The sequence below is a fragment of the Megalops cyprinoides genome, chromosome 1 (assembly GCF_013368585.1).
Source record: "Megalops cyprinoides isolate fMegCyp1 chromosome 1, fMegCyp1.pri, whole genome shotgun sequence".
NCBI lineage: Eukaryota > Metazoa > Chordata > Actinopteri > Elopiformes > Megalopidae > Megalops > Megalops cyprinoides.
In genome coordinates this window covers 54,756,060-54,877,955 of record NC_050583.1, presented here as the reverse complement: position 1 = coordinate 54,877,955, position 121,896 = coordinate 54,756,060, and the positions used below count along the sequence as shown (strand labels likewise).

The window sequence follows — 121,896 nt, the reverse complement described above, 5'->3', positions numbered from 1 at the left end:
GTACTTCAGTATTTTCATATTTTTAAAGCCCTTTTTTATGTAAAAATATACCAGCAACCCGCTGACACCTTCCCATCAGTAAACGTCACGGATCCTCTGTGATACGAACAAGAGTTCGGAGAGAATTCGGACAGGACATTTTTTGCCGGAGTGGCTCGGTGTTGGCTTTAAGGAGTGTTCGGACACAGCCCAACATTTTATGCCAAACAGCAAGACGGCAACAGGGCCCATGACCCAGACATCCCTGCTATGAGGAGTCTCCCGGGATCTTTCTGCGGAAGGCCACGGACTGCCTCTGCTGGAACTGCGGCTTGTTCCTCTTCTTGTTGTCCCACTGGCAGAGCAGGATCATTTTGAAAGTGGTCCGGAAGGTCTTGTTGCAGAGGGCGTAGCACATGGGGTTGACCGTGCTGTTCACGTAGCACAGCCAGTAGCCCAGGGCCCACAGCGCCTCGGGGATGCAGTCGTTGCAGAAGGTGTTGACCAGCACCATGATGTTGTATGGCGTCCACGTGATGATGAAGGCGAAGAGGATGGCGCTCAGGGTCTGTGCCGCCTTCTTCTCCTTCACCAGCGACATCTTCTTGCGCTTGGTGATCTGCGTCTTGGCCTTGGAGGCGAAACGCTTGGCCATGGCGGCGTCCTTGAAGGAGATGGGCACAGACGGGGACTTGGTGGCCGGGGGCAGCGTGCCGGCCGGCTTGGATGTCTCCATCGAGGGCATGGACTGGACCTGCGTCTTGGAGAAGCGCTGGTGGTAGCTGTTGCGCTCCTTGTCACCCCTGTCCCTCGCTGAGGCCCTGCCCTCGCCCTTGGACTTAAGCGGGTCCTCCTCGGACACGTCCAGGTCCTCGGAGGATGTGAGCTGGGAGGTGACGGCCGCCTTCATGCCGGGCAGGTTGAGGACGATGGAGTAGATGGCACGGGTCTCAGGGATCTCCTCCTCGTCCGAGTCGGACTGATCCATGGATGCCCCGGCATCGTTGTTGTTCCAGCTGTCGCTGCTGCTGTGCTCCTGCTCCCCCTCGCTGCTGGGCTTCCCGGCCTTGATCAGGGGCCAGAAGCGGAAACGACGGCCTCCTGTCCTCTTGGCGGCGCTCTTCTGCTCCGGCTGGTTGAGCTCGTAGCTGCTGCAGCTGCGGGAGCTGCCGGTCTGCTGGACGATGTTGGCCGTCTCCCCCTGGTTTCCCGAGCCTCGCAGACCGGCCAGCTCTTTGGACCGGTTCTCCGTTTCCTTATAGATCCTCCAGTAGAGCACGGTCATGATGGTGACCGGCAAGTAGAACGCCGCTATCGCCGTGCAAAAGGTGATTATGGGCTCCGACAGGAACTGTATGTAGCATTTGCCGGGCAGGACGGTACGCTCCCCGACAAAGAACTGCCAGAACAAGATGGCGGGGGCCCAAAGGACAAAGGAGATGGACCAGGCGAGTCCGATCATTGTCACGGCTCTTTTGGTTGTTCTTTTCGCCCTGTATGTGAGCGGCCTGGTGACTGAAAAGTACCTGTCAAAGCTGATGACCAGCAGGTTCATGACGGAGGCGTTGCTGGCCACGTAGTCAATGGCGAGCCACAAGTCACAGGCCCAGTTTCCCAAGGCCCACTGGTTCATTATAATGTAAGTTGTGTAGAGGTTCATTGAGATCACTCCGATGATCAGATCCGCAAACGCGAGGCTAAGCAAGTAATAGTTATTGACCGTCTTCAGCTGCTTGTTCACCTTGAAGGATACCAGGACGAGGATGTTGCCGATGATGGTCACCAGGGACAAGAGCCCAGTGAAGAAGACGATCAGGATGACCTGCCAGATGGTGTGGCCCCCCAGGGGGTCGTACGCCACGGTCGGGGCCAGGGTGGCATTATACAGGCTTGTCAGATTTGAGCTCCCACCAAGAAAGGTGTCATTTTCGCCCGTATTATGACGCTCGGGCCAGGGGTTTGCCGGTAGAACATCTGTGTCTTGGTAGGCTCGCATTCCTGGGGGGCTTTTGGTCAGATAGAAGCTGGACTCTGTGCTGTTGGAGGTCAGGTTCATTGTTGCGTCCTGGCATATTCTGTAAGCAACACAAAAAAGGATTATTAGTCTCTTACCATCTGGTATTCCACTACTAGCTGTGGGTCATTCAATCCACTATATGGAGTTATGGAAAAAATACATTTCTGGGAGGATCTCTTGCTTTCTCGCTGTGCATGTGAATGTGTCTGTGCATTTGTGTGTGTGTTACATCCTTAAACTTGCACTGTACTTGTTACATGGCTGCTAAATATGGCAAGAAATTTAAAGTTTTGACTACTAACACCAGTAAATGATGGACAAAATAATAAACTTCTGTTTTCCCCTAAAGTGAACACACACAACCATATTCCACCATGTTCCTATTTTTGTGCCTTTATTGTTAAACTATTAAATAACACATTAATTTATGCTTTTGCTTGAATTGTTTGCATGACTGTTATTATAAAATATTCAGAAAAATGGCAAATGAAGATAATTGTGCCATTACCCCGGTCCATCATTTCACTGCACTGTACATTGTACCTTGGCATGTGACAAATAAAAAACTTTGACTTATGTTGTGTCCCAAAGCTTGCTCTAAGGACTTTCTCTACTTTGTTTAATACATATATTTCTTTGTGTTTGACAAATCCAAGCAGTGTTATAAAATAAGTGTCACAATGTCCCAAGTGTAATTACATTTAATGGGATCACAGTAGACATTATTGATACATACAGTACACAAAACGTTACATTTCCTTATTTATTATAAATCCCTTCTAAACGTAGGATTTATGTCCCTTGTATCTGACACATTGCACATGTGCAGTAGTCCAAATAGGAAGAGAAAGGTTACTGCAATCCATTAAAGTTTCACACATATAAATGTGCTTAAGATACAGGCATAAGGTATAGGCAAGTACCCTTTCTATGTATATGGTTATTTATTCAAAGCTTGTCTTCTGTCTTATCTCAGTGTATATTGCAATGCCACAATATTGCTACTAGACTACTTTCTTGCAAAAAGCCTTGATTTAAGATAATATACTGACAATATACTGTATCATTTTCCAACACACTGACCATTTTGAATTTATACAATCACTGCACACACTGTCTGGCTTTTCCCGTTGATTAGCATGTAGTCTGCCGCCCTCACACAAAAACGCCAGTTCCGCTTTCCCAGAATAAATCGAAAAACGGCCCTGCGCATCGTCTATGCATGAACTCCCTGTTTGAAAGGAATATTACTTGCTCTCAACCAAGGACTGACTGGGTTTTACAATGACAAAGAAGAGATCGGGAGGGAGGGGGAAAAAAACATGCTTACTCGTATAAAGGGTATTCCATTTACAAAATAAAGAAATAAATAAATCCAATGCCATAAGTGACAGAGCGCTTGTTGGGATGCCAAACGGCAAAGGAATGCTTTTCTGCTGATGGGGTGGAGACAGTCCTGGCTACTGAGAATTCAGAGCCAGATACAGTGCCTGAGCTCTCCACAGATGACCTACGCACACAGTTAGACAGGATGAGAGAGAGATGGAGAGAGAGAGGAGGAGACACAGGGGAAGAGAAAGAAAGGAAGAGACAGCAATAGACAGAGAGGGAGGGAAAGAGAGAGATAGAAAGAGGGAGAGAGGGAGCAAGGTGGACAGAGATAAAGAGAAGGAGAGAGAGGGGCGAAGAAAGAGGCAGAGAGAGGAAGACAGAGGAAAACAGAGAGTGAGGGAGGAGGAAAGCGGAGGAAACAGGGGGAGAGAGGGAGCAGGAGAGAGAGACAGAGAGAGAGAGACCACTCAAGCTTAGCTGCAAGAATTCTTATTTATTTATGTACTGCATCTATTTTATATGTGCACCTTTTCATCTAAGGATATGAAAGTGGTTTACACAGGAACCGATTTAATGAAAAGTAATCTCACCCAGAACTCATGTGTGACAAGGTGACGGCCATTTTGTACCTGCACAAATGGAGAGAACAGCATTGCATTGACTACTGGTCTGTGTAGGTGATTCGATGGCAAAGATTGAGGTGTTCAGTTATTGTTGAGCCAATAGCTGTCTCTGCCAAAAGGGGCTCTTTGCAGCTTTTAGCACATTCAGTATAGGTGCCAGAGGTTATCACTGCCAAATCATGGTACTAGCCCAAATCAATTAAAATCACAGGGGTCCTCTTCATCAATATGCTTATTTAAGTCTAAGGAATGATTCAGCCTTCTTGTCTCATGGTTAATCTGCTCAGACCACGGAAAAATAAATTGTAGACACGTATTGGCATCTGCTGTCTAAAGTGTCTTCTCCTTCTTCCCAATTTTAAAACGTGTCAGGCATAGGACTGGAACAGCAAGACGTGTCAGATGTGCAAGTACAGGCAAAGGTGCCTTTATTTAAAAAGTGACACATTTGGGCTCATCACTGGGACAACAGGGTCACACATGCCACAGGATTGGCCATGACTATATGACTGGGGCAGCAGTGTAGCATAGTGGTAAGGTGTAGGGCTTGGTACTTAACCCACAATTGCCTCAGTAAATACCCAGCTGTATAAATGGATAACATGTAAAAATTATAACTTTTGTGAGTCATTCTGGATAAGAGCATCTGCTGACTGACAATAATGTTATATACATGGAGTCGGCACTGCCATCATTTCAAACATGGCTCCTCACACAGCACAGTGGCCCCTGAACACCAATATATGAGCACAGGGTTTTTTATCGCAAGTGGCCAAAAGAGGGCACTCCGACGATCCATAAAAAAGTCCTCTTCACAGCAGTAATGCACTGTAGTTTTCCTTATAAGTATAATACGCAGTTTTATAAGTGTACATGCTATCCCTCACATTTGCTTCAGTATGACTCTGCACCGGAAAGCTCCGATTTTTTTCATTACATAATAAAAGGAAGCACATTTCAAATTCTTTCGTTATGATTCCATAACCACCTCCACTGCAATAAATGTTTCACACAAACGCCTTTCTTTCAAATGCATTTCTTTCTCTCTCTCTCTGTATTGAGACACCATCCCGGGGGTCCTATATAGCATAGCTGAGTGGATGGGTATTACACGCGTTTTCAATATCACTCAACAATTCACTGTATTCAACATTCAATATAACAGAGACCTTATTGCCCCTGCTGTTGACTCAATTCACAACCCTGCCACAAAGGTTTCAGCATGAGACTTCGGTGCTTGGCGGAGTCATACTGAATTAACCTTCTCTTAGTGCTCTCTGTGACTGCAGTCATCAGCAGCACACCTGTGTAGACCAAAATATTGCCAATAATGTTGCCATAATATCACCACTCTTACTGTCAATAACTACCCACTACATGATTGATGATTTGGCAAACTGTATGGTAATACACAGGTCAGGTTACCACAATGGCACTGAAGGGTACATTCATTATTTTTAAACTTGGCTGCTTGCTAGCTAGCCAGCTAGGTAGCTACATGGCTATGCACCATGAATAGTTAACTAGCTTGTCAATGTGTATATCACTAGATCCAGGGTGATTTGTCAAGATAGCATATTTTCATAATCTTAGGCCAATCTGCTAAATGACAATAATGTAATGCAACTGATAATTTCTGGATATTTTGTTTGAATGTATTTGTGCACACAGCAGTGGAATGACACTATCAGTTCTAGCTTCCTGGTGTCTCAAGCCTGCGATTGTTTTGAAGATGTGACATGTAAAAGGTCCAATTCATGTAGTTAACTGCCCCCCTTTTAGTGTGAGTACACAATCAGGTACACTGTAAAGCTATGCTATATTTTTACTGAAAGGAAGTTGATACCTATGCAAAATTTGCCCTTGTTTGAATACTGTATTTGTGGTATTGACAAAGCGGCACAAATTATCTAGCCGTGCATGCAGGACCAAGGTCTGAGGACTGTCTGTTTCAACTGAGATTTGTGCAAAGTAATAACAGTACCATTAAATAATGGTCATTTAGCACATGATGCTATCCAGAGGCACTTACATAGGTTAATATTTTACATATTTACATATTATATCCATTACAAATGGATATTTACTGAGGTAATTGTGGATTAAGTACCTTGCCCAAGGGTACTGCAGCAGTGCCCCAAAGGGGAATCAAACCAGCAAACTTACCCCTTACCACTATGTTATACTACTGCCCATAAAATATAAATAGATTAACTGGTCCAGAACATAACTTGAGGGCTTATATTGAAATCATAAACATACTGACTTATTACAAGGAGTCTAAAATTAAGCATTTGTTCTTTTCGATTTCTCTGAAGGGGGCAATGCAGTGTTCTGCCACCACGGCAAATAAAAACCGAAAAATGAACCCTAGAGTTCTCGGCCCCAGAGATGGTTCTGCGCACTCAATTTGGATGCCTGCTGAATTGTGTGGCAAAAATTTAAAAGATACATTAGTTTTACACTTGAGTGTTGCTTTGATGATCTCCTTTTCAAATATGAAACAAGCCCTTTCATCAGGTTGCAGGCGATAGCTACCTGGTACTTGGCTTAATGACGTGAGCGCAGACAATGTCATGGCAGTGGACCAAAGTTCTAGCGGAGTTATTTGCACGCTTCATTACTTTGTGTACTCTTCACATATTTGTTTGGCTGGATCCAAGAGTCAAACCAAGTGCAGGTTTGATCACAGCAGAGCAGATGGAGCATTCAAAAGAGCCTAGGCTTTGAGCGGTATGTCAGGCTACTTCAAAACAGGCAGATCTGTTCCCCCAAAGCACAAAAAAGGCTTTCTCTTAAGTTGTTGGATTCATATGGCAAGCAGATAAGTTGTGAAAAGGCTGCCATGGACATATTGTGCGTCTTTTCTGGATGGGAGTTTCATGTTATTCTATCTCCCAGCTGAACACAAATAATCTAATTACGGTCACAATCAGGAAACATTATTGGGCTGCTTAAACGTGACAGAAAGCGTTATGTTGCTCCACAGCACACGGACAATGTGTGAAGGGAAAAAAGGTGAGAGAGGCCATGGTAATTTGTTATGTTCGATCATGATGCCAGTCTTGGAGAGGCACTGCCTATTTGCACTACACACCACAGACGGGACGCTGGAAACTGAATGTCCACTCTTTGGAGGAGCACCAGAAATTTTGGAAAACAATTTCTGGCCATGTAGCCATCTGTTGTTGCTGTTGCCTGGCAACCGGTTCCACAGGCACTGTGTCGTGTTGCTGTTTGGGCCGATACGAGCCTGGCTAGCAGAGATATATTACGGCAAAACTGCCACCAATGGGAATGCCTGCCCCAACCACAGCTCTCCCCCCAAGCCACCACAGTCAAATGCTGGCACACAAGTGATCCAAAGCCCTTGGTGCCAACTGGGTATGTCAGAGTTGGGTCAATATGCTCATTATCGGGGGCCCAGTGGGTCCCCATGTCTCCCCACTCTATGGCCGGGCACCTCCCTATGCACCAAGATGCCATCTGCCATTTGACAGAAGGGGGCAACATTCCCAGAAACCCACCTTTGCATTTTTCTTTTTTTTATCCTCAGAGTGCCTGACAACAATACAACCAAATGGAAATATACTACTATGAAACATAAAAATGTTATTTACATTATTGTCACTCAGCAGATACTCTTATGGAGAGCGATTTACACAGGTTACAGTTTTTACATGTTATCCATTTATACAGCTGGATATTTACTGAGGCAGTTGTGGGTTAGGAACCTTGCCCAAAGGTACAGCTGCAGTGCCCCAGCAGGGAATTGAACCAGCAGCCTTCCAGTTATGAGCTCTCTTCCTTCCCACTATGCTACACTGCTGCCACATTTACGCTGCTGGATTTATTTGGTACACTGTTTCAAGATACTACAATTCTGATACCATTTAAGCCCCTTACACCAGCTGAGTTCTAAAAACAAAACCATGACAAATGGCAACTTTGGGTAGGTGTGCTCTGTCCTTAATTGCTGATCGTTTCTCCCCTGGAAAGGGCTTCATCATTTTGACATGATAGAGTGGTGGTAGTCACAGTTATGGCAATGTGCGTTGGAAACTATTTTTGCCAGACACAGACAAAGCATGACCTTAGTATCTTACCAGCTCCACAAACAATGCTCTCCATGCAATCGATAGCCAACCAAAGGACAGGAGGATATACCTTTGAACTCGCATCTGTCAATAAACAATTTCATTGCTACAACAACACCTGTAGTTTGTTCCACTGATTGACTTTTGACTATGGAGGATATCTTTATTGGTTTACGTGAAGAGAGGGATACTGTTTGATATCGAAAACTAAAACAATTCGAGCAGACATCTACAGATTGTACAAACACCCAAAACAACAGGCAACATGGTATTAACTTTTTTCTTCATGCTAGCAGTAATGGGCAGCATATTAGTCATAATAGAAACCAGTGGTTTACTGTCTAAATCTGTGCAGTATATGTTTCTGTTTATACTGGGACTTGAGAAATGTTTGAGAAAGCACAATTTGTTTAGCTGCAGTTTTCCCAATGAATCATTTTCACCATTGTTTCAATGCTGTGCATTATTAAGCCATTGTTATACACACCCTAAACACATTATACCTTCACTTTGAGTTACCCTTTGCTAAATGTGTATACATGTATGTATATATACATTATACATTAAACCACTATTTTCAACTATGAATCAGGTTCAATTTCCTAAAGAATCAGAATATGCACATACTACTTAACTTTGTTACTCAAAGGGTAAGTGCCACAGCAGTCTGATTGGCTCTGGGCCATTCTTAAACTCTGCTTTTCCTCCTCATCACATTAGTAATAATCATGTCTCACATCACAGCTCCCAAGTTCACTTTCCAGTTGGTAGATGCAGCATGTCCATTAAACGCCTCCCAGCAGTCTGCCCACTGCTCTGCTGAGGTATTCCTTTTTGTTCCTAGTCGGGAAGTATTTTTTTTTGGTGAGAGGCGGGTGGGGTGAGGTGAGTGCATTATGCTCTCAAGACTTTTGCTTTGTGTGCCAAACTGAACCCAAGCCATAATCACAAACACTACAAGACGGCAGGGGGTCCAACTGAGACATGAGGCAATGCTGGAGACATCAGAGACTGAAAATGAGGCAGCGATCCTATCAGTTATGCCTGTCACTTTCTCAGAAACAAAAATACAAGCTTATCCTCAGGCCACTGTAAGGCCCTTTGTAATGGATCTGAATCAGACAAGACATGAATGGTAAGGGCTGTGTAATTACTGCAGTAAAGGTCCTGTGGGTCACTGCGGTGATCCCTGCGCTGGGCTCGGGAACAAAACAACCCAAATGTCACCACCATTGTTATTCCTGGGTCCGTCTGACACATGCTAACTACCTCTCTGAGAATACAACTCCCTGGTTTGGGTGGCAGGAGCCAGGCTGGTGGCTTTTCGTTCTCTTGGTGAAAGGACAAAACAATGGGAAATCTCAATTTCACAGGTACCAGGAGGCGCCTGGCGATTTGTGAAAAGACTGGAGTTTGGAACGTTTGGTCACGCGACTCAATCAATTTCCCCCAGTTGTGTAAAAACGTGCTTGGCCGTCAGTGTGTGACTTTGCCACCGACTCTGCCCGTGAACCACCTTGGCCACGTTTCAAATTTGGAATCAAAAAATAAGAAAACCCATCGCGCCAGGGGAACACGTTAACCTATTTAAGAATTTTCACAAATGGGGTCTGCATTTCAAAAACATCACACGCTGTCTCTGAGAGAGAGAGAGAGAGAGAGAGAGAGAGAGAGAGAGAGAGAGAGAGAGAGAGTGTTTAGAAAATGTATCATCTCTTTTCTTTTTTTTTTTTAAGAAAAAAAAAATTACGCTATCTCTTTTCAGAGCCTGTGGAAAAGTGCTTGCTGGTCAGCAGCACTCAAATCTTTTCAGCAAGGAATGCACATGGCACAGCAGGAAAATAATTTTCCCCCTGCAGAGAATCTCAGGAAGAGATTGGCGGGTAACAGAATGCCAGGAAGAAACCAGTAGAGTGACCTCCTGTATCCACAAAGGGAACAGAAAACAGACAATGCTTTCAGGTAGGGACAACATGACAAAAAGGAACATCTACCCAACAAAGGTGATCAACATGTAAGCAAGTGGCAAGTGGGAAATGTGGAGCTAATACTTTGTAGATGCAGCTGTACAGTGCATAGCATGTATGGGGAGCTGGACCTCTAACCAAAGGCTGCAGGCTCAGTTAAAAATGAGTGCTAGTTCTTGTAAAAAGGCAGTTAAACCACTAAGCATCTAGTAATATGTAAGCAGAATCATACCATTGGTGAGGTAAATAAATACTATGAATTAAATATAGGGATGTAACATTGCAGTATATAGAGTTTTCAATCCATGAATGGAAGAGGCAATTGTATTAGATTGTAATGCATTAGTTTTTCCACTCCAATGAAATGAGTAAATTAAATGGAATTGCAACACAAATCTTGTCTTATAATTGAAAGAATTCTTCAAAAGTTCCCTTAAAACAGTGTCTCCCATAATAACTCAACTACAGATTTGTTCTTTCAGCATCCAGTTATGTAGGTTCTTATTTAGGTATTTCACATTTCTCTCAAACTATGCACTGCCAATTCTGTGTCATCTTAGGAAGTAAATTCTGTTTGTATGCAATGGCGAGTGATTGCAGTGAATGACTTTCCCATACCAAAGCTGAGGTACTTGTACAGTGAGCAATTTCAAAACTGTCATTTTTATCAAATGATCACTCGGTATTAGGAAATTTTATGAGGCAAATGGCTAGCTGTTTAAGAGGAAGACAAAACAGTAGCAATGATCTTATTCCTACATCTACCAATCAAAATGACTAGATGGTAAAATATCATTTGGGAAAGATTGTCATTAGATGATCAAATAAATGATGTCATTTTTTCAAACTTGGCATTTTTACTTTTCCTTAACTTTCAGCCGAAACATACATTTTTGTGTGAAGACTGATCAGAAGCTGATACATGACTTGTGCACTGACATTTGCATTGAATTATTTGCCACAGCCTTATAAAATACCATACATTTATACACCCTGCGATAAAACTACCATCACAGATTGAAGGCCTGTAATACGCTTTTGCAGTGCATTATAGAGAGAATAATATACCCATATTAAGCCACATCAAGTTCAGGATTTGAAAATGACAAGTGACAGGAAAAATGTACTTTGCTTTTCCCCTAGTTATAAACTGGTGTTCATAGGAATGCTGGATACCACATATGTAAGGACAGGTCTGTTTTAATGTGATGGCTTTGATACAGAGTTAGCTTTACAGAATGGAGTTTGGTTCTCAATGTCTCTTCAGCCATGGGAAACAATGTGTAGGACTAGGACGCACTCCTTGTCCCACAAAGTGAGCGTAAATGAAACAACCTCATCATTACAGAATACACTGCAGAATCATTTGTGTATGTGTGAATGTGTGTGTGTGTGTGTGTATTCCATTTTCTTTTTAATTAAACTGAACAGAGTTACATAAGCTCTGTCTTTTAAAGAAGCACTAAATGTTCAAACCGGAATGCAAGCGTTGGAATGACTCCATCAATCCACTCAATGCCTGCAGACGGTTTAATGACTGGAAGCAGCAGGTAAACGTTTACGACCTTGCGCTCGACCGATGTGCTTTGTTTAACACACAATGCTCCATTACAGGACGCATTCATCTGGCACTCGTCCAGCTCCTTGGTACAGCCTGCCCCGCCCTCCAATCCACACACAATACTGTACATTATATCATCTAATTATGGAACCACACTCCTAAAAGGCAGCATAAATCACATAGCACCCAGACACAGAAGGCAAGGAACACACCCCCTATCTTAAAACATCCTTTTTAAATCCCTGGATTCATTCCAAAAAAAAAGCTGATAAGGGATAAATGTTAAGATCTGTCGGAGAGGTTTCAGGTGATTCTATCTCTATAACAAGTGGACCCTTGCAAACGGCACATTGTTTTGCTGTTCAGCAAAACACTGCATGGTTTCCATGGAGGGCGAGCCAACAGCCAAGTCTATGTCACTGTCAATTCACACAGCCTTTGGCTTGAACAGCTTAACACTTGTCTCTTTTATTTTACATGACTGAGTATCAAAATTAATGCTGTTAATATTAAATCAACTGCCAAATTTTAAAGTATTCATTAAAATTGAGGAAAAAAAATGGGGATTTATTTAAAGCAATTACTGTTGCTTTAAACTCAATCAGCATAATGAAGAGGTATAGGTTACAAGACAAGTGGTAAAAGGGAGCAACTCCATGCAGAGGAGAGGCAAACAACCGCTGTTAATAATCAGGGATTTATTTCTGTTTATTATTATACGGCACAAAGCATAAAGAGCCATATGTGGCCAGCACTCAGAGCTAATTGGTTTGAAAGAAAATAGCACAACTAGTAACAGCTGGTTTTCTTCTCCAGTTTTTAAAAGAAAAACATTATTTGAACGAGAAATTTCTGGAAAAAAAAAAAAAACTCTACAGTAGGTCTAAAAGACCCCTTACTTAAACACATTATGCACAGGCTCAATTTCTTATTGTTATGGATACATACTCCAACAGCACCTTTTGTTCTGTGTTCAAACTGCAGGTTTGCCATATTTCATCTCATACAGAGTATCATTTCTGTGAATACCACCCACAGAAAGAAGACCACAGCTATACAGCTATTGTTGAAGCTGGCTGGTGATCTGTCCTCTACATCCAACACCATCTTCTGAATGAAGCCTCAGCAACCACAAATCTGATAGTACTGTGTCCTCAAACAGACCTTGCTCTCAGCTGAGAACTGTCTCATTGTAGAACTGTACACATCCTGTCCCCGTACTGTCGCTATACTTACTGTATGCACTTTTGTAAGTTGCTTTGGATAAAAGCGTCTGCTAAACAAATAAATGTAAATGTAAACCAAATTACACTTTGGCTCTCCCCTATACCTGATGGCTGGAGCTAAACAGTGGCAATCCCGGTTAAAAACTGGAGGAGAGACCTTCTATAACTGTGATGTCTTTTCAGCATTCTCTTTACTTCTGTGGAGCTCATGTAAAAGTTACAAAATATTACACTGACAGTGTTGAATGGTAAACGTTGTCTTAATGTATGCTATTTTTCTGTTGGTTATGTTTGGTTGCTCCAAATAGGAGGCAGATCAGATAATGACCTACACAGATACACAGATACACAGACACAGACACACACACACACACACACAAACGGTAAAGTGCTTTGAGATTCTTGGATGAAAGATATTACATGAATGCAGCTCATCATCAATATTATTCATCCAGAAAAGACAAATGTTTTGAAGGGGACTCACAGACAATAGAGATGGATGAGGTGAGTCCTGTACCCCCTCTCTAAGACCCTGTGGTCAAGTCTGTCTGCAAAGCAGATGCAGTCCTCTTGTGCCCCTTCGAGTGTCCCGTTTCTACACAATGCTGCCCTTGCTCAGGGTATCTGTTTAATATTCTCTTCCAATGCACATGTTCCAAGCACCTTGGGCATGGAGTACCACTTAAAAAATAATTCACTTGCAGCTTGACCGTGATACCAAACCCACGGACTTGTTGAGGGGGTACACACATCTCAAGTGACCAGACGCTAATTTCCATTTATTCAGCTCAATGAGTTATGGATCTCTGTGTCACAGTGAGGACATATTACTCAGGGCATTTTTTTACTTCACATATATGCAAAGTTGGAAAAAAAAAAAATTACAAAGAGTTTATACTGATGCTCGCTAAAGAATTGCAGTTATTAATTTGGACAAACTGAAACAGAGATAGAAATAATGCTGCAGGACTATGTTTAGGAAAGGGACTCAGTGACTTTCAAGTTTACATTAGATTCACGGCTATATAACCACAAATCAAATATTGTTACTACCAGTGTTTAGTCAACAGGGCTGTCATGTTTAAAAATGCTACCTCAAGGCAAACTTTAACATATTATATTTAAATTCCCCAAAGCACTGAGGTGTAAGTAGTTGATGTGTCCAAATAGAATGTAAAAAAAACTCGCAATATGCAGTTAGTGGCCAAAGAATGATACAAGTGATTGTTATTATTTACACCTTTTGGTCATTTGAAGTGCTCGTATTATACATTTCACGTGCCTTTTTTGGCAGAGAAGATAAAAATGGAATTAACGAAAACACGCCTCGCGGTATGACTGAGAGAAATATAGTGGAATTTATGTACGAACCCCCCCGCCGCAGTCCACATTTTACAGGCAAAAGCTACATATTGTGCTTGGTGCTCACAAGCTAATGGGGCGTGAATGCTAATGGTGACGGGCCGTTGATGGATGAGTGGGAGCAAATGGACTGCCGCCGCTCGCCGTCATCCACGGAGGATCCCGCGGGGAGGACAGACCGGTCCTCCGGCTATTTCTCATTTGAGAGCTCTCCACCAGTCAGGAAGCCCATCCAAGGAGGCGACCGAAGCGCGCTTGGAAGGGTAATGGAAGTGTGAACGCGCAAGAGTATGAACCGCGCGGACCGTGGCGGCGAGTAGCGGGGACGGACAGAACGTTTCGGACGGAGGCGACCGAAACGTAGAGGCTCGGTAGAGGACGCAGAAACGAGAGTGGCAAGTGGACACAGATCATTACTACGCGACTCTGGTGTTGAGTGTTCTGAAGTTAAAATTGACCAAATTTAAGCCATCTGGTCATGTCGGCGGTTTTCACAATCTGTACAGTGTAACTATTAATACTATAAAAAAACCCCTACATCGGTAGTTCAGTATCAATCAGATGCGAGAAAGTACTGACAAAGTACGGTGGTCTGCTCCTTTTAGCCAACCCACCTGCCTTTGTTTGTTTGGAAAAAAAAAACACCTGCATACTGTACATATGGCTGTACATATGGTTTTTATAATTGTGAGCACAGGGCATTGCTAAGGGCCACAGAATGAACAGATTGGTCAAGCTGTGTTTATTTGTATTGTGCATCCACAGGACTGGGGTCCTCCAATCCTTTGAGCAATTTTTGGATAGACGGCTGAGATCCAGTACAATCCAGATCCAGGTGCTGGGTAGGTATCACCATGACTTCCTCCAGTATTGGCTAAAATACGACACCTATCAACGCTGGGAGGAGCTGTGCATGTTCATAATTATGGGTGCACCCTGAGCCCTGAGGCGGAACAATGCATGATAATGAATCAACCTCGTGCCTCTTGGCAAATCTTCCTCTACGGGCACCATCTTTAGGATGCTGCTGCTGTGGTGCACACCAACTGCCATGCTTGATCCTTAACGCTATACTGTAGGTAATGTGGATAGCAGTGTGATGTGGGCGGTAATGGAGCGGCAGTGTAGCATAGTGGTAAGGAGTAGGGCTTGTAACTGAAAGGTTGCCGGTTTGCACTGCTGCTGTACCTTGGGCAAGGTACTTAACCCACAATTGCCTCAGCAAATATCCAGCTATATAAATGGATAACAAAAAAAAGTAACCTATGAAAGTTGCTCTGGATAACAACATCTGCTAAATGGCAATAATGTAATTTAGATACTATCCTAACAGCAACTGAAGCCCAAATATACACTCCTCTTCAGAAACAGAAGGCATTATATGGTGAAAAAACAATCTGTATGCTTTTTTTTATACAATGCACTGCCCATGTTCACTGTTCCTACTCCACTGTAAGACTGTAAGGTGTAGTGTATACTTCCATGAAAAGGACCTCATGGCTCATCCTCTACTTGGTTGCCAGGCAACAGGGGGTGGCTTATCTCACCCACAGTTTGAATTGTAGTGAGTTTCCCCCTTTGTTTTTAGTTTCTCTGAATGTGGAAGTGGCACTAACATACCTCTTTCCAGAGGTTCAAGTTGTTGTTATTTTTGTTGCACTGCTATCCTTTTGGTCAATGTAACGAAACTCCTGTGTGAACTATTGTCTGGTTTTGAGGACGCAGTTACGGTCGAAAGAAAAGCCTGCTTGGTGCAAACAATATTTACAAGCATATAGCCTAATGCTGCAGTGTGAAAAATAGTTTTGTATAGTAAACTAAGGTTAATAACATTAGGATACCGTCTACTCCCATTAAATTGAATCATTCCCGGAATTCCGTCCAGTCACAGACTGGGAATAAAAAACTGAATGAAACATACTTTCATCTATCAACATCTATCAAAAACCTGCCCTTGTATATTTTATATAATTAGTTATATTTTAGACAGTTTATTAACATCAGAGCAAGGAATTTGAAGAAAAAGTAAAAAAAAAAAAACAAAACAAGACAAAACAAGAAGATGTACAATGTAATGATGGGTTGAACTGTTCACATTTAAAAAGTCCAAGATATATTACTACCCACCACACACACCCCCCTCCAATCCTCTCTCTCTAAGATAAGCATATAAGAATGATGGTAATTCCCTCTTGCAGACTCTCAGCAAGCACCAAATGACATTATCGTGGTATCCATGTCTCTTGAGTCCCAGGGTGACCTTCTCTCTGATTGCCAGTTAAAGAAATAGTGTGACTTACCAATTTGCCCCCCCGGATTCCCCCCGACACACAACACACAGCACAGTTTAAACGTGACGAGGGCCAAGACGTCTGGAAGCAGAGCCCCGCTGATAATTAACCTCCAGTCCAAGTTCTGGCCGGACTAAACACACCTGTTGGAAAAAGAGGGACGAATTCTCTGGAGCTGGACAGCGCTGGTTGCGTCTGATAAAGAATTACCGTCCTATCACAGGGCCTTTTAAACCGCTTGTTAAATGGTAGGGCTAAATGGTGGGCGAATGCGCACAGGTGCACTAAAGGTCATCGTAACTTTCTTTAGTGCCAGTCATTTCTAATGGATGTCAAATACTACTGCAGAAAACACGCTCTGGAGAGAAGATGCCCTTTTCCTAAAAATACCTTTTATAACTGAATACTTCAAATAAGACAGGGAGTGATGTTCTCTTTGTAGGATAGGTCACAATCACACTATTAAACTGCTGTGTTGAAGTCCTAGTATTTATTATCGCTGGTATGCTGCGCCCCCGTTCCTCCCACAGAGTTAGCCACAGTGCTCAAGGTATGGTTTCCATAGCCAGCAGGGATAGCGCTGTGCACTTCTATTCAGTTTGTGCTAAAGATGCTAAGCTAATGCATGCCTGCGTTTACAATGAATGGAAAAAAAGAATGCTCATAGAGTCAATGCTGTATTAGATGCCTTGTCATCAAAAAAAATAACAAGCACAGCTTTTGTAGACGATAATTCACCAAAAATGTCCAGCATACAATATTCAGACCTAATATTTCACAGAAAATAGACACCTGAGCCTCATATTATGACATAATGGTGAACTATTATTTCCTGGGCTACAATAAAGACTGGATCAATTTCAGTTCTAGATCAAACATTTAGCATAACTACATTTTGTTTTTTTTTTTACATTTTCGGGTGTACCCAAAAGTATTACAGCTGGGAAACCACATTCCCTGTGCGATTAATCCAAATAGTAAACAGATATTTCAGGAAAGACGTCCATTACAGTGAGACATTACTGTCATTTTCACCTCCAGCTCTGGCCACAGCATCAGATAATCTTTGACTATTGAAAAGGAATCACTATCCAAAAAAAGCCCTTAAGCGCCGACTTATTAAGGGCTCAAAGGAATAAGCCATGCAAATTGTGACTCTTAATAAAAACTAATTTATTCAATGGATGGGCCTCTGCACTCATAACTCCTATCTAATCAATCCACAGGGTCTCGTGTTCCACATTAATTACCACTATCACAGTATAGTACTTATATGAATAAGCCCTGTACAAAGAAAACACAGTTCTGGGTTAGTTTTAACTTCTAACTTATTATCAGGGGGCTCAACTCTCTGCTTTTGTAAATTCTCTAGAAATAACCTTTAATTTCCTTTGGGATTTTAAATATAGTTTTTGCAACCAAATACAACAAGCATCAAGCCTGTAGTTAAAGATCTATCATTTTAAAAACAACACAAGCCCTAATTATTTTGCTGTGTGGCACTCAGTGGTCATTTTACAAGTTTACTCCATAAAAAGCCTCCAGGCTACTGAGAGGCTGAGTTAATCTCTTACGTCCTCTTCGGTGTTGAGTTACAGTTCTTTTTGTTCAACAAGTCTGATGTTCCATGTAGGAAATAATAAAACTGGCTTTTAATATTTCAGTGCTAAACAGTATTTCTATTGTAATACCACTAAGGGGTATTGCACCACAGTTGCAACACGTTAGAGCTTGTGTGCAGAGACGTAATTAGCTAGAGAACAAACACTCAACACTTAAAATCAATCGTGTACGCTCCTACTCTGCCTTGCTGACCACAGGCTGTCATTAGACTCTCTCTTTTTGATGATCGCATTGTGTTTTTGGCCAGACTGAAGCCAGAGGAAAGGCACCAACCACCTGCTGGAGTTTTTGGGTTAAACTCATGGGGTGAACTGGCCTGTTCATTGTACTCAGGGTCACCTGTTATCTATTTAAAATGAACACTTCCATTGACATATTGCTGCAGCCACAGAATTAGACATTACACAGAGTGTAACATGGTTCGACTTAAAATTAAAAAGACAATTAAAAGATACATTCTCATATTTCTGCAACTGCAAGCTTACTATTGCAGGTAGCAGACTGATAGATAATCTGTTATCGACCTGGGGGTCGATGGAAATGCAACGAGAGGTAAAAGCACTTTACTTTTCATTGTCATGATTCATGAGTCACAAATTCATGTCACGTTCTTTCTGTATGTATTTATTTTCAGGTTACCATATAGCCTAGCGTTTAATGGGACTACCTACCATGATAATAACAATGGTGTTTAATGGCTTTCTGAAGAAGCTCCCATTACAATCAAATAGGCCAATGCCTTTTGAATTCCAAAGACTGAAGCTATAACTATATTAGCGGGAACTTACAGCTGAAGCTGTATGAGTAGTCTATTTGACACATACCAGGCGTAGCTGAGAGAATTATGTGGTTTTTATGTTAAATTGAAAAACATAACAATAACGCCACACTGCCTAGCAACTGTGTTTTAAGTGGTATCAGAAGATGGTGAGCTATTCAGCAGTTCTAACAGTTAATAGTAGTTCATCTCACTATTTCATTATTTTTCCTCATTACTTTTACTTTACTGCCAGCTTGGTGATTGGGTCTCGAGGGCAACACCCTATTAGAGGTGGTATTCCACAGTAAAACGCTAATGAATTTCAACATCTGAAAATGAAACATGCCTGTGGAAATACAGTGAAAACAGAGGCAACATAATCATTTGATTCTTTTTCAAATGGCATAATATGTCCTTCACACATTTCTTATACGCAGGTACAGTACAATGTCTTCCTCTTGCCTTTCATAGCCCAATCATTTCAAAGTAAAAACTTTCCATTGCAGATGGTGGAGTTCCAGCTGCATCAGATGAGGTTTCTTGATCACTAGATGTGACAGCAGGAAGTCATTAGTTACACTCAGATGTCAAAGTCAAAGCTACTGATGGCACAAATGAGAACAAAGGGGAAATTCTGTATTTTGGTGATGATTAACTAACAAGGATATTAAAAGTCTTAATTCACGTATCTTACTGGACAATTAAGCTTTTCTGTGTCAAATTTACATTCATATAAATGTATTGCAGGGCAATGGGCTTCACATATTATTTATTTATCTGACTCTCTTCTCCAAGATAACATACAAAACATACACTCAGTGACCACTTTATTAGGTACACCTCTCTAACACTGGGTAGGACCCCACTTTCCCCCCAGAATGGCCTGAATTCTTCATGGCATGGATTCAACAAGGTGCTGGAAACATTCCTTAGAGATTCTGCTCTATGCTGACATGATAGCATCACGCAGTTGCTGCAGATTTGTTGGCTGCAGATTTGTTGTCCCATTCCATCATATCCCAAAGGTGCTCTATTGGATTGAGATCTGGTGACTGTGGAGGCCATTGGAGTACACTGAACTCATTGTCATGTTCCTGGAGCCAGTTTGAGATGACATGTGCTTTGTGCCATGGCGTATTATCCTGCTGGAAGTAGCCATTAGAAGATGGGTAGACTGTGGTTATAAAGGGATGCACATGGTCTGCCACAATACTCAGGTAGGCTTTGGCATTTAAATGATGCTCAGTTGGTATTAACGTGCCTAATGTGTGCCAAGAAAGTGTTCCCCACACTACATTACACTACCACCTCCAGCCTGAACTGTTGACACAAGGCATGATGGATCCATGGATTCATGTTGTTTACGCCAAATTCTGACCCTACCATGTTGCAAGAGAAAATGAGATTCGTCAGACCATGTTTTTCCAGTCGTCTACCGTCCGGTTTTGGTGAGCCTGTGCCCACTGTAGCCTCAGTTTCCTGTTCTTAACTAACAGGAGTGGTACCCAGAGGGGTCTTCTGCTGCTGTAGCCCATCAGATTGGACCAGTCTCGCCATTCTCCTCTGACGTCTGTCACTAACAAGGCGTTTTCGCCCACAGAACTGCCGCTCCCTGGATGTTTTTAGTTTTTCGCACCTTTCTCTATACGCTCTAGACACTGTTGTGCGTGAAAATCCCAGGAGATCAGTAGTTTCTGAAATACTCAAACCACCCCGTCTGGCACCAACAATCATCCCACAGTCAAAGTCACTTAAATAAGATTTCCTACCCATTCTGATGTTTAAACAGCAAGTGAACCTCTTGACTATGTCTTTGTGATTTTATGCATTGAGTTGCTGCCAGATGATTGGCTGATTAGATATTTGCATCAACGAGCAGGTGTACAGGTGTAACTAATAAAGTGGTCACTGAGTGTAGGTAACATTGCATGATACCTTAATTATATCACATGACGACCCATAATAATAAATATAGCACACATACTATATACCCAATTCTAACATAAAAAGTATTGCAACTAGTACATTTACAAAGAAATATTTTTCCTGCAATCTCATATGTTACTGTTACTGTTGTAACAAACAAACACTGCTTTAAAAGGGACATTTTCTGTTTATCAGTGAAAATCAAATGAGAGCAGGACCCATTCTGATCTAAAGCTAAGTTTGTTATGATGTGATAACCACACTTGACTATACATTTATTCAATGTCGTCTACTAAATCCCTGCCCTATTTATTATTTTGCTATTATTTGGGGAGGGATTGGTGATGACTCTTAAAGGTCATGTTGTATTTACTGCAAGAAGCATTATATTATTATTGTCATTTAACAGACACTCTCTTCCAGAGCAACTTTCATACAATAGGTTACAATTTTATCCATTTATACAGCTGGATATTTACTGAGGCAGTTGTGGGTACATTACCCAAAGGTACAACAGCAACGCCCTAGTGAGGAAATCACACCTTTCGGTTACGAGCCCTGCTCCTCATCTCTACACCACACTGCTGGCCCAAATATTGTAGGTCAGAAGGATCTGTTTGTTATATACCATGCTTCAACTAACTTCTTAACCTAAGATTCATTCACAAACCTCAAATGGAACGCTGTTTACTCCCTGCTTGCTACCAGTTTCCAATCTATTAAATATAGTGGTAATTCCTCCACAAAATGTCTGACAAGTGAATTCACAGTCCCTTGAAATACATTTTAGATCATTTTTTTTGTAGTAAAAACAAGGGTCAGAAGACAGCTTATGACTGTAGTGAATTGAATTACTTGTAACCAAAAAGTGATCTGAATAATTCATCCTGTGTAGTACATAATGTATTCTGAATTAGAGCAAGAACTCAGTCAATACAAAATGCACCACACTTCAAAGCCTTTCTTGAGTGGAAATGCTCATTTTCTGAATTTCATTAAGAAACTTGTTGGTATACTAAAAACAACATGCTCTTAAGTGTGGTGTACATAAAATGTTTCAAGAGTAAATTATGTCTGAAATGGTTTTAAAGTTAGGCAATAACACTAAGCAAACCTACATGCACAATCCTTTATAGATTCAGAACAATATTGGTTACTGTACAGAATATACTGTAGATTAATGGCACAGTGGATTGCATCAGTTAATGCGAACTATCTGAACATAAATGCTTCTCACTATTGATATTTGACACTCATCTGGTATGCAATATTTCATATTTAATATCATAACTGATACTTATGTTTAGTCAGGTCAATCTTCACCACTAGTCCCCGGGCAGTTGTAAAAAAATATAATAGGTTGCATACTCTTCATAAAAGACACAGTGTGATGTGTGGCACCCTGGATTTCTGACAGCAAAAATCAACACATCCATCCAAATGTGAGCATACATCAGCAATACATCCAGCCATAAATGTCCTGTGGATTCCTGCCCATGTTCTGCTCACTGCTGAATTCTACCCTTTCTCATTTTTTTTCTCATGGATTTCACAAATTTTCCTTCATGTTTTCAGATCTGTAAAACTTTGATCCTGTTACACTATTTCTTAAATTATTGTTTTTGAAAATCTGAAAATGGCTCCAACTGAGGCCCTAAAATGGGCACAAATGAAGCACAAGTGTCATTTGTTCCAATCCCAAAAAAGTTATATAAATATTTATCTCAGTGTAAGAATGCATTGCTTTTCACTCAAGTCAGAAAACCCTAATAGCTCCTCTGTTTTTCCTTATCAATGGGCAGAACAGTGATAATCTCTCCACTTTACAACTGAATGTCAGTGACAAAGGTCCACTACAGACATTTAGATACTTGCACAACTACAAAACTAAACCAAAAACTAAACTAAACTAAAACTAAAAAGTTAAGCATAAAGGGCATTTTGCTGTGATTTTCTTTCAAGTTCATTTTTTTCTTAATTAGGTTTATTTCATTTCATTTGCAAACAAATTCAAGCTTATCTGTTAAGTGCTCTTGGTGCTACATTCCATTCAGAATTCTATTGATTTCAGATGGCAACCTTTTTAGTCTTGTCATGCTACCTGTTTACCTGCCACTGAAGTTCTCTGGTGAATACACGTTATGACGAAGATTACAACTACTATATATGCTCTCTGGTCTTTCTTTTTCTATGTACTATTTGTTGTTTTCACCATTTAGCTACAGTACAAGTAGAACGTACTGAAAGGGTGTTAGGTCTTCACATAGCAGAAATATTCCTTTTTTTTAAACAAGTCACAAGCAACCTGAGGAGAACCTGGTACAGCTAAAGCAAAGGCAAACACAGCGAAGGTCACCTGACCAAGACTGTATGGGCAAAACACATTTCACACTTCACATATCCTGGTCTTAATATATCCGTGTCGGAAGTTTCCCATACACCTCTAAACAAAGTGCGCCACACATCTACATAAACGAACCTAAACGAACAAACAAGAGTTGTGTATGCTGTTAAAAAAAAAGCCTGTATGGATGTGGAAAAAGAAAGAAAACGAGCACCTGCCGCATTGCTGTCACAGTCGCAGGATACAAGCACACAGCATTCATAACAGAGGGACAGTCATTATTACACAGCTGTTTTCTTTCACTTGCTCTACAAAAGCAGCTTACCACTTGAGAGGGGGAGATCAAACATGCCTATTCAAAGAACCTTCATTACTCAATGTCTTGTGTTAATATAGTCAGAGACTGTTATCTCCATTGCGTTATGCGCGCTCAGAAATAACCTTAAAATTTCCTTCTACCCTTTGCTCAGCTGCTTTAATTTCAGAAATGTTTACTGCATGCAGTAATATACCCAGTTATATGAAAGCATACATATAGGATGGGAATAAAAGCCTTACTTCCTGCCATCAAACGCGGATTGTTTTCACATTTGAGAAACAGTAGTAATTTGTTCCTGCTGGATTTATGAACATAAAGGATGCAAACGGTGAATTCAATTAAATGCGAGATGTGAAAATCAAGATACTAACCCCCCGGGGCTGGCCCTTCTGTATGTTTATGAACTGAGAGATGAGTGCACTACCAGGAGTTTGCCCAGGAACTGCCGATATAGATGGCACAGGTCATGCTTTGTGTCAAAAGCGTCATGACAACTCCCACAGAGCACACTCATTGGGTTAACGACTCCTCCGCCGCTATCATTTATGAGGCAGACTGTAAAGAGCTGCGGTTCTCAAAAGCCATGGGAGGATGAAGTTTGCTGGAAAGGCTTGAGACACTTTGACAGCTCTGCTGATGTCTCCTGGGCACGGCGTCACACTGAGACGATCAGATGGAACAACATCCCAATCCATCTACCCCGGGTAGCATAGCGAAATGAACTCCGTACTTGCCTTCCATTGCAACCTTTCCTTCACTCTCCTCCACTCCAGACATTTTAGCGTGGATTCAACCTGCACTGTATGCTAACTTAATTGTCTTCACAAAAACACTTGCTGCACTGGGATTCCCTGCTGCCTTGCAAGTAACTAGTCATGAGCAGTATTTAACCTCGATGGCCTACCACCAGGTTGGTAAAACACCATTAATTAATAAATCAAGTCCACTTTAATCTGGTGTGAATCTGATTAATGTGAAACAGACTGCACTAAGTGGTTCCCTTAAGCTGCCTCAGGGTTACGGCAAACAACGCACATCTAACACAATTGTAACATTACACTGCATAACTGGCCTTAACTTGACTGATTCAACCACTGAACCACTGAAGTACAGTGACATTAACTACTCAGGACATTGGCCAGGCATAGGAAATAAGGATCAAAGGAAAGACTTGTACAAGGAATACATTACTTAACCAGAGAGCTGCAGACTGGTTGCAACTTGGTTACATTATCAGTATTAAAACAAATAAATTAAGCATGACTCTGACATGGATGGGCGGGAGCTGTTGGACTAAGAATGCTGCCAGACTATAATCCATTTAAGATCATTCTGAAAGGCTTTAAAAGTATCTAAGGCATTGCACTTTCAGCGAGATTATTAGAAACGTGCCTGATTATCATTCAATCACGATTCTCATAGCATTAATAGACCCACTCTTGACCACACTGTGTGGGTGGGACTGCGTATGCATCTAAGTGATTGAATCCTGCTGCAAGACTTGGTTAGAGAGGAACACTGCGAGAGTTAGGCGGATTTTGCTGCACAATAAATAGCATTTGGACTACAGACAGACAGAAGACAAAATCTATACAGGTCAGAGTGAATGTGAGTGACAGGCTTGTCCTCAGAGGTATAAACTACAAGAACAGTCTTATGAATTATAATACGATTCAGCATGCATAATCAATCAAACAAAAGATAACCCTAAGGCTGAACAAGCCTCTTTCGTCGTTATCGCATGACAGTTGTCTTTTCCAGTCAGAAGGGCTCATTTAAAATGCAAACAAAAAAAAGAAGAAGAAAAATAGACGCTACACAGATTCCAAAAAGGGGATGGAACTGAACCAGAGTTGAGCCCTGCGGTTTGATTACAGTGCTGGTCTAAAGCGTCCGCTGGCCACTCTCCACTGCAGAATGCTGATTTTATGAGCAAAGACACTTTCTCAGCCTGACTATGCAACTGTGTCTCCATGCAGTTCTGCCATTGAACAGTACGAGAGAAAAGGGCTCTCATCTTGCCACGATCATTGCTGTGGCTACACTATAGACAGCATTCCCTTTATGCCATTCAATGATACTTCTGCACAGAATCCCATACATATTCTATAATTAATCTTTCCATGCTTTTGTCCACTTGATTTGAACTAGACAAAGGGTATAACCAAAGATCATGCTCATTAATATTAGAATCAATCTTACCTAAAAATACACATTTTCTTGATTACTTCGTTACCTAATGGTTATATGTAAGAGGCGTAAAGAATTAACATATGGTAACATATGGTCAGCAAAAGTTCCTTGCTTTATCAGTCAGTATAGAAACTACCATATTTCCAATTTCAAACAGAAATCCTGGCAACAATTTATATTAAGCTGATCTTATACTTGACACAAGAGTACAATTCCTTTATGAATATTTGTATGATAACATATTGTTACAGCCACAGAAACTAGGAGAACAAAGTTATGAGGGTTGTGTAATCACGCTTATACAAGCTATATGGCCCTATTCCACTATGATTATAAGTGATTATTATTTTAAAATAGCAACCTCATCATGCTCAGTGATGTAACACACAGGTGATTAAAGGGATATGAATGCAATTTAATAAAGCATAAAAATGTTAATCCAACATGAACTTCTGTATCTTTGAGTCCATGAGTACCTTACCATAAAAGGTCTGTGATGTGTTGTACTGTTACAGTATTATATTTGGATAGGGAAAAACCACAGATACTGGGGGTCTCTGTTTCAGCTCAGCAAATGCAAAGTGATCCCTCTTAACTCTGTGAACCCAAGGACTCATCTTCCCAGATTACCCCAATTAAAACCAACCAAGATGAGTCTCCATAGAAAAAAAAACTGTGTCTCGCTGTTTGAGCAGAAAAACACTGATTGCTTGAAAACCACACCAAACCAAAAAGCCTTGATATCTCCATCTAGTCTGCGAGACCCTCAAACCTTCTGTGCTGCTGGTTCATCCTGGCATGTTCTCTGTGTCACTTTCGATTAAGTCATTGCAGAAACTACGAGGACAATTACACCTGAGCAGGTTGATTTCACGCACGGCTAAACCCCACAATTGGAATTTGTGCTGTGTGCCGTATGTTTTTCCTATTAGTGTGTGCAAAAGTACAGATAATAATCCAATGGTGTTACTGCAGTTTCCTGTAACAGATCACAGCAGACAAGGCAAATTAGAACTGCTTGACACAAACCAACAGGATATATGTTTTCACAAATGAAACACAACGGACATAAAGCATGATAGAAAAGAAAAAATAATCATAACGGGGTACCTCAGAAGGTTCACTTGTTATGCATAAGTGTGAACATAACTGATCATTTACACATTTTTGTGAATATGAAATTAATAAGGTGTAGCTTTAATCTGGAATTGGTTTACACTTTTTGAAGGCAGCTCTTTTTTAAGCTTTTTGAAGTTTTGTACTGAGATTTTTTTTTAAATATCTTTGCTAATTTATTACAAAATGCAGTTGTTCAGCATTAATGTTTTTGTAACTGAACAAATGGGAAATATACCAATTAAAACATTATAAACACCTCAGTTAATGATGACATCTTGGTAATGAGTGATTTCATATCTACAACCTCATGAGTGCTGAGCAGAGAATGGCAGCTGCTTTGCCCATGGCCAATTTCTTATTCTTTGTAATTAAATAAAACAACACTTAATTAACCATCGTTTTTAAACAAAATCTTTTCGTCTTTTTGTTGAAAACAGTTGAAACAGATCACTAGATCAGAAAACAGAAACCGGTTCTTTTTAGTTGTTCCCTCAGCCTGTCTGTCTGTCCATCCATCTGTCTGTCTTTATCTGTCTTTATCTATTTTTCTGTCTGTGTGCATCTGGACTAAATTATTATATATGACTGCAGGATCACCATTTTGCTGCACCTCTAACTGCCAGAGAGGTATGCACTTGCCTGCTCTACGCTTGTCAGCTTATTGCTCAGTAAGCAACGAAGGGCAACACTTTGTGTCTGAACACAAAGACTTTCCAAAATGAAACCAACCAAAATGCAAATCGGTGCAACTTCGGGGACGACTTCCGTCACAATGGTGAGCCGGGTGTTCATGTTGTGTGGTGAAAGTGGAACTGTTTGGCCGAGGCATAATTTTACTGACTAAAATATGGCAAGGATACAGAGCTTATTGATGGAACCTTGTCTGCACACTGCTATAGAGACATGGGGCCACCTTTCGCATGATATATGTGATTTTGTACATAATAATGCTCTCACATTTATAAGTGACAACACACAGCCACATTGCTCACATTCATCAGACCTTCTCTTGTAGAATGGAACAACATGTGCATGATGGATTGGCCATCCTGCTCACCCAATGCGAACCCAACAGAGAACCTCTGGGATGCCCTGGATTGGTGTGTGTGTCACTGGGCTTCACACTGTATGTATGTTTGCTGGGCTGTGCGCAGTACCTCTCGCTGAGTGGAATATGATTTCCCAGCGAGAAATGAAACACTCTTGTAATTTTGATGATGTGTTGGAATGCAAGAACTGCTGGCTGAAAATGGATGGTGCATGAGACACTGAATTTATTCCTTTAAAAAAATGGACCGCCTAGGTATTTCACCAGTTATTGCATTTTACATATTGCAATGTACAGTTTTTGAATTAACATTTACAATTCTGAAGACACTGCGATGAAATGCCCATAGACTTAACATGGGAGTGCCAAAATGTTAACCATAACAATGCTAAGTGAACATTCTAAAAATAACTGTTCAGAACCTTAGTCAGATGAGCATTCTTTAAAAAACTGTTAAGAAGTTCTTCGGATTCCATCTATGGGTTCTGTGTTTCAGTAATGAGAGCAATTTTATTTAAAAAGTATATTAAAATATTTTAAAACTACTTTTAGTGCACTGTTGTGATCATTTCATGCACCTGTTTGTCTAAATGTGAAAGGTTCAGTAAAATAGACCTTTTAATTAGTCTTTTTCCTTCATCATAAAACATATTGGTAATGAGAATTACACTGGTGCACGTCCTTATAAAACTTTCATGCTTTAAATGTTTTTTTTTTTTCATGTGAAATGTTATCATAATTTAAAAATATAGACTGTGTACATTGTATTGCAGTAAAAAAATCACTCAAGTTTAGCCATTTAGATTTTGACATCACTTGGACATAGTTTGTGAGAATCACCCAACCAGTATATGCCACATTCACACTTTTACTTACATACTTTTAAAAATGAATAACACAGTGTTCAGAAAGTAATCCAAAGTATTTAGATTACGTTACTTACCTTGAGTAATCTAACATAATACATTACAAATTACATTTTAGGGCAAGTATTCTGTAATCTGTAGTGGAATATATATTAAAAGTAACCCTCCTAACCCTGTTTAAAATCATTACACTTTCGAAATGCGTTTTAAAACCAACTATAGCCAGTGTAGAAAGGTTTTTTTTTTGTTAAATAGTGTAGCTGCGACACTGTGAATCACCTGGGAGCAACATAGTACATTTTCATTTAGAGTTAAATAAAAATTATAACAACAATCTAATCATAAGGATATGAGCGCATGTAAGTCATTTTCTGTGTTACGGAATTACAAATATTCAACTCTGAATATATTTCTTAAATCATAGTAGCACACCTGGGATGCATTTTTAATATGTTGCTGGAAACCTGGCTTGAATCAAAGATGACACCAAGGTTCTTTATCTCATACTTTACTTTATGGATTAGGGTACCCAAACGTACATAAATAATACTTGAAGCAGTGGCAGCAGTACTGTGCCCAGTAGCAGAATTTCAGTTTCATCTGAATTCATTTTCAGAAAGTTCTGAGCTATCCAATTTTTATATTGCTTATACATTCATGACGAATAGAAATTTTACTCAAGTTGCCAGACTTGTCAGGCAAGAACAGTTGCATATGTGAAAAGAGCATGCAATGGGTTCTGACAATTTGGCCAAGAGGCAGCATATAAATAGGTAATAAAATAAGCCCCAGGATAGATCCCTGAAAGACTCTGCAGGTAAAATGAGATACATTCACAAACTGACACTGAAATACTGCCACTACTAATACCACTACCTCACTACTTCATGCTATGAACTTAAGTGTTCTCTAACAGGCAAATCCTGACTGATTTTATTTAGTAAAAATTACCACCGAAACCATTTGTTGCTTTTTCAATGCCTCAGTATTTTTCTGTCACCGTGAATGTGTGTTGCGTTGCTAAATTCAGGGAACCTGCAGGTATTTGCGTCACATGAGTATGGAATAAAATGACGATACAATAAGGCTGAAATCTCAGGGAACTTGAGAACAAAAGATCCGCTTTTGCAATTCAGTACCTCTCAGCTGCTGCCTTTCACTGCAGCCTTGGGCTCAGAGCTGAAGCCTGAGGCAAGTCCTGGAAAGAAAAGCAAATTCTCTGCCCATGAATACTGTGAGGTTGGTCTCTGTGCACTCTGCTATATGCAGCAAGGAGACAACTCATTTAAAAAACATCAGCCAACACTGGACAAGCTCTTTTCTGGAAAAAGAGTATGTATTTTATTAATTTAAGCATCAGATAAAATCCTGCCTCAGATTGTTGTCTATTTAAGCAATTACCTGAGGCTGAAGAATTGTTTTGAGGGCCCGTGTTATATCACATTGCTATTGTTGCACTTCTGCTGTATTTGATTTCAAGAGTGGTTTGAAATGCTCATAATAATATTCGAATTGTATTATAATTACTATAAAATCAGCACAAATTGCTGCACCGTTAGATAGGGTCTGACAAATGTTCAGGAGGGATCAAGCAACGGTTGAATATTTGTGTCAAACTAACGAGCAGAAGGCAGCAGTCATGGTACAGTTATGAAGATACAGCTCATGGATTAAATACAAATTTAATCTGTAAAAAGAGCTAGGGAAAACCAAGTGAATTGTGTATGGTAATTGGTGTGCTTAATTGCTTTTAACATGTTAATTGAATTTCAATGGAGAACGTCCTTCAGTTCAGCAAAGCAAAACTGAAACAAATGCTTTCAAACTCCTGATTTTTACTTTCCAGACAATCAAAGTTCCTTTTGATTTTTCATGCCAATATATAATGTTTCATTCAATTTATTTTTTATATTAAGCATAATTTTATTCACTCATTAATGTAAGAATGTGATTTTTAGTGTTGCCAGTTATAATAGACAAGCATGAAAATTCATTAATACTTAATGCTGACATCATAAAGAAATACAGATACATTTGAATGCTTTGCTCACTAATTTGTTGATATTTTTTGTTATTATTAAGATGTAGGGATACTATTTTATATTTGTGGGATTTATAGAAAACAGTCATATTCCTCACTAGGACTGAAATAACCAATTGCAGAATAAATCTGTAACCTTTATGCTCACCACATATGATTATGTTATAAATCTGTTCATCCCATACATTTACAGACAGATGAAAACTTCTCAAAAACCAACACTTTCTCAAAACTTTGCCACTGTACAGTAAAAAAAAACCTTCCAAGCTTTGCCAGTTACAGGGCTATTGTTACAGAACTATGGCCTCAAAACTGAGAGTGTCTAAGTCAGAAGCAGCCAGATGTGTCCAGAGAACAGTCTGCACTTTAAAGCTACAATACACACACTAAAAAACCCTTTGCATTTAGAATTTGGTTCTGCCCTCAGGTAGTGCGGAAGGATACGGTAAAATGAAATACACATTCTTCCTTTTGAGCAGTACATATTATGGCTTTGAAATGTGATTGAAGGTTTTAGTGAAAATAAAAATGTGCCTGATATCAAAATTTTACCATGAGAAAGTGTTAAAACCAATGCTCTGCCACACACACACACAAAAAAATCCAGTTTTGTAAATTATAATGTGAGAAACTGACAAAATCAATCCTGAAAATCATGTGTTTCACATGACAAGCCGAAGGAACTACCCTGATCCAATGTGGGGCTACAGCATGCAACGCTGTGCAGTGATAGTGCAAGGAAATGGTTATATATATATATATATATATATATATATATATATATATATATATATATATATATATATATATATATTATCTAACCTGGTTCATTTCTAACCTCTTCCAACTAAATACTACAGCTTAGTTTAGTGCATACATGAATGGCAGACATTTCATTTCTCTGATAACCACATATTTACATGGTATGAAACCTAAGTAACTGACCAAAGGAGGACATAAAAGATTTCCATGGATACCCTAAAGCTATATGCCATTAATTGACAGAATTTGTAGCAGCTACTTTTGAATAAGACTGGTTCAAGTTAACAAGTTACTAGTGTATGAATTATATACTGTGCTTGTGAAACTGCAGTAGACCTCTTTTATAGATCTCAGTTACTGCAACAAGATAACGACCTAATCCTGGCTTTTTAAATCCACCTTTGTGAAAGAGCATCCAGGATTTAAGGATTAAAGATCAAAGGCAGGTTGTAGAGCGAGCAGCTGGGATCAAGATGTGTACAAATTGTTCAGATGAAAGAATTTTGATTACTGATGATATTTCTTTGCTTGGAGCAACAGAAGACACATACACAGCTTGCATCATGAACAGAGATCGGCACAGCTGATCTTGCCGGGAGCTCAGCACTCAACACTTTAAACTGACTTTATTGGATACACTTTGGATTCTGACTTTGTAAGCGGATGAGTGTGTGCTAAATGACAAAATGAGTATTTAAATCACACAAGGACATTGTTAAATTTCAGTTCCAGAATCGATCAAAAATCCAGCTCAATCTACCGAAGAAATGGTGGACTGTGAGTAGAGTTTTGTGGAATAAAATGTTTTGTCTAGTTTTAGATAAAACAATTGGAGAACAATATGGCGGTAATGCTGACGTAAGCGTTGCAAAGAGCTAAACACGCTGCAGTTGAACCGATCGATAACATTTCTAAACCCAGTTAAGTTGCTCCCCGTGACCTATGCTTATTTTTGAATGTCATCTGTGGGGATTAATCTTTAATCATGATTCAAATGTCAGGAGTTGTTGTTGATGGTTTGCTTTTGATTAACTGAAATGAGCCTCTGTTTGGGGGTGTAGCAGACATGCCTATCCTCAGAAAGGATGCCATCTATGTGTAGGGAATATCGCTTCCAGCGTCCTTGCCAAGTAGAAATGTCATTGACACAGGGGTCCCCTAGTAGAGTTGTCAGAAGTGCGAGACCATCAGAGAGGAGCTAAGAGGGAAAAACCTCTTATGGTAAAAAAAACTTGCGCCTCCAATTGCTGTGCAATCTGATTGGACAATGGGAGCCCATGTAGACACTGCGTCACAAAGACCTGAGAATCTCCATTTGGGTGACCGCTGTTGGAGCTCTCCTTTGAAGAGCCAGACACCTCAGAGATGTTACATGCATGGCTGCGCCAGGATGTTTGTGCTTATCTTAAATCAAAAGCAATGCAACAAAGTCCCTTTACAAATTGCGTAGTGTTGTTTCATGGCCTGAATCATGAAGAGCACAATCATCTCCTTACCAGATGGCCAGGGCCATACACCATACATTTTGAAGATGCTAAGAGTAGGCATTGGAAAAAAAAAAACTGGATTTGGTTGCAAATACGTGTCCATGACCCCAGAAGTGGCTATTGACTTTATCTATGGGGGACGCACAAAGGATTTACTCAGTAATAGCACAAACCACTTAGATATGATACAATATAGAGAGATGCAGTAAACTGCATCACTGAGCTACGATACGATACAGGGAGATGCAGGACACTAGGTGGAAAGGCGAAGTAGACCACTGCCAAGGATGATTTGTGGCTCCGTATGCATGCTCACTAAAGACAGACAGAAAGTAATGACATTAAAATTGATTTATGCTACATCAACAATTGATGAATTATGAGAAGTTCCGCCCTGATCTTTGATGGGTAGAGACACTTGAAAAATGTGAGAAAGATGATTTGTTATGGGAGCTGTGAATTGCTGAGGGCCCTTATTTCATAGTTTGCCATGACTCTGGGTGAAAGATGAGCTGCATATTTAATAATTGAGTCAAGTCAATAGCACATTGAACCATGGTGCTCATAAACATATTTTTCCAATACTGTATGCAGTATACATCAATATTATAGGTACATTTTCTGAGGACTTCAAATTCCTGACTGTGATTATCGGGTAATGTATTATTCATTACCTTCTTTTTGCATGACCATAGGCTACCCCCTGTCTGTAAAATTAAGGTAAGGGAAAGCCATTTGGTTGTGGCAAAAACGGTAGTGTGAGCATGCCTTCAGTCACATCATTCATAAGATGCAGTATAATTACAGCAATGATTGCATTAAATATGTTAATAGATGGGACAGACCTCTGGTCATATGGGTAACAGCTTCATGGATGTGAATGGAAAGGCGTACTCTTTTCAAATGCACTTGGTATCACACTAAGTATTGTATAGATTAGCCTACATATTGCTCCTGCTTTGTATTCTTTACTAATTAAGCATCTTCAATACACAGTAAGGGAGTTGTTTCTTGATAATTGTGACTGTGCCAAAAAACAGTTATTTGATATTTGAACATTCAAAAAAATGAATTCACTGTATGACTGCACACCTAAAGATCCACAGTGAACTTTTGTGGGGAGACTGACAGATTATGTTCGTATCACTTTTAAAGACATTACTCACTACAGTCCATGATAAGAGTCTGTCGTCCGTCCCCCCTCCCCCCCCAAGGGGACCTGGGGATTCTACACAGTAAGCTAATCCCCTCTTTTTAGAGAGTGGTGTGCTGGTATTGTATCAGATTCTACCAGGCCAGTACACGGGTTTCCAAAACTGTGTGTTTGACCCATGATGCACTCGCGCATATCTGGCGAATACATTAGCACTGAAGGTCATCGGGACGTAATAAGAATGATCATCAGAGCATACCTTGTGCATCAGCGTGTGCATCCTCCTGAGGGGGCGAGCTTAAATCTCACAAATCGGCAAGAGTGTCTTGTGACACCAGAAGGAAGGCCAGGAGAGACTTGGGAGAAGCATCCCCAAAAAACAGGGACATGTCTTTAAAAAGTGCAACTGAGACTGTGTTATCAGAGCCAGCCGACGGGGGACAAAACGGCCGTCTGGGTGCGAGTCTTCTGGCTAGGATTAGCCTTTCGGATCCGCGCTGTAACTGGAAGGCTGGGGTTAGCTAGCAGCCTGGCACCCGGGCTGTTGAAACTCTGCCGGTAATGGTGCAGCTGCCAAACCCTGTCACTGTCAGCGCAACTGAATGGGCCTGAAAATTGAGCTGGTGAAAACGCCAGCTGTGAGCATGCCAAGATTTGTAGTGGTTCTGATGGTAACATGTGGACGGATGGAAGGTTTCTTTATGAGCTCTAAAAAAAAAATTATTTCAACTGTTCGAGCTGAAGGACATGACCACATGATATCACATCAAATTAACACCAAATACTGCTTCTTGAAGGCTAACCATGCAAGATGTTATCATAAATTGCCTTGCCGTGTGTGATTGGGGAAAGGAAACAATATTTTTAAAATGTTAAACTTATATAAAACAATAAAGGTAGATGCACAAGTACATGTACTAACATTACATCAAAGTGTGTAGGTATAGAAATTGAAACTTATAACTAAATCCTGGCATCTCAAAAAATGAACCTCTACTAAGAAAGAACCATAACATCCTCCACAACTCAACTCATACCTGACAGCCACACATACCAGTAGACATGCTACAATAGATATGCTATAAAAATATGATGACACCTAAGTCAATGCTGAACTGCTGGCTAGGTGTCACTAACTGAAACTATGTCCACATAAGAGTCAGACTTTATGGACGTCCAGTGGAAACCTGTCCCATTTTGAAAAACCTGCCAACAAGTTAGGGAAGACACAGCCACTTGTTTCACCAATGCAAGGTAAGGAACATCCCAGAGTGCAGCTCTGGATAACAAAATCATACCATCATTCACCATCCTGAAAGTTTTGGGTGAGCTGTCAGTCAGAAGGGGGATTAGGTTAATACATCCTCACCAAAAACCCCTCATTGAATTGGACATCCACAGGAGAAGAAAAAAAGGAGGAAGACAAAGAGGTAAAAGAAAAGCCATGAAACAGACATGCTGGTGGTAGCAGTAGTAGAGTAACAAAAAGGGAGCGGATGGACAACAAGGTGAAGGACAAGAACAAGTCTCAAACAAGTCAAGAGCTGTTGTACATCACCATAAACAGAGACCTAACAAAAACTATGTGTGGCGGCTGGCATGCATGCACAGCTTAGAAAGTTTGAGAACACAAAGCAAGACAATGATTTCACAATCAATCCTGGGGAGCCATGAGGCTTGCTCCACATTGGCATATGGACCACAAAACGCAAAGCATCTTCAAAAAATCACCACAAATTCAGGGAATTAATGGCATGCCTACTTCATCACTGGTGAGGATCAAATCAATCAAATGAAGGCAAGGAAACAGCTGGGAACGAGCAGAACTGCAAAGAATATTCATGAGCTGTGGAGGAATGCAAAATAATTTATTCTATGTTAAGTCCGCTGTCTACATATCTAAATAACGCAATGTATGTGGCCTGAATTTCTTGATTCCTGCCCGTCCATCAAGCCCTCAGAAAATCTGTAAGGTACAAAAAAATGTGTTTTACTTTCCATATTCTGTTTAACATATTTTCAGCAGAAAAGAAACACATTTCTCCCTCTTTCTTGTCATTCAGACCTGGTATGAAGAAGGAGCCATTTCCTGGGTACAGTGCATGCTGAAAAGAATTCACGATGCTGCCGCCACAGCAATGATACTACTGCTACGCTGTACTATTTATTGGAAGTGACATGTCACGGTAACACCTGGTGTTCTTCACCTGCTCATTAAGGGAATCAGTCCTCTTGTCACACCAAGGATGAACGGTCCTATCAGTCCTCATTTCAGTTGCCAACATCACTGCGTACTGCTGTTACATGAACGTAGCAGATGTATCCCAACAAATAATTCCATTTGTCATATCAGATGCATCTAGCATGGTTAATTGCTTCCATTAGCACGTTCTACAGCAGAGCTACTTACAAATACCCGCTCATAATGATCATGCTGCCCGCGATGCTGACATTACCCTGGCTCCCATTTTATTCTCGTGTCGGTGTCAGGCCTCAGGTACTGCTGCCGTGTTTATGTTTGCAATCTCAAGGAGGACCCATCAGGGCATGGAGAGGCAATGAAACAGGGACTGGGGGGGGTGGGGGTAAAAGACTCGGCCCGAGTAAATGAGCTGTCACCGCCTGCCCGCGCTTTTTGTCCATTTCCTTCCCGGACGAGCTAATTAGAAGGGCGTTCCGCCCCGCTGCACGAGCAGTCAGTGTGAAACAACGCTCCGGTGAGAGTGACAGGTTAAGACCGTTTGTTTTTTCGTCCCTCCTCATTTCTGAATTGCTGATGAGTAACGTGACGGATAGAATACTCCAGGGTCCAGTGCTTTCTGTGCGTTCGCAGACTTATGGATTACTGTGTCAGTATGTAGGATGTTCTATCTTGTTCTAGCTCGGTATATTATGTAACACACACACACACACACACACACACACACATACATACATACATACATACATACATATATATATATATATATATATATATATATATATATATATATATATATATACACACACAATGAACTATACACACTAAAGCATATACATGTATTAGCAATTAAAACAGCAGTGAGAGAACGTTTATTTTTCACTTGTTGTCTGTAGACATAGATGATGCAACAGTGTAGCAGATTGGTAATGAGCATGTTTTGTAACCAAAGTGTTGCTGGTTCGATTACCCTTAGGCAAGGTACTTAACCCAGAGATGTGACAAAAAATGTCCAGCTGTATGTTATTATTTTATGGTATCCACACCCTGGCACACTTATGAATGAACAATCTAAATAGTGATCATATGCTGAGATAGTGCAGATAATTTTCTAACTGAAATTAACCACCACTAGTTAATTTCCTGAAGGGTTTATCAAAATTTACAATGTAAAGAATTATGCACATAGCTGGGAGGGAGAGGGGGAGAATCATTGAGCGAATATGTATGAAATATGAAGTATTCTTTCTCCTTCTGTTCTCCTCTGAGAGTTTCTTCTGATTCAGAATCATTATCTCGGTGCTTTCAGCTGGCTCTGGCTTGGCTGGAAAACGTAAGAAGCTGATAACCTTAAATAAACAAAGACATCTCCCCTCAAAACTTGGATACAGTACTTTTGAATAAATCCCCAGAGACAGCACAGGTCTGCATGAGCTAAACAAAAACACAGCTCTTCGTTTGTGTATAACAGAATAGGATGAATTATGAAACACGACATCCTCTGTATACTTTCCTGAAACCTGCAAAAGGTACGCTTTGTTTCATCTGCTCAGATCCTAGATGTATACGCAAAAACATAAACCACACAGACTCAGAGATTTTATTCACACTCATCTTACTTGTAGGTGTACTTATACACACACACACATATATTTTACTGAACATTATGCTGATATAAATCAGTTTGAACCATAAAATGTATGAGGTGTGATCCTTCTGAAGCTCTGTAACGGGCATACAAAATATATGATTGAATGGAAAATAAACAGACTTTAGATATACATTTGGAATGGGACAAACACTCTTGTGATGAATACATTACAGTGGCAAAGCAAGAATCCGGTGGCTCGTTTCCTAGTGGAGCACTATCCTACAGTAATGGCACATGCATTTTATGTTACTTGTACATGCTTCTTTTCATCCCCTTCTGGCATATTTTCTCTAATTAATTAATTAAATCATGCAAGCAGCAATTACCAAAAACATGACATGAAGATAATTGCATTTCAGGTTAAACAAAAAAAAAAAAAGAAAAAGAGATCAAAACACTGAAACAGTTATTATCAGACAATCAGTCAGTCTGTACTTGAAGTAGCGTCTTCGACAATGGAATCATCACAGATTGCTCTGCCAGGAGAAAGCGACTGCAAGCAATTACACTAAGCTGTAATTATTAATTTATTGATATAGTGTAAGATGCTGGCAAGTACTGTAGATATATAATTGTATGTAGGTATATAAAATAGTGTAAATCAGAATATGCTGATATTTGAGTGAAATCCCTGACATAATGATGATAAAATCATGGTTAATGAAGATTCAGCTGTCAGCTAATCAGCATACAGGGGCAAAGTGTGCACACAGAACTGTTCCTGGCAGTGGTGTGTTTCAAGTAGAAGCACAGAGCAGGCAGAGCCAGGCAAAAAAAAAGAGGTTGTGGAAAAGCCTTGCAAATGACACCAATTGTCGGTAGGCAATGTATCAAATAGATCTGAAGCAACTGCAGATTCTGCTGAAATATGTGGAACACAGGAGTCTCGTTACAGCCTGCAGAGGGGACCAGACACAATAACTATTATCTCGCTAATGCATACCTTGTGTGCTGCTACTCCATTCTCTGATAACCGCCTCGTTCTGCACATGAACTGTAGTTCCATAAAACCCGGTGCTTGTACATAAACGTGTTCTTCAAATCCAGCAAGCATTACATTATGGGACCTGACACTGCAAGGAATATGCTGAGGGTGCACGCTGTAGCCATGGAATGACCCCGTTTCTCCCATGCGTTTCCTGCGTGGTACATAAAATCAGAATGATTCAGCTGCACTGTGCATGCATGAGATGAACCAGGACATAGCTCTTCATGAAAGAATGCAGTGTTGGGGAGAAGGGGGGGGGGTGGTTTGGTGGGTGCACTAAGTGAACATTTTACACCTGAAATATGTGCGAAATGTGAAACATTTACTGTTGCACTGTTGGCTGAGAAAAAAAAATGCAGCTCTCAGAAAGTCCAGAAGGATTTGCACTTGGAACAACATAGAATGAATCACATGACCACCTTACATCATACATTGATCCAGCCCCCCACCTCTAGATTAAGCTCTACCACTCCTGTGTATGTTAGAATGTGGCTGGAAATATAGTGGGTTGACATATATCTTCTTGACAGTCAACTGGGCAATTCACACTTAACCTGTCTCTTGGCATCTTTACAGCCAGACATTAATTATTCTACTGAACAACAGCATGGAATGCTCTTTTTTTACATCTTGCTTTTGGTTTAAGATCCAAATGCTACTGTTGTGCATTACACTCACACAGCACACTGGATGTGGCCCTTTGAACTGCTTTTTCACATGCATCAAAGAGTCTCTCAGTGCTATCATGATGGTGCAATGCGCTTTTCCCTGTTAGGACTGGAGTGAACTGAGATTATTGCACTTTGAACACCTCTGCAGTCTATAAATCACTCCAGGCATTCAAGGCTGGTTTTGATTGATGCTGCCTAATGAAGTCATCAGGAGAAGGGAATTTGAGCGGCAGAGGCAACAGCGTGCCCACATTTCTCTTACAGTCAGATTTCCTGCTACGCGGTAGCACAGCGCTACATGTCTGTGGACACAGCTGCGCTAAGCTACAGAGCAATGGTTTATAGCAGCATCAAACACAACCTGCCACAGGTTTTCCCACCATGTCTAACCGATGTCTAACCGTGTTCTGTAGGGAGAGACAAATATTTTAACTCCAATATACACCAAGCCCAAATGTAAATTACTAAGATATTGTGAGGGGAAATGCTGCTATAAATACAAGGTAAATATTGCTCTTTCTGAACATAGGAAGCCAAATGACTTCAGTTTAAAACGTTTCCTGTACAGAACTATGATTTCCTTCTCCAATGCTTTTGGTGCAAGGTGTTAATGATTTCACAGCTGTCTATTAATAGAATCCTGAGCCCATGACAGACATTGCTTTAGTTTATTATGCTGCTGAATATTAATAAGCCTGTAGGGGGTAAAAGAGCAGCTGTATTCTCCTATTTGGACATCACAGGAAAAACTGAATGTAAGTCATTAAATTAAAATTGTTCACTGCTTTCATACAAAGCAGTTAAGCGTGGACTTGAAATTTGGACTTGAAACATTGCAGTGTTTGCATAGCCACATGTACATAATCCAACATGCTCTGTGGGTCTAGAACAAATCCTATCAAAATAGATAGGATTTCCTTTAAATACGTTTTCCATGCTCCTAATCACTGCATGTCTGAAACCCTCTAACATCACCTTCTATTGGTATTTTTTCCTTTTATGTGGATTGCAAAAAACACATAAGCAAAATTAAAAAAAGAATCATTGATTGCCTTTTACACTGAGTGGCCCCAATACGTGTGCATTTACACTGTACCTACGAAGGTGTTATTGGGTAGTGGCCTAGTAACTATTGTATAGGCACATATTGTGGTTATTCCTGAAGTGTAGTTACACAAGGCACAAACAGATTTAACAATCATAAGTACTATATACCTATGTATCTGTACACTGTAGTCATCCGATACTTCAACAGGTGCAACGTAAATCACGGGTATTAGGGCTTCATTACAAGTAAGACAAGAACGAACAAGGGAGAATGACCCATCAAAAGAGAATGTTTTCAAGCAACTTGAGTTTTACTCTTGATTCAAGTGACTGCACAACCTAAGACATCGTTAGAGCAGCAGTTTTTTTTTCATCTTTATGTTTTTTCCATCTCTCAGAATTCAATTACTTTTATGGTAAGATATTATGAGCTCTGAAGGTATTGCTGCCAATTATTCTGGTAATCATTCAGAAGCTCATTTGCAATGCCATCATGCACACAGCAGCAGCTAGAGAGAGATATTAGACGGGATTCACCTCCCTCCTGACGTGTTGCCAGCCACTGAAACTGAAACACCAGTGGAACTCTACCTGTGGCTGCTTTCCGTTTATATGTCAGCTCTATTCCACAAGATAAAATTCTCATCTACCTCTTACTGCGAGTCCAGTGCCCCTGGGCTCGGTGAATATTAATGCAGTGACTCTGCCACCAGACAGCTGTGGGATCTGTACTAATGTTCCTTTAGATTTAAAAAAAAGATGCCTAGCAAGTGCCTACAGTAGCATCTTTAGCATCGCGACAGGCATGAACTGAGAGGAGGTAAGGCAGAGCTGCAGTTTGTGCTCTGATCTTAATCATTGCTACGCTAACAACATCTGCAGGGTTCACTGTCCAATACAGATTAATACGCACTGAGACAGACAGAGACTGGATTTCTCACACGTATCCATTTACCTCTGTGACTCAGACATTACTTTGCTGTCAAATTAAAACCATACATTTTTCTTGTGAATCAGGCTGATGGGAAACATAACTTCTTTTTTAAGCCGATCGTTTTTTTCATTTTTATTTTAACATCAACATCAATATGATAAATCCTGTGGCCACGAGCAAATTAAAGTGGTCAAAAGTAGTGCATTAGTATAGCATTTTTTGAGCTTTGTAATAGATTTATATCCTTTGAAACAGCATATAAGAAAAAAAAAACACAGAAGAGAACTTGGGAAATTCAATTTGCAGTTAATGAAACCATATTATTAAATTATGTTTTTATTTGTTTATTTTTCTTTATTTAGCTATTAAGGCTTCTCTGCAGTATTGCTTTGTTCAGCTCTGCCACTGCATATTGCATTACATGTCTTTTCCAGATATGTCACAGTGTGTCATAGGATAACTGCATGTTCTAGACGAAAGCCCGGAGACTAGACGTTAAATACGTGGTACTGTGGCCTCCCCCCACTGATTGCTCTCACTTACGGAGTAATTATCTCCACATGCAGAGGGGATCAGTGCTCCTGCAGGTGATCTCTCCTAAGAAATGACACTTTATCCACCACTGATGTAGTTTTATGAAACTCCTCTCCATTTTTAAGAAATGTACATACTGTACATCTATATACTTTAGAAAGGGCTGGCACAGGCATCCTAACCTCAGAACCTTTCAAAGTATTCTGCTACTTTGTTCACTGATTTGATTAATTTAAAAAAATCTATGAACAGAACTTTTTTCTTCATTTTTCAGTTTGTACTGAAAGCTATGTACGCTAGGGGCGTTTTGGTTCTGTATTGCAGGGTCTCTGGCATGTGTAGGCTAACAGTAGGTTCCAGGTTAAACATGCCTTTAGTGGAGGTTACCATGACAACACATGATGCTTATAAAATGCCTTTTGCCTTGTTGTTTAGTTTCTGAGGCCCGATGTGTCGTTTGGAAGCAAAGTGCTTACAATTTTCAGCTCTACAAGAGTATAGCACTGTCACCTACCGAGTGCTACTCAGTGATGTCTCTTTAGCTACCTCCTTGCTGTACATTTCACTGGAAGCTTTGTCATGATTTTTTTCAACAAAGAAAGCTGTCTGCTTTTCAGTAATAATATTTGCACTTTGCTTGCAGAAGCGTATTTTTATCTGCATCTTTCAACATTCTATTGCACAAAAACGCACAAGAACAAAAAAATGCATCCTAAATGCATCAGGGAATTTCTGTGCCTCATGTTCATATCTCAAGGCTGTGTCTGAAACACATGAAACAGTCAAAAAAAAAAAAACAAAGATCTTAACTATATTCATTCAGGTGCCAAAGGGTCGTCGTTCAGAGAAACTGACCTGCAATTCCAGTTTGTGGCCTCCACTGTCTGCCATAAGGGGCGGCTGGTCACCCCTCCCCACAGCACAGAAGGTCACTGCTGTGAGCTCTATGTTCACCCATCACATGAAGAATAAGTGCAAACAAGCAGATTCTCCTTAACTGAACCACAGCCATCTTTATGAAATACATTCACTAGATGCAAGCCTCACAAAGCTCCATCCATTATAAGGCCCACACAGGAGAACTTGATATCCCCCCCCCCCCAAAAAAAAAGAGATAAATGGAGGTTTCGTGGTGACTTAGCACTTCTGTGGAGCTCAATGCTTCAAAGAGAACGGCTCTTCTAATGACAGGATGAATGCCGACGCCCGGGCCAAAACAAGCATTCTTCATTTTGCTGCTGGGGGTGCCTTTTCAATTTTCCCCAACACAGGAACGAGCTGCCTGACTCGCTTTTACAGTGCAGTGGACCCAGGTCATAAAACCAAAGCTGTCAAACACCATTAGGCAAGAGTTGGGGGAATAGGAAAAGATTAAAAATTATTAGTTAAAAATTATTACGTGTTGTCTCTGAAGTGCATTTGGAAGCCATCATAAACTAAAATCAATATCGAAGAAACACAGACATGGGGTTCAAATTACATGTCCAGTTAGAGAGGAAGGGCTAACACTGCACACAGAAATTACAACCTACTCATACAATCTGTATCACAACAGAAAGAACAACTGTTTCAGGTTTCGGTGTAGCAAGACCAAAGGTCTCTTGTGTTCTCTATGCTTTGTGCAGTGTTTTAGGAGCTCCTCAACTCATAAAGTCAAGGTGGGATTAGCACGTACAGTCTAAGATGTGGAACAGCAAGAAAAACTGAAATATCTGTCCTGGATTTGGACTCATGCGATATGCTGTGCAAATATTTTCTTTTGAAAAGAACACTCTGTTTGCTTGAAGGATTGTGCAGGTCCCAGACACCCCCCTTGCTCCCAGCTTATAATCAGTCACTTGTGTCTTAGGAGACTGACTGATTCCCCTGTGCTACAGAAATAATTAAATCATAACAAAACAGTTTAAAAAATTCAATTAGGCTGACCGTTTTAATTTCCCTTCGGCAAACTGAGGCAGGCTTACACTCAAAGGGGCGTTCCACCGAAAAATTTATAATTTCACATCTACCGTGTGAAAACAATGGTAAGAGCAAACCTTGGAGGTACGCATTTGGCATAGGGTTACAGTTCAACCTCATACAAACTCTGAGTCAGGCTCAATCCTTCAAGGCGTGCACAGAAAGTGGCTCTTTCTTCTGAGCTGACAGACTGTTACACGTTAATCATAAAGTCAGCTTATGTTTGCTTAAAACAAACACAGCAGATGGAAGTCCTCCATCAACTAAACACCCCATGTTGCTTTTCACAACCACAACTTTTTATCTCTGCAATGTAAAAAATACAGGTTTTTCCTAAAAACCATTTCAGTTTGCCACAGTTCCATACTCTAATGACTAAAACATTAAAATAATACCCAGTTCTGATTAAACAACTGGCAATTGGAGACGGAAATAGATTAGTAATTAAGGACCAGCTTTAAATTGATCTTTGAATATTTTCCACTCTCTGGCTTGTAGTTTGTGCCAAAGTCCTGAGTTATTCCTTATGTCTGATTGACTTGCTATAGAGTACAGAGGTGGGTACGTCATCACTGGTTCTTCGCTGGTGTCGGAAGTAAATAAAAATTACGTAAAATTTAGCTTGAAACAATTAAACAATATAAGTTGCAAGTTGGGATCACAATATACATTCCGGAAACTGATGGTAAGCCATAAATCACTAGAAGTACTTTAAAAAGTGCATTTTAAAAAATGTCTATGACTAAAATGAATGGGGAATTTCACTTCCGACACCAGTGTGACGTAGCCACCTCGGTACTCTATCGGATAAAAGTAGGCTAAAGCCTGGGTTTCACCTCTCATGTCTGCAGTGTGGCTGTGTAGACAACTGGTACATTTCACACATTCTCTTGGATGGGAGTATTGGTTATTATATTGCAGTGTTCTCTCTCTTACAAATCCATGCCATCCTTCATAACCTTCGCCAGTCCCCCACCCCTGAAGTCTCATTACCTTAGCCCACACACAGTTGCTGAAGGGGAAAATGCACAGTTAAGGGAGAAAATCACCATGCCTTTTGGGTTTATTTTCTGCCAATCCACAAACCCATTTTCCTGGCAGAGTACCGAGGGGAACTGATGTTCAGCAGTTATGCGCAGGTATTATTTCATGTAGAAGCGTGTCCACTCATCCAAAAACAAAAACAAATGTAATTGCTACTGATGTGGTATCATTGTGCACACACACATGGGATGCAAAATTAAAGCAACAATGGAATGAAACATTTTAAACTTGGTGTGTTTGGAAAAAAAAGAACTATCTTGCCTTGCATTAATTATGTAACACAGTGATGAGACGAGATGCTGGCCTTTCCATATCAGCTGATGTTAAGTCCCTCCTGTCGTATGAATCAAAGATATTACAGGATCAGACTGCAAATGTGCGCATCTTTCTTGAGTAAAAAATTTTTTAACCATCCTTTCAAGGGTCCCAGGCGGCTAGGTCAATAATTGCCCTCACTCAAACTGCCGGCTGAGCCGTACTGCAAAGACATTGCAAGATTGAGTCAACAACACTCAGGAGTTCATAGCAGTAGAACAGAATTTCCTCCATTCTGCAGTGGGTAGGGGGAGTTACTTTAGCTAGGGTCCCCTCATTGTACCTCTCATTAGCGCCCTCTAGTGACTAAGCAGGCACCTGTGAAATGCTCAAAGAACAGGGGCATCAAGGAAGAGATGCACAGTATATATCGTCCAGTCAATACTTACTCTCCTGTGGTGCATTGTGTGACTTGCAATGTGAGAAAACTGTTGTTGGTTACATGTCAGTATGTCAGAGGATTGCCCTCTTGCACCTTTGTAACGGATGTTGCAATGAGGGGCACATAATGCATAACTGGTGACTCCAAAGTCAGGGTGAAAACACAGGAAAATTCATTGTGTTATCAGTATTTACCAGACACTCTCATCCAGAGTGACTTACACAGGTTACAATTTTTACATGTTATGCATTTATACAGCTGGATATTTACTGAGGCATCTCTGGGTTAAGTACCTTGCGTAAAGGGACAGCAGCAGCGGGGAATCAAACCAGCAACCTTTTTGGTTACAAGTCCTTCTCCTTAACATTTTGCTACAATGCAAATTCATAAAAAAATATTCATAAAAAAACACAGAATCTGTCCTTTTCTGATTCCTCAGCCAGCCTGTTCACAGACATTCACAAAGCCATCATCATATGCCAGCTGGCTTACGCCATGTGGGGAGACTGAAAAAAAAAAAAACTCTAGGGTTGTCGCATGAGAAAGTAAACCTAGGGTTTGTGTTTGGTTGCGCACACTATGCCTTTATAAATAAGCATTGTAAGTGTATTTAACTAGTTGTGTGCTTGGAGGATCCAGCTAAACACTTTCATTGGGGTTCACATGTCTTGGCATGTTAATGTGAAAATATGCAAGCAATTTCAGATTCCCCTTATACAGTGCCAGTCAAATATTTGGACACATCTATTCATAGAAGGGGTTTTCTTTATTTTTACTATTTTCCACATTTTAGAATAAAAATAAAGACATCAAAACTATAAAATAACACAAATGGAATTAGGCAGTGACCAAAAAAGTGTTGAACAAATCAAAACTATGTGTTTCAATTCTTTTTTTTTTTTTTTTGGAAATAAATTCATATCAACAGGCATCAACTTCACTATTTTTATTTGTCTAAGAAACAAATTTCAAGCATTTAAGCATAAGTCTTTAGATCAAAATGTCTTTGAATGCGCATGTTTCCCATTATCTTAATCAGGTGTGTCCAAACTTTTGACTGGTACTGTATAAATGTATTAGTTATATACATACATTTAAGAGAACTGCCCTTGGTGATCTGAGGTAAGTGTTGAATGCAAACCCACCAGATGTGTCACCTGCTCTGAAATGTTTGGGTGTGAAATAACACAATATGCTTAGACTAAAACAGACCTTAATCTGATGGAAAAGCAATCAGTTCTGATGTATATTTAAAGAACCCTGGTTTTCATCAACCCTGTTAGGAATGAATACTTCTAATTACAAAAAATGCTCCCGTCAGAATATTTGACTTTGAGTTAAATCTTCGAGACTGGGTGGATATATAATCAACAGTATTTGCACTGCAAATAGCTAGGTGCTCTTTTGATAAGCTCTTGCGTAGTTTGGGACGGTCAGTTTGTGTACATTTTCCAAAGGAAAATCAAAGAGGCATTTCAGGTTGATTCATATTTTCCAGTTCAATGGTCAAGTAATAATTGTTATCAGTAGGGCATTAAACACCATTATACAATCATTCTAGTTGCTCATATCATGCGAGTTGTAGGTTTAAGATTTTTTTATGTGGCTTGAGCCCAAAGACCACATGATGTGGAATATGCAGCAGAAATAAGAGACTAATTACATGGCAAATGCCTGGGTTTCAACAAATTCATTTTGAACAATGTTTAACACCCCCAGCCTAAATTGCCATTTTAGAATTTTAAAAAAGCAGGCTGTTATCACAAAGGAAAAAAAATGCAGGCATGGGCTGTATATAACATTGTTGGAGCAGCTTTACAGTTCATTAAATCCTCATTATGCCATATCCACATAAATTATCATTTACATGTTATCTATACAGTGGTGACATATTGAGTATGGCCGACGGGTGACCTGAATAACAGTTTGCCAAAATTATGATTGCATTTCCATTTTAAGAATAAATGAAGAGTGAAATATCAGGTGCCAACTGACCGCGGCAGAAGCAGGGATCCAGTCTGGAACTCAGAGTGTGATTCACAGCAAAGACAATTCAGATCCATGGACAGAATACCGATAGCTCTCATTGCTCCAAATGTCTTATGCTGCTCAGTTTTTAACAGGCAAAGATGTGGAACAGACGCAGACAGCCAAAGCTGTTCTCCCTTCCGTGATGTCACTGACATGTTAGTAAGTAAGTAGGTTTAAGAAAATTATGTGATGCGTTTTTTAACTGGAGTCATGCTTCCTGACAGACTATTTCCACAGATACGCCCTGTCACGACAATATGTGAAATGACCCTGCTAGTGTAGACTGCCTGCTAGTGTAGACTGAATGCTATGGTCCGGGTTCGAACCTGAGCGTGTCACTAGCCGACAGTGACCGTGAGCTCACAGGTGGAACGCATTGGCTTCGTTCCACCAGGGATAGGGGTGGGTACGTCGGCAGGGGCTTTGGTCCCATTAGCAACAGCGACCCCTGCTGGTCGATCGGGCGCCTGTGGTCCACGCGCCAAAGTTGCATATGAAATGTCTTCCTCTGACTCATCTCTGTGCTAGCTTAGTTGGTGGACCGCAGTGCGAAAAGAAGCAGCGGCTGACATCACGTGTCTCGGAGGAGGGCACGTGCTTGTCCACGCTCTCCCGGATTGACAGTGGAGGTTGTGCAATGGGACCGAATGATAACAAATTGGACATTCCAGAATTCAGGGAATAGGCCATTCCAAATTGGGGAGAAAATGGAAAAAGGAAAAAAAAAGAGCCTGTTTAGTGGACCTGTCTTATGTTGACATAAAATTATGAATTACACATCAAAATGACACATTTGTTGACTGCCTTTCTTCGTATTTATCAATAACAACAATATTTTACACGTATTATGTTATACAGAATGCATTGCACAGACCACTGGACACTATACAGAGCAAAACCAAAGTAATGCAACACTAAAAGATTTGAACAGTTTCTGAACATCTTAATTTACATTAATGGACAACTTAAATATTTAAATTGCAACAGTATTAACTACTAAAAGTATCTGTCCTCAGGAAATTGTTGCTACAGTAGGTTAAAGCAGCAGGCTTTGCAATTGCATTCTTGGAACACAGTGTACTTTTGAGGTACGGCATATAAGAATTATTGCATTGCCGAAGCTGTGTCCTGATAAAACCTTGGGGCTGCTACTAGTTTTTGGCTCTTGTGTAGTGTGTCAGATTGCAGTAAACATTAATTACACCTCTGCATTCCCCTTCAAAGTAATGGCTAATCAGACCAGATATTTCCTGGTAGCCAATCATTTACTCTTTTCACATGGAGTAGACCCATTTCTAAACACAAAATTACGGGTTTAAGGATTTGGGGAAAAAAAGCCCTTATTTTTCAGTTTAATGAACTCCCATTGTTTTTAAATCCATTCAGATGAACTAAATTAAATCCCATTGTCTAGACAAATTACAGACAAAAAAAAACCTTTAACAAAGTTTTGTCTTTTTCTTTTCTCAAAAAAAGCTCTACTGAGATCCTTAGCAGTATTAATGTTCATACTCAGGCATTTACATATGATTAAGTAATAATGAATTACCAATACATCCAGCAACATTATTATGTAATGCCTTTCAAAACAGATTGAGGCTAAAAGGCCCAATTCTCAGCCCATTCTCTGCTTTGCCCTTATAACCCTAAACCTGACCAATTCCTATTGTTATTACCTAATGTGTTTTAATGGAAACAGCACAAACAGGGCACACCAAATACATCATGCTTCCGTAAAAGAACTGAAAACCTGTAGATTTCTTATTCAGGTGTACTAGAGCCATGGAAACAGCGTCAATAGACCATTGCGGTGTACTGTAAAAGGCCTATTCAGAGACTGTAGTCATTACAAGCAAGGCTGGATTTATGTGACAGTCCATCCTGTAAGATATATGTACCTCAGCAGCCATTGTCACTTAAGTGGGATGCACCTTTCACTATTATACAGTACATTAAATTCATGTCCCACCTGATAAAATCCATCCTTTGGATGAGGCAAACAGGGCTGCTCCTCTTGAACCATCACTATTTTTCTTCACTCTCGTTTTGGTTTGACGGGAGCTATGACAATAATTGCCTCACGTTGAATTTCCCATTCCTGGGGGTTCCCCTGTGTACAGTGTACTGTTTTTTTTCCCTTGATTAAACTGAACTCTTGATTAATTGGATTTGATTGAGATGTACACTGGAAACTGCATTTGACCTGTCTTGAAAGATATCTTTCGGTGAGAGAGATTGAGAAAAAAAAAAGTCTGACATGAACATTTGCTATTTGCAGCTCTGTGTATCAATGAGCTGCTGTCATACCAAAGCCAATTTAGCCTTTTTCGCATTGCAAAAAAACAGACCATTTCATAATGACTGACTTTTGTCCATTTTATTTTGAAATACGGACAGACAGAGCTGTGTGATGAGGCTTGAGATACGCCGATGATATTAAGAGAGAGAGAAACTGTCCCGATCCACCAACACCAGAGGTTTGAAGCACACTACACCTTCCCTGCTGCCAGCACCTCTTTCACTTCGATCCAAAGTACAGTGTTTAGGATGCACCCCAAGTGCATTGCTCCTGTTTTGCTTTGTGCAAAAGGCATGTCCCTCACTTATTTGGAGGTGCCCACAGGCAAAACACTTTTATTATGTTTTCATTTCTTAATAAGCCTAGGCCATTTGCTCTGACAGAAGAAAGCCAGGGATGACTGTGAGTAGGTACCAAGGAGAGAAGAGTAAACAAGGACAGGGCGCAGAAGTCCACACAACCAAGGTTTTCACATCAACGTTAGGACAACATGCAGCTTCAGAGTGTTGAAAAATGCACAGAAATTCCTTACAAAATATTTCACGTGTTAGAAATCCACACATCCCATACTTTGCCTTAAGTTTTACCAATACATTGCTCAACATGAGCAATACCCGCTGCATTTGGCAAACAGATCTAAATAACATCAGCTCCAAATAATGCATTTGCTACCTGGGCAAGAAGCAATTAGCGACTTATAAGTGCCCAGTAGAAAACAGGACAGGACAGGACTGTGAATGCACTCACAAGACTGCAGCACAAAGTACTGAAGCAAGGATTCATGAGAGACTGAAAGAAAGAAAAAAAAAAACGTGCAAGTGTGAATGCTCATTAAAATCATATTGGTTGACTTGGCTGTTGTTTCCTTTCTACACTAAGCACTCCCCTCTCCAGCAGGGATTCAATCATTGTTTGAAGTTGTCAGCTGGACACTGTATATGTACCCTGCTCTTAGTGACTGCCTTCACTGTTTCTCTGCAGCTAAGCAACTAAAAAAAGGTTACAAAGCATGCAGGATTCCTATAATCAAGACAACATTTCCCAGTATCCAGAGATTGAAAAACAGTGTATTAAAAAAAAAAAAAAAAAAAACACCTGTGCTTAACCATGTTCTTGATAAGGTCTCCACCTGATTTAAAAAAGTGGGCCAGATTCCATAATGCAAGAGGTGCTGCCTAAAATATGACCAGATGAAATTTTAATGTATGATTAGTAGCTTGGGAGGCAACGCAGCAAACTACATCACCCACAATGTCACAGTGGGATGTGGAGTGTGCTAGCCACCTCGCTTTGCATTTTCCCATATGATACAGTCTCACGAAATGAGCATTGCAGTGCCCTGGGATATTACGCTGTCAGACAACGCCCTCAAGAAACCCCCCTGTCCAAGCACGTCCGGTTTAGCTCTCCACGATGAGCTTCATGCTGTGAATGGCCGCCTTAATTGTCAGGCATTTCTCATCCTGGCATTCCAGCGACTCCGCTGGGGCACTCGTGTCAGAATGCATTTTGTGAAGGACTGTGTTTCCGTTCACTTTGTTCGCTCCTTATGGGGCACCTCACACCATACGCTCGACAGAAACAAAGGCAAAGCACTTCGTCTGACACCGGAAGAGGTCTTCTGTGATTTCCCTGGATTTTCCAAAATTCTGAGGCATAACAAGCTCCCTGCTTTGGATTGATCCGCCTCCCTGGTGGTAACTTCACACTCCCAAAAGACCCCCTGTGAGCTGCGAGGGGTGAAAGAATACCGTCTCAAAATAACCGCTCGCATTGACATTCAGAGACTTAGCATCTGCTGTTACACCAGGGAAAGGAACCCGGCTTATCTACAAACACAAAGGCCCAGTGAACACAATCTAAAGGTTAATATTCTAAATAGAAACAACCTGACATTTGCATATTATGAAGAGCTCAGACATCCTCACCTGCTTTAACTGAAAAAGTCCATTCAAACGTCTTATTGGAGCCTAGTTCTCTGTGATGGACATTAATTATTGTGACAAACATTGATGAGGGGATTTCATTTTTATTGATAAAGTGATGAACTGTAGGAGACTAATGGTACATGGGGTTAGCCACTCACAGCAAATAACCTGAAGTAATTCAGTGCCTAACGTAGCACACCAGCTACTGTAGCCCCTGAAGATCAATATTTTTCAACTGCACCACATGGTTCCTTCAAATAGCACTGTTGAATATTCTAACAACTATTTCACAGAGCTGTCTCAGATCATCGTCAATTAATAAATGCCATTACCATGTTATGCTAAAGAAACACAAAAACATAAAAAAGAAAACTGAAACTTAATTACCACTCTGGTACCTTTAAATAAACATAAATCCCTGGAAACTACATGTAAGGTTAAGTAAATATACTACTGTATCTGTAACACTGTTTTCCCTTGTCAGTGTCCCTCCGAAGTGTCCCTTTTATTCTTCTCATAAGCTTTGCTCTTACCCACTGCTGTTTAACTATTTATTTATTCCTTTTCATTTTTAATTTTTATTATCTACCATATTTCTTCCAATAATCCTTCATGTCTGCTAATTGAAGTCTACCTGATCCATCTCTTAGGTCTCCACTCTCTAGATCTTTTTTTTTTTTCCGTCTTAGCTCCCCAGTGGTGGAATGGTTGGCCCATCATCATAAGAACTGCACAGGCTCTTTTTACCCCAGTTCAAATTATACATGCATGACAGCAGCAAATATAAATATGATCTTCGGAATAATTAGGTTTAAAGGAAGTTATACTAATTAGTGGTACTAATCAATTATGATAACAGTTTGTTGGAGTTTCAAACAAGTATTTATCCAAATGTTACTTTTCTCATGTTAAATGTACTGAGAGAGACAGAGAGAAAGGGAGAGAGAGATTTTTGAAATGGTTATGTCTGAGTTTTAATATGAAAGCAGGATGACTGGAATGTGTATCCCTTCCCTCTGTCTCACCAAGAGATCTTGGAACCCTGCAGCTACATATTAACATTCCTGCCCCTTCTATGCCATGTGCCCGCAGACAGTGCTGACATTTACCTTCCATTCAGGTGCCACCTGACAATGCCAGTCTCTCTGCACACCATGTGCCATGAATACAATTATCACACAACTGGGTCCCACTTCCAGCAATCCATCACAGTTTATCGTTAGGTGGGAGAGAAACTTAGACGAGTAGAAATGCTGACTAATTCATGTAGTCTAACATCTCAGCACACAACATTTGGTCGATGGACTGCTGTTGAACATGAGCTGTTGTATGTTGTTTTTAACAATATCATGACAAGTCCACAACAACAGTTGCAGAATGATAATGATAAACCTGTTGGCCTGTTAACTGGTTAAACAAAAAAAAGTACTCATGCATATTTTTCTACTCCCCTGAGAGATCTTAAATGATGCCTCTACTGTTTGTACAACATGACATTTGCATAAAACTGGGTACACTTTATGCAAGGAACACTTTTTAACTGCAAAATAACCACTAACATGCAGCAGTAATCCCATTATTTTGGAAGTCTTGCGTAAAGACCACACACATCTTGAGTTTGCATGAGAATGCTCATGGAACTTTCTAGTGGAACTTTCCAGTTTCAGTCGGCGCATGCTGGAGCTACCTTATTAATGCTTTTTAATTACAAATTATTTTTGTCATAGGTGAAGAGTACAAATTGCTTTCCAGCACAGCAGCTGACCTCTGGAGCCATGGATTAATACTTAATAGAGGAGTGCGTTAAACTGTCTCAGGAGCACAGCTACTCTGGACATGGTTCAATACTCTCATCGTTCTCTGCTGCCGAATCAGAAATGTGAGGTAATAGGACTCTGCTTTAAGTTGGGTGAAAGCAAACAAAAAGCAAAAGATTTTGCTATTGATCGCTCAGTAAAGGCCTGCATTCCCTCTGAATGCATCTTAAATCAGTGCACTACTGTGTCAGTCTGATGTTGCTTAAAACTAATCCAAAGCATAGTCTACCAAAACACTTAGATCTAAAGTTTTTCCAAAAAGAAGAAGAAAAAAAAACATGCACACATATACGAAAAGGTAAAAGCTAAAACTAGGTTTGAAGTTGTACCTTTGGATTTTAGTCATCCTGAAGCTCTTATCATTTCAGTACCATATATAAATAAAATAAAATATAAAATAATAAAATATACTGCCGTTTTTGTTATTCGATCATTTGAACCAACAGCATAATCTTAAAGGCAGCATGCAACAATGTAGATGACATGCCTCTACATTTTTTGAATATGTGCCAGAAGTTTACCACACTCTCACTTAACAATGCAATTAATGCTTCGAATGAATGGCACAATTTCTTAATAAATCCAAATTCTGTAGATTATGGGTAGACAAGTTAGCAGGAACCATTTTTAATGAGGAGCAGCAAATGAATGATTAATATTTACACAGCTTTGGCATTAATCAATACACTGTGTCATTTTCAAACATAGGATTGCAGATACTGTGCATCAGCCATATCACACAGTCAACCTGAAGAGCTGGTCCCAATTGCATTGCTGATTCTGGCATAGATTAGCATAGCCTGTAAAGAACTGTTGTTGTCACTAATACAGGCTATACTAATTAAAGCCAGAATCATCAATTCAGTCTTCAACGCATTCTCCATCAGCAGGTCCACTTCAACTCTGACACTGAAAATGAAAATGCTGGTTATCATACTGCATCAGGTGGGATGTGAAATGGCACCACGGGCACAAAAAAAAAACAAATACATAAAATGTCCCGTGGAAGATCAGAGGGAAAGTCACAAGATATAACAAATACTTTTTGGGGATAACAATATCAATGGCAGGACATTTCAATTTTCTTCAGTTCCACTTCTTTGTTTTGCAATAATACTTGGTACATTTTTTCAGAGGGAGTTTTTATTATGACATATCAAAGGTTTACTTAACCATTTCTGAACACATAAAATATGAAATTATACAATACCTTCCTCCTTCCTCTGGGCAAAATGTTGTGTACTTTTAGGCCGCCAACCTTATCTCTGCTGCACATAGCTTCAGAAGATATTATATTATATTATAACTGTACTGTGCATTATAAAACTCCAAAAGCCAACAGCTTTGCCAACAGATTTCTTTACAAAATGAGAATTAAATGATGAATTCCACCATCTAATATTCATAACATTAAACAGAGTGCTAAAGGATACCATGGAACTGTGAGGTTGTCTGTTTGGGAAATGTGCCATAAAATTGTTTATTTTATTCACACATTATTCACACATCATTATCACACATATATATATATATATTCACACTATTATTCACACATTAACAGCAAAGGCACACGCATTTCATGTATTAGATTTATAGAAAAAATTGATTTACCTAAGTAGATAAGACATCGCAAGAGGCCTGAAATAACCTGTAATCACATACCTCCAGAATATATTCTGTACATCCCATGAATATGACATTACACACGCACCCATGATGCACCGAAGACAAGGAGCCTTTCAGCATTCTCCCGCTAGTCAATACGACCTGTCTTTTGGAGTACCACACACAGTCCTGTGTGTGGAGTCATGCAGATATTCAATATCCCAGCAATACCATTTCCCTGTTGTAACTGATGACTTCTGTTAAGAAACTTGTGAATGCTGTACAACATTGTAAATTTCCTTCTAATTCACCCCCGGGGGGTTGTGGGGGGAGGGGGGGGGGTGGCTAGGAACAGAGCCCGGCTGCTGGGAGAGACCTAATAATGAGTAAATTAATGTTCAGCATTCAAAATAGTTTCTGCTGACAAGCCAAACCTTTACATCTAACAAGTTCTTAATTTATGCTGGCCAATGACCAGTCAGGGTCTTTTTTCATTTCCAAGGCTGCAGGCATTGCCAGAGTCCTGACAGGCTGCTGCTTGTGCAGGGCACTGAGTCACCAACTGTTTGTTTGAATCATGAAAGTGTCTGCACATCTTTTCTGGAACAATCCACCAAGGTTGCCAAGGCTCTTTTAATATTGACTTCAAAGTCATCTGCACTGTGACAGTTAGGACCAATCGCTTCCAACACTGCCTAAATATGTTTTAGCTAATGTTGCAACGATCATAAAAGCTGTCCCATGTTGGACTGAGAGAACAACTGAATTACCTGGACTATTGTTCTTCAAAGTGGAACCAAGCTGAATGGGAACATGACAAAAAATACTTTCAAGTATTCAAGTCTGCTCATCCTATTGAGTGCGGCAAATAAGGCCATCATTTGTTCAATGCAATATCCGCGTCTATGTGAATACAAAAAATGTACCAATTATCTCTAATTATCTTTTTTCAGGACTGAGGCACACAACATTAAAAGCAAGGTGTACAAAGGAGATACAAAAATGAAAATATCCAGCTGGCATTTTTGAAGTATTCCCTAGTTACGGTATAAATGTTTATTTGGTTGAACAAAAGCCAGAAACAGTCATGTTTAAATTGGTTTCACAGTTGGCATGCATGTCTACAGTGGAAACATTTAGGGCTGCAGGCAGGTAAAGAGAACATCTTACATGATCCTATAGATCAGAAATACATGGGAAACACTGGTAATTGTTTCTTTGACAAAATGGGAAACCATTTATTTTCCTCCCCTGGGCAGATACTTCAGTCTTCTGTAAGTATACAGATATACAGATAGTATCACAGCAGGGAGGTTTTTGATTAATACTGATATCTGACCTGAAAATGCAATGTAAAAATATACAAATGGCAATTAAACTCTTGATGTAAGTAATTGCAGAATACCTTTTGCACATTTTTCTTCTGTGTACTTATAATGCTGCACTTGTGTACCTTGCAACTGGAACATACTGTAGCTGTTCTCCCTTCCTCTGAATAGCATATTGAGGGAAGAGTGTTTTTTTTTTTTTTTTTTGTACATGCACTACAAAACACTTTGCTGTTGTGTTAAGTCTGGCCAATAGTTTTTTTTTTTTCTCTGTACATAACATGTACCCTCTTCCAGTGCCATGCTATGACACTGACGTATAGATTCAACTCTAATGATCTGTGAGAAAGCATTACTTTCAGAGTGCAAACCTTGCTGAGCTGGTGGGACTAATGACCTTTAATTAAAGACAGGGAACCCTCCCAAGCAACTTCAACTGCTGAGTTATTAAACTGGCAGTTAGTTACAATCAAATTAGTGAGACAAAACAACAGAGAAGAAAAGGCAGAGCATGTCTTTTTGATTTCTGACAAATATTTAAAGTCTTGCAGAAAACCGTGAAGGACTAGTTAAGCAAAACTGTGGGAGTATTTCAAAAAAGTGCTCTATGGGTCCTTCAGGTCCCTATATGGCCGTCTTCCGCGTGCCTGAAACAGGCAAGCACATTCTTTTATTGACTCATGTGACAGACACATCTCTCTTGAGTCCCACTCACCCACTACCACCCTCTTCCTCATCAGTGACATGTTTTACTTCCTTTGACTTCCTCTTTCCTGAACATACATACAGTGCAAGGTAGAGAAAAGTGGAACTTACTGCTAAAAACATGGACCTTGAGAAACTCATTGCAAATAATGGTGGTCATGATAAAAATCACAAAGCACACTGCCAAGGGGTTACCTTTAGAGACAGAAGATGCATTCTCTAATAATCTAGTACTTAAACAAATGAGTAGGCATCTATGGGTCTCACAGCATATGCAAATCGAAACATGAATTGCCAGCCTCTACTCTTTTACATGAGCTGACATTGTTGTAGATATTGGAATGAGACAATATTTAAATTCAAGATCTGCCAAACTGCACAATCCAAGTCACCAGCTGCTGGGTATGCCCATCAAATTGAAGATGTGGCCATCCTGAAGCTGCTTTGGGAAAGGCAATGGGCAGGTGGAGCCAGTTAAACAGATGGCCAACTGTAGTGAATATGGGGATACAGGGAACAATATTCTTCAGTTCAAAAACATTCACCAGAGTAATTTCAATCAGGTGGGGCATGGAACAAAGTGTAGTCAGACTTAATGACATAATATCGACCCCAACATGTTTTCCAAACCAATTCTGTTCAATCTCTAAGTGGTGCCATTTTTCCTAATAACTAATGGTGTGGAATAAAAAGTATCAAGAGGGTTGTAATTCCCATTTAAATGCTAATGTGACTTACAGAAAAAATATGTTCATGTGCCATGATAGCTAAATTAAAGTGGTATATCCCTTAAGACAATAGTGGTGATTAGTTCTCATCTGCCATTTACCCAGAGCATTCACAGTAAACTTTTCATTTAATTTCACAGGGAAGAAATTTGCTCAAAAAACTGCAGGAACATCTAACTACTACTTAGAACATGACTTTCCTTTTGAAAGTTAAACCAAGGAAAAGTTCCTGAGAGCATTCATCAATAGGCGTTTTTTAAGGAATATACTGTTCTTGAGATGTACTTGGAAAATAAATCTTGGTCCAGACAATACTCAGTATCAATTTATTATAAGAATGATAAATGATGAATGTAATGTAGGGTATGCGTCATTTTTCAAGAAAAATGTTATTTGATTTTGTTTTTTAAAAGGCACATTCTTTAAAAATGTAATTATTTCTCCTTTGACACAGAAGAGATTCAACAAATATGGTCCTTATGAGTAGAAATGGTTACATCATTTTTCCTCCAGGTAATTATTTAGGATGAATTTTGGATTGACTGACTATCTGCCCTTAAATTTAGACTCACGCTTGGCTGTATGAATTCATTATGAAACATAACCAAAGGTGAACATCTCAGATAGCAGCTACACAATCGGGGGGTGGGGGGGGGGGGGGTGGAGGGATTGTCACTTAATGACAACTTTACGCCCACACCAAGTAACAGGATTACGGATCAATTCACTCCGCTGAGAGCGCAAAGATGGAATGGAGCGTGTGGCATTTGATGAAGACGCAGCTTGAGCGGGGAACCTGGAAGCGCAAGAACAGGAGACAGCTGACCTTCACAAGCCTCGTCGCATTAACAGGGGCTGTGATGCAGCTCTGCCATGAGAAAGCTTTCTGGGGTGGGATCAACTCTCTACTGAGACGCAGTCATTTACACCAAAACCTTCCATGGCAACGCCCACTTCTTACATCACACCATCACAGCATGGCGCCCTATTAGCAAGCAGGGTAATACCCTGAGACTGCTCTGTATTTTACCTGTGCTCTAATTACACAGTAAAGGACCATGGGGACTTATTCACCATGTGCAATTTTCATGGCAGAGGGGGTGGACACTCAGAGCAGCCATGCAACGCTCCAGCTGTAAGGGCTGAAAGCTGAAGTAATTCATAGTCCTCTAAAAAAACTACCAGTGTTTAGGGAAGATTTCCTATAATCTGTGTCTGCTTTTTAAATTATTTCACACGGATGGACTGGGGGTCTCATTTTCTGAAAGTGTAATATTGACATATGGGATTTAGTTATGTTTTATTTCTTATCTCAGTACACAGCCAAACGATGAATAACTATTCCCAGCGCAATAAGCACACCACAAAATCCAACTGTGATGTGTTGCCACCTCAGGCAACCACCACTACAGCAACTGAAGTTTATTGATTAAATAAAAAAGTTTACTGAGTGCATCACTACATGGAGCTGCAGTGTCTACAGTCCTCTCTTTCAATGCTAAACCTTTGGCTCCAAAATTTTTACAGTGACTCAACGAGCCTTAAAAAAAAAAAAAAAAGTAAAGCACGTCAATGTTTTATCTCTGCAATGCTCAACAGTGTGGCAGACGAGAAAAACCTGCTTCATTATAGCCAACTTTTCACAAATTTCCCTGTGCTTATGTCTCATAGTTGACATGCTATATTTTGGGAAATGTAGACTCAAACTTCGCATTCTGCAATTGCTTCTTTTATATATCATTCACAGTGGTTGAAAGAAGAATTATTTTTGCTCTTAGCTGGCTGGTATTTTACTTTCTTTATTTTCTTTCTTTGCCTACTTTTTTTTTTTTAGAAAAAAAAGAGTAATGCATAATTTGAGGGCTGGATACCTTTAGGAAAAGACAGACTTGCTTGCTTTGTGGACTTGAATCTTCAGGGTGAGGAAAATTATTTTCTGGAACAACTGCAAGGCTGTTGGCTGGACCTGAAACCAGGAACTGTTTTTTTTTTTTTACACTGTGCACTGAAGCCATTTCGTTCACGGTCATTGTGCTGCATGGAAGCAGTGTGCGGAACAGCTGATAACTACTTTTTTGACGTGCCTGTTAATGATAGCAAAAATATTCATCTCTAGAAAAGGTGCAGTGCATTTGCATGCCGATTTCCTTCACTTCAGGGCAATTCAAAACTCATCCTGTCACACTGTGTTCTGAGACCGTGAGATCGGGCCCGTCACACAGCTCCTGATAAGTGAATGAAAGAATTCATAGCATGTTGGATGTAAACACCAACACAGCCCTCTTGGCTCAAAAGCAAGATTTTTTTTTGTGTGCATGTGAATGTCAACAAGAACACTCTGGTGCTGTTTACCCTGCCTGCAAAGTCATACCATGTGGCTTGTATGCGCTCAGACAAAAAGCAATCAGCCTGGTTCTTCCTAAACCGTCGTACCAGTACTAAACAGTGTTCCAGTTTTGCATTGAAGAAGGCAGTTACTGCACATCAGCGTTAAGAAGTCAGCGTATTTTGGATTTGTCCCTTCACTGCTTATGTTCAGCGGGGAATGTACAACTGCTTGGGCTATGGCACGTTGCCTGTAATGCAAGTGGTTCCGTTTCCTGTTACGTTTCTACGTGCTTCTCGGTTTGAGTGACTTGACCAGGTTGCCCCCCCCCCCCCAAGATACTGCGACAGCGAAGATGATGCTCCCGTTTGACAAAAGGTACATATGCGCAGAGTTACATTCTGTCATCACATGTTGTAAAGTGCCCACAGTGGATTTACTTCGCCTGTTTGATTAATAGCACGATTAGTAGAGCACCACTAATCAATGTCACAGACGGCGTGACCCCCTTGTTATCCATTATAATGCTTTATATCAAATGCGCTGCTGTGCGTGAAACCGTAACCATCAAAACAAACCCAAAAATGTCCATTATATCATCACAATAATCAGCAATTAATGGCACATCAAGACATTTTGCCCTGTCAAAAAATCTACTCGGCTCGCTACTCCTTTCATAATGCACAGTCACTGCATTAACTAATTCAGTGAGAGAGAGAGAGAGAGAGAGAGAGAGAGAGAGAGAGAGAGAGAGAGAGAGAGAGAGACAGAGCCCAAGGACACGCAGTGCATTTCCTCCAATAAGCCCATTAGTGATATCCAAAAAGCCTCTCCTGGCAGCTGCTCAGACCTGGCCGTGTCAGGCCAATTTGTATTCTGAACAATGGCCGTATTATTGATGACATGATGTCACTGGTTTTTGGAGGGATGCTGTGAGTGACTTCATGTTTGATATACATAGAGGAAAGAGGTAGCAGGGGAAGAGGACCCACACCACCTGTATGTGGTACATTGCAACACTTTGAAATGGCTTCCTGTGGTGAATATTTTACACGCATTCACAGCCCCTCTTTCTGTGCCTTGGTAATGCATTCTTAGCTGAGTCTAGAGCGCTGGTCTCCTTCTTTGGTCCCAACGAGCTAGAACTCACTCAGACTCTGATATCCCAATCTATTTTTTCAAGGGAAAGAAGGCAATCACTCGCGATTAAGTAAATCACTGTTCATCACTAGCGGTTGAGCCAGTCAACAGTTTAAGAGAGCTATGGTGACTGATGCCTGAATGCATTTCAGGTGGTGTTATGCATGAAAGTCTCTCTAAATTACAGGTAAAAAGGTAAGACACAAAATTAATTAATTGATTAGAATAACCAATTAATGGGATTAATCCTGGTCAGAGGGAGGTTCATTGGGTTGGTCTTTCAGAACCTTTGGTAATGGGTGTATGCTGTAAACCATGTATGCATCGAGGTGGCAGTGTAGCATAGTGGTAAAGAGCAGAACTTGTAATCGAAGGTTTGCTGGTTCGAATCACCGCTGGGGCACTGCTGCTGTGACCTTGAGCAAGGTACTACACCCACAATTGCCTCAGTAAATATCCAGCTGTATAAATGGATAAAAATCATACCCAATGTAAGTTGCTGTGGATAAGGGCATCTGCTAAATGCCAATAATGTAAAGCGATGCAATGTGTGCTGGTGTGTCATATGTGATCTGGATTTTGTTACTCAGTAAGTATTGGCTGTTACTTCTTAGTTTGACATATTGCTGGATGCCGATTGCTGGATTGCTGGACGTGTAAAGACACAAGCAAATGTGTTTATGTGCACTATTTCTGTTCTTTTGAGCCACTTAAACAGATCAGAAACAAAGACAGGCATTCATGTTTGTCGATCAAGAGTAATTGATTGTTCAGAGGGACACAGTGCAAGTAACTGAAACAATTAAGTTTAATTGAAGCAGCTGCTCTGATTATGTTAAAAGGACAAATATGCATAAAAATACCTGACTTTTCTGTGATAGCAAAACAACATATCTAACAGCTCATTTCCTTCACAGAGAATGCATGACATATTAAATTTAGCGGTGTTCAATTAAAGTCACGATTCAGTTAACATTGATAAAAGTTAATTAACTAAGAGGCCATCCTGTGCTAAAACCAACACAGACCAACACGGAGTTTTTAATTCAAGGACATGCTTGAAAAGCACTAATTTTCAAGTTTTTCCCTTTGAAATTAATTTCTTCAAATTCTGAAATCAAATGATTGCAAAAATACTGCTGTCTCTGACTAGTTAATGGAAGTTCAGAAGTGGATTCAGAAGTTGATTTGATTGTCTGAATTCCTCTCTAACTAGAATATTTTAACTACAGTAGACCACTCCAACAACATACAAAGGTCACTAAAAACAATGAAAGCAATGTGATTTAAAAACCAAAACAGTGCCAAAACAGATTCCCATGATACATTAAACAATGACATGATATCACGGCTGTTTCCATTTTACTTCTCTGATGAACTGTTTTCAGCAACTATATTTTATGTCAATGCCATTATACATGTAAAGGTGCACTTACTGTGATTGCGTTTTTTGTTTTTATGCCAAAGATAACCAATGGCCTGTCAACCTACGTTGTGTACATCATCATCGTGTCACAGGTTTACCCATGGTCGGGGTGGTCAATAAACTCTTATTTCTTTGACCTCACTGAAATAAAGTCACTGTGTCTCCTTGACGGTTGGCAGCTTCCCTACTGTGCAGTGAGTCCTGCACATGCCTTCACTGCAGCAACGATGAAAGCAGCGAGGCTTGATCTGATAAACAGGTAACATACAGAAAGAAGTTTGACTTTTTCATTTTAGATGATGCTCAAGCATCCGATCCCCAGATTTACCGTATACCTCCTTCCGGTGATTAAATCAGTGAAAACCCAAACAACTAAATAATGATTATACTGAGTGCATTCGCCAGCATAAACACAATTTATTGTCAACTACATTTTTATGAAAAAGTATGGCCACCACACAAAAGCCAAGAACCCCATCCCCCTAATGAGCAAACTTCCATTAACATCCAAGTCTGACATGATGCAACTTAATGGATATAAAATTACACAAATAGGAACACAATGCCAAATGCAAAATAACCTCAAGTGTCACAAAGGAACATGGAAATTGTAGGCATTAGGTTCTCTGAGGTGAGTATGATGATGTAAGCCGGGAGTATAGCATAGTGGTAAGCAACTGGACTTGTAACTGAAAGGTTGTCAGTTCAATTCTCCACTGGGGCACTGCCACTCAACCCTTGGGCAGGGTAGTTAAGCCAGAATTGCCTCAGTAAATATCCAGATGTATAAATGGATAACATGTAAAAAGTGTAATCTACGTAATTTGCTCTGCATAAGAGTGTCTGCAAAATGCCAGTAATGTAATGTAAGAGTCAACCATAGGACAGCACTGTAAAACAATGCATGGTGGCATACAGTAAGGAGTTGGATTGTTCAATGAAAGTTTTATTTTATGTTTCATGTACTATACAAGCAGTCTGGATTACCTCATGCTTCATTTTTATTGTTATTGAAAAAGCAATCCTTTTGCATTCAGTCACTGTTACAGTACTTATCCTCCAATAATATTATCTCAGTGAGTCACTATAACCCAGAGGCCCCTAATGCAGAGCTGCATCCTCGTATCTTTGGATTGGAGCGTGTTTTCATTTTTGTGCATATTGTCTCCAGTTCCCCATAATTTTTTAATATTAACAATGAATTGGAGGACTCTGATTTTTCATCTGTGAAAAACTAGTTGTGCTGGACTCGCATAGTTGAACTTGTGATGAGATCCAAAAATAAGTACAAGACAGCAGATTCAAAGTAAATGTGCCATAAAATACGCAGAATAGGGACAAAGATATTGATGATGTATGTCCATAAGACGGCAGGCTATATTGCAGAATGCACATATATGACCATTCTTAAAAAGAAATGTCTCCTGAAATCCTTAGCTCATGAACACCTACTGAATTGGATCTTTTCTGTCATCCCCTGGTGATTTGACTTTTTTTCTTCACATTGCAGGTCATGAAAAAAGTGCACAAGTGTAGCTTTTGAAAAAAAAAATGCAGCTGCCTGCCTTCCTAGAGAAAAAAATGCAGAACTACACACATTCAAAATGATGATAAGCTGTGTTTACACCTGCCTCCCACGCACACATTTAAACTCTGCCTTTCTCTAAATGGACCGCTGTGTGTTTCTCCTGGGACAGCAAGTGGTGAAGTCAGATAATACAGTGTAAGCAGAGCCTGAAAACCCACAGACAGCCAGTCATCTCCCCTCAGGCATGGAATCTGTTTTCTACTCGTCGGCCAGAATGACCGAACATAAGCAGACACTGTGAATTCTAACTGACCCTTCAATCAATACCAACCCTTCACCACAAAACCAGACTCATCTGAAGTAAACACAGATGATCAGTGTGGTTTTAACAAGGATGGAGATACAGCACACTCTTCAGCAACAGAGAGGAGTTTGAGGTGAACAAAGCTCTTCTGAATGTGTATTGAAGCTAAACCAACTGGATTCCAGCTCTTTGGATGAGATCAATCATTGCCAACGTGCTTCAATCAAAATCATCCTCGTCCACAGTCTCCCTGATATACGCCATGTCAAAAGTCCATAATCTGTGTGCACTGAAGTTCTCAGACACTCTTTGGGCAGAACAGCAGCAGTTTATGAAACACTTTCTGTTGTTTAACACAAGCTTGTAAAGTTCCTTGTGAAGCATTACCAAAAAACAAACAACAAAACAAAACAAAAAAAAAAACTGAAAGAAACTGAACTGGAAAAAAACTGAAGGGATTAAACTGCCTTCAGAGAATTGCTGGAACTTACCAAAGTTTGGCGAGTGAAGTTCCTGTGAGTCACCTCTCGGTGGAGTGCAGTTTGATGCCCCTGCTGTCCATTCGAGCGTGCGCCTTGGACTGTGTCATAGTGACAGGAAGCTGCAGAAGGAGCACAAACAGAGGGTCCGATTCAATAAATTCTGAGAAAATCCCAGGTGGAGTTGCAGCGAGGACAGGCAGCCCGTTTCTGACCTCTGCTCTTGGGTTGTTAGAGGCACAGCACAAAGTTTTTTTTTTTTTTTTGTCTTTTTTTTTAAACAGCGAATGAATCTTAGATTCATGCAGTCAATGCACAAGCTTCATTAGTCCAACAGTGTCAGAGACCTGCTGCTTTAATTAAGGAGGCCACTGTCTTTACTAGAAGTTTTATCATGTGGTTGCAAAGGTCATAGTTATGAGCCCTGCTCAAACCACAGAAGTTAAAACAGCAGTTAGTAAAATGAATTATGCAGTCTCCCCTAGAAGGCAGATGGTGGGGTAAGTTAAATTTTGATTGGAATTAAATTGGGTGCACCTCTTGATAAGCAGTCTGCTTTAGGTTTCCTTTCTGGAAAGAAATCCCAAACTTGTACACCTGCACAGCTGACATGCTTGGGGAAATTGGACCGTTATCAGTCTGTGTTCCTCTAAAACATGGGCGTGAACAACGATTTTATTGAATTACAAGTTCCAACTCTGCGTTACAATGAATAACCCAAAAATATATACACACTGACATCTATATAGCATTTCCACTTATCATTATGAGATTGATATGTAGCAATGGTACTGATACTTCATTGTTAGAGGACAGAGGGCAATGTCCATTTGAAGTGCTTTGTACAGTGCAATTGCAATTACAGGTTGGTTCCCATCTGTAAACCTGTTGCCTCTATCCTTTCATGCTTTCAAAACTGTTTAAATGATCATGATTCCTGGTTTCCTGTGGTTTCTGGGTACAAGGGCAAACACAACAATTGTTGTGTTACATCACAATCAGACATTATGATGTCTGATGATGAATATCTTAATATCTATCAGGAACAGAAATACAGAAAGTGATATAATCTTTTTTCTCTGTTATAACATGACCTTTCGGAAAAGACACATCTTGCAAGCAGCTGAATGTCAGAGTGGTTTGATATGGCAAGATCTCAGCTGGAGAGATGTTATGCATGCATTTTTCTAAGGAATTCCACAGACAACTACTATCAGGAGCTAGCATCTGTGTCCAAATATGTTTATTGCATTTTTCCTTGATTTGTAATTTTCTCAAATAATCAAACTGTCAGGCACGGTAATATATTCTGGACTCCCTCCCCTTGTAAGTGTGCTGTTCTGGTGTCCACTGACGATACTGTGATGTGGTCAGATCAGATAAAGTGATGACTGACAAGATAAAGAAAATTAAGTGTAGAGGGTGCCTTTTGTGCAGAGGGACATTCACCCCTCTGAAGAATCACGTTGCAGCGCTCTCAATCTGTGCTTTTACTTCCATGTAAGGCTCTCTGAAAGGGGGTTCAGAAATGTCTGTCTCTAGGCATTTGTCAACAATATTTCCAAAGTCGAATTCTGTCATTTTTTTGTAACTGAGATTTTTTACAACCGTTACATCCCAGCAGTACATTTTTAAATAACACAAAGATCTCTGATTATTTGACTTTTTGGTTACCATTTTTGGCATTTACAAATTTTACAGTACTGGTCTTATTTAACATGCTAAATTTTCAAGTAGACCTGTGAATTCGTGCCTGATGCTGTTTTTGTATCACAGTATCACAGACTAGGGCTAATATGTGGCTCTGGAAAATCTGAGCTTTTGAAATCAGCTGAGACACTCTGCTTGAGAGACAACCATTGTAAAACAAAAAACATTTATTGGTTCAGAAATCATAATAATATACTGTATAATTTTATTATAGCCACAGCCATGCACCAAAGTACAGTACTACATGTAGCTCTATCCTAGATCTCCTTCAGACCAATTAACTGAAACAGGGGCAGTTTGTTGCATATCCACATGCACATGCACATCATATGAACAATGGTTTTGACTCAGCTATACAGTATGTGTTATAACAATAACAATAAGTAGCAATAACAAACAGTAACAATAACAATCAATAACTTCTTCCTCACTTTTTTACTCTGTTTCATCCTGTTCATTCATAAACTAATGGCCACCTTGGGCTTGCATACCTCTGACTAGGGATGGAATGTCAGGTGTGATGCTAGTGACAGCCAGCCTAAAGTCCTGGTGGACATTGAGCCTGTTACGGGCTTTTGTTTTTATTGTTACAAGGGCTCTGAAGGCTGTCTCAGACAGGTACGTAGTGCTGAATGGGAGAATAACCCTTGTAACTAAGTGTTTGGCCAGTCTGGATGCAACAGCATGTCCTTTGACAATCCAAAACTTTTTGTATCCGTTCTCCTGGAAATATTTCTGTGACACTGAATCAGCTTGAAGGTCAGCAAGCTCATCTTCATAGCCGAGGTATTCCGCGTCCTCGAAGCTGGAAATGTAGGGGTCCATCACCCACGATTCCTTTGATAAGTACCCGTCAACATCGGCAAAACAGGACTTAATTTCCTCCTGAAGCATGTTCATGTGCCGGGTAAACTCAGTGCGTAAAGACGCGCGCACAGTGCCACCAGACTGTTTCATCGGCAGTGCAAATTGTTGTAGCTCTCCTTTTGACATTTTTCCAACTCTGTACTCCAGTTTGCGCACAAAAGCGTTGAGAGCGTCTTTGCACTGCATGACGTTTGATTCAGGACCCTGCATCTGCTTGTTTGTCTCATTGTAGAGAGTGAATGTGTCTGCTAGGTATGCTGTTTTGATCCAAAACGCATCAGTCAGCTGTTCGCACAGTGGTCAGTTGTGATCTTGCAAGAATTCCTTTATTTTTTCCTGCAGTTCCATTAAACGCACAAGCACTTGTGCACAAGACAAACAGCATACCTCTGTGTGTAACAGCAGTGTTTGATGTGCTTCATCCTCACACAGCTGGGTAAAGTCTCCTATTACAAGGACGAGCCTTAATGAAGTTTACAACTTTAACAACAGTTGCCAGGGTGTTACTAAGGTCTTCCGAAAGTTTTTTACTGGCCAATGCTTGGCAATGTAGCATGCAGTGGAAGATTGCGCACCCCGGGGCCTTTTCCTTCAATCGGCTGTTAAATCTCTTGTTTTTGCCCATCATCGCTGCAGCCCTGTCAGTGCAACATGCAACAAGATTCTCGTAGAGCAGATTGTTGGATGAGAGATAAGAGTCCACAGCCATAAAAATATCTTGGCCTGTTGTTGTTGTTGTGGCTCGATTGGTAGACATAAGAATGTCTTGTTTCAAGTCATCCCCGTCGATATGTTCCACAGAAACGATGAGCACGAATTCGTCTGACACTGTTGTCGTTTCATCGAACTGAATGGCAAAGGGAACATTCCTAAGCTTCTCGTGCAGCTGGTTTTGACAATCTCCAGCCATATTATCAATTCTGTCTTTGACGGCATTGTCAGAGAGTGGGACGGTTTTCACTTTATCCACCACCTGTGGGCCACACAGTCTCTCTACAGTTTTCAGGCAGGCGGGCTTGATTAGCTGCTCTCCAACATTGTGCGGCTTTTTGCCTTGGCAGTTAATAGCGAACACTCAACTGACGCCTCCGTGGCTCTGTGTAAATCACTGCCTGCTCTTTCAAATGCTTTTCTGATGTCTGTGGATCTTTTTGATAGTGCCAACTGCTTTTTCCTCTCAAAAAATTCCTGACCCCCACCAATAGTCTCCTGGTGTTTTGTTTCCTGGTGTCGTTTCATTTTGCTTGGCTTTATACCGTCATTAGCTAGCTTCTCACCACAAATGACACATTCTGTCCTGTCCTGTCCTTCAATAAAACCAAGTTAAGGTAACTCTCGAGATATAGCCTTACTTTCTTTTTTGATACTGATGAGTCATCAGCACCTTTACGTTTCACAGACATGTTGTTTCATTCATAAAATAGTGATGCTCTGACTGCAGGAAAAACGAGGAGGAGCTGGGATGAGCTAATCAACTACCTGCTAGCTGACCTGACGAAACTGATTGAGAGTGCGGGTCACAGAGGTTAAGAGGTCACACAGATGTGTGGCCTACTAAGTAGCCTACTATTTTTGAGTGAGAACCAAAAAAATGATCTTTTTAAATAGTTTTATATACAAACTTTTGATTATCCAGTAAGTGTGTTATTATGATTTTATTTAAAATCTAATTTTGACAACCTCAGAGCAGACAAAGCCTTGTGAGCCCCTGTGATCTTTGGTGCCCCCTTGAGGGGGGGTGCAGACCCCAAGTTGGGAACCATGGAGTGCATGTGGTTAAAGTACCTTTAGTTAAACTAGCTAGGGAAATCAAACATTGTTCAATTGATAACATCAGATTCAAGCACCACCCTAATCTGCTCTCTCCTGGTGGACTACAAATAAAAACAAAATATTGCAAATGTTTTACCACCATTATGCCACTTCACATACAGACGTCATCTCAGGCTACAGTTCTGGGACATGGTGGCCCCGATTTTATGGTCCTACATTTGCCCAGCATTTTATTAGTACCATGCACACTGCTAATAAGCTTTAGCAATTTCAACCACACGTTTGGTGCCAAAAAAGTACATTCATTATAGCAGATGACTTTGTTTCTCTGTCCCAAAAAGACAACTGGCTAATCTCAAGTGATAAAAAGACATTAAGCAAATGGTGAATTTCCTGTTCCTAAAAAGTTTTACTTTATATGAGTGACTCCACTTAACCAATTACTGAGATTTATTGTTTGGATTTAGATTAGGAATGGATATTAAAAATGGTCTTTGGGTATTTTTTTTAGATACAAATTACACATACAATATTAATGATGGCTGTCAATTTCATTAACAGAAAACCAAAAGAGGAACTCAAATGGAGGACACATCTCAATTCCAATCAGTACTGTGCTTTCTGAATGCAGATTATCAAGCCTCACGGAGGCTTGATATGCATGCAGTAAGTGCATTTACACATCATACTTCCTGCACTCTCACAATAAACCTGTTTGATATCTAATCAGTCTTTACAGCTGTGTAGTGTTTTTATACTACAACCACACCAATATCCATACAGAGCAGGCTGTGCAAACACATTAGACATGCATACACACATGCTATCGGATATATAAAATGTTACATGGTATAAAGCACTGCTCTATTTCTGGCAATTTGCCTGTTTATGCTGTAACGGTAGTTGATTCCCATTTGTAGAGGCCTGCAGATGACCTTACAGAGACCGTTCCATAAATAAGTACAAACGTGCTACCAAACATCTGAGTGATGTCCAGCGGTGGCACAAGTTTTAACGAAGTTCACCATGTAAAACCAGTGACTTTTGTATGAGCAAAACAATACCATGATCAAGAATGGCATATTAAATTAATTATCCTGGACTAAGGATACTTCCATTTACTGCGCAAGAAACAAAGTCTAAATGAGATGGATGAAGTCAAAGGAGTACACTACAGTACCTTGTGCAAGTGAAGGCTGGCAGTTCTGAGGTGGTGAGTTGGTATGCGTTGCAGTTACATCACAATATCATGGCTCCTTGATCGCACAATGCAGTAGCAACAGTGTTGCTCCCCCAACACATCGTACCTGCATAAAACAATGCACTCGCACGCAACACCACGTGTTAACGTGCTGCACACATTATTGACATTTAGCAGATGCTCTTATGCAGAGCAACTTAGATGGGATGCAACTGTTTATATGGTACCCATTTGTAAAGCTGGGTATTTACTGAGGCAGTTCTGGGGGTAGAACCTTGCCCAAGAGTACAACAGCAGTGTCCCAGCGGGGAATCAAACCAGCAACCTTGTGGGTACGAGTCCTGCTCTTTATCACTATGCTACACTTTGCTGAACTCCCCTGTGATGCAAATACTTTCATGCTATGGATTAACCATCCTGCTTATGCAACACGAACCCAATGCAGCACCCCCTGGGACGCTCCAGACAGCACATGCATCATCAGGATTCTCGATCCTGTCCCCTGAGCTGCAGCACTTCTCACTGGGTGGCATTTGATTTATCTAAGATAAATACACACGCTGATGTCACATTGCATCTGAGTGTTACTAACAGCAAATGTAGGACACACAAGGTATTCAACTTGATAAAAAAAGACCCCCATGGTAGTTAATCTCCCTCTGATTTGATACTGGGTTTCAGCATTCATTTGTCATAAGTGATCCACCATTAAGTGTATTTTTTTTCTCCCTAAGAAGCAGATCACTCTGTGCTTTGTGAATATTAAAGAAAAATTAGATCAAAAGCCGAAATCATCCAGTGCATTTTAATGGCTTTCAGTATATTTGAAATTTAAATACTCAAGGAGCATTGTGTAATAATAATAACAGTAATCATCATCAAAGTGTCTTCCAGCAAATGAAATAAGAGCACATGAGAATAAATCAATCCCGCATAAAATATACAGATTGGCAAGTAAAATATGACACCTAGGTACAAATACATGACAGCAGTAAAAACATAAAAATTATGACCATTAGACCTAAGACCAACATAACAGTTAACATCTGAAAGCTTTACACTCAACATTCGAAAATACATGTCTTAAAAAAACTGGTGACATTTCATGCACCTGAATTCCATAGTTTAGGGCCCTGTACTGAAAAAGGGAGGTCATCCTTTGTTTTCAAATGCGTAGACGGAACACAAAGAAGACCATGAGATAAGAATCTGTGAGATATCTGAGATAAGATGTCTAGTGGGCATGTACAGGGTCAGTAGTTCTGAAATATATTCTGGAGCTAAGTTACGCAAGACCTTACAAGTAATGAAAATAGTAAACTTAATTCTAAAAATGACTGGCAGCCACTGTAGCAAAGGCCAGGGCTGGGGTAATGTTTAGTTAGGAGTCTAGCAGCTGTATGCTGTATTAGTTGCAGGTTTGGTTCTTTAGACAAGAAAAGGGGCACCAGAATAGTTCACCCTGAACGAGATACAGGCATGTTTTAGTGTCTTTCAGGGATTAAAAAAAAAAAGAATTAAATTTAGTCTGTGATGCCTTACTGATGCATTTTTCTGGGACAAACTACTACCAAAAATGACAGCTATGTTCTTAAACTCAGATTTTAAATTGGGGAAAAGTGTGCTCGGACCAGATTTAACTAAAGTAAGTTCATCTGAGGTTCAGAACCTAGTGTGAGACCTTCTGTTTTATTTGTATTTAATTGAAGGAAGTTTTTTTTAACATTTGATGCTTTATATCAGAGAGGAAAATCATGTAGAGCCACAAGGAAATGAAGAGTTGTTCAGAATATGCTCTTTATTTTCCTGACTGGCTCCAGTCCTTGTGGCATTTTTGAATATGGTCATTTGTTTGTTTTCAGATTACAGTCAAGATAAAGTAATAGAATAAAAGCAGAACCACTGGAATGTCACTTCGTCCTCTATAGCTGCACAAGAAGAAGGCTGTTCTTAAAGCTACGGCACTCTCTTAAGAAAAAAACAGTTTAGGAAGCTCAACAGGTGTTGAAAACAGGATTATTACATCTTTATGGATGTCACCAATATCAGGGGCTGAAAATAGGGCTGCAGTGGTATAGAAATTTCTTTACCGCGGTATTCAAAGAATGCCACCTCGCGGTTTGCGGTAATACCGCAACCAAACCCCCTTGTGTTTAATTATTCATTCATTTGACATTACTATCGCTACCACTATAGGCCTAAAAGCATTGAAAAAAGAACCAATAAAGACAGGACAAACTGTTTATTGGCTTTGTTGTTTCTTGTTTTTTTAAAGCCTACAGTTATTTTTGTGTTATTGTAAAAAAAAAACACTGATGGCAATTTCAAATGTAGCCATGTAACAGAAGCCGAAAATATCTGTATTGAACAACAGATACGCCTAACCTAAACAGTCATACAATCATTTGGTGTGCAAACATCGTTTCTACTGTTTTATCGCTTTCAAAAGACAAAAATCCATTGATTGAGTTCTAGGCCATCGCCTACGCTAATTGTACTAGTTTATTCATGGTGTGCATTTCAAACACCATATAAAATTCTAAATATTTGGTTGATTAACTTAAAACTATAGAAATAGTTATTACACATATTTAAAAGCATTTTACGTGAGTTTTGTCATGCATTATAATTAATAAACATGGGTATAGACATGGGTTATCGTACATTGAGTGTTTTCCTCCATGACGCATGTACTGTGGATGTGATCCTTTTTAAAACTGATAGAAAAAAGTGAGTTTTTCGAAAATATCCGGATACGTGTAGACAAGGCCACAAGCCAAAAGCTACATGAGGATGGCAGCACTCTCAGATAAGGGAAAAAAAGCTGTTATAACTGTAATGGCGGTGACGGGCTCAACACCGCAGTATGGCAGTGATGCCGTTATTGTGGCAGCCCTAGCCGAAAGGTATTTTCATGATACATGAGATGATATGGCTCTACCTGGTCAGGTAGAAAAGGCTTTGGAAGATACAATATATACATCAGTAACCATACAGTTATGCAAAATGATATGTCTTTGTCTATACCTGCTCATGCTGGAGAACACTTTTTTTGTGAAATATTTGAACTCAACACCACACCAATCATTTGGATTGTTCTGTACAGAATTCTGTACACAGGGATTCGAGGTACATTGTGGAACCCTGAGGAGAACTGGGACAAAGCCAAGCAAATACAGTTTGTACTGGATTTGAGGACAGAGCTTCCTGCACCATGGCTCATGGCCACATCCAAGGCAGAGACTGCATCTCTTTTACCACTGTACTGAGGATGTCACGACACCGTTGCCTGCTAAGTTGGGCCTACATTCAGTCAACATTCATTTCAATTAGACCCTGGAATATCGACCATGGACGATTTTGGTAACTTGTAGCTGCAGCGGCATGGGCATGGTGTGCACATGAGAATTTATGCTGTAATGTATTTTTTAATCATTGGCCAAATGCACTGGCAACGTTTTCCGCTGATCAGAGGAAAAAACAGCCAAAGCGACATCGATTATGGGGAGTTGTAATAGAAAAGGAACGAGATAGAGAACGCAGACTGAGGAGAATGATAAAGTGTGTATGTTATATAGTCTGTGCAACTCCTAACACCTATTTGTGTATATTGTTAAAAATAAATATCAGTTGACTGTCAGGCTGTTCAACCAAGCACATGCCATGAACAACCTGAACATTCTACTCTTGAATCTCAACAAAGTGAAATGCTATAGGATCTTATGAACTGTCTCCCTGGCCTGGTTTTCCTTGACCTCTAAAGTGCTGCTCTCTCTTGTGACAGGGGACCACAAACACCACAAGGATTACTGATCATTGTGTCTTTTCTAATCTGTTAAACAGTGCAGCTGTGAGGGCTTGGGTGGATTCAAGGCAGATACAATCGAAAGTCTGAGGAAAGGGAGAACGAATGTGGAAGCCACACAGCATATACACACTACGAGGTGAGGGAGAGTGTAATCATTAAAGCTGTCGTTCATTAATTCTCAGTTACCTAATTGTATAAAACACATCATATACAGCTTTGTGTTTTGATGACCCCTACATTATATAAAAGACTTGCCAGAAAACTAATCTGCTGGCCAACTTTGATCTGAGTAGCAACTCAGACAGCTAATGTAATATAATCATATTGTGAGTATAAGACTGGCTGGCTAGCTTTGGTTTGTTTAATAGCTTTGATAGTGCATCAATCTTAGTGTTAATTATGTGGCAGCTAACTACACTGACATTCAGGATGACGCTGGTTATTATAGCACTGTGTGATGGACTGATGCATGTTCATATATAGCCTGATGTTTTCTGTAAATACTGTTGCTCATATGATTGTATTATATGTACATTTGTACCTTTGCATGGTAAGTCACTCTACCCGCCATGAAAGGAAATGAAAACCATTTATGAATGTCTTGCCAAGTCATGAGACCTGGTCAGAAATGTAACAATATACTACGTACTACTTGTCCATCCCAGAGTCACATTTAACACCTCTACCTCAACCTGCAATGCATCAGGCAAGGGTTTTATCCTGCAAAGCTACCACAGCACAACGGACACATTCAGCCATAATGATGCAGTGTTCAAGGTAAATCAAATCAAAGCGCTACCAAAAGTGCGTGCAATGCAGTACAATGATTACAGATGAGTTCTTCCCGCACACATTGTGCAGATAATCTGAAATTCTGTCACACGCTTTTCAAAGTCTATTGCCCGCAGCCACCTAATCGAAGGCGGCCCTAAAGTCATCACAGGCCACAGCTCCCGTGACACTAATTGATGTGTACCATGACTGCATGCACCACTGAGCACACCATCGCTGCTCCTGCCAAGAATTCCAGCAGCCAAGAGCTGACCTGACTGGCTCGAGCATGTCCCACTGAAGGAGGGAAAAAAAATAATTAAAAAAAAAAGTAGCAGCTTCACTGTGGGTAAATACAGAGGCGTTTGTATTCACCCCTCTCTGCCTCTGTTCTCCAGAGTTTGCCCAGGTGAGATCAAACACACTGATACCGCAAAGCCCTTTCAGGGGGTCGGAACAATCTACCTCTGGCGAAGACAAACGATGTTTAACTATCTCCCACCGGTCCCGTCACACCAGTTTTCCGAAACACTGACTGTGATCGACAGTTAATCTCTTCACACGCTGCTCAATTTGTTTGATTTCATTATGTTCGCATAATAATCATGATTATCATTATGATTATGAGGAGCGCCCCGCATACATCAATATCGTGTGCCTTCTCCTGTTTATGTCATTTCAACAATGCTGACACAGTTGAACGTGCAGCACAGGCATTTTCAGTTATGCTGGTGTTTGACGTGCCCATCCTTTAATCAGAAATTACAATCACAGCTTTTTTCACACCAGCCTGCCGTTCGAAACTAACGACCATATGTTTGTATTGATGGAATGGCTCTCCTTTCTCTCAGTGACCTGAAGTCATTTGGACACTGCCTATACTGTATACAGTGCTGGCCTGTCGGTTCAAGTAATTTCCGTCGTGTCAGTATTGAGCTATCTTGAGCTGCACCTGACTGCAGACACCGGGCGACCTCACTGTACACCAATCAGACATGGTAGGATTGTCTCTTGTTTTGTTAGTCTGACCTGAGGAAGGTTGTATGGCAAGGTGGGATTTTCTGCTTGCTGACAGAGCCATCAGAAAAGTTAACTTTTCAAAGACAAGATCAGTCGCTGCGCTTTCGCCACACATAATACAAGACTACAGCTGAGGACATTTTGAGCACAGCATGACATTTAAAACTTTAGCCTGTACTTTTATGTTAACTGATATTGTACCTACACCATTTATTCAATATTTTGAAACTCAGAAAAACTTTGATGCTTTAACTACTATTGACCATTTCCAATTTCTTACAACTATTATTTTGCTCCTTTGGTGGACATCCTGAGGGATGCCTTTGATTGCTTTAGAAACAACAACCATAATTCTACTTGAAAATGGGGTCAGAGGTAAAGCCCAAAATAAAAACCCTCCAGACAAAACTAATTATACCCACTGTGCTCTGTGCATTAATAAAGAAGAAAAAAAAACTTCTCTCTTTTTTAAAATATCCCAAAGCGATTTTGATTTCTTAAATCGTTAAAGTGTCTCCTTGGTTGTTCCCACACTCCTTCAGTTGGGAAAAGTGCAAAGCCGTATATTTACCTTTCTGTGCTCCATTTGCATCAACACTTGTTTTGTGGCAGCAGACCCATGCTTTGACTCCAGGTAGGCTTCTAATAACAGCACCGATGGCAATTACAGCCTCCTGCAGCTTTCCTTTATCCTAAACATTAATTTGTTTCGTAGAGTGGCTTTTGTTGTTGAGTACATTGCATTGTATATGTACATTTAGCACAATTGCTAAATGTTGTGTTGTGCTCTGTAAGTCGCTTTGGATAAAAGCGTTTTTGTGGTTTCCAAGAGATATAAATGCAAAATAAGTGATAGCGTAATATGGATACTTATGCAGCTTTTGCTACAGTAATTGCAAATATAAAAATAACACACGGGAGTAAATGTGCTAATGTTGACAGGCTTACTTAAAAATTCTGTTTGTAGGAAATATGACTGGACTATGCTCAAAAATGATCATCAACACAAACCACACACAGCTTTGAAAAGTAATGTGGTGTTTGAAACTTTTCATCTTTGTGTGTGTGGTTTGTGTGTGTGTGTGTGTGTGTGTGTGTGTGTGGGGGGGGGGGGGGGGGGGGGGGGGGGGGGGGGGGGGGGGGGGGGGGGGAATTACAGGCTGAGAAACAAAAAACACATTAACTCACATGCACTGTGAAAGTGGCATCTGGTCCTATTAAAGATATGGTGTTTTTGGTTTTTCCCCAAGGGGATATCATATATTCAAAGCCTTGCAAAAGAACTTTCAGTGTGCTTCCAAAAATTGTTTTTGTCAAAGCTCTTTCTGTAATATCCCATATTAGGTTGCCTGTTTGTTCTCCATTATTTGATATGTCAGGTTGAGTTGACAGTTAGCAGCACCCCAGCGTGAACGGAAAGTAACCACAGCATCATGGCAAACTAAATGGCTGTTTGACTATTTTTGACTATTGTTTGATGTACAGTGAACTGAATGTTTGTCCACCCATTTCTAACCACATACTCCAATCATATTTAGGTTCGGGCCCATCGTGCCTGGACTCCTCACCCCTATTGGCTGGTGTCCATGCTGATACCATCCATCCGCACCCACCCATCCACAGCTCAGCAGCCTAAGTGGTCTTCTTTATAGCCACCTACAGTGATCTTGTCAAACTCCTCTCCTCATGTCCCTCCACTGGTTTCAATTTGCAGTCTGTACCTGCATCCAGACTCTAGTGCTGCAATATCGAGCCCTGACCAACACCAGCCCACAGCCCCTTCCTTGCCTTTCCGCTGTTTGGCTGTCTGTCCCTCCATCTCGTGGCTCCATGACATGGGCTCATTCTAAGCCTTGACCCTCCAGTGGTGAAATGGCTTTTCTACCTCAGTCAGGACAGCAGAGGCTCTCTCCAGATGACTCACCTTTTCAGACTGCACCCAAGTTCATCTGACCCAGATCATCTGCTGGATGAAGTAAGATTTGCAACAATTCTGTCATGTTTAATAATTATATTTGTACTGGAGTTATTATGGATTTGTGTTAATTAGATAAGATGGGTCCATATTGTCTTTTAGGTAGCTGAATGGTACAGGATATGATGTACTAGTTTATTTGCTATGTGTATTCTGTGTTTTAATGCCTAATGATCTGTAAGTCCCTAAAGCTGAGGACATCTGTCAAATACATAAATAAGTTAATTAAATTAATAAAGAACAAGAATAAATGCACCCTGCAGCTTCATATATCCCAAGTCTGAAGAAATTAGATTTGTTTGATAAGAAAACAAATCCAAGAAAAGTGCCTTGCAAATCTGCCTTGTAATGACCTTTGATTGAGTGTGTTCTTGGTATGGCTAACAAAAAAAATTTCCTTGAGTTTGGTTAGAATTGAATTGGCTTCACATTCCTTCAGACCCCCCCCCCCCCCCCCCCCCCCCTTTGTAAAAAAGAAAAAGGAACAGTCCCCAGTGTATTGATATCATCTTTCAGTTAATAAGGACAATCGCTGCCAGTTCCTTTCATTTACACCATGTAATGTTATTGAAAATGGCTCACAGTCCCAAGTCTCAAAGCTCCAAAAGTCTTAATGCCAACTTTAAAAACTTTACTTCAGGTTCCATAGATAAGTGCAAGATATTTTTGCATTTTGTCCTAAACCAAAATGAAAAAAAAAATATATATATTCAACAATACATTTCAACTGCTGATCCCATTGATTCCCCCTTTGATCATGGAGTACTGAAAATACTCATTGCTGTATGACTCACAGCAGACTTCGTTTGCTGCTGCTGGTCCAAATTGCTGCCCTTACTGGAAAATAAAATACCTTAGCTTGCTTCCTTGCTGCAATCACTTCCTCTTTGCTCAAAGCTCACTTTCATGCAGGAAAAAAAATGGCTGGAATTCACCCAGCACCTTGGCTGCTAGAAGCTGAACTGATACTAAAACAGAAAGAAAAGAGCTCCTACAGTACGTTGAACTGGTTCTCAGCTGAGGTTCCCACATGCTGTAAAGTTCTGCTACTCACCTTTAAAGTTTAACATAGCCTTAACATAGTCAAAGGCTGGACATATCTCTGTACACCTGACTAAGCTTTAATTTCAAGTTATGGACCCCGAGTTTAGGAACTCCTTACAACAGTGTGCCCAACCCAGCCTCCAAGAACATTGCCCCTTCAAGCATCAAATCCAAAACTTAGAACATGTGTTCTTCTTGGCATTTTTCTAATTGTTTTATTCACATTGATATGCTTATGTTTTGACATGCTCTCCAGTGGCAATCATAATGAATAAAATGCTAAATTGCAATGCTTTTAAGTTTACCAAGAAAATGGTTAATATTTATAGGAACCTAGGACCTTACAAGAAATCATCATTAGTTTATAATTTAGAATGTAATCTACATCTCCCTGAGGCTTGAAATTAAGTTTCCATATACTGTCGGAAGAACAAAAAAGTATATCAATTCAATTCTTAATAAATGCGTGACACAGCCTGCCAAACCAGAGACTGGGTTTTATTTTGTTCTTTAAGATCCAATGATGTCTATTAAGTAAAATAACAAAAAGCTGTTGAGCTGGGTCCCTCTAACAAACTGGGGTTAGCAATAATGAAAAATGCAGCAATCTTCTCCAGGCTTTGGCTCTCTCTTTGAGGTGATTATGCATGCCATGCTGTCCTCCAAATCAAAATTTCCTGCATGAGGAGATTTTTCGTAGGAAGCAACCACAGAAGTGTAATTAAACACCTCCTCGAACACTTTGATCATGAATCTTGTATTTTTTTAAAGAGTATGAATATTTACAGAGCACAGTCTGCTCTGAAAAACTGCCAAAGTCTGATTGCAAAATATTTAAGTAACCAGACATCTCTTCGTTATGACGTTATCCAAACAGTTCTGTTTCCCAGAAAAAAATGCAGTCCTGGAGATACAGGAAGTCATTACCAAGAGTAACAGAAATAAATACCATTAATGTTTCTTGCCCAACCTGCTCAATAGATCTTATTGTATCACAGTTACAACCTATGAAAATTTAATATTTCCAAGGTGAATAATCAAAGTTAGGAAAACAAATTTTTAAAATGAAGTTTTCCGCAGTTCAGTGCCAGGCAGTGGCCATGTACGGCAGTAGCATAAGAATTACAAACGCTCAAAAATTTAAATGAGCCCCCAGCCGCACATCTCATAAGAATTAATAAACTGAAACTTTAATCTAGAGCTTACGGGCACGATTTTTAAAAATGGTAGCTTTTTGAAGTGCTTCGGGCCTATGATTTCTTTGGCTGGAATTCACTCAGCAACCAGTGTGGCAAAGTTTTGGTGTTATACGCATATCAGACCCCATGGAAAGACATGGTATGCCAGAAAAAAGATTATTTTTGTAGAGAACATAAAACTCAAATGTGAGTCTGGGAGTTTCGTCCTATTCATATAGAATATCCTCTCAATAATGAATGCCATGTGAATAAATTGACACAGATTATTTTTTCATGTTTTACACTTGCACTCACCTGAGACGCCAGATATGATAAGACAATGACAGACAATCCTTTCAAATCCATTCGGTATGAGCTTTTGTACAGTGTATCACTGAACAATTACAGTTAGAGAACGTGATAAAACATTCTAATTCTGTTCTTAATGGTAAGTGCCATGCTCCCTCTCAATGTCTACCTGAACTTCCGCCATATATTTGGAATTCTACAGACCAAGCAAACTCCTCAAACACCTACTGTGGCAGAAGAGTGGAAGCTAGGCCCACAGTGTGGAGGGAATTGTCATATATTCACAATAAATATAGGACTCAAAATCCCAGAAACCCTCACTGAAATAACAATGTGAAACAAAAAAACTAAATCTACGTCGCTATGCATCACTAATGGCTAGACTATCTTTGCACAAGGCTTTGCATACATTAATTTAAATTAATTAAGGTAGAATGCCAATTAATGGAGAAACTAATTTATTTAATTCGTCAACGGAGAAATTAATTTTCATATACATTTTGAGAATCCGTTTAGGGCCAGAGGTTAAGATATAAATTACACACATTACACACATACACAAGCGCACACATACTCACAGACACACACAGATAAATATAATGTACATATAATATAATAAAAGTAAAACAATTATTGGAGGATGATGAGTGCTTCTCACGTTCCACTCGTTTTTGATTATATGTGGACATGCTGCATTCTTTCATTTAGCATTGCTATTCCTGAATTTTCTGTTTTAAATCTGTAACGTTTAAATGTTTCTCACAGTTAAGGGCGACGTGTGCTATGATTTGACTGAATATATTCTTCAGTATCAAAGGGCCGAAATTACATTATTGTCATTTAGCAGATGCTCTTATAGCAACTTACATGTAAATGTACTTAAATGTACTATAAAGTCAAATGAACAAAATCCAGAAATACTGTACTTTGCCATAAGAATCCAGGGAGGGAAACATCTGCACACTCTAGTATAGCAAGAAGGATTGACAAATACCAGCAGCTGTATTGCTAGATACCGGTTGTGTTCATACAGACAGCAACAATTATCATTATTAATACCACTATTCTCGATATCGTTAATGGAGGACCGTCGAGACTCGTCTTGCCATTTGCAGTGTCACGCAATGTTTCACAAACCTCAGCTGGGGAAATCCCTTCCTGCTGTGCTTGTGTATTGCGACTTTCACACAACTCTCAGCCCGCAATGCAAAGCATGCACAACCTCACTACAAAACTGACTGACCTGGATGATGATCGCAAGGATCAATCAGCAGTCCATCTGTTTGCCCTATTATAATGAAATCACAAGTCTGTTCTTCTTTGCAGGTGGAGACAAATTACAGTTTGTGGCTTTAGTGACATTACAGATGAAAGAATCTACAGCACAGTTTTCAACGATGCCATCAAACAATTACTCAGGATAAATATAAGTGCAATGACAGAAATGCGTGCTTAAACTTTTGCATCTACTGAACTGATTATGTGATGAAAAATGCACCAGATTCTACCTGAAATTCTTCACTTAATGTACTTGCAACAAATGCACCATTTAAAATGCTATTTAATTGACTCTGATCATTTTGATTCCAATTTATGTTATTAAAAAATTTTATGTTGAACTTGAAAAAAGATGCTTGGCATTCCCCAACGTGTGCCGATAAATTAAACGTCCACCATAAAAAATAGAAGGAATCTTCTTATTGAATGACTCACTAATCTCTGGTTTTTCAGGCCTGCAATCTGATTCCGGGCATGTGGGCGGGTGGTAGGGAGTGATTAATAACATGTTCGTTTACCACGGCACAGGAGACTAACCCAAATTTGGGAAACGTTGAGATGAAAGCATCGGGTAGGAGTGGTTAGCATGGCCACATATGGTAGCCCTCAGTTGGTGCGTTCCCGGTCACGGCCGTTACAACTCCGGAGCGCAATCAGACAGGAGTTCCTCCTGTCAAAATCCAAGAGGGATGACCCTTGACCAGAGGGGGAGAGGAGCAGCCTTTGACAATCGCGCGGAAATTAGTCATCGTTACGCGCTTGTCGGCTGTGCAATCAACATCTCTCCGTGCGCTGGCTGTCTGCATCAGTGGGGATTACGCCTGGCTTCAGTGGGGCTCGAGCTACAGCCACTGTCGTACTGTTCGAGGCCAGTTTATAGCTGCTCCCTGCTTCTGCACTGAGTAATGAATGCAAGAGCTTATTGATTTATTTACCACTGATGAACACTGGAGGAAGAGGGGGGGAGGGGGGGAGAGAAACTAACACAAGACCCCCATAAATCAAAAACTTCCTTGGCAGTGGCTTTCAGAAGCAGGACGTTATCACATGAGTGAGGAGGGATGTAGGCTAACTCCGCAGGACAAAAGAGGAAGAAAGGGCCTGCTTCACAGCGTCTTCCGTGTGACAGACATGACACGTGTCATGTGACACGGTGAAAAGGCTGGGACACGGACGTGTGGTGACGTCAATATTTTACATGAAAGAGCTAAGTCACTTCAAACACGACAGCATACAGTGCATACTTATTTGAGTCGCGATGATTGACATATTCTTGTACTGTGAATTCGTATGCCTGATCGACAGTTAGGCTTGTAGTCAATTACTAAGCCTCACGCAAAATCCACACATCGGTTGAGATATTGAACCCCAAAGACCTAGCATTACTCGGAAAGCTATACACTATGCATTCCTTCCCAGGCCAACTAAAGAGTTTCTGTTGATATATACAGTAAAGTGATGGAAATTTTCATTAAGCAAAATGAAAAGCTTTAATTTGAAGTACAGCAAATTCTCTGTCTTGGTTATTAACCACCCAGATCGTAGTCGTGGTTGTTACTATCGATCAATACTCTTATTTTTATTCCTATTCTATTGTTCCAACATATTTTGAGTTCCACCAAGTGTTTTTTCCTTCTTCTACACTGAAAATTCTTGCAAAATCATGTTTAACTTCTTAGCTCATTAACATGGGGAGCATCCAATGCAGGTCACCAAAAATGAGTGTTTATGCCTCATTTACACTGTTAACAGCACACGCCAAAGGCATACTGTATGCCACAAATTCAAGAAACACATATTGACAGACCTATATAATAGTGAACAATACTGTATACTAAAAAAGCATAGCCTTTTGTGTCTTAGCTTATGTTTGCCTTGTCCATAATACATATCAATCAGTATTATGATTTTAATTTAAGAAATATTACATTTACAACCAAAACCAGAATTGACTGAAAATGTACAGCACAGTTTATATACGTCTCTCAATATCCACATTTGGCATCCCTGGAAAGGATAAAGTGAGCTAAGAAAAACATCTGATGAGTGACCATATAAGGACAGAGTCACAAATACATTTTTACATGAGAAATGCACAATTCACTTTCTCCCTGAAGTACAGAAGGGCAATTGGTCTCTGCAAAGTTTAAATATAGATACTACAATCATAATACCACTGATAGACAGTGGCAAGTTTGAAGTGTTAATGACTTTCAAGAAACAACCATTACCTCCGTTGTTGTAACTGTTGTCAACTCTGAGTACACATAATGTGCTTTAGTAACCCCGAATGGTTCAGCTAGGTGGCTTATTATTATTACTACTTTTACCCTGAGGCCTACTGTTCCTCTTAAACGAAAGCAGTGCAAGACTAAGGAGGAAGCTGAAGAGGCTGAACTCATGGCACACTCAGAGGTTCCCTGGCAAACTGGGAGGCTTTCATGTGTGATGGGCCACACTGTGACATGAATGACAAATACAGAGCAAGAATGATCACAGGCAAGTGCTGAATAAACTTAATAAATCATGAATAAACTTAGGCTGATTTCATTCATTTCATTGCCTTTTATGCGTGACTCCAAATTGTGGTAACTTTCGAGCTTTGAGTGCTGCAGAGCTAATTAAAGGTAAACTCATCACTAGAGACCACCAAAGACTTTATGTCAGCTGAAGAGCGTCATTCTGTACAAAGAACAGACCAGGAGAGGAAGACTAAGCTGGCGTTCTCCAACAACGTGATGGCAGAAATACTGTCCAAACCCAAAGCAATTTGTATTTGAGTGGGATTCAATATTTAAACAGTCATTAAAGCATGTGTCTCTGACATCGTCTAGCTAGACCGGGACTCTCTTCCATTTTAAAGAATTACATAAATAGCCACATTTTAAGTTCAAACGAGGCTGAAGAAAAGTTCCAGCACCATTAAAATGCCATGAATTTTAATGTTTTAGATCTTTTGTACAAAAATAAGGCTCTGGATTTTGGCAAGTTCCAATCTCTCCTAAGCACAGACTGCAGCTTCCACACATACACCCAGACTCAGGCTCAACAGAACAGTCCAAATTATATCTATTAAAATGGAAATGTACCACACTTGGTCGGTTTTTTAGGTTTTGAAATGTATAGTTTCCAGAATAAAAATGCTGAGGATTTAACAGATACGGCTGAGAACGATTCGCTCTACTTGAACGTTAAGGGTGAAGTATGAAGATGGAGTGGGGTTTTCTTGTACTCGGCTTTGGCTCAGAGATGAACTTACACGCTGAGAAGGCTACTCAGGAAGGCAAAGGTCCTGCCTGCCTATTACGAGTACAGAAATATGAAAATATCCTTATTCATCTCCGATTACACAATCAACAAAGGCAAGTACAGGTTTGTACATTACAATATATGCTTTAAAAAATATTTAACATCTATCCACCTGAACAGTTTATCATTATGCACTAACATATGCTGTTATGTCACAAGATGACGGTGGAAACTTCACAGCCTCAGAGCTTTAAGGTTTGAGGTTACCAGGAAGTAGTCTATGGAAGGACATTAAAAAAAAAAAAACAGCCTTACTGTATCTCTGTGTGCTGCACAGATTTGATCATGGTTCAACCTGCAGCTCACTTCACCTCACTGCCTATGCACTATCATTCCTAAGCAGCACAGCAGTACCAGCTAACTGGATTTATGAAGTGCAAAGCTTGCCTTACGTGCCTCCCAATCCTATCACCTGTGGAGCAGAGTGTTGTAATGAAAGGAGAGGGAAACATGTCAAATAGGTAAGGGCCGCATGTCCCCCAGTCTGGTCACTTTGGTTAAGAGGTAGATCTTACACATCTTCCTTACACATCCACTAATCGTATACCAGCAGTTACTAAATTATAAATGAGTGCCTTTAGTGATTAGTCTTGTGGCATGCCCATATTACTTACAATGTCCAGAGTATTTTCTGTTCTTAGTCTTAATTCCTAAGTTCTGTTAAGTGTGCAACAGTTGTTACTTTTTTAGGTGCTGAAAACTGAGATATTTAAACTGAAATTTGCAAGTGTTATTCAAGAACAAGAATGATTTCACATTGTTGCACACAGAGGATGAAAACTAAAGACATAATGGGTTTCATTATGTTCACTTGTGCCTTAAAAATTAATTTACACACTGAGAAAGCACATTTTTTTCTTAAGTAAAAGATGAGCTACAGAAGGTTACCTTGCGAATGAAAAAATAATAGAAAATGAAAGTAATATCTTGTCCAACCAAAGTGAAAACATGTTTACATGTTCAAAACCAAAATCTTCCCTAATCGATTCATTTCAGCCGGGTGCTAATTCCCACATTAACAGAAGTACATTGCCGATTAAGTGGATTAAGCCCACGGTACTTTTATCAGTCTTTTACACATCATAAAGAACACGGCAAATATGAAAACAAACCACAGTGTTAATCCCTTACTGCGAGAGAACTTCAAATAAGTGACACTTCAAAAGCCAGTACCCTGGAAGCGGTCCAATCTTTACCCACTGGAAAGAAGGTTGCCGGAAATTCCAAACACAATATGCTCATTCATTTTGTTAGAAAGCAAAGAGGTTCATATTTACTGCAAGAGACAGGTATTTCCAGCAATGCTAATTCTCTTAATGAACTGAGTGTTGTGTGGGTATCCTTGAAGTTATGCAAACATAGGAACCGAGAGAGGCTAAAGAGGCTAATACAGTAATAGCATAGACAATGATAGAAATATAGGCATGACACGACATATTAAAGATTAAAAACACGGCTATGAAACAAACAACAACTTGTACACGTTCATCAATAAATTGTTTGCTTGTGCTTAGCAAACAAGTCATCTATCTTTCTGAGGTATTGTATTGCATGAGTAGAACACCTTTAAAAAAAACACATGACAAAATATATAGAAAAAGGACAGTTTCATCATCCACGCCTTAAATTATGTGGATTTATGACAATGTGTTATAAACATAGTGTTTTTTGTATCTGCTCCAGCAATTTGCGGGGTTCCTTTCATACACTCCCCAGCTGGAACATGCTATTCTTCACCTAATCAATACCCTGCAGTGTATTCATTGCCATCTCACTGTCAGGTCTCATCAGGTTGGCCAAAATCACACAATACACCACGCTGATAAGCTATCTGAAATTGACCATGATGAGCTCTGTGAGTAGCAACCTTCATCTGGTGACATCTCAGAGAATTTTAGGTCTGGTCTCCCTCTAACGCAGCAGGTAGGCACGTCTCACAGTTATCAGCTCATTCTAAAATCCATCAGACACATTATCTCTCAGATAAGAGAAGAAATTAGATTCAATGTTGGGAGAAGGTTCTGGTTTACCGCAACGCACTGGGTGAGAGCAATTTTTTTTTTTTTGTGCTCTGAGATTTGGCATGACCCCTTTTTCAGCCTTTGGCTGTGTCTTACGATCCAGAGCTTATGGATGGTGGCCTTGCTGTGACCGTGGCCCATTGCCTGGACCCTCTTTGGGTAGACGGATAAATGTCAAGCACTGCACTGTGGGTTAAGTGCACTTCCACCGGCTGAATGAAACGCTGCTGAAGTGCTTTCAGTGCTGTATGATGTCACCCCATCCAGCTGTTCTCCTTTTCAGCAAATTTCCACTGCATACCGGTATGTCCCTCCACTTCATTGAAAATGGTACATTACTATCTCCTTTTCACACACAAAAAAATGTGTTAGTGACGGCAGAAAAGCCAATTAGTCAGTCTGAAAAAAAAGTTTTTTTTTTCCTATTGGTTAATTAATCAGTAGATTAATGAGATTTTGTCTTTTTGGTTAGCTACTGTGTTCTAGGTCATTCAGAAATTGCAAGAGCAGATCCTCCTGAGTTTATAATCTTTTGTCAAATTTTACAGCTGTAACTTGCTTGTTATCTAGAGTAATGTTACTGATGCTGAGCTTGCAGTAAACTTCTTCATCGATATACCCAGTAGGTGATTTTTAACAGGCACTGCACTCTCTCTGCTACTAACTAGGGGATGGAGAGGGGGGGGGGGAGCGGGGGTGGCAGGTTAACAAAGGGGATGCATTTTGGTTATTTTGCTAACAAGGGGGATAGCAACAACCACCTACTGGATATACCAGGTTAATGTTTTGCTTTCTGAGAGTACTAATTCAGCTGTTTGTGTTCATGTTCTGCATTCGCTCTGTGATCTGTGATCTTGCACCATTCCTTAAATGATTCCAGCTAGCTAGTGGCATTCATTTGCAACTCTGGTACAGTACATAAAACTAACCACCCACACACCCACGTGTGTGTGTTTCCTTTGATATAACTGTGATGTGGAAGTTAAAAAGAAACACATCAGCTGAAGTGGGTAGATAGCTAACTAGACACTAAGATAGCACAAGTATATTGTTTTGGGTCAAACCTGTGCAACTCGCTGAGTAGCTTGTTGTGCTGATTTATGACTTATTGATGAAGTATGACAAGTATGTAACTAACTTACAGCTAATGTTACTAATACTGAAATTAAAAATGTTATTATTGAGTTCTGGGAAAGGTTTGCAATTGTGTAGAAAAAAATGCAAATGTGATGTTCATGTTATCTCTGCTGACAAAACAAGCAGAACTACATTGTATATTTGACAAAACAGCCATTCCATCTCCTCACTCTCATGTCAAATGTGAAATAAAACAGATTTCACATGTAAATGGATGCATAAATGAATAATAAAAATCATAATTCTAACTATAATAAAGGCTCAGATAATTAATTCAGATTTTTAATGTACTGTTTCCCTTACTGTTGCAACAACACTAGTAAATTTCGCACTGAGTCAGGTCCTGCGATATAAAAAATTTATAAGACCAATTTCAGGATGAAAAATTGGTCTTAAATAAGGATGACTGAATACCTAACAAGCCATCATGTAACCTAAACTGCAATGTATTCAATTTCTCACATTGTTTGTATAGCTGTTTATAATTGTTGTATGCATATTGTAACACTCATTAACTATTTTCTTGAAAGAACCTGCTGATTAGAAGATCTGCTTTGTGGTGACAGACATACCACTGTACCGCTTACCCTTACTCTAATTTACATTTATGTTTTGACCAATTACCATGGAAATACCCACTGTTTCATTTGGAATGAAATCTGGACTGTGCTGCTGTACATGCTATATTTATTATTCACTTCCAACATGTATTTGCATTCATTTGACCGCTATCACTCTGGATTTATGCCACTTTGCATGTGAAAGACAAGCGTTATACAAGGTCATAAGCTTGGCCTGCAAATCAAAATATTTATATATGCCCAAAACCAGTCACTTAGTACCAGTAGCGACAAGCCCATTGAACTGTGCATCTGATATTATTGGCAGATATTTGAAATTTGTGGTATCAATGTTCAGAGATGGTATATGTGAGTTCTATCTGGAGCTGAAATGTGTATTGTGTCCATTACTTTACACATACAGGGCTAGGGCATGTTTTCTTGTGCAGACAAAGCCATTTCCATTGCTTGTACTCTCATTTTTCTTGTATAATTTACTGTTGTAAACTGAGTACGCACTCAAATAAATGTGTGTTGGAATATATGGCTGTTCTTTACCGATTTGGTCTGATGTGATAGCTGTGATAAAATTCACAGACATTTCTTTTTGTCAGTTCCTTGCAAAAGTCAAGTGATTAAAAAAGAGACATTGACCAAAGAGCCTAAAGTTGGGATCTTTTTTGTATTAGCTTCCTCCACAGCGTGTTAACTGCATTTTAGAGAGAGGCCCCTGATTTTAATGAAAGCCATGAGGACGTATTGATCATATCCTTGATTTGCGCTGCCGTCCAGACAATCATTCTTGCGGGCATCTGGACTTCTTGCCAAGTCCTTGAAGCACAAGACACGCACCAGCCGGTCATTCTGCGCATCTGGGCCTTCTTAGAAAAACAAAAACAATACCAAAACACTGTCTGGGGAAATGTGGTGAATAGGAAACCTCCCACAGATCTCGGAGTGGCGCAGTGTGCAGGAGAAGGAGACGACGGGCTTATCAGCGCAATTCACACAAAAGCTGTCTCTGTGACAATGGGCTCTGGATTCACGCCGTGAGAATTAGCTTTGGGGAAATCATAAAACGGCTGCTATGAGAGTCACGAAACAGTAATGATGTGAAATAAAAGATTGCCTAAAGGCCTGTGCGGTGTTTGTTGTGCTGTCGGACTGGAAATTACACAGCGTTCCTGATGCGCTTTAAAAATATATATATCAATTTCGTGAAGGAATAACATGTTGACTATTAAAATCATCAATCAAACATCCAGACCCCCGGAATATCAGTCATCAAAGTAGGAATTTGTTTTCCGTCACCCCTGACCGCAGGGCTGTGGCCACCCCAGTAAACCACCTGTGTGGACACAGCACTCCCTTGATAAAGACAGATGAGCCAATGACGCCTTAGTAGAAAGCGGTAGTCTGCTCTTTCACAGCCCAAAAAGCAGGTGATAAAAATGCAAGCAGTTGATTTTTTTTTCCAGGAGAAGATGGCACTAGAACATGGATGCAATCATTGGCTGTGGGTAATGGGGAAGGCTGTTTCTGGAAGGAGTTACAAAATGTCTACAAGCTCCATTCCTGGAGAGAGAACAGCCTCAATTGCCATACAAAATGAAGGTCACGCACCCAGAACACCACATAATTGTGACAGAAAGGAGCCTTTAAACCATATGAGTATTTGCAGAACAAAACTTAAAAAAAAAAAAATAGTTGATATATCAGTAGGCGTTACTCATTTCTCTCCTTTCTTTTTTTTGGCGGCAGAAGACGGGCACTTGCATTGTGCTACAATGATGCGACAAATGATGTCAAATAGACAGTATAACCCATTCGTACGTCGCGTCCCAGTCCATTTGTCCAATTTGCTCTACGAAGGATTTTAATTGCATGCGCTTTGAAAGGTAAGAACGCTACTGACATCACCATTAAAGCGAACAGCAAAATTCCAGGAATGGATATGATAACCTTGACACTATATCTGTGCAATTTAAGATCAGTGGCACAGAGAGACAATTCGATTTCACATGAGAACTGACAGAAAATTTTAATAATGGGGTTACTTGACAACTTAGGTTCGGGTGCCATTTCACGTAAATACAGTCATTTGGCCAAAAGGTACTTACAGACATACAGGGAACTTTTTTTGGAATCCAGCAAAGGCAATGACTCATCCTGCATTAATGTCCAAATACTTCGGAGGATCTTTGTGTGCACAATTTAATAGTTACGGTACTTTTTTCAATAAGGTGATATATTTAAATCCTCACAAAAAGCGATTCACCCACCTTTTCCATATTGAACTATGCAATCGCGTCCTGCCTTATTTCAGTTATTATCCAGATCGCAGATCAAATGTAAGGTCGAAACAGTAAGCTCGCATTCCTTTGACACCAGAGGCACTACCCAGACGCCAAGTAAGGACATTTAGAACGGAACGGGTCTTATCTCGCCACATATCAGTTCTAACGTAACTCAATTAAGCCTTTAGTCAATTAAAACCGGCATTGTGGCATATCTGCAGGACTTTATGATAGCCTAGGATATACCCGGTGTTGTTGCTGTTTATATTTGACAGTAGCCTGTTATTCATAATTGTTTCTAATATATTTCGTTTTGTTAATGTTGTTTTATCGCAACGTTCTTAAAATCTGTAGCAATAAGAAACATTGGGGGGAAATCATGACTCTGGTATAGTGAACTAATTATTGGTGTTGATGCATTGCTGATTTTCTTAACAAAAAAGCTCCGGACTTCCTTTCGAGGAACCTTTATAGAATACTGCATAAGCATTCAGTGCAGAACGCACCGGAAAATAAGTGTTTAATACTTTAAAAATACAGTTAATGTTCAAGACTAAATGAAAATAGCCGGTCTTAAACATAATATATAACATAGCCTCAAACAAACTGGAATATCCCTTAACAGAAAACAGGTCATTTAAATTGTTAGGTTTGAAAAGATGTAGCTAATATGTCATCTCGTTTCTAGCTTATGCACTTTTTATTTCACACTTTTCTGTAAAACGCAGAACGAAGCTTTAAACGGACAAAAGCAACTATAACATTATTCTTGGGGCTTTGTGCAGTGTTTCATGTTTTCCCCAATGACAGCAGTTACAAGTGCCCATAGCCACACTCAAAACTTGTATACATGCAAGTATTAGGCGTATATTACTAAGTGCACAATATCTGGAAGGTTTTATGATCGCTAAAAAATAAACTCCACATTAAAATTTGGACTCCCGGCCAAAGATGCGCCGCATATCGCAGTGTCCTCAAACCACCTCATTTCAACTACTTCAAGTATCATCTGCAATCGGCTGTTCATCGGACAACATAACTGTATATGCTTGTTACAAAAACACGCCGCTTACCTTTGTGATGTGTTAAACAATTGGGAGTACAGCCACAGGCGACAGCGTTAGTGACTCCGTCCACTCGTGTTAGATCCACTTGGCGTCGAAGGTCAGCCCGTCCCACTCTGATTGAAGCACACTTTGTAAAGAGCAGTGCAACCAAGTACCTTTTTTCCCTTACGCAGGTTGTGTGGCGGTCGGGTCCTCGCTCCCCGTCCATTCATTAATTAAAGCACCACTGGAATTTCCAAGAGCGCCGGGGAAATGCTTCCCCGACTGCGGCAGCGTGATTGGCCAAGGTGTCAATGACGTACCCGGCAGGTGGCACACTTCTCCACACGTCAAACGTGAGAACTGTAAAAGTGAAGCCGCTCAACTTTTTCGTCGCTGGTTCTGTATGGCATCTTGATATGACTTGAGAGTTTAATAACTGCATAAATATAAGTGCATGTAAATAAAATCGTACTCGTATTGTTGTTGCCATAATAATAACAGTTATCAGAATCATAATAATGTGTTGTCGTTGTTGCCGCTATTATTATTTGACAATGTTGGGAAGTCTATACAGTAATCATCTTCGGAATGCCTGCTGTGAGCCTTGAGATAACAAAGGGGTAGAGGATCACGTAAACTCACATAAACTAGACTGAATGATTGCTGCAAGAGGTGCGATTTCACTTTTAGGTAAATTTGAAATTGCTTTCAAAGTAAGGACATGTCTATTTAAAATATTATGTACCATTATGACAGCAATGCTTTGGCTATTCTTTTTTTTCTGAAGGTGTGTGAGTGGTTACAACTGTGCTGTAGTCTACAAGTCAGCCCAAGCAGTCCCCCTTCTCTTGAACATTCTAAAGTATATTGAGCTACAGGAGGTGAGCATTTAGGATTTGCCACAGACAAGCTACTGTGATTGAAAACCAAGTGGGAGCTATACATCCGAGCTATATCCTCGCCCCGGAGCCACTCCCACCCTCTCAAAGTGCTGTAAGTCATCTGAGGACGTGCCAAATGACTCCATCTAAGAGAAGAACCCTGTGCTCAGCTGTTTCCTTTAATCTTACAGCAGCAGCTACATAAAATCTTTTTTTGACCGCAAAACAAAACCACAACCGGGGACAAACCTGAGGGTACACAACTTCCCATAGTTCCATCTCTAACTGCCTGTATCTAAAATATGCCAACATGACCCATTTGTCCTAATGCATCACTACACCAGTTAATAGGCTATATATGTTATACATGCAGTCACATATTAAAACAGATGACAGTCAAAGTCATACACCTTTTAATTGTATTATGTATTTGCCACCCATCCCAGAGCAACTTACTGTATTCTCTATTTAATTGTACCCTTATTCTACTTAAGTGATTCATGTTAAGCAGCTTGTTTACAGGCAGAGTAGCAGAGTCTTACCTAACAAGAAGTATCAACATTTGAGTAAAATGCAAATGGCTTCATAAGTGTTTTTGAGCCTTATAAGGAGATGAGAAAGAAACTGACTTGTTGCAAGGAGTTGATTCCTGATGAGATTCCCTGAGGAATGATCCTCTCTGCACAGACAAAAATAACCATTTTCTGCTGCCAAAAAATAATATGTCTCCACTTTCCATTTTGATTGGCACTTTGAAGAAATGTCTTCATTGGCTGCAGTGTTTTATTCTCCGATATATGTAGTATTCACAAAATATCAGTGTGTTACAGTTCAAGAGGTTAATCTTATGCAAGGGTGATACAAAAGTTTTCCTTGAATGAGGATTTCAGTGTCTCTATATTGAATCAAGATAACTTAAATTTAAACACTAATTCTGAGTAACATTAAATCGTTACTTACTTTAGGTTTGCTTTATTTTTTGGCTTCATGTTTGTTTTTAATTAAATTAAGACTTCTGGTAAATGAAAGACACACTGCCCTCTAGAGGAGCAAAAAGAAATGTATATGTGTATGCAAATATATACAGTACATAAAGTATATAGTATATGTCCTTTCAGGGAAACTGCAATGCCACTGTCTCTACTCATGGCTGTTTACGTTTCCATTTTTAATGGTACATATAAATCAGACAATTACAAAAACAATTTAACGTAGCATTCAGTTACTGTAATATGAGCCTAAAAAGGCCCTTGAAATTTTCTGTTGTAATTTGTTCCAGATTCGATATATAACATTTATTCATTATTTAAAGGGTCAGTGGCTAAGATTTACCTTTTTTATTTAAAAAACATGCTTCCCAATGAAAAACTAAATGAAGCAGATACATTGGTAGATGGTTGAAATGGTGAATTTCAGTCTTTACATTTGATTGGTTCTAATGTGAGAATATGGTATAATCCAAACTGGGCTCACAATTCAAATTGACACCAATATTTCTCTAAATAGTTTGGTATGTGTAAAATATTCATTCTTTCCCAGTTCTCATTCATGTCTGTACCATGTAGCTTTTGTAAATATATCTGCATTATTGGTAATGGGACCCAAATCATTACACTGATTTTAAATGTGGTATATATTAATGATAGTGTGTTCCCTTAATTAAACACATGCTGCCATTAGTTATCACATAATGTTTAATATATTTCAATGATACTGTATTTATTGTATTTACTGTAACGTAAAATGAATTACATAGACTTGTCATTTAGCCAGGATTTAGCTTTGCATTGCTGTAATTACCAGCTGGCAAAAAGGATGCTTTGGGGGATAAAAATACATTTATTTGTTTGGCATTTGAATGTGCTCTGTTTGGCTTTGACAAAATGTGGGATACTTACTGAATTCTTTGGTATGTTTGTGTCCCTGAGAATAAGTGAGTTTACAGTACAAAGACTGAGGTACACGCCATGCTTCAAACTGTGAACGTACATGCCTGCCGAGCATGTGTGTATTTCTGAATGTGGAAGTGCATACCTGCTGTGTGTGTATATTTCTGAATGTGGAAACCCATCGTGCATGTGCGTAGCTTTGTCTGCATCTGTATGAAAGAGAGAGTTTGTGTATGTGCCGTATGAGAAAAGAATGTGAGCATGTGTACAATGGATGTGCTTGTGTGTGTGTGTGTGTGTGTGTGTGTGTGTGTTTAACTAAGTGACCATGTGTATATTGTATGTGTGTGTATGTATTCCACTTGTGAGAGGGAAACCAAGTGTGTGTGTCTGTGTGTCTGTGTGTGGTGGTCATCATGTGATGTAGTTGATCTGAGGTGCTCTGCTCTGGTTAAGCTAAAGGGACAACATTCCATACACTGACCCACAGAGCCCTAACTGGCAAATCAATGCACTCAAACTGGGATGCAACTTACAGTCATAGTGTGGTGTATTTCAATGACTGTGTCACCATGGCAATTTCGTTGTATTCTACCCAGAATTCCAATTTTCAAGAAACACATTTGAGTGCATAGAGTTGCCACTGGCTGGATTTTGAGCAATGCTTTTTATTATCATTGTCCTTATTTGTGCTTCAAGAACCCTCAACTTTCAAATTTGCATATGGTTTTGTTTGCACACTGTATCAGCAGGTAAGAGGTAGGGGAAGTGATATATCAGTTGAGACTCGGATCAGTTAAACCCCAAAAATCCAGAAACAAGATGTGCAAGGCCAGAAATTGTTCATAAATGTCACACCAAAGAGTAAAATTCTCTAAAAGAAACAATTTTTTACACCATTGTAATACAGCAATTCCTCATGACAGTTGTTTGTAATGGACAACCACAGAAACAGAGCATTTGTTGAGCATTGAGAGCATAAACCGAATGTATTTGCATATATATTAGTGTTTTATAATTTAATGTGTACTAAGCTGTATAGTGTGCGATTGAAAGTTAAAACAATAATAATGCAGAAAATAATTGTACTGATGTATAAATAATTTAAACAATATAAAGATTTTTTCCCCTATTTTTAATTCCTCATTGAAAAGAGCAGATATTATTAAGGGATATATCTTGTAAAAGAGGAATGACACAAGTATAGGAAGTCCTGTCTGCTTTTACTTTCCTCCATAAAGGAAGCCTCAAAACACTCCATTTTGTGCCCAAAATGTCCAAACTGACAGCTGTGGAGAGGATCATCTCACTTTTTTGACACAGCATCCACCATGAAGTCTGTTTTCAGGGGGGGACAACAAAATGGTTTCACGACTGAGTGAGATTTTATATACTGAAACTGGACTGACAAGGTGATTTTAGCCAGATTCACAAAGATTTACAATGAGGGCAAAGTTTTCCAGCTGACTTCAGTGTTCAGTAAAGTTTCCAGGAAATGTAGTCTACATGTTTGTTAGAACACCCATTAGGAAACTACACCATATAGTAACAAGGGTAAAGACATTTGAAAGGCATTTTTTTCCAAAGCCTGAAGCTCCCCCACCCCATCCTAGCAGTGTATGTATAGTTGCTCAGCTGGCTATACAAACGGATGCTTGAAAGGGCTCCTGTCTTGTATGGGGACTGCAGGGTTCTCTTGTAACGACAAGAATACTCTCCACGTCACTGTTGTCATAGCGATTGTTCCTGCTGAGGTGATGGTGCTGAGATCACAGGTGATGGTGGATGCTCTTCCTTTTTTTTTTCATTCTGCGTTGAGCCACATGGATAGATAAGACAAGGGCATTGGGCACCAACAGGATGCAATAGGCTTCATAGCTCAGTGTTTTGCAGATCAATTTGGTTTCATTATTGTTAGGTTACCCTCACAGTCCTGATCATACAGAATACTGTATATTTACAATGTGGTAAATAAGATACAGTAAATAATAATAATAATAATAATAAAAGAAAGCAAAAAAGCCTAAACACACTTTGTGTGAAGAACACATTGTGCTCGGGCACGGTACAAGGCAACCGGGCCTAGTGTGAGTACGCCCTAAATTAAAAGGACTGATATCTGAACAATGGCTGCAATAGGAGATACAAGAAGTAAGAATAACAATAAGAATAAGAAATACTTATTCTTATTCTTATTCTTACTTCTTGTACAAATGAAAGTAAAAGTACATAGTACAAATGAATCCCATCTGGCACGTTGTTTCTTGTGTGGATCAGCCCGACAGAATACATGTACGAAAAAAAAAGTTGCGTGTTTCAAATGTTCAGCAGCAGTGGCTCTGCTTTTATGCAGTCATCTGTCAGAGAGCAGAATTACAGCTTTGGCTCTACAGCAGATTACACCCGCATAGACCTGCTGGATTAAACTAATTTACTTACTTACTCGATTGTGAAAACATTCATCGTTAGCAGCACTATTTTTCATCTTACACACATTTTATTTTACCAAGTAAATTGTTCTTCACATGGAAAAAAAATCAATTGTGGTATTTTACTTGTATTTGCTTCTTTGCACACAGAGGGAGAGACAAAGAAAAAAATATGGAAAAGCTCACTTTCCCAGCTGTGCTACTTTTGTTTTTGTTGATAAAACATTATTTCTTATTTATATTTTCCCTACTACAATTAAATCAATTTGATGTCCTCTTGGATACCAGGTGGTGAAGTTAATTTACTTCGAGAACTTTCATTAGCTCTATACATTAGCTCTATTGGGTTTACGTTCAAAATGAATCAAAGTCTTGATCCTTTCAATGGATCTGGAATGCCCTGCATCCCTGAGCAGCTGCCTGCCTCGAGAACTAATTAACGTTCGCTCTGCACTGTGTTTTACAAAATGACTGTCTACCTTATAGACTTTGGGCCTTGACCAATCAAAACGCAACCACTTAAAGTCTTGGCCAGAAATTAGCTGCCAATTAATCATGTGGAATTTCCTCTCAAACGCATTGTAGTTAATTGAGATCAGGGATAGAGTAAGTAAAAAAAAATTTAAAAAAAAAAAGTATAAAATAATTGACCGTGGTTTTCTCACTGGGGTATACAGTATATGCAATACGGATGGGAAAACAGTGATGGAGTACTGGTGGTCAGCTGGGGTTTGGCACACCTGAACCTAAACACCTGAATTGGTTATGATAGGTATTGGCCGTCCAACTTAGCTGTCTTTTTCAAATGGACATGAGAAAGGACTTGCATTTAAGAATATTTATAAGTACATATTTAAGTAAAAATTCATGAAAATAGCATTAAAATAGATAAATAATGCACTTTGATGACATTATCACAGTTTTTTCTGGCAAGGGTGTAAAATGTCTGTCAGTGTTGAGAAATGGAGTCACTGTGTCCCCAAACATGCAGATGTTGTTATTATTATTATCATCATTAAATTATTACTATTATTATTGCTATTATTATTATTATTATTATTATTATTATTATTAGCATCAGACTGTTATTAATTGTTTTGAATGTATTTTGCACATGCTCTTATCCAGACTAATTTGCAACAACAAGGCAGTCACAGGGCCTGCACATTATCTGCATATAGGACATAATATATACCTTATTTATATAGTTCTACACAGCGCCTTTCATCACACTAACACACGCACAGTTACAAAGGCCTGTAACTACAGCTTTGTTCTAATGTATTCATAGCACCTAGAAATGATTTATTAAAGTAAGGCTATCTCAAAGCTCTCTTGAAGAAGGGGATGCTAAGCATATGATAAGATCAGCATATGGAAACAGAGTTATGTGCAGATGTTGATAATCTCTCAGCTGTTTACAGAATATGAATCATATGTGTAGTACTGCTGTAGTTGTTTTCTGTGTTCTTAATGACAATGGTTAATTGATGCAGACACTCAGCATACGCCGGATTGCTTTTAAAGAAACACCAATTACATCACATTACTCTTATTTATCACGTTTGTATCCAGAGCAACTTACATAGGTTATACCTTTTACCCATTTATACAGCTGGATATTTATTGGGGCAATTGTGGGTTAAGTATCTTGCTCAAGGGTACAGCAGTGCCCCAGCAGGGACTTGAACCAGCAACCTTTCAGGTACAAGCTCTGCTCCTTAACACTGTGCTACACTGCCACCCTCAGTCCAGGTGCATCGATATACACGCCTCATACAGATACTAACCAGAATTACATCAGCAATCGAAAGAAGCATGAAAGCTCAGCAAGTAAACATAACGCAGATTCTCAAGTAGCGCCAGCAGCCCCTCTTGCTCTGAACCATGATAGGGAGCACAGTGTACCATGCAGCGGGTATCCTGTTGTTCAGTGATTTCTGCGTTTGTGGACCGGAACGCAGAGAGTCAGGCGAGCAGTGGTGCAGAATGCCTAAGGACAATGCCGCATCAAGTGTTTACTTTTCACAAACCATTTGCTACATGAAATTCACTTAACTACAACCCCAGCTGAACAAACAAATTGATCCCAGGAATAAACTGCCAAGGAGCTTGAGCGGCTACTGTATGAATTAGCAGGATTTTAGGAGTGCTTATTTTTCTTTTTTCCCTGCCCCAAACAACATTAAAAAATTAAAATAACTTTAAGAAGAGGTCCATTAATCAAATATTAACTGTTGTCATCTTTGTGGATACTTAGGCTTATATGGCTTCTGAAAGTAGGAATCAGGGATAGAAGGAATCAGGGAATCAAATGAACAGGCAAAGCATATTTTCAGCTGTTAATTAATTTTCCAAGATAGAAAGAGATTAAATCACATCTTCAAACAATGGCTAAGCCAAATGATCAGAACAAGGTGCAAAGTGAATGTGCAAATCCATAAAATAAAAAATAGGGCATCTACCTATCTTTCTACTTATCTCCCTGTCTGTATATCTACTGTATACTCGTATATACCAGCTTATATCACCCAGCTGCATACAGAATATTACATTACATTACTGGCATTTAGCAAACGCTCTTATCCAGAGCGACTTACATTGGTTACAGTTTTTTACAACGTTATCCATTTATACAGCTGGATATTTTTCTGAGGCAATTGTGGGTAAAGTACCTTGCCCAAGGGTACAACAGCAGTGCCCCAGTGGGGAATCGAACTGGAAACCTTTCGGTCACTGCCCACATATTCAAAAATAAAAACTTAATTAGTTGTATTAATGAGCTGTATTAATAAATGCATTGTTGTATTAATATATCTTATACCTCACAATTCAGGTTAACATGTGGTTATGCTTAAAGCTGAGGTAAGTAGAGCTAGTGTAATTCAGATAAACTGTGTAATTACATCAACTCTGTTCCACTTTTGTTTGTATGAGGTACAACAATGTGCTGGTGATGTGTAAATCTAATTGCTACATTAATTACAGCAATGTTACAGTGACATATCATCAACATGTAAGTTGTTACTAAATTACTTAAATCATTTTCAGTCCTCTCAGCTTACCCCTCTGAGTGGAGACTGGCCGCCAAAGGCCAGGTGACCCCTGGCTCTCATACAAAAATAAGGACATTTAGAAACAGAGGCTCAGGGAAATGCTTTCCATATTAGGACACTGTCAAGCTGAGCTGTCAAAGTTTGTTCCCAAAGTTGCTTAAAAACTGGTTCCGTTTCAGAGTTGCGGCTGATCCGGTTGTCAAGGGCAGGCTGTATATAGCCGGTCTTTCACCGAGCTGCCCATCAGGAGGAAGACTTTTGTTTCCATTCATTTGAGCTCAGGGGTATTTAAGCAACTCCGACCATTGAGTTGAATGGTTCCACTGGCTGACCCAGACACAGTTACTTTGATATCTGACAGTGTCTTCTAATGGTCTGGAGAGGTGGAGAGGATTCGGGTCTAGGCAGAGAAGACTCTCCTGATACGGCCCAGCTAAGAGGAGAAACATGCTAAAACCAATGGGCTTGGGCCCTGCTGGTTCTCCTGGTCGCTAAATGTGGTTGTTTACTGCATTATCATTATTTGTATAGCAGATGCTGTTATCCAGAATGAGTTACACATCTTGAATTATAATCTGTTTCAATTACACATCTTACATATCATCCATTAATACAGCAGGCTATTTATAGAAGCAGGGAAGGGGTAAGCAGTTTGATCTAGGGTATAACAGCTACACCCCACTGGGGGATTGAACCTTAGGGTTCCAAACCTTTCTCCTTAGCACTAAACCACAATACATTATATTACATTACAGTCATTTAGCAGACACTCTTATCCAGAGCGACTTCCAGCACAATAGAACATAAGTGTATCCATCCAAGTTAAATGAGCGACAGTGTCAGGCCAGGCTAACAACACTCCCAGACCACTGAGTGTGAGCTATTGAAGTCCTACCATAGGTTAGCTTGTGCTGACCTGACTAGGCAACAGAAGCCAGATATATTACCATATATCAGTCACTATAACACACAGTTCAAAATACATCACAATACTACATGATTTAGCCTCAGATCCTCTGTTCACCCTGCTACAGCACTTCGCTGGCTGTGTCCTAGCAGAGACAGGGTTGAAGAAGCTCTTTTATAACATGCATTTAACCTACACTCGGCACAGATTGCCTAGTGACCCCGATTACTTTACCCTCCGCCCGCTCCACTGGGCTCACCCTCACCGCATCAATCCACACCTGTCCTGCGGTGAGATATTTCAAGGCGAGAGCTGTCTCGCGGTGCCAGGTGAAGTCATTCTCGTGTCTCACTGCGGAGAGAGCGCGTGTGAATTTGAAGTGACTCTGGTGTCCTTTTGTCACACAGAGCTCCAGACCTGCTTGTGCCTGATCACGGAGACTGCAAATGGGCACCAGACGCCGAGACTCTTCCTTGCCATGCCCAGCACTGCCTTTGGAAGAAAGACTGACGAGACACCTATGGTTGTACTCACAGTGAGCACGTCACATACACATATGCATGGGCACACAAACAAACACAGGCTTACTTGCAATGCAAAGCCAGAACCCAGTATTTCATTGCTGTTGCTTTATTGAAAAAAATCAATAAAAGCCAGAGTGGTTCTTTGAATATAATTAATTCATGCTTATTTTACCATTTAATTGAGTCCTTATCAGAAAGTGCTGATGTAAACGACCTGCATAAAGTGAAGCACACAATGTTGAGCGATGGGGAGCAATGTAATTTGAATGCTTAATGCCGCAGCTCCTACAGAGCTCTTGATTCTGTTGGATGACGTTCATGAATTTTGCGTCAACTTTAATAATTATTCCACAGGGGGAAGTTTCAAGGGCAGCAAGGCAAAGGACTTCAACATGACAACAGATGTCAAGGGAGAAGCTACTGCACCCTGACAGTGAAAAGACCACAGCTTGGCCCAGCTTGAAGGATCCCTGTCAGCAGAGAGAGGAACATGCTACGAGTGCAGCTTGTTTCTTTTGAAGAAGATCTTATGCTTGAACACTAGCAGAGCAGTGAGGAAGACTCTATTTGCTTAATTTCTTGATAAAGGATGACATTTATTCATATTTAAGACATCTTCTTTACTGCAGGAGTCATGATTAAAAAAATCACGATGGAAAAAACGAGACCTTCAGGAAAATGCCTTTAATGTGGAGAAGGATTTTATGAATTAGGTTCGAATGTATGCCATCACTCTCTCACTGTTTGAGGAAGGGACCAATAGTATCATTTCAGATGCAATGAGCTATTATGGTTTAATTCCCTGTGAAGACATTTCAAAATTAATTACACCCGTGTTTAGTCATCAAGGACACATTGTGTATCTACAGTAATTTGAACAGTGTGCCAAATTCCTGTTAGCCTCGTGCCCTGATCCAGCAAAAGTGACCCTACATGGACATAGGGTTTTCCTCATATTCTTTGCCAAAACTAGCACTGAATCCACATCAAGGCTTCTCTGTTTTGTTTTGTTTTGTTTGTCTTCAGTACTGGAGACATTTCCATTTGAATGACTTGCATTGTTGTAAATCCCTTTGTGTTTCCAGGGGCAATGCTCACAGTACATGCAGAGACGAATAAGAAATGCAAAACCCTTGCATCCTAGCAGATGTTTTTTCTTTTTAATTAAAAATCAAAAGTAAAACTTTGCAAAGAGGCTGTATCCCCCCCCCCCCCCCCCCCCAACCTGCAGAGCAGTGCACACTCAAATGTGCATTAGGTATGCTGACAAGATTCATTTCATTTCTTTTGAGCAGCCATTCCAGGGGTGATTCCTTTTGAGTCAGAATTGTATGTCTCCCTTGAATTGTATTTCTCAATCATTTCTCATCCTTTGAAAGCAATAGGCTGGAATATAGCAGTGCTCACATCGACAAACATCAGAATCTGACCACATTTCTTTGTGAGATAAATCTTTTTTTTGTGATAAATCTTCTTACAGCGTAATTATGTTTCATTACCTGGGTATTCTGCCCATACTTACCATGAATGCAAAAAGTGTAGTTATACAAACATTCTGAGCCCTGAATTTTTTCAGCATGTGATCTTAACTTTGTCTAATTTGTTAAATTCAAGTGTCTTTTCCTCTATTATTACTCACATACTTCAGCCAAGGAAAATTATAATTATAGTATGCACTTTTCCTAATCTGTTTGGGGAGTGCAGTAATCACCAAGATGAATGAAAAATATGAATGAAAAAATAATCAAATGAAACCACGTGGTATTAACAGAAGAAAGAAAATCATCGGTTTTGAGTTAAAAAAAAAAAAAAGCTGATTGTGTAAGCAGATGTTTTTCCATGCAACGTCTTTTTAATACGAGCGTCAAAAAGATAAAGTTGCTAAATCAGACACAATTATGTACAAAGAATCTGCTTCAGATGTGTCATCCTCACAGTAAATATGGCAACCATGGTTTCCACAAATACACATATTCAGGACTATTATCAAATAAAACCAGGTTCTCTGCTTCTCCTACTACTGTGTCCTTCTGCTTCACCACACACCACTGACTTCAAGAATGTATCTTGGACTTCTCAAAATTATGTCTTTAATCCAAGACTGATTATATTTTTTCATATTTAATATTTCCTTTTGATTGTTAAAAATCAAACAATTATTGAGACTTTCTAAGTGTAAGGTGAGCAAAATGTTCTGAGAGTATCGTTTTTGTTTTCAGTTTTAATGTTTCCTTTCCTTGCCCTGGGAGCTCATTCTTTGTACATAAAGCAGTTTCAAACACCAATTCTGTGGTTTTAATCTAATAAAAAAAGTCAGTGAAGCATGATATTTCAGTCTTGCACATTTGCACGGTTTTGTAAACACCCGAAAATATGCAATGAGAAAGCTGTTGTGTGAGCTGCGGCCCCTCCACGGCTTTAAGACCTTGAAATTTAAAGCACTCTGAACTTCCAAATTTGGGTGAGATAAACTCGGCACTGGAAATGGAAAGATGACTGAATGTAACATCCAATCACTTGAGAGAAAATCAATTCTATTTATTTAATTTTTTTGTGGCATGGATGGGGGGGGGGGCACTGTGACTAGAGGAAGCAACCTGAAAGACAGAAGTGTTCCTCATTCACTGACTCACAGAGCCACTGCCTGTATGACAGGCTTCCACAGTAATGCTTGACCCATAGAGGGTGAGTAGGTTGGTAAAGTACCTTTTAACCAATGCCTGTCCAGCTCTCGTCTAGACTGGTTCACGCAACAAATCCCATAATGTTACCAGTTTGTATGTTTTTCAATTTTTGTTGAATATTTTCAGGAATGCTGAATGTAAGCATTTCTAATCATGGCCGCTTCACAAACAGAATTTTTTAATTCACGTGTGAGTCATGTCTGACCCATCAATATCGGGTGCATTTGAAACGGATCACGCATTGATTCAGGCTGCAGCGGCGTTTGCTCTCCGAACAGAACAAAGGTGTCACATTAAAGGGAAAATTTTTCAGTGAGGCATTTGGTGAGCCTTCACTAATCTGCATTCACTGTGTTGAAATCTGTTCTTGACCACGCTCGCTCACAAAGGCAGCGTGAAATCAACAAAATGCTATTTTGAATTTCTATCTTCTCCTTACCCTTCCTTTCAATTTACCTTTTGATGATTTTACCATACCATCTGGAGATTTGACTTGCCTGCCCTCTTGCATGGCTATTGGGAGAGTATCGGCTCAAAAAAAAAAAAAAAAAACATCCCCTTCCCTCAAAAGTAGCTCTATGAGGCTGCACTGTGGGATTGAATTTGTATTGTATTGGTGGAGATCACAGCTTTTCAGGGTGAAATAAAAAGGATGCTTTACTTTCATTGATGACACTTGACTCCCTACAAGGTGTGAATTCCCGCTGACTGACTGAAAGAGTCTGGTTTCTGCATATGTATTCACACAGAGAGGCTCCCATCCACAAGGCCAAGAATGCAGAGGCATTCATCCTCAATGTGCACTATTATCAGATCAATGGCACCAGCACGGTACTGATTTATATGACGATACTGTCCTCTCTGTACAAACAGTACAGTAAAGCTGATTATGCCACTCAGAACTGCTGAAGTGCCTGAGAGATAGCACAAAAGGCATTTTGTATCAGTTCCTTTATTTCACTGTGGACATGAATCCTCTTAAAGCAGCCTTTAAAAGTAGCCCTTACAGTTACAAGGTAGTTGCATAATTTTAAGCTTACATGATTTTGTTAGTGTACCACATGAGCTTCTTGAGATCATTATGACCACTGGTTGTATGGAATAAAAATGTGCTGATGTTGTGACCTCACGCTGCGTGGAGCCCTTTTCCAAGCAGAGCTGTTTTTTAAGATGCCCAAATCAATACGCACCTATGGAATACAGTGCACTGGGTAACTGCGGTCTGAATGATAATATTTCAGGAATCCAGAAAGCCCTGACTTAGATGTGAGTGAGAAGGACCAGAGTACTAAACCACGAAAAAAAAAATGCGACTGTGTTCTTGCCAGAAGTACGGCAGGAATTATGGCACACAGAGGAAGCGAATTTAATCTTTGTCGAGTGGTTCTCCGTGGTTCTGCTCTTAAACCACAGGTGTTTCATGACATGCTCCAAGTCGGGGTTCAGGGCCTTTTCTGTAGTGTACTTTCTTCTGTGTCTGACTCAGACCTGGCCGCATCTGTAGGGACCATGTGATTGGCCCTGGATGACTGAATCAAAGACAGTGAGTACCCAGAAATGCGATGTGATGTGTTTGGGCCACATGTGTGACTTTGCTGACCAGATCTTTGATGTCATCAAAAGTTATCCCAGAAGGGAAAAGGAAGAGTTAACATGAATACCCAAAACAACACCTGGGGGGAGGATGGTAGAGATCTAATGAGACTTTCTCTAATCTTTCCTCTCTGATCTTCTTCTTTCAACATCTGTCTTCCTTATCCTGTGCTTGTACAGTTGCATCTTCTGTTGTAAGAAGATTATCTTGCATCCCTTATCCAAAATGGTGGGTAATGACCCTAATGATATTTGATTGCCTTCACGGAGACAGCTGAGAATTGGGTAAAGGGTGACTATAAAGTAATGTCTGTAACTGACTGGATTAATTTCGTAACAGCCTCTACAGATTTCATCTGTAGAAGGACAAAAGTGTTTAAGTCTCTCACTGCAAACTCAGTGTTGTAGGTATGTAGTCATGGCCTGCAGGATTACTGTACAGTTACATTTTTCCTTTTGGTTAATATTTTTAACCTTAAAAGGACACAGTGGACTGAGATTATGCTTTTGTAAAAAGGGATTCACACCAGGAGTTTTCCTCTCTTTCCAAAAACACACACAAACGCACGCGTACACGTGCACACACACACACCTGTACCTAGCAGAAATGCTGCCATAAAAATTTGTTTTATTGAAAAAGTCTTTCCTTTTCAATATAACTTTCCCTTTTATCCTTGTGCAATTTGCATTACAAGGTCAGTGGAGTGGAGAACAGATGGCAGAAGAGTCTACTGGGAAGGCACAGTATAGGCTACCTGATTGGCTAGTGACTGACTGGGAAGTACATTATTTTTTACAGTTTGTCAGATCACACTATCAGTTTCCAAGCATGTGGGCCATTTCTGTAATGCTACCATGGTAGAGGGACGTGGAGGTTGATAATTACTATGACAGGGAGTAACCCAGCAGGTAGTGCACTTAAAGTCATTTGAAAGGGAACGAAGACACAGAGGTTAAAATTGCTGGATCCACGGTTATTGGCCATATTGAGAATGCAACTGAAAATTTCACAAAGCCTTTGAGATAAATTATCATTTTGCACGATGCAGTGAAATTGTGTACGAGTTTACATTTCATGTGGTGAGAATGATTGTCACAGTATTCTGGAGAAAATGTACATTTTCGGAGAGCAAACAGTGGGCAATTTTTTAAAAATGACTCCAAAGAAAAGCAACCAATGGCAATCACAAAGCAATCAAGACATATTTTTGTCTCAAATTGAGTGCATGCTTTGACACAGCATTTTCTGCGTAAATAAACTCTGAAGGACAAGGTAACTAATTGGCAGATCAACAATAATCTGATTAGTGCAGCATGCTTTTAGGTGACATAATTATTTCCAAGCAACAAGGGCAAGATAAAACATAAGCCAAAAAATGTCATCAATAAATTAACCTCCAATTAGCATTTGTCCTTTTCATTCATGATGCAAGGTAAAAAAAAACATAATAGGCACATCTGATTGGATTTAATTGTGATATATTTAATAAATTGTTCACAATTGTCCCATTTTAGAGTCGACAAGGTTGTTCTCAATACTGAACTCATTCAAAGATGCACAAATATTTCCTTATAGTTACCTTTTCTTCTCTTTACAATTTTACTGAATTATTACAATGACATTGTATTGTAAATCATATTAAAATACTGAAAGTGCCACTTTACATATTTTTAAGGCCACTTGTAAATTATACCTACATCATGTGATAACATTGATGGTAGATTCTTGTTCTCTGCAAGTAATAGTCATACTGTTCTAAATATTTCTGTTGACATGATCAATCAAATATCATTTCCTCTGTCATCTATGTCCTTGTCAATTTCCACATGTATACCTAACACTTCAGACATTCCAGCATTGTCAGGGGTCAGCTATGCCAGACTCCAGCCCTACAATACCATATGCATTGCGCTAATATTAATAAATATTGCTTGATAAAATCACCATAATAAAAATGATATATTTCATTTCACATTCACAGACTTCTAATTTACACGTGTGACAAATGTGTATTGCCACAACATTTATAATTTCATTATTTGTTATCTAATGTAATATCACTTAATCCATGATAATGCTGCACTTTGATTAGATCCAGCAGAGAAACTCTTAACCTCACAATGCTGCAGCCTGATATAAATAAATTCAATATCACAGTTTTATTAAAACTTTTATTTGGACTATGGGATTCCAAAGTCAGACCCTTGAATGAATATCCCGTCACAAAGAAGAACAGACATTACCTCCTACAGTACAGCATCCCATTGTTGCTAAAATGCATGGATTTTTCATATGGAAGAATGTCTTATCTTGGCCCAGTTTCTGCTGGCTCCTGTTTGTCTTTTTCCTTGGTGGTCTCTCTCCTAGTACTAACCAGGCCTAGCCCTGCTTATCTAATGAAGACTGTAAATCCACAAGTTAAGATATGAAATACATTCATTTGATCCATGTCTTGTAGAAAAACATTTATCGGGCCCATCAGGCCTAGCTCTTACATTGCATGCAGCTGGGGCCCATTCCAAGCTGAAAGCAACACTGTTGTTTTCTCTGACTCATTATATTTCAGTGGGAATGCTATTCAAACGAAGAACAATGCTAACACCAACTCGTCTTCTTTCTTTTAAAGAACCTGTAGAAATGCTGACATTGTAAAGCAAAGAGGTCACTCCTGTTCTTTTCATAAATTCTGCCACTTCAGAACCTCACAATAAATTACTCATAACTCAATGCACAGCTTCTCTGAAATCAGACAAGAGGGCCCTTTTAAAAAAATACTGCATGCTGTTCTTCTCTCTAAAGTTATCTGTTGTCTGTCAGTCATTTGGAAGCTCTTGCCCAATCACTGCAAGGGCATTTCTCGGATTCTTTATTAGAACACAGTGGAGTTTTTCCAGCTTTAGAACTGACAAGTGCTCCTCCTTTGCTCAAAGAGGAAAGGTTAGAAGGCACTTATGTCCTTGTGGTGGCTCTCGTTGGCTTGATGGGCTGTCAGACCTTATCATACATTACTTGCTGTCATCCCTCTGCCACTAGAATGGATTTGCTGAGAGCAGGATGGAGATGCAAACAATGTACAGTATGGAGCCCTCCACTAATCACTGGGCCAATCCATGCACACCCTATGCTGGAGAGTCAGCCTTTACTAGCAGTCTCAACAGGTTTATACAGCACTTGACGGTTGCCTACATTTGATCCTATATTGGCTCTAGTGATTGTTTGCAATGTCTAGGCCATGACATTAGAGAAGCTTTTCCTCATGTTAATTTTAAATACCCTGTAGACAATTGTGTCTGGTTGGTTCACACTGTGTGTGTTCTTGCCTCTCATTTCTAGCTAGATGTTTTATCACAGTTGTGTTAGATGCTTCTCTGTTCACAGGCAGGATTACTGTACTTCTGTCAGTACTGCGGCATCTTAGCTGGGTTGTTTTTGTTTTCCCCGTCCATGTGCCCTTGTTTACTGTTTTTCCCCTGTGTTCCAGCCCTGCCCTGCTCTCCCCCCTTTTGCCGCCCACCTGATTACCTGATCGTCTCCACCTGCCCGCCTGCGCACCTGCATCCCATCTCCTCATCAGCCCAGCCCTATATATTCCCTGCTTGTTTCTTGTCTCATTGCTAGTTCGTCTTAGTTTCCCCTGTTACTCTACCAGCCGTTTTTGTCCTGTTCTGCCTGCCTGTTGTACTGATCGCGCCTGTTCTTCTTGACCGCGTCTTTTTGGATGTGTTTTTTGGTATTGTTCGCCGTGCTTTCCTGGTTTTTTGACTTTTGACTGTTTTTTTTACCTGTTTTGACCTCGTTTTTTGGATTCCGATTTGGATTTAATAAAACATCCATAGTGCATCCTGCCTCCCTGTCTGCGCCTGAGTCCCTGCCTGAGCCTTGACAACTTCAGCTCTTAAGTACATATTTGAGTCGTATTTTGTGTATTTTCCATTTGAGACTTAAATGAATAAAAGCTGTGTATCTGCTACAAAAACACATAAATACATGGAATGGGAAAAAAGTAGACAGCATTACATTTTTACTAGCATTTAGCAGACACTCTTATCCAGATCAACTTACATTAGTGTTATCCATTTTTACAGTGGGATATTTACTGAGGCAACTATGAGTTAAGTAGCTTACCCAAGGGTACAGCAGCAGTGCCCCTGTATGGATTCAAACCGCCAACCTTTCAGTTACAAGTCTTGCTCCTTAATCACTCTACTACAGGACATAGCCTGTGATGTGGACAGTGCTATGGCCAGATTTAGCTAGATGAAGAGATGATGCTTAGGGATTTTTTTTAAATTCATGCTTTCTTTTTTGTCTCCACAAAGGTTTTGCTGTGTCTATGTACTATATTCTTTTTAGAATATGTTCTGTTCTGATTTTCAGTGCAAAATACTAGAATGAGTCTGAGGAGTCTGAATGTATTTCAGGAGCAAATGTCTGAGTACTACTGAGAGCAAATGTCACACAGAGGCGGAGCTTTGACTGGCCAATGTAGCCAACAATTAATCAAACAAAACAAGCAATCTCAAATTGCCCCTCTAAGGATTCCACTCCTGCAATTTATCTATGGAGGTCTACAGGTGAACGGCTTTGAGGTCATATATACAAAACCTATATATTTGTAATCACAGTGCTCTGGGAGTATAAGATAACACCTTTCAGCAACACAGTCATCAGACAACAAAATGCTCAACACTGCAAGACAGCTGAATTTGATTAGTGTTTATTGTGTGTATGTGTGTGTGTGTGTGTGTGCGCATATGACCATTACCCTGGGTTTTAACCAACTAACTGCACTAATTTATCACCCTTTTCAAAGTGCCATGTACAATGCCATGCATTAATACAAACATGATTTACTGAACTATAGGAAAAAAGTGACTTCATAAACATGATTTATCACTGCCATGCAACCTTTACCAACCAATTGCTACTTGGTGCTCTCCATGTGAAACACATTGCATTGGCAAATAAACAGTGATATATGAACCATTTGCTGAAGTGCTAAGGAGCCTTTAATCAAAGTCTATTATAGTCCCTAGAGGAATCTATATTGTCTGGATACCAAGTTTCAGTGAAAGTAATATTCAAATTAAAACTAAGTATTGGCTCTCTTAACCCACACAAATCACAAGCTGAACAGATGCAGAGGATCAGATATCTCCTTGAGGGATAACCTTAACCTTCAGAAAGGACAAACAGTGAGGTACCAAGAGGCTGTATGACAGAATGCTATTGTGACCTAAACATGCAAGTTTGGGTTAAGGTTAAAGCAATAATTCTGAGGGAGTTTCTCATGGATATTGATCTTCCCTAGTATACTGACACTGTGCCTATTATGTGCTTATGACACATTTATATGCTCTCATGCACAAACAATGTAGGGGGCTGCAAACTTTAAATGGCTGCATTATTATTATTACAATACATTATTGTAATTTAGCAGAAGCTCTTATCCAGAGTGACCTACAATTTCGCCCATTTATACAGCTGGACATTCACTGAGGTGATTGTGGGTTAAGCACTTTGCCCAAGGGCACAGCAGCAGTGCCCCAGCGAGGAACTGAACCAGCAACCTTTCAGTTATGAGCCCTGCTCCTTAGCAACACACCACACTGCTGCCCTATCATTACTATTCTTCTTCTTCTTCTTATTATTATTATTATTATTATTATTATTATTATAAATCATACAATATAAAGCAAAAATGCTGCCCAGGCTGAAAAAAAACATTGTACTGCTTGCACCGCCAAGTGACAGTGATGACACAAATAAAAATGCTGTTTCATGCTGGAATAAAGCATTTTGATGACAAAAAAAGATCTCAATTTCCAGGCTGTCTGTTAACTTTGGATGGGGATTTTTCATACTTACACGACTTACAGGACACATCCCTCTTCAGTCCAATCACAATTTCCAGTCTGTCTAGTAATACATTGACGTGTGTCAAGTCATGACTGTTGTGTCAAGGCTGATTGTTTGTGTTAGGGAACATGCTCATGATTTCTTTCGGTTGCAAAGCTTTTTTTGGTGGCATTTTTCAACATGCACTTATGAATATTGCCTGTCTTGCACAGAAATTCATCAGTTTGGAGAAAAAATAAATAAAAAATAAAAAATAACCACTTGGCTATCTGAGCAAAACCCTCTCTCTTTAAATACTGTAATCAAACCCCTGCTGGTCAATCAGCATATATTGATCCACTCACACTCAAGGTAAGTTAGATAGGTGATGATTACAATCTGTTTTACTCTCAGCAACGAAACAGCAAGCAATCAGTGCTATTCTACTCACCAGTATATCTTTTTTAAAATGTGGGAAACAGCTCCTACATAAATGTTACCTTGAGGAAAGTGGCTCAAAGATACCAACGATCAATCAATAGTACAAAAAAATATCTCTCATGTTGAAGTTAGCTTGAATTGCTTCAGTAAACACCCATCTGTGTAAAAGGATCATAGTAAGATCCAAACAGTGCAATGAAAAGGCACCTAAAACTATATTTAATGCCGTTTCTCAAGTGCAGCGCTTTTCTTACAGCTTAATCTAGGTTCATACAAGAGAGAGAAAAACCATGTTTAAAAAGCTGGCAAAGGCAGTGAAACTCAATCCTGAGGCGCTTGCCCAAACCAGTCAACACGATAGTAGATTATTGGGATACAATAGCACAGATTTTATAGTGGACTGTGGTCATCTCTCTTCTGTACAAGACCAGAATAAGGGGTATTCCAAACACATACCATGCCAACTACTAAAATTATTGAAATTATCGCAGTACTTGAAACATCTATTAATATACAGCAAGACAAGGACAGACTGTACTGTCCCTTTCATCAGACTATGTACATAATATTGACAGTGGCTGCTGAACACATCATACTTTTGCTTAGATGTGTTATTCAAAGTCAAACCTGCTGTGAATCTGAATTGAATCAGGCGCTAAACCCTCAGCCCAGGCAGTGAGGAGCGCTGGTGTGAAAGAAGTTCCTCCCAGAAGCAACAGTGCACCTCTCTGCTGGTAATGAACTCCATCTCCAGCCTCTGTGTCCTGCAATTAAGCTATTACCCTGGCATCACCATAAAAAAGTCCCTTAATCGCTCATCTCCAGTGGAGGGGAGAGAGACGGCCCCTCCTGTGATTTATAACCGAAAAGGGATTTCTTCCACAGGTCGGTCATCTGTCTCCTGACAATGCAAGTTTCCATGATGCCTCTCTGAAATGTGTTGAATTAGTCTGCCAGCGAACATGAAATATAGGCTCCTCATTCCCCAGGGACCGTGATACTGTCACACTTTCATATCCGTAGGGGGAACCCTTCCGCCCTCTGCAGCGCAATTAAAACTGACGAACAGACAAGGCGTTAAATTGTGGCTAATCTGTGGGAAGGTGGAAAGTGTGACAGCTAATCCCAGAAAAGGACTTGTGTCTTTAATTCTATGACTCAAAGTCCAACAAAGAAATAAGAACTTAAGGTTTTTTTATAAGTGAAGTAAATTTTCCTTTGGCAGAGAGTCCTACTAAAGTGCAAAAGTGTCCCAGTCACTATCAATTTTGGAGTTTGGATGACCAGTTCTTGTTTGGAGGAAGCAGGATTATAAAAAGAAAAAAAAAACATTGGATGGCTCTGACCCCCCCCCCATCCTGTTGAGGTGCAGTCACGTCTTAATTGTTTTCCCTGATGAATTCTCTCTGAGTCACGATTTTCAGTGGGAGGCAATTGTACTTGGGTGACAAGCCTAAGCAATGGACTTGCCTTAACGTACATGTTCCACAAATGCTCGCTCTGGCCTGCATGTATCAGGAATTTCAAAATAAATTATTCGTGATCAAGGCTGGCATTCAGTCCCCATTTTGGTGCTCACGCTAATCATGGATTATTTTATGAGCCCGACATTACACTGACCTTGGCTAGCAGGCATGTCAAAATGGTGGAAATGTTTTCCTTATCTATGCGTGTAGAAAGTGAGGTTTGTTTTATTTTCTTCATTTTGCTCACAATGTCTTCATTACGCTGAAAGTCAGGATGAATTAGACCACCAGAGTAGCTTTGACAAGGCCCAGTGAGTTTCAATGGAAATTAACCTGGGTTGTTATTAACTTGTTTTGAAGAACCAAAGAAGTTGAATTTAGGTTAAGCCCGTGACTGAAAGGCTAATTACTTAATCAATCTTCATGAAACAGCTGCCTGGTTTTAAAACAATGACAAAACAAGTTAGCATTGAAATAAACACACATATTCCACAAATGTGAAATGATAGAAAAAATAATGTCTTAAATATATTCCTATTTCAACGCTCGGCATGCTGATTTAGTTTTTAAATGATTATGGCTGTACAGCTTTGGTCTATCGGTTATGCAGCTTTTTGAATAATGAGCATTGTGTAACATGAGTATGTTTTCAATACTCATTGTTTTGCCTTCCTTTGATTGCATGATGTTAGATGGCAACATAAATTTATTAGATTTGTGAAAAACAGTGAATTAGGTCATGGGTCCGTGATGTAAAAAAAAACATAATTTCTAAGGTTTCAGTGAATTTATATTTTCAGACATCATTATGACCCAAATGCACTGTAACACAATTAAGTTGTAAAAATTAAAGTGTCACAATAATCAGACAGACTGACACCAATTTGTTTTGAACTTCGTTCACTGAAGTGCAAGTTGGGAAATGAATTTTGACTTATTGCACACCTCAAACAGTGACTGGCTGTGTAAGCAATTTAAAGGGATATTCCACCAAATTTCTCAATTCAATGTTTTTTTTTTTTTTACCTTATGTGTAGTTTATATTGTTTGTTTAGATGCGGGCCTTTCTGGAAAAGATCATCAAAAGACTTGAGTTTGATCTGAACTTATTTGATGTAACTATCTACACTGAATATAAGTCTAAATTTTTGTGTCAACTGGAGCAAAACAGGGAGAATGAAGCATGGTGTCAGTTGTTTATTTCATGCCTTCATATGTGCCTTAGATGTTATTGATGTATTAATCATTGGTGAAAGAGGTAATATGCTCACACAGAATTAATGTATCTCTCAATTACTAATGGATTAAACATACAAGAGGAGTGTACTGAGATGATGGTCTTTGAACTTTGTAAATATCTCCTCGCAGTCGCAGTATACAACCTGAAGAGAAGGTCTTTGGTGACAGGTGTCAGTGAAACATTTAAAGGTTATCAGTCCATTGCGACTCAAGGGCTTGTACCAGTAGATTAAATGACCTCTGATTGATTTCTTTGATGTCAAGATGAATGCATTCAATAGATGATGTGTAATCAACAAGGTGAAAATTTAAATTGATTTATTCACTAGCCACTTTACCTGCATGCCACCTATGTGCTGCCTTGAGTCATTGGTGAAATGAATTCCATATGTCTTACACTTGATCTATATAAGAAACTGCATGTGCATAAAACGCTGAGCCACAGTGTTCATTAAACCTTTTAAATGGATGGGAACTGAAATGCATGTTCTTTTAATCACCAAGCTGAAGGACTGAAGAGCATTCATATCATATTAAAAACTTCAAGTAAGATTTTGCAAACACAGCTGTGAAATCTGACCCTGAAAAAAAGGGGATATATGGCTGTTTTACACTGTTGACACTCTGTTCAAAATGAAAACATTTGAAAAACACTTCAGAACACTTGAAAAACTACAGTGTGAAGGATTTTGTCTGAGGTCTTTATGGGGATAGGACGTGTTTCTCTTAATTATGCCTCTTGTGACAGCAACAATACCCATAGAAACAGTCATAACTCAGCTACAGTGTATTATACCAGCTAACAATGCATAAAATATTTGGGTGCTTCCTCAATGAGTGTACAGTGTGGAAAATGTGCTAATATAAAGCAGTGATCAGAGGATTGAACAAAACCGGTCTTAAATAACACATGGAATTATAAGAATAGGTTGTTTGGTATGGTGTGTGGTGGTTTGAGAAAGGAGAAATCAGATCAGAGCATAAAATATAAGATCTAGCTTCATAAAAACAGCTGTATTTCTCAGCCTGAATAAAGATAACATTAAATTAACTGAACGTAAAAGTACTGAAAACTCAAATTTCCTTTTGCATTTTTGCAAGGGCTGTGTTTGCCACTCAAAATGAAAGCAAAGGTGTTTACAATACAACAAGGAGAATGAGAATTTTTGCAGCAAGATTCATTTCATAATTGAACGTTTCATCACTTTTCATCCCAGAAGCGTTGCTTCTGCATTTCAAAAATAAAGAATTAGCTGAATTTCAGAGAGCACAGCCATGCTCTCTTTTTAACTGTGGACTACAATGTCTTTCCCAAAAAGGCTTTATGTATTTTGAAGGGGGAGAATGCCAGCCATACAACAATATAGAGAGTGCAGGATCTTCAAGACCTTCCAGGGAAAATCTTTAAAATGTTAAATCTCAGTTGGTGGGTGAGTACCAAATTCGCCTGGGGTGCAGTGATTCCCCTTTGAGAGGAATGAAGGGGGAAACCTCCCCCCCCCATCCCCCACCACCTCTGCACTTTCTCCCAATTGTACCCTCACTCATCAAATGCACCCCAGGTTTAAGAGCAAGCTTTGCGGCAACACCTGTCTGCCAGATGTTCCCATGTTTCCACCAACACCCGGCCCCTATTACCAGGCACATTTGTCACAACCTCTTACGGCGTGCACTTCGATTGACTACTTGCATGTAACAGTTAAAGGGGAAGGCACTCTAACACATTTTCCATATACACCAAAAGAGGAGTGCTCCCTGGGATATGTATTATTTCAGGGGTGAGGGCCAATAGGGGTTTTTTTGGTTTTGTTTTTTCACTTACTTTGCTTTTTTTTTCCTGACAGAATTTGATACCGGGCAGGTCCCCCTCAGACTACAACAAAACAGTTTTGGGTCATTTGTCTGAGCGTTCGGCAGGCTTTTGGCCCTGGGTTCGAATTGCAATTTGGGTATCAGGGGGGAAGGAGCATGAGCAGATGCTTAGGGTGCTAGCGCAGTCCCGCTGATTGTGGGCTGGCAGCAGTGGCACCAGCTGCCACTCAATCCCACCACTTCACCACTGAATCTTATCCAAGTTTAATGAGTCGCACCTGGACACTCTTTGAAGTTCAGATTTTGTATGCCACGAACGCATAATGAGACAATCATTTTCAGACCAATAAGGTGACCGCCATCGGATAAAAGCACTGTTAATAGGATTGTGTCTGTGCAGAGCACATGTACCAATCTCTCCACCCATTTTATGCGGGATTGTTCATGTATTTACTTATTTATTTTTCACCAAGTGTGTTTGAAGGTTCGAGTGGAACAGGATATCAGTGAGCGCAAAATGATCCAGTGTATCACATGGACGATATATATATATATATATATATATATATATATATATCATACTTCCCTAAAAATACACTTCCATGAAAAGCACAGAGAATTTAATTTGCTCTGAATGTATGTGTCCTGGTCACCAGTGGACTATTATTTATGGTGGGCTCTGTGCTTGATGGCTACATTAAGAAATTTCCCAGCTGCAATATGGTTGCCATGATAACACCGCCCTTTGTGCTTCAGATGCAACCCTGATGTGTCAGGGACATGTTTGCACCACCTCAGGTTCAAAACGGTGAGAGCATTTACACCTCTAATCCATATTTCAACAAAAAAAAAACATGGAAGGTCTGAGAAATGTATCGAGATAAGGAGAGTCACTCAATGTTTTATGTGGTGGTGAATCCTCTAAAGATTTAATACTGCTGGAGGTCTCCTTACATGATGGAATTTTGAACAATTCAATTACCAGCACAGCCAAAGGCCCAGAGCCCATTATTTTGGGACTTTTATATCAATATAATCACCAGCAATTAGAGCAAATATACGCAGCCATCCTCATGAAAATAAACATATGATTAGAATGTTGTTGTAATCACACTGTGAGCGCATAAAATGTACTCAGCGTGCCGGTGTAAGTGATGTCACAGAAAACAGAAAAACCTACAAGGCTGTGTTCAATTAATGTCAGCTTCTCGAAGCGATGTGCAGAAATCCATCTGGAAAAAGCCACAACAACCACTTCACTGTGTGGCTGGAATCAGCCTAAGGTAATGAACAACTTTCTCATATTCCCTCGCGCCAATCAAACAAGGCATTTTAAATTCATATACAAGGTTGGCCAAATGAAATATAATAAATATGACAAACTATTTCTTCCTAAGTTGCTCTTCGTTTTCTGAGGGTTTTTTCTAGCCTTGCTTCACCCCTTTGTTCAGAAAATTAAAAAACACGAGAATTCTTTGCATGGCAGAAATTCTCTTTGAATGCTCTCTCTCTTTTCTCTTTGAAACCCTAAAATAAGGGAATAGGACTGGTTATGTCCAGCATGCCAGACAGCCTATGGCCAACGCTTCCTGGCAGCGAGGACAACTTGGCTCCCCTCTCTCTCATGACAGACAGTCTTTACAGTGTTGCGCCCACTGCCACACAGAGGGCCTGTTGCGTTACTGTGGTGAAAGTGTCACTGCTGTTGCGCAGCAGAAGGCCTGAGACCCAGCGTGGGGACGCAGGGTTGGAAATAATACAGGGCTCCGTGTCAGCGTCCCACTTTGTGCAGCGGCGTCGTGGTGAGAGCAGGTCGTCCGTGAGCTGAGAGGCCCGGGTGGACGGAACTTCGCTCACCACCGGGTCAGTACACCGGGCTCGGAGCAGCTGGGGGTCAACAATGGCACAGAGAAGGACACGGAGCATGTGACTTCCGTCTCCCCAGGTGCCTCATCAACACCTTGCCCTCTGCAGGTCAGCCATCTCGTTTTTTCCACCTGCTCCCGCCGGGACCCCCCACCGCCCTTGCCGCACCAGCCTGCTCAAGATACGATCCCCGCGTGGATTACAGCCGGGCCAATGTCATATCATTAGAGCTCATGCAGTCCGCCTCGCTGTCTGAGATTCAAGACCTCACTTTTCCATTACATGCTGGGAAGAGCTTCTGAATAATGACAAAACATACAACATACAACAGCACACATTCAGCATTCATTCAGTGAGTGGGCATGATTTTTCTTTTAAAACCTGAAGCATAACAAGAGGGAAAAAAAAACATATTTGATATAATCTGAATGCAAACTGGGTGCATTCTGGGAGTGATGAATGGACTGTTCAGTCTTGAAATGATTCAACAAGGAAAATGATTGTTACATTACATTATTCTCATTTAGCAGGCACTCTTACCCAGAGCAACTTACAAAGGTTACAGCTTTTACATGTTAGCCATATATACAGCTGGATATTTACTGAGGAAATTGTGGGTTAAGTACCTTGCTCAAGGGTACAACAGCAGTGCACCAACAGGAATTGAACCGGCAACATTTCGGTTATGAATCCTGGACTAATCTTTTTACTGTCCTCATCATTGCAGGTGCTAACCTGTAAACAATAGCAGGGTAAAATGATCAAAACAGGCAGGCATTTTAACTGACGGGATATAGATGAGGTTCATTCATCCTGTTTTTTATACATCAAATAAGAGAGTTCCCATCAGACATTAAGGCACAGACAAACAGCTGGCACTGTGGAGTGCTGTTTTAAGCATAGCAGGTGGTGTTCCTTACAGTTTTACCTAGCTAACGTCAGGCCTCATTCAACTACAGGAGTAAATTAGGCAGAAACACTAAAGTGCTAAATCACTTCCATTTATAGGCCGAGTCGGAAAAAAAAAGGAAAAAAAAAACACTCCAGTACAACAGATGTTTCCCCTCAGAGTACATCCTTCAGAAATTCTCTTTTTGGTATGAAAGCCACTTCATCAATGTAGAATCTCCACACGAATGTTTCTGTGCACTATCAAAAAAAAGAAGGGATTTGACAGAATCTGTTGGAATATTTCAGAGAGGGTGGGGGCATTAAAAAGGCTGGTGCCAAAGCCCTTAACGTGACCAGCTGCATTTATCTGCCTCCTTGTCAGTTTTTAAAAAAAAAAAAAAAAAAAAAAAATGCTTTTTAGATAAAACCCCAGGGAGCCCATCAGTGGGTAGCGGTTGCCTGTGCATGAGGGCAGTTCTAGAACCTTCCAGTGCTTCTTTCTTAAGGTAGTTGTAAAATGAATTCACTTTCTTTGTGCTCCTACTTTTAGCAGGGACCACAGCAATCCCACAGTAGAAGAGGTTGTTTACTCTGAGACATGTCATCTGAATTGTCAGAAGAGACCTTTTCCAAACTCTCGCTCTGTCGCTTTATGAATTATTTCTCAGTTTCATTTCAGAACTTAACTTTTCCAGCAGAGTGGTCAAATATCACCTCCAAAAGCCAAAAATGATAATAATTAAACCACATTTTACTACTACTAATACTGCTAAGAACAATAAATTTGTTATGGCACATATTTGAAAACACTAAAATCAGATGTTCAGCTATAACTACAAGAAATATACAGGGAATTACATTTACATTTACTGACTAACTTTGATATCTCTTCAGAAGAGAAGTGTATCCCTTCAAGCTAAAGTGATCAACAGTGTCATACCAGGCTAAATAATAACAATCCCAGACCAGTTAGTGTGACCATAACACCACCCAAGCCCTTCCACAAGTTAATTTGTGCAATCTGAGTTATTAGATTGAGTTATTAAATCTGAATTAAAATCAATATCTGCAAAGGAAAATATTATCGGTTATTTGTAAAGGTAAAGCTCTCATTAATATTTCAGAATAAATTTTCTCTTTCAAAATAGTGTCAGACTTGAACATGATTAAATGAACTGGGAATGGCATCATGTTGTTTTCTACAGTGGCACTACTGGAGAAGTTTGTCCTGATTGCAATGTGTATTGTGTTCTTCAGTACAACTGTCCATTTTTCAGTCAGCTCTGTTCTGCCAAGAAACAAATGGATCTGATCGCATTACTCTGCTGCACAAAATGAACATTGACTGCTTCATCAGAGCAGAGTTTGTCATTTTTGATGGTGTGTAGTGTGTGTGCTGTATGTGCTGTGTGTGTGTGTGTGTGTGTGTATGTGTGTGCGCGCATTTCTGTGTTTGTGCTTGTGTGTGTGCGTGCATGTGTGTGCCTATGTGTGGTCAAGCCATCAGAGCAAAAAATTTGACCTACTGGGATTAGGTCACCACTATCCCCCTCCCCACCCCCATTCTGTAGGTCTGGGGGTCTGGGATCCTTTATCCCATTTTAATT

The 121,896-nt window shown here is 39.9% G+C and overlaps 1 protein-coding gene across 1 annotated transcript; it reads right to left on the bottom strand.

The window, feature by feature from the left end:
• Window positions 1-247: 247 nt before the first annotated feature.
• On the bottom strand, window positions 248-92,860 carry LOC118784621 (muscarinic acetylcholine receptor M3-like). The gene is made up of 3 exons (XM_036538951.1): window positions 92,797-92,860; window positions 65,478-65,587; window positions 248-2,054 (listed from the first exon to the last, which is right to left on the bottom strand). Exon 3 carries the CDS (start codon window positions 2,033-2,035, stop codon window positions 248-250), a length of 1,788 nt encoding a protein of 595 aa, XP_036394844.1. The 5' UTR covers window positions 2,036-2,054; window positions 65,478-65,587; window positions 92,797-92,860.
• Between the last annotated feature and the right edge of the window lie 29,036 nt (window positions 92,861-121,896).

Coding starts and splice junctions, on each gene's coding strand:
- LOC118784621 (XM_036538951.1), bottom strand. CDS start 2,035: ATGAACCTGACCTCCAACAGCACAGAGTCCAGCTTCTATCTGACCAAA.